This window comes from Oncorhynchus clarkii, chromosome 30, assembly GCF_045791955.1.
Source record: "Oncorhynchus clarkii lewisi isolate Uvic-CL-2024 chromosome 30, UVic_Ocla_1.0, whole genome shotgun sequence".
Taxonomy (NCBI): Eukaryota; Metazoa; Chordata; class Actinopteri; order Salmoniformes; family Salmonidae; genus Oncorhynchus; species Oncorhynchus clarkii.
Genome location: NC_092176.1, coordinates 13,681,162 through 13,790,319, shown reverse-complemented (window position 1 = coordinate 13,790,319; position 109,158 = coordinate 13,681,162). Strand labels below are relative to the sequence as shown.

The following is a 109,158-nucleotide window of genomic DNA, read 5'->3' as shown; positions in this document are numbered from 1 at the left end:
TTTAGGAGAAGGTCCTGGCGCTTGCTGGACTTTCTTGGGCGCCCTGAGGCCTTTTTCACAACAATTGAACCGCTCTCCTTGAAGTTCTTGATGATCCGATAAATGGTTGATTTAGGTGCAATCTTACTGGCAGTAATATCCTTGCCTGTGTGCCTACATGACTGACTGCATTAACTTTACAAAAACCACGTGATTAAAGGTCATGAAGTTTTGACTGCAGTCAACTTCAAAATTATGTAGTTGCTCTTTACCAACTTCTGCCACATTTATGTGCTAGTCAGGAACTAGGAAACTCTGAAATTGGTTGAACACAGCATGTGTATAGAGTACTACAGTAAGTCATAGTACATTGGCTATATTTCTTTTAATTGACAATTCTGTGAACTGTCTTGTGTACATTTTAAACTGACACAATACCTGTTAGCAAAGGTGTCAGCTAGAGATGACGTGCAGGAGCTTGCAGGGACTTGTGGTTTTGCATGATGTCTACTTTTATGCTAATTGTGCGCCACCCTATGACTCCCAATCACATCTGGTTGTCATACAGCGTGTAATCAAACCAGGGTCTGTAGTGACACCTGTGGCACTGAGAAGCAGTGCCTTAGACCACTGCGCCACTCTGGAGCCCAAGTGCTTTGTGCTTGGTTATTAGAGAGAGCCCGGTCATTATTTTAAACCTGATTTGTACAGGAATTTCTTAAAGTAAATATCTTCTCTGATATACACTCTTGCTAGTAGTAATCTGAAATAGTCCAATTAAATTAATATCTGCTAACATTAGTGTATGTGGTCTATAGTGCTTCCACTATCACTCTATAGACAGAGCCGCACTGTTGTTCCCCCATAGAAAAATAATGAAATACATGCCCCAACATTTGGATTTAATTGATTTTAATTGAATGTTTTTCTTAGAGGCCCTGAATGTTGATTTGTAGGGCCTGTGTACCCACCTGGGGAAAAATATGGGAAATAGTGGACGAAAGCAGATCATTCTTGTAGTATGTTCTTGAACAGAATGACAATCAGGGATTTCAGTGCAGCTGTTTCTAAAAAGACACTGATGTAATGCATTACCAATGGATTTGGGGGCCCTCTGCTGACTACAGTTCACCTAAAACAACATAATGTTTATATCGAGAGTAGGCAATATACTGTATCAAAGAGGGAAGTTGTCCATTTTCATTTTTATTGGTTACTCAATTTATGGCTCTTCATATCAATAATGGGAATTTTCAATGTATTTCAGCACTTGGCATGGAATTAGAATTGTGTCAACTGGCTGATGATACCACCATATTTTTGAGAGACAGGAATGAGGTCTCCAAAGCAGTTTCCTGTATTGAACAGTTTTCCTTGGTATCATTTTTGGAAATGAATATAAGTCAGTCTTATTTCCACTCAAGGACTGTGTTTTACAGGAAGAATATGGTATCCCAATTAAAGATAAGGTTACTTATCTTGGTATTGTTATATGCAAGGATGAAAAACAAAGGAGTAATTTGAAGTTTAACCCCATTATTGAGAAAACAAAAAATAAATGTACTAGAATATATTTAATTGTATGGTAGGTCGGTTTATGACTGTCACGCCCTGACCTTAGAGAGACGTTTTATTTCTCTATTTGGTTAGGTCAGGGTGTGATTTGGGGTGGGCATTCTATGTTGTGCATTTCTATGTTGGCCTGATATGGTTCCCAATCAGAGACAGGTGTTTATCGTTGTCTCTGATTGGGGATCATATTTAGGCAGCACCTTTTCCCACTTTCTGGTGTGGGATCTTGTCTATCTATGTATATTTGCCTTAGTGCACATCAGTAGGGTTGGTTGGTTGGTTGGTTGGTTGGTTGGTTGGTTGGTTGGTTGGTTGGTTGGCTGGCTGGCTGGTTGGCTGGCTGGCTGGTTGGTTGGTTGTTGTGTTCAGAGTTTAGATTTATTAAAATTATGTGGAACTCTACTCACGTTGCGCCTTGGTCTCACTCATACGACGAACGTGACAATGACTCATTATCACTTGAATTGCCCCCTACAATTGTGAAGGACTAAGAAGCCTCACTATCTACGGAAAGATCTTCTCAATAATACCCAAGAACAGGGTTTTAGATTTCAATACTCTAAATAAAACTTTTTAAATAAATTGGATTCTGAAGTACAGTGCTTTCGGAAAGTATATAGACCCCTTGACTTTTTCCACATTTTGTTACATTACAGCTTTATTAAAAAATTAATCAAAAACAAAACATCCTCAACAATCTACACACAATGTGCCCTATAATGACAAAGCAAATGTATTAAAAATAAAAAAAACAGATGTAGTATATTTAATTCAACAGCTAATAATAACAAGTAAATGTCAGATCATAAAATGCAAATGGTCTGATTTAAAACCTAACTTTTTTTTACTTTATAAATTAATTTTAACAATATGCAGTGGTGGAAAAAGTACCCAATTGTCATACTGGAGTAAAAGTAAAGATACCTTCATAAAAAATGACTCAAGTAAAATTGAAAGTCACACTCAAACACTCACATATCATTTACAAACCAAGCATTTGTGTTTAGTGAGTCGCCAGATCAGAGGCAGTAGGGATGACCAGGCATGTTCTCTCGATATGTGTGTGAATTTGACCATTTTTCTGTCTTGCTAAGCATTCAAAATGTAACAAGGACTTTTGGGTGTCAGGGAAAATGTAAGGAGTAAAAAGTACATAATTTTATTTAGGTATGTAGAAGTACAAGTTGCCCAAAATATAAATAGTAAACTATAGATACCCCCAAAAACGACTTAAGTAGTACTTTAAAGTGTTTTTACTTAAGTATTTTACACCACTGACAATATGGCACTACTTTATTTTTTAAAAAACTAAAAGGCAATTAAAACCTCTAGTATTATTAATGAACATGATTGGTTTGTTTAGGATTCCTGGCAATGTAAAAGGTTTGTATGTATGCTTTTTTTGTGTGACTATTCCTCTTTTGGTTGTTGATGTTTGTTGTTTTGTTAATAAAAATGCATGTCAAGAGGTGAGTCCTGTGTATCTCAGTTTGTAGATCATGGTGCTTGCAATGTCAGGGTTGTGTGTTCGAGTCCCACGGGATACCAGTATGATGACGTAGAGAAAATGTATGCTCTCATTACTGTGAGTTGCTCTGGTTAAGAGTGTCTAATAAGTCAAATGTAAGTCTAAATTGTGTGAGGTATATTTGACATGGGATATGTACAATTAGGATATAAAAACGATGCCCTTGAATAAGTAGGTCTGACCTACATGAAGGGAACTGATGATACTATGGAAAACCTAACATTTTATGGAGAAGACGATATCCATCATATTAAAATAATGTATTCGAAAATACATTTGTGTGAGCTTTTTGTTGTGCTGATGGGACCAATCGATGACTGCAATCCACTCTAGGGGCGTGGCCATGTCGGAACGTCATTAAATAGGGACAGAAGGAGGGCAGTTTGAAGCAAAAGCGACGGGGTAGTAAACCATGTTCTAATATTCATGCAGTTTGTTACCAAAATAATACTGGCAATATTGCCATATGTGGCAGACTTGAAATAACATTAGGCATCTGGCTACAAAATTGCTCACAAAAATATAAGATAGTTAGCTACTCAAGGAGTTAGATAGCAAGCTAGCGTGTTTAGCTAGCAAGGAATATCAGTTTAGCTAACGTTAGCTAGCTCGGTAATATGGTTTGCGAATTGTTGCATGTTTTTCTTGATTATTTGACTTCACACAAGGCTGTTGAAATGTAGTTTTATACTATTTAGCAAGCTAGCTAGCGAGTTAACTTTCCAATTCAAACAATGGCGAGCGTACATGAAAGTTTGTATTTCAACCCAATGATGACCAATGGGGTGGTCCATGCCAATGTGTTTGGCATCAAAGATTGGGTGACTCCGTATAAAATCTCTGTGCTGGCCTTGCTGTACGAGATGACCACGTCAAAACCAATTGCTCTTCAGGAAAGAAGGCGCTTGAACAAACTCATCCTGCCTCTACAACAGGTTGGAATAGCTATTGATTACCTTACAACTTCTACTTTCCACTGTCAATTGCTTGCTTTTCTTTATCAAAGGTTTGTCTGTCTATCAGGGTCCAGACTTGACTCTTGACCAATTCCTGAAGACTGTGGAAGAATGTTGCCCTCAAACAGCATATGCTGTGAAACTCCGGTATGGATGAGTCCTTGACCCAATTGCTGTGGCCTATGTCTAGTGTAGAAGGTCAGTGATGCATGTTGTCTGCTCTTTCATCACACACATTTTCTCTTAACAGGTTACATGAAATGGCTGATGGAGAGCTGAAGGACATGGAATATTTCTTTGCCACCCTCCCCACTCCTTTCAGCGCTATTGATTCTGAGGCGTATAAGACCAGTGTTGTTGGTGAGTAATAGTAAGCATAATTTGATTTGGAAGTCCAAAGGTTGGATCAATGGAGCATCGTGTTTAGTTAGTGGTGCTATATGAATTTGACAGATTTGAGGTTTTATCATCATGACCTTGACTTTGTTTTCTCAGGCCTGTTCATGAGACACATGCTCCTGGCCTACAACAAGCTGTCCTTCAGCCAGGTGTACAAACTGTACAAAGCCCTGCAGCAGTACTACCACAGTCACTACGCCCAGCCAGGTGATGTCCAGGTGGGGCTGCCTGCCCTGGCTGCAGATGACTCTGACATGGACCTCACCAGCACAGAGGACAACGTAGGGGAGAGGATGGAGAAGGAGGAGCTGGATACTGCACCGCTGCATGAGTCTGAGCTAAGGTTTGTATAATTCACTTGAATAAGTAAAATAAGAGGTGGTAGTAGAGGGAATAGGTTGTAAATATTGGAAGATGGGCAGGGACTCTGCTTTTCTAGCTTCAGGGGGAAGCTGGTTTCACCATTGGGGTTCTAGGAAGAGAAGTGCTTTGATTGGGTTGAGCGGGAGCTGACCCGCATATAGGTGGAACATCCAAGAGACCTGAGGTTGTAGAGTGGAGTACTCGGTTTGGGGTGTAGGGTTTGAGCATAACCTGAAGGTAGGAAGGGGCAGTTCCCCTTGCTGCTCTGTAGGCAAGTACCATGGTCTTGTAGTGGATGCAAGCTTCGACTTGAAGCCAGTGGAGTGTGCAGAGGAGCGGGGTGACATGGGAGACCTTGGGAAGGTTGAACACCAGGCATGACATGTAGTAATCATTCTCATCAGTGTGATGGTCATCAGTTTATCCTTTGCATATTGTTCTTTTTCCTTATTTGCTACTTTTCTTTCTATAGAAATGAGGATGCCCCAAGCAGAGGCCCACTCTCGCAGAAGCAAGCAGAGTACTTTCTTGCTAGACAAGCGTACCTTCTAAAGAATGACGAGAACAAAGCCCTGAAGCCATCTGCCCTGCAGGACGAGCTGAACAACATGCTCAAGTTCAACCCTGACTTTGCTGAGGCGGTGAGGCTCTACTATCAGTTAATATTATGGACTCACTCAAACAAACCTGACAGGAAATTTGTGTGGAGCATAAAGAAAGTGAGCGTTTGAGTGATTTTTGGTCAACCTGATTGTGCTTGAGGCAGCTGTTTTGTGTCTGCAGCATTACCTGAGCTACCTGAACAGCATGCGAGTCCAGGACATCTTCATCTCCACCCACAGTCTGTTACATTACTTTGACCGCCTCATCCTGTCAGGGAGCGAGGGAAAGAGCAACGGGGACGAAGGCTATGGGAGAAGTCTCCGCTACGCTGCCCTCAACCTGGCAGCACTGCATTGTCGCTTTGGACACTAGTGAGTAGTAGTGGGCGTAGATATGGAAAGTCTGTCAATCAGTTGCAGTTTATCTATGCAAGAGGTGATTTTTCATTTGACAAGAATCAATATATCTCTTAAATCAGTCAACAGGCTGACCTGGCTCTACAGGAAGCTATCCGCATCGCCCAGGAGTCCAACGATCACGTGTGCCTGCAGCATTGCCTGGTAGGAGCTTTTACTTTCATGTTCTATGCTCAACATGGAGTATTTACACAATATGGGTAGTCAAGGTTGGTCCGTGTCTATACCTTGTACCACTTTCTCAGCACCAATACTTTATCTGTGAAATCGTCTAATGTATTTGCATCTCTTTCAGAGTTGGCTTTATACCCTTGAACAGATGAAAGGATCTGACAGTTCTGTGCTAACTGAGGACTCAGTGAAAATGGCTGCCCACTTCTGTCTACCGGTAAGAATAGCATGAGCGTGCAGACTGGCGCACTCCAGGTTCTCGTACGGTTTTATGCAATAGATTCAGATAATAGTCCGAATCTACCGCACACCCAAAGCTGATTTGTGAAGGTGCTGGAGGCGAAACAGGAATGTCTATGCACACTTCCAGCCAGAAGCAAATTTATTTAAATTATAGCTGAGCTTTTGGTCAGTCGACCTTCATCCGAGCATATCTCCACAAACAATAGTGGGACAGGTAAGGCCACACAGCGAGCCAGAAGTAATTGCAGACCTGTGGGTACCCACAACACCTAAAGTACCCACAACGGCCACAAGTTGTCATAATATCAGATAGAATTTCAGGATAGAACAAATGTTATAGGTGTATTTCTACTAGAATAAAAACATACACAGGGAATGTGGTGTTAGCATAAGGAACCCATACTCTCAGAGCAATAAAGCTGAGAAATGTCATAAGAAAAGGAAAATGTATACAACACTAAGTACAGTGCATAAGTATACAGACCCCTTGACTTTTTCCACGTTATGTTACAGCCTTATTCTAAAATGGATCAATCAATCTACACACAATACCCCATAATGACAAGGCAAAACATTTTATACGTTTATAATTTATAAAACATTTAATATGGAAATATCACATTTACATAAGTATTCAGACCCTTTATTACTCAGTGCTTTGGCAACGATTACAGCCTCGAGTCTTCTTGGGTATGACACTACAAGCTTGGCACACCTGTATTTGGGAGTTTTTCCCCATTCTTCTCAGCAGATCCTCTCAAGCTCTATCATGATGGATAGTGAGTGTTGCTGTTAAGGGCAGGCTCTGTCTGGGTCACTCAAGGACATTCAGAGACTTGTCCCGAAGCCACTACTGCGTTGTCTTGGCTGTGTGCTTGGGGTCGTTTTCCTGTTGGAAGGTGAACCTTCACCCCAGTCTGACGTCTCGAGCTCTCTGGAGCAGGTTTTCATCAAGGATCTCTCTGTACTTCAAATCAAATTTTATTTGTCACATACACATGGTTAGCAGATGTTAATGCGAGTGTAGCGAAATGCTTGTGCTTCTAGTTCCGACAATGCAGTGATAACAAGTAATCTAACTAACAATTCCAAACTACTGTCTTGTACACAGTGTAAGGGGATAAAGAATATGTACATAAGGATATATGAATGAGTGATGGTACAGAGCAGCATAGGCAAGTTACAGTAGATGGTATCGAGTACAGTATATACATATGAGATGAGTATGTAAACAAAGTGGCATAGTTAAAGTGGCTAGTATACATGTATTACATAAGAATACAGTCGATGATATAGAGTACAGTATATACGTATACATATGAGATGAATAATGTAGGGTAAGTAACATTATATAAGGTAGCATTGTTTAAAGTGGCTAGTGATATATTTACATAATTTCCCATCAATTCCCATTATTAAAGTGGCTGGAGTTGAGTCAGTGTCAGTGTGTTGGCAGCAGCCACTCAATGTTAGTGGTGGCTGTTTAACAGTCTGATGGCCTTGAGATAGAAGCTGTTTTTCAGTCTCTCGGTCCCAGCTTTGATGCACCTGTACTGACCTCGCCTTCTGGATGATAGCGGGGTGAACAGGCAGTGGCTCGGGTGGTTGATGTCCTTGATGATCTTTATGGCCTTCCTGTGACATTGGGTGGTGTAGGTGTCCTGGAGGGCAGGTAGTTTGCCCCCGGTGATGCGTTGTGCAGACCTCACTACCCTCTGGAGAGCCTTACGGTTGAGGGCGGAGCAGTTGCCGTACCAGGCGGTGATACAGCCCGCCAGGATGCTCTCGATTGTGCATCTGTAGAAGTTTGTGAGTGCTTTTGGTGACAAGCCGAATTTCTTCAGCCTCCTGAGGTTGAAGAGGCGCTGCTGCGCCTTCTTCACAATGCCGTCTGTGTGAGTGGACCAATTCAGTTTGTCTGTGATGTGTATGCCGAGGAACTTAAAACTTGCTACCCTCTCCACTACTGTTCCATCGATGTGGATAGGGGGGTGTTCCCTCTGCTGTTTCCTGAAGTCCACAATCATCTCCTTAGTTTTGTTGACGTTGAGTGTGAGGTTATTTTCCTGACACCACACTCCGAGGGCCCTCACCTCCTCCCTGTAGGCCGTCTCGTCGTTGTTGGTAATCAAGCCTACCACTGTTGTGTCGTCCGCAAACTTGATGATTGAGTTGGAGGCGTGCGTGGCCATGCAGTCGTGGGTGAACAGGGAGTACAGGAGAGGGCTCAGAACGCACCCTTGTGGGGCCCCAGTGTTGAGGATCAGCGGGGGGGAGATGTTGTTGCCTACCCTCACCACCTGGGGGCGGCCCGTCAGGAAGTCCAGTACCCAGTTGCACAGGGCGGGGTCGAGACCCAGGGTCTCGAGCTTGATGACGAGCTTGGAGGGTACTATGGTGTTGAATGCCGAGCTGTAGTCGATGAACAGCATTCTCACATAGGTATTCCTCTTGTCCAGATGGGTTAGGGCAGTGTGGTTGAGATTGCATCCTCTGTGGACCTATTTGGGCGGTAAGCAAATTGGAGTGGGTCTAGGGTGTCAGGTAGGGTTCCTCTTTCAATCAGAAAAATATCCCCACAGCATGATACTGCCACCACCATGCTTCACCGTAGGAATGGTGCCAGGATTCCTCCAGACGTGACGCTTGGCATTCAGGCCAAAGAGTTTAATCTTGGTTCTCCTGGTCTGAGAGTCCTTTAGTTGCCTTTTGACAAACTCCAAGCGGGCTGTCATGTGGCTTTTACTGAGTGACTGCTTCTGTCTGGCCACTCTACCATAAAGGCCTGATTGGTGGAGTGCTGCAGAGACTGTTGTCTTTCTGGAAGTTTCTCCCATCCCACAGAGGGACTCTGGAGCTCTGTCAGTGACCATTGAGTTCTTGGTCACCTCCCTGACCAAGGCCCTTCTCCCCCGATTGGTCAGTTTGGCCGGGCGGCCAGCTCTAGGAAGAGTCTTGGTGGTTCCAAACTTCAGTGACCTTCAGTGCTGCATGAATGTTTTTGTACTTTCCTCCAGATCTGTGCCTCTACACAATCCTGTCCTTCAACCTCATGGTTTGTTTTTTGCTCTGACATGCACTAACAACGGTGGGACCTTATATAGACAGGTGTGTGCCTTTCCAAATCGTATCCAAATAAATTTACCACGTGGCATCCAATCAAGTTGTAGAAATCTCAAGGATGATCAATGGAAACAGGAGCTCATAGCAAAGGGTCTGAATATTAATGTAAATAAGGTATTTAAATATAAATATATTTTTATAAATTAGCAAACATTTCTAACCTGTTTTCGCTTTGTCATTGTGGGGTGTTGTGTCGATTTTAATTTAGTACATTTTTGAATCCGGCTGTAACCGCACAAAATGTGGGAAAGGGGAAGGTGTCTGATTACTTTCCGAATGCACTGTACATATGTAGAACCAGAAGAAATCTAGAAAACAAGTAGATAACATTTTAAGGTAACCTGTTGGGTAAGTATCGGGCCACTAGAGCCATCTTGAATACAGGACACCCTCATACCAGTGAAGGGGTTGGGTGTGATGCTAAGATGATGACAAGAATTACAACATGACACTCCTATCAAAATCCTCATTGTGTCATAACGGCGCCTAAAGTATGAATCCAGAGGAGTTCTCTCCAGCAGAGTTAACTGTCATTATCTCCTCCTGGTGACACACCTCTACAATTCCAGGGCATTGAGAAGACGCACTGGATAAAGTGAAAAGCAACGTGGTCATTTTCATCCTTGCGTCTTATAGAATAAGTGAACAAAAAGAGCTCTGTTTCAAGCTTCTGGATGTCTTGCCCATGTACATGTTATCACAAACACAGTGTAGGCTAGAAATCACATATTTTGTATTGCATGTGATAGGCCCTTTAACACTACATATATTTCCAGACCTAGGGTGTCGGAACTCAGTTCTTTTTTTGGTGTTGCACTGAGCACCATAACTACAGGCGTAATTTCCTTCTCTCCGGGGAGTAAGGAGGGTTTGTTTAGAACCCGTGTGTAGAGGCTGGCTTGAACCATTCTACTGCGAAGATCGGGGCCTCGTTTGTAGATGAAAAAGGTGTGGGGGGTTCTTGATCACTGTTTTTAATCATAAAGGCTTTGGGTGGGAATTTACACTGAACAAAAATAAACGCAACTTGTGAAGTGTTGGTCCCATGTTTCATGAGCTGAAATAAAACAGATAGGAAAATGCTGCTCATGCTCCCAGGTAATTTAAAAAACAATTTATAACGTTTAGACCCTTAGGTCTTCATCAGACATTGTTGTCGTTGGACATAAAATCACCTAGGAGCATGAGCAGCAGTGTTTTGCCTTTTTATTTTCCAAGGCTTTGCCTACATCTCCAGCACCTGCAGAATGTACCTGGATGTGTGTATGTTCTTCAGCTTTTGTACTGAAATAGAAAATGCCAGGAATGTTCCATACGCACAAAAAACACATTTCTCCCATTCTGTGCACAAATATGTTTACTTCGCTGTTAGTGAGCATTTCCCCTTAGCCAATATAATTAATCCACCTGACAGGTGTGGCATATCAATAAGCTGATTATACAGCATGGTCATTACACAGGTGCACCTTGTGCTGGGGACAGTGAAGACCACTTTAAAATGTGCTGTTTTGTCACACAACACAATGCCACAGATGTGTCAAGTTTTGCAGTAGCGTGCCATTGGCATGCTGACTGCAGGAATGTCCACCTGAGCTGTTGCCAGATAATTGAATGTTCACTTCTCTACCATAAGCTGCATTCAATGTAGTTTTTGACGAATGTCCAACCGCAGACCACATGTAACCACACCAGCACAGGACCTCCACATCCGGCTTCTTCATATGAGATCATCATGGGGGGGGGATTTCTGTCTCTAATAAAGTCCTTTTGTGGGGAAAAATGTATTCTGATTGGCTGGACTTGGCTCCCCAGTGGATGGGCCTGGCTGCCAAGTGGGTGGGCCTATGCCCTCCATGGACCACTCATGGCTACACCCCTGCCCAGTCATGTGAAATCCATAGATTAGGGCCTAATGAATTTTTTTCAATTGACTGCTATCCTTATATGAACTGTAACTCAGTAAAATCTTTGAAATTGCTGCATTTATATTTTTGTTCAGTATAGTTGCGATTGAAAACTAGAGAAGCTGTTCACAGATTAATTCATTAGGTGGTGACATTGCTCCTTCACGGTCCTGTAATATCCCAGTGCATCTGGGGCTTTTCCATGAGAGATATTTGTGTAGAGCCTCTCTAGATCAAATGCAGCCAATATGATGATGTCAGGGAGATTAGACTGTTCTGATATTTTATTAATTACATCTGTAGAATCTTTGATGTATGCGGGGAGTTTTTCCACAATAGGCTTAATGAAAGAATCAACACATTTGGAGAGTGGCTCTAGAAGAGTCAGTACTGGCAACGATGGGTCTGCCCTTAGGTTTGAAACTGAGAGGTCAGGCTATGGGAGTTCAGTAGAGCCAGGTGTTTACTAAGCCTCAAATTACCTTCACTCTCTCTCTCCTTCTCAGTACCTGGTGTCTCTTGGCATTCAGTCCCTGGTCCAGCAGGGGGCGGTCCAGGGCAAGACAGCCCATGAGCTGATGGACGCTCTGAAGGACACAGACATCCTGCACTGGAAGCACAGCCTGTCAGAGCTCATAGACATCAGCCTGGCTCAGACTACGTCCATATGGAGGATGTATGGCAAGAGGTGGGTCTCCTTCACGCATCCTGATCCTCCCTGACAATCAGAATCCACACTGAACATAAACAATCCCAACCAGTAAGTTTATCTTTCAGTATGAAACCTGTTTTTTACTCGATTGGTAAGAAAAAAAGAGTGAATGTCAATTATTGATATCCAGTCTTGACTAATTTAATTAATCCAACACACATTCACTGACTGCATGTCTCCAACATTCATGTCCTGTTAAACGTATGTGTTCTTCCAGCACCATGGCTCAGCAGCAGGCCCAGCTCCTCCTGAACATGAATAGCCTGGAGCAGGTTAACTTTGGGGTCCAGCAGAACAACACAGAGGCCTTTGCTGTGGCCCTCTGCCACCTGGCTGAGCTTCATGCTGAACAGGTACTGTAGTTGGTACACCTCATCCCACCTCTTTCTCTTTGGCTTCAGTCCCTCTGTCACGTCTCCCTCCGTGCTCATTTAGTCACTCAGGGCCGTTTCCTAACCAATGATGTGATCCAAATTAAGCTCAGGAGATGTGCACTTGTGTAGGCTGTGGGTGAGGCCTGCACCAGTTACATGGCCCTGTCTCCCTCCCTCCAGGGCCTGTATGGGGCTGTGTCTGAGGTCCTGAAGCATCTGAAGGAGCAGTTTCCACCTCACACCCAACATGCCAAGGTGAGCCATTCTGAACTCCTGCTCTTCTCTATCCATCAACTTTAGACTTGGCCTCGATCCCCATGTTTAGCACTTTCCTATTGCTGCGGTACACAGAAACGCCATTGTCTTCTTTTCAAAGGCGATGACACTGACATGGCTGGTATGAGGTGGGCTGTTCACTGTAATGTTTTGTGTTCTGTCACCCAGCTGTGGATGCTCTGTGACCTCAAGATCCAGTTTGACAGAGCTATGAATGATGGGAAATACCACTTGGCAGAGCCCCATGTCACAGCCATTGCTGCCTTGAACAAAACGGAGGGTCTTTATAGGTAAGGAAGGGTCATGACTCAGAACATAGAACACCTTTACACAGTCTTCCAGTGCTGTAGCTATCTGTATGTGGGGCTTTCCACAAATTCAGTGGCTTTTGAGAAGTGTAACTTGGTCCCCAAAAACGTTTTGATTTCACCTAATTTGAACATTGTCATAAAGAGCACATGTTCAACTTGATGAGACACACTTTTTCCCATCTCAAGAGATACAAATAAATAAGACTATACTAAGTGGCAGAAAAAGGAACAGGGTTGACTGTAACAGGGTTGATGATTTCATATTAAATCAGCCACAAATCCTCTTGTGACAGGCACAATGAAAGCTTGTTATGTACCTCAGGGAGGGGCAACTGAATGTAAGCTCCACAAAAAAATGTGACATTGCTAAAACGTTTCAAGCCTGTCTATCTATGGGTAACAGGGTTGACATGTTATTCTCGACACGCTCAGTTTTCCACCACAGAACACCAGAAAATTGCCAAAAAGAGTAGAACCAGATCACCTGCTTTTTTACACTATGATTTAACTATTAATGTTACATTTTTCTTTTGAAACCAAATATTTTAAAATGAAGTAGTTTCACCAGATTCAAATTTGAGTTCAATTAATGTAACAGTGTTGACCTTAAAATGAGTGACAGACGTAAATGAATCACTAATCACATTAAATAATCACCTTCAGAAATGACTTTGTCCAAGTAACAAAATAACCAGGGTTTTACAATGATGAGGAAGCTAGTATACATTTTGGGGGTGTGTGGGTTGAAATCTTCCTAGAAGTGACACGGGTTGACGAAGGAACAGATTTATTGAAGGTGGTCTATATTAAAGGCCACTTCATTTCATAGAACAGGCTTTTAAAATGCAATATTGGTGTACAATTTAAAATATTAAAGGGACGCAAACCGCATTCTTTTCGTGGAACGACCCATGTGTATATCTGTCGTGTTAACAGGAAAGCTCAAGTGCTGAAGGCCTTGAACCGGACTACTGAAGCGTACAGTATCCTGCAGAGGCTGCAGCTGTACTGCGAGAAGACCAAGTACACAGAGATGATCATCAGGTAGGCTCTAAATGAAACAACAGACTCCCTATTTTTGTGGTAAGGGTTGTTTATCAGATATGTGTTTTAGACATATTGGTATGCCTTGTGCAGGGTGATGCTGGTCACAGCTGAGTTGCATTGGGAGTCGTCAGGTTTTGCCACAGCCCTTCCTCTCCTGCTGCAGGCCCTGGCCCTGGCCAGACAGCACCACCTACAGGCCTTGGCCTCCGAGACCATCCTTCACCTGGCTTTCACTCAGGTCAGCACATCAGACGCGCACATGCAATATGTAACCCTGTTATGGCAAACACACCATCGTAAACTCTCTCAAACCCCTACACATACTAACACACACATCTTCAAACCCCTTAACTTAGACAGAACTGCATATTGTATGCAAAGTAAACTCCCACATCTAGGCAAAACAAGGAAATTCAAACTGGGTTATACACTGCTAAAAAAATAAATGGAACACTAAAATAACACATCCTAGATCTGAATGAATGAAATATTCTTATTAAATACTTTTTTTCTTTACATAGTTGAATGTGCTGACAACAAAATCACACAAAAATTATCAATGGCAATCAAATTTATCAACCCATGGAGGTCTGGATTTGGAGTCACACTCAAAATTAAAGTGGAAAACCACACTACAGGCTGATCCATCTTTGATGTAATGTCCTTAAAACAAGTCAAAATGAGGCTCAGTAGTGTGTGTGGCCTCCACGTGCCTGTATGACCTCCCTACAACGCCTGGGCATGCTCCTGATGAGGTGGCGGATGGTCTCCTGAGGGATCTCCTCCCAGACCTGGACTAAAGCATCCGCCAACTCCTGGACAGTCTGTGGTGCAATGTGGCGTTGGTGGATGGAGCGAGACATGATGCCCCAGATGTGCTCAATTGGATTCAGGTCTGGGGAACGGGCGGGCCAGTCCATAGCATCAATGCCTTCCTCTTGCAGGAACTGCTGACACACTCCAGCCACATGAGGTCTAGCATTGTCTTGCATTAGGAGGCACCCAGGGCCAACCGCACCAGCATATGGTCTCACAAGGGGTCTGAGGATCTCATCTCGGTACCTAATGGCAGTCAGGCTACCTCTGGCGAGCACATGGAGGGCTGTGCGGCCCCCCAAAGAAATGCCACCCCACACCATGACTGACCCACCGCCAAACCGGTCATGCTGGAGGATGTTGCAGACAGCAGAACGTTCTCCACTGCGTCTCCAGACTCTGTCACGTCTGTCACATGTGCTCAGTGTGAACCTGCTTTCATCTGTGAAGAGCACAGAGCGCCAGTGGCTAATTTGCCAATCTAGGTGTTCTCTGGCAAATGCCAAACGTCCTGCACGGTGTTGGGCTGTAAGCACAACCCCCACCTGTGAACGTCGGGCCCTCATACCACCCTCATGGAGTCTGTTTCTGACCGTTTGAGCAGACACATGCACATTTGTGGCCTGCTGGAGGTAATTTTGAAGGGCTCTGGCAGTGCTCCTCCTGCTCCTCCTTGCACAAAGGCGGAGGTAGCGGTCCTGCTGCTGGGTTATTGCCCTCCCACGGCCTCCTCCACGTCTCCTGATGTACTGGCCTGTCTCCTGGTAGCGCCTCCATGCTCTGGACACTACGCTGACAGACACAGCAAACCTTCTTGCCACAGCTCGCATTGATGTGCCATCCTGGATGAGCTGCACTACCTGAGCCACTTGTGTGGGTTGTAGACTCCGTCTCATGCTACCACTAGAGTGAAAGCACCGGCAGCATTCAAAAGTGACCAAAACATCAGCCAGGAAGCATAGGAACTGAGAAGTGGTCTGTTGTCACCACCTGCAGAACCACTCCTTTATTGGGGGTGTCTTGCTAATTGCCTATAATTTCCACCTGTTGTCTATTCCATTTGCACAACAGCATGTGGAATTTATTGTCAATCAGTGTTGCTTCCTAAGTGGACAGTTTGATTTCACATAAGTGTGATTGACTTGGAGTTACATTGTGTTGTTTAAGTGTTCCCTTTATTTTTTTGAGCAGTGTATTTAAAAACTCCAAATAGTTTGTGTTCTTCTCCTTCCCCCTGTCCAGTTGATGCTGGGAGTGCCGGAGCAGGCTCTGGGTGTCCTTCATGAGGCGATGGAGCCCATCCTGGCCCACGGAGCGGTCATGGATAAGGGCAGAGCTCTGCTCCTGGCAGCCCGCTGTCAGATGGCAATGGCTGGGACCCGGTCCAATGGCCAGAGGCATGCAGGTAGCACACATCCCCAACACAAACTTAATATCACTCACTACCTCAAATGTACATGTTTGCAGATACAATTACTTTGTCATGCAAGTACATAGACAGGAGTCGTTCAGAGTCTTCCTCCCTGTTGTCTCCCTCCAGCTTTAGGCCTGGCTGTGCAATCGCTGGGAGAGGCTGCAGCCTACTTCTCCATGCTGGACTGTAAGGAGCGTCTCCGTGATGTCCACTACCTGCAGGCCCGGCTGCACCACACCCTTGGACAAACCCCCCAGCGCAACAAATGTGCCATGCTGTTCCGCCTCCTGGACCAGGAGCTGCAGGCGCCGGGGGCAGCTGTCGCCATGCGACTCTGAACAGTCATCACCACCCCGCCTTCTCCGACACAGACCGGAACATATACTGGTGTACTCTGTCATTGTCATGGACTTCGCATTCTATCCTATCTTTTGGTTCAAATTGCAACATTGCTTGTGTGTTAAAGAGTAGAGAAACCACTGGTTTAGGGCACTCCCAATTTACATTGCAAGCTTGTATCGTCTATCTACAATATAAAGATCAGACTTCAAGTCTCTGTAATCTTTTCTCATGTTTGTTGTGCTTTTTTTTGGCAAAATGGAAAACAAGAAAATCACTAATTTGTTCCACATGAAATGTTTGTCTGACTACCACTAGAAAGAGTGCAGCCTGTTTGGGCCTCCCTACAATTTTAATGTTTATTTGCAGTAAAAGCAGTTCCAACAAACGTAGGTGTTTCCCTCAGGACGTGATGGATAACTGTGCAGGATCCAGAGGCCTCGATATGGAAACCTAGATGCCGCCACACCACCTCTTTGAGTAGCACCCACATAGTATTTGAATTTCAGCATACATACCGTTATACAACAGTTTATCCTTTATTCAGGACCAGAGAGATCTGATTCTTTAGAGGTAGTCATAGCCTCTGTTGTAGGATGTCGATAGAATAGATCTGGACTATAGACATAGAGGACTTGTCTTTGCATCTGCAATTATAGCATCTGTGATGGTATGGGCAGCTCTATTGAGGATCTCTTAAGTTATGAATATGACATTTTCTTCACGATAGGCTAATCCCTACTGATGACCCGGTTGGACATGACTCCAACAGGAGGGATCAGCCAATGAATTTGGAAGTCTCACCTAGTTGACACATTAAAATGGTGGCAGTCCTCAATGACACTGTCCATGCTAATTTTGCCCTTTGGCCACTATCATTCTCTATGATATGTACTTGTATTTTGTCATTTATCATCATGTTCTTCAAAGTCCCAGTGGTGGGATCCCATCATAGTTCAAAGATAAATATACAGAGATATCTAGCATAGAGGATCCGCGTTCTCATCTATGCTTAGAGAATGAGGAACGGTTTAATGTATCTCAGCTGTCGGAGTTACCACGATATGATGAGTGAGAGTGATATCAAATCAGAGGCGGACAGAAGATGAGTATGTTTTAGAGAGAGCATTGTGATTGTTCTTCAACTGGAAGCATGCCAATGGAAAAACACTTTTAGCAAAGGAAAAGATTTCCCAGAGATATGTGCACATCAATGTAATAGTCCTGAGATGATTTGAAATGATATCTTTGTGTGTGTGCCATGACATGACAATCTGTGAGAACTAAGCTGACAATGACAATGACACTGCACATTGTTTTTGTTAGCCTGGTGTAGATTTATGCGAACTGTGAGAGTGATAATTTTTTTATTGGGTTAAGTTATTCAGCATCTCAGTCAGTGCTAGTCATGAGCGCCATTATATTGACATTATCTCTTCATAATGGCATTGAGCCAAGATCAGGTATTATGAAATATTAGGATATTTTCAATATCCTGAATTGCCCTTTGGTTTGTATACAGAAGAAGCTTAGCCTAATAGCATTTAAAACATGACCTAACATTGGTATGAAAACACTGAAGTTTTATTACTGAAACAAAGCATTGACACGGTGATATAGCCCTGAGCCTTCAAATGTTACATTCTGGGTCTCTAAGCATTTGAGGTACAAAGCAGAACCAATTAAGTTGAAAGCCTACGTCATATTTAACATTTGAGGGGGCTGGTTTTTGAGAATGTTCTGCATGTCCCTCTTACATGAAAAAAGCATTGTCATCATTACTTGAGCCTTTTTTGGTTGACGTCAACGGCTTACATTAGACAAAAAGAAAGTATGTTCCATTGCCCTATCCGTCTAAACTTTACCATGTAGGTTTGTTCCAGATGTTTATTGGTATGTTTGCACAAGAAGTACTCTAAGACCGTGTGCGGGGTCTGAAACACGCTACATGTCACTTCGCTCTATAAACAAATACAGTAGATAATGGGCCTCCATGGGACAGGAGACGGGACAGAGACTGTCTGTGTAAATACACACAGACTCACACTGCATAGTTCACTCTGCTCTTGTGTGTGTGTGTTGATATATCTAGAGCGAGATGGAGAGGGTGAGCTGCAGCCGTGGGATGTCTTTTCATCAGGCAACACTAGATGGGGCATGTGCCTAGTGATGCTAAATGTCCTCTGAACCAGTGGCCTGCCCTGTATGTGAGCACTGTGCATCAACATTGACACTATACTCTGTTCAGGCCTGTGCTGTCAAGAGTATCACATTAGTCGGGGGATTGGGAAATGTTCTATTAGCACAGTTAGATGAGCTGTGTCAAAGGATTGAAAAACTCTTGCTTTGCTATTTTTGTATGTAACATACATTAGCCATCATTTCCCATCTGCCCACAGGCTAAATTCTGTCTGAATGAATATGGATCTTCTTGCTCTTACAGGGAAGCAGAGAGTAGAGAGTACGCAGATAGTGTCTCAGGCCACATTCAATAGGGCCTAGACGACAGGATACTTGTTGTAGCCTAGACGACAGGATACTACCATAGATGGACTTTAGTTGGCAGTCACATCTCTGTGCACAGTAGAGTTGACTTACTCAGCAGCTGCAGGTAACTGCCAAAATAAAGGAAACATCAACATAAAGTGTCTTAATAAAGGAGAAGAGCAACACTTTGATAGAGAGGAAGAGGAAGAGTCGACTACGTAGCTTCCTATGCATCACTGGTCTATGGAAGAAATAGCTTCAGGGGCGGCAGGGTAGCCTAGTGGTTAGAGCATTGTACTAATAACCGCAAGGTTTCAAGTTCAAACCCCCGAGCTGACAAGGTACAAATCTACCCCTGAACAGGCAGTTAACCCACTGTTCCTAGGCCGTCATTGAAAATAAGAATTAGTTCCTAACTGACTTGCCTGGCTAAATAAAGGTAAAACAAAAAAGTCAAAAATCCATTTGGAGGCTTTTGTAAAAGCCACATCTTGCTAAGATTTGTCAGAAGGAAGCTGCTTTTGTTCTTCGGGCTATTGAAGGAAGTCGAGCCCAATTTTTAGGTTGTAGGTGTAAAATTGTACTTCAGTCAGTTGTTTAGACATCATGTAGCTGTTATTAATCTATTGTGTACATTTTTCATCCGTTCTTTGGTTACAGGTATCGATGCAGAGAAAGATGCCTCTAAAAATATGGGGAACAGGCTGACTAATGTAAAATATATCTTATTTTAAACATTTTAATAACAAGCATGGCATGAGAACAATGCATGTTTAAAAATATAAATCTGCAAATGTAAAATACACTATGCATTCACTGTACTGCTATGGTCTTACTCCATATTAAACATGAACAATGTGTTTTTTTCAACATTCTGCATCACAAAAAATGTAAAAGTACCATTTGAATAGTTAAATGGCAGCCATATTTGAGCCCTTGTTAACAATAGGCCACCATGGGCAACGGTCAGAGTTGAGATGAAATCAGAAAAACAGAAATCACAGTTTTCAGTTAACAGATCAGAATATGCTTCCTCATGAAAGGAAAAATGTAGCTACCTGTGACCAACATCTTCATAAGGCAGGTAGACCTGTAGCCTGGTTGCCAGATATGTTTGTGATTTAGCCAACCCATAAAGCACCAACAGATATAGCAACCTGACCAGTTAAGACCTGAGGTTAAGGCCTGAGGTTAAAACATACAGACCATTTTTCCTTGATGGAGAGATAAAACAGTAATGTCTCTACATTTGATTTGTTCAATGGACAGACAAACTACTTTGACAACCTTCCATATTGGTGTTCATATTCTCCCCTAAAACATTGCTTTCCTTAAATCTCAGATAAATGGCTCTTTTTCTGTCAAACAGAATGACCGCTCATCATCACAGAGTAATTTGACTAATATGTTGGCTAATACTTCCTAGGCAAACTATTTCATAATGTATATCAGAAGATTCATGGCGTCCATAAAGTTCTGGCCCATTGGTATTTACATCCAGCAGGAAACGAAAGTTGCAGTCCAGCTTTCTGCTACCCCACTGCATTGCATTAATAAACTTCCATCTTCAGGATAATTGATAATGATGATCTCTTGATACAGCTAGGATTTAAAAAATGCCACTTTCAGAGTTGCAACCTCACTTCTTTTTCAAAACACAAAAATAAATAATGAGTAATGCTGAAATAAAAGCAGAAATGCCGCCGATTATTTGGTGTGAAGGGAGGAGGTATTGATGTGGAGTAAAGTCATTTTCCACGTCTTGAAATGAATTTCAGCTGAAGAAAGCGAGTGGCTGTGTCACCTTGAGGAGGCATTGTTTTCGTGTCTTTCCAGATACTTAGCTCTATCCCTGCCTTTTTATGGAGGTACACTCCAGGTTTGAGAAGGAAGAGGTGAGGTAAGACTCAGTAGCCCGCTGGATAGCCCCCTTTCCTGGGGTCGGACTCGGCACAGAGCCGCTCCCCTTGTCTCACCACCGCCTGAACCACTGAATCAGGAGTCATCAGCAGCTCTGTCACATGGTTCTTCTTTACCAGGCCATCTAATACACTCTTTTACACAAACACACATGCATAAACACAGAAATAAACACACACACACACACACAGATTAAAGTCCAGAGTTAAGAAACCAATTTTTTAAATTCAACAATATACGATGCAATATTGTTCAGAATTACCCACCTTTTCAAAGCCGTCCTCCACTACAGTCATATTTGGGTTGAGTTGATTGTGAATTCGAGGTAGTGTCACAGCTTTTTTGAGGTCGTAGTCAAAGAACAAGGTATTCAGAATCACCTATGTAAATGAGAAAAGGAAGCTTCTTGTCCTCTGATTCATCACAATATCACTATGTAAGGATAGATGGATATCATGTGTTAGTAAAGGCTATATCTGTTTCAGAGAGTACATTTATGTGCATGGATCAAAACTTACTAGGGCAGTTGCTGTGGTGATCTTTGTTCCACCAGAGGCTCCCACCACCATTTTCACTCTATTGTCTTTGTCAGAGATAATAGTTGGGCACATAGAAGAGAGAGGCCTTTTACCTAAAAATGAAAGGTAGATCAATCTTCAGACCAAAAGGTATTCTCAGAAAACAAACCAGCCAAGGTTCAAACTGGAGCCATGTGTAAATTGAGAACTTTCAGTAGCCTACCAGCAATAAGGATATTGATTTCAGTTCCTATTCTCACCAGGCTGGATGAAGTTGTTAGGAGATGGAGGGATTCCAAAGCCGTTGGTGATATATGGAGAGCTAAAGTCATCCATCTCATCATTGAAAATGATGCCAGTGGATCGGGACATGACTTTTGAGCCAAAGCTGAAGATAGGAATGATAGTTAAGTAGCTAGAGTTAAGTAATTATAGGAGTTAAGTAACCTATACATGTTATTTTTGGGTTAAATGCAAATAGAAGATTCTTAGTAAGACCATCGGCAACAAAGTTTATTTAGAGTGCGCATGTATACTATATTAAGGATCTGTCTCTGGATATCTATAATCTACCCTGTGGCATTATGTATTCATCAGTCCTATTGTCTCAGAGGAGGTCTTGCCTTGTAGGACTCTTACTATAGATTGATTGTGCTGGTGGCAGCCACAGCACTTCCATCCTCAGCTATGACGGACAGGTGTGTTGTCCCATGATTGTCTGGGACAAAATAATCTTGCTCGTAGTAGCTGTCGGGATGAGTGGTGTCATCTGTGATCTTGCTCCTGATTCTGTCAGCAAAGTAGTCTGAGGTCATGTTGTGGATGAGCTGGAGAGAAGATAAAATCATCAAATAGGAATTAAATTAGTTTCTCCTGGCAATGTTGAACAGCAGTCAACAGCATGTGATTATAGAACATGTTCAGTAAACCACTACAAACCATTTTTAAGTCAAATACAGCACATTTGGAAAGTATTCAGACCCCTTCCCCTTTTCCACATTTTGTTACATTACAGCCTTATTAAAAGAGAAACTCCTCATCAATCTACTCACAACACCCCATAATGACAAAGCGAAAGATTTTAAGAAATGTTTACATATGTATAAAAAATGAAATGTACATACAGTAAGTATTCAGAACCATTGCTATGAGACTCAAAGTGGAGCTCAGGTGCATCCTGTTTCCATTGATCATCCTAGAGATGTTTCTACAACTTGATTGGAGTCCACCTGTGGTAAATTCAATTGATTGGACATGATTTGGAAAGGCACACACCTGCCTATATAAGGTCCCAAAGTTGACAGTCACAGGAAAAACCAAGTCATGAGGTCAAAGGAATTGTACGTGGAGTTCCGAGACAGGATTGTGTCAATGCACAGATCTGGGGAAGGGTACCAAAACATTTCTGCAGCATTGAAGGACCCCAAGAACACAGTGCCCTCCATCATTCTTAAATGGAAGAAGTTTGGAACCACCAAGACTCTTCCTAGAGCTGGTCGCCCGGCCAAACTGAATTATCGGCGGAGAAGGCCCTTGATCATAGAAGTGACCAAGGACCCAATGGTCACTCTGATAGAGCTCCAGAGGTCCTCTGTGGAGATGGGAGAACCTTCCAGAAGGACAACCATCTCTGCAGCACTCCACCAATCAGGCCTTTATTGTAGAGTGGCCAGATGGAAGCCACTCCCCAGTAAAAGGCACATGACAGCCCGCTTGGAGTTTCCCAAAAGGCACCTAAAGGACTCTGAGACCATGAGAAACAAGATTCTCTGGTCTGGTGAAACCAAGATTGAACTCTTTGGCCTAAATGTCAAGCGTCACTTCTGGAGAAAACGTGGCACCATCCCTACGTTGAATCATGGTGGTGGCAGCATCATTTTGTGGGGATGTTTTTCAGCGGCAGGGACTGGGAGACTAGTCAGGACTGAGGGAAATATGAATGGAGAAAAGTACAGAGAGATTCTTGATTAAAACCTGCTCCAGAGCACTCAGGACCTCAGACTGGGGTGAAGGTTCACTTTCCAGCAGGACAACGACCCTATGCACACAGCCAAGACAATGCAAGAGTGGCTTCAGGACAAGTTTCTGAATGTCTGAGTAGCTCAGCCAGATATCGGACTTGAACCCAATCAAACATCTCTGGAGAGACCTTAAAATAGCTGTACAGCAACGCTCCCCATCCAACCTGACAGAGCTTGAGAGGATCTCCAGAGAAGAATGTGAGAAACTCCCCAATACAGGTGTGCCAAGCTAGTAGCGTCATACCCAAGAAGACTCAAGGCTGTAATAATTTCCAAAGGTCTGAATACTTATGTAAATGTAATATTCCAGTTTTTTATTTGTAATACATTTACAAAAAAATCTTAAGCTGGGGGGGGGGGGGGGGGGTGACAATTTAATTAATTTTAGAATTAGGCTGTTAGGTAACAAAATGTGGAAAAAGTCAAGACGTCTGAATACTTTCCTGGATGCACTGTGTATATATATGTGTGAGTGAAACTTTCTATTTGAAAGCTGTGTGTCAGGGTTCTCACATCAGTGATATTGAGATAGCGTGGATCCCCTAGTTTGCTCCTCTTGGCATAAGCAAACCGGAAAGCCTCCACGATGCGGTGATACGTCAGAGTCCTTTTCTCGTCCGTTGAAACACTTGTGCCAGTGAAGTTATACCCTGTAGAAAAAGCACACAAAAAATGTTGATCTAATAGACAGGTGATTACACTTTTTGACCCTAAGGATTTCAAAATTCAACGGATGGCCTCACTGATTTTTTGGCAACCAATTTGTTCTTCAAAATGAATTTGTGGTTAGAAAAAGGGGAGTTATTTGAAAATGTATCGATTCATTATCCCCCCCAAAGAGCTTACAAAATCCCTCACGGGCCGGGCCACATTTAATCGATCTAATATGTCAGCCCAAAAAAAGAACTGTGTTCATTTATCAAAGATACAGTTTTAATGTAATTCGATGTTTCCATCACAGGGTCATTTCCATCTGATTCAGTCCTTGTTAGCTAACAGCTATGGTTGATGTCAAGATGTAGAGGACTAGTGCAGTTTAGTTCATTTCCAGTGAGATAATGTCCAGAGAGCTTACAGCAAATCTCTCTTAAGATGAGATGACAAACTGGGAGGCCTGAGCTGTTTGTTTACAGTCACTAGTGGTGGATGATGATGTTCACACTCAGTTATCTAGGCTGCTGCTCACCGTCCACTATGTTGAGTATGAGTGCCAGGACTGGGCCGCTGGAGGGGGCATCTGGGACGTGCATGGTATACTCGCCCACGGTCAGCTTCAGTGGGTTCTCATTCAACACAGGCCTGTAGTCCAACAGGTCCTCCAGGGTGATAATCCCACCTGAGACGTGAAAATAATAACGGCTAAAGAAGCACATCGGCAAACTGCCTATCAGATCTGTCTTGCCTAATCATCATCATAGTGTGTACAGCAAGAATGATGAGCTTTAATAGAATATTATAATGCACAAGAAATAGAGAAAGACCTGCTGCCTGGATGTCATCAACAATTGTTTGTGCCATTGTCCCATTGTAAAAAACATCAGGTCCTTCCTCCGCTATCCTCTTGTAGGTGTCTGCTAGTTTGGGAAATTTAATGATATCATTTTCCTTCAGGATGTTTTTCTGGGAGTCACAGAACACTTCGCTGGAATACAAAAACAGGAGCAGAAAACTTATCAGGAGTTATTCAAGTAAATCTGGAGAGTAAAAGGACCAGCATTCCCATATAATTGTCATCATAGGTTTTACAGCGGCCAATCAAATCATCATTGGTCATAATAAATCACAGAGGAAGCCATGAATTCTGGACATCAATGTAATCACATTTTTTTGGTTGCAATATATCAATGTGTTAAAATCCAACTAATAATTCAATTACAGCACTTTATTGAGCAGGGATGAACTCAGTCGGGGTCTGAACTTAATGTTGAGAGTTAGAATAGTAGATCACACAAGGTGACATTTAGAAATGTTGTTGGACATCAGCTGTTTTTATCTTGTTATGTCAGTCACTCAACTAGCCTATGTCAGCTAAACATTTTTTGATTGGTAAATTAGTCTAGCCAGCTATCTAAATGTGTAGTAATCGTTGTCAAATTACCGACCAGGGGACCCCATTGATTTTGTTATTCACTGTTACTCAGATATCATATTCAAAACTGAAAAAACAATTCTCCACCCTATGGCAAAATTTGTAGAATTTCAAGGAAATTAGCTGTAAAACTGCACATTTTACTCTCAGTCCCATGGCAAAATGAATAGAATTGCATGAAATTAGTTATGCAATTGCTAAATCTTCTCTCCACCCCATGGCAAAATGTGTAGAATTGCAGCAAACTTGCTTTAAAACGGCAGCACCCCCTCCATGCCACATGGCAATATGTGTAGAATTTACTCTAAAACGCTGTCAAGAGGGGGCTGCTAAAATGTTCTGCTCGCAAGGTGGGGGCCATCCAACAAAATGTCACTTAGGGCCAAAAAGGTTAGGGCCGACACTGACTGTATGTGTGGGTATGGATGTTGGTACACAGACCTGCGAGCCACTCATAATGAGTTCAGATTTTTTGTGGCCTCCACCCCCATCAAAGTTGCCCATCCCTGTTATAGAACATTTCATTTACACTGTCATTAAAGGGTAGCTATTATCAACCATCCATATCACTTAAGTCTGTCGTTGTCAATATTATTAGATTTGTAGAAGTGGTTTTAGTAGTAATAGTAGTAATAATAGTGGTAGTAGTAGTAATATAGCAATTACAGATTTTTTTTTCCATATTTGTTTTCTTTGATCTTCTGTCCTATCCTCACCACATATTGGCATCTCCTTGAATAGCGTCCTTGTTGCTGGCGATGGCCTTGGCCAGGGCTTTGCCGATAGGGAAACCTACGCGTGCCAACTTAATGCTTGGCTCAAACAGCTCCTTCCATGGCAGCCTGCCGTGTCTCCTGTGTGCCATCTCGTAACCACGGATCTCCCCTGGAATGGCTATAGACAATCCACCTGTTATGCAAAGAAGTCTTTACCACATTTTGCACAAAGTTGGAACCCTGCCCAGAAAGGATTTAAAATGCATATCAGTCCATTTCCCCATTTTGACAGGTCAAACTGTTGCCCCCTTAGCAATGCATATGTGTTAAAAAGATTTTATGAAGGTTTAAGATAAATGATTAAATAATTCTACACAGAAACTTAGCCATTAGGGATTAGAGGTTATGTAGCATGAACAAGGAGTAATTAAAAATAATAAACACAGCCCCAACTAGGTTGGAGGGGGGAAGAAAGGAATGTATGTGTGTGCCTAACGAAAACAAAGAGGATGCTTAACCTATGTTTGAACCGACCCAGCAATAACTCTGGAGAGATAAAATAGGACAGGGAGAGCCCCTCCAGGTTTCCCGTATCTGTGGGGGACTGGAACTGTCAGCTGAGTGGTAATAAACTCAGGGGAGACTTTAAGAGAAGAAGAGAGAATCCAAATCTTAGTGTGTATGGATGTGTGTAGGTTAGAATGCTATAAAAGGAACGTCTTTGTGAATGCACAGCGGAGCTCTCGCAAATAAACTTGGATCTGATCAATTGTGAGCTGGGAATTCTGTCTGTTTCATTTAAGACCAGAACTTTACAACCTCTGGGTAGCAGACAGATAAAGATAATTTAAATTTATGAACATTGATTACAAAATTACTTAACAATATGATGCAGAAGATTAGAGCTCATTTTCCTTAGAATGATGGAAGATCCGGGAAGAGGCTGCCAGAAGGTTCAAACACAGTGTTAACTTCTCTCTATCCCTACCCCACTGTGATACATGACAGCTACGATATTACTATTCAACTGTTATCTCAGGATGGTTTGAACTACAGAACCTGCCTAGTCTACCCTGAACCTGACATACATTCCAGAACAGTAAAAATGGTACCTTTCCGAGAAAGCTGGGTGTTATTGCCAAACATGTCTTCTGTCGCGTTCATGGGGGCTGTCTCCCTTGCGTCAATGGTTTCTACCTTCCCTGTCGAGCAGTGATACAAAATACAGACAAATGGATGTGTTTGTAAGCCTTTATAATTTGTGGTGTCTTGAGGACTCACTGACTCACCTGTGGAAGCGTTGTAGATGTTGAAGAAGAGACCCCCTCCAATGCCCATGTTGTGAGCGTTCAGGAGGCCAACACACAGCAGGGCGGCGATAGATGCATCCACCGCTGAGCCGTTCCTCTTCAGGATGTCCCTAGGGTACGCACACACACACACTTAAAGCTCCTTGTAGAGCTTAATCGTGTCCTGTCATTTGACTAAGCTTGTACCATGAATCATTGTATCAAAGGGAATTAGTTGGCTCGTGTTACGTTACTTACCTCCCCACCTCAGAGCATATCCCAGCATCTGTAGCCACGGCAGCTTTTGAGTAGAAATGGTCTGAGATGGGGTTCTTGTTTCCCACCCCCATGAACACCCACACGGATACTCCTACTGCAGCCACCAGGAAAACCACCAGGCCAGCCACCCAGTACTTCCAGACCATTTTCCTGCCCAGGGGAACCAACACACCAACACATCTTACAGTTAGACAGGAGCCTTACAGGAGCCTTGCCTGTGTCTTCCTGTTTTAATTGATCATATAGTTAGAAGTAGTAGGCTTTTTTTAGCATGCAGTTAGTCTTAGTGCTGTGTCTGCCTGATGAAACACTGTCAAAGAAACCTGCAAAGCGCCATGGGCATTGTATCTTAATGTCATCACTATCCTCCCAATGCAGAGGTCCCCCATGGAGCATGCTGTGGGTTTTCAATCATATACATGTGACTCAAATCTAAACTGTCAGAGGCTGTCCCTTGAGTTCCCTGCATGTGTCACTTAATGTTTTCTGTGAGTTTCAAAATGGTACAGAGGTGATGGTTTCTATTTGACAAGCTCCATTAAACTTTCAACTCAAGCATAATAAAACCAAAACTACTGGTAGATAATCGTGGTATCCTACTACCTGGGATTGAGGTTGATTGAGCAGGGAGCAAAGAGCTGACCATAAGAGTCTAAAAATGTAAATGTGTGAATTCCTTGTGATTGTACATTTGTCTAATGATGATACACTTTATTTCAAGTGAATATTTACTTTTACCCTTGAAAAATGATAATATTCCTCTCCCCTCAATGTTTTGTGATCCTGGCCTGAATTTACCATGTGTAAATTAGTGGACACACATTTTTATCTTTAAATTACCACACAGCCCTGTGACAAACACTGTGACAACCAACCCCGGTCTCCGTTACATAGGAAGCATAAAATTAAGAGTAAGATACAAGAAATTGGACAAATACCCTGAGTGTACAAACCATTAAGAACACCTTCCTAGTATTGACTTAAACCCCCTCATGCCCCAGACTCAATTCATCAGGGCATGGACTCTACAAGGTTTTGATAGCATTCTACAGGGATGCTGGCCCATGTTGTGTGTGTCCAGTTGCCTGGATGTCCTTTGGGTGGTGGACCGTTCTTGATACACACAGGAAAGTGTTGAGGGTGAAAAACCTAGCAGCGTTGCGGTTCTTGACACAAACTGGTGTGCCCTGCACCTACTACCATACCCCATTCAAAGGCATTTTAATATTTTGTCTTCCCCATTCACCCTCTGAATAGCACACATACACAATCCATGTCTCAATTGTCTCAATTCTGAAAATCCTTCTTTAACTCAACGTATACCAAACAAAATCCATTGATTTCAAAGTTGAACATCTCAAATAACGGTTTCTGCTATTGGTTAAACTTTGAAATATATTTTAAAGTGAAAAATCTGAGTCTCATTGTAATTCCATTTCTGAGGAATTTCCCTTGGGCTACACAGAAAACATGGCAACCACATCAATGTACTCTTCACCATAAAGTACATTGTGTTATAAAATAACAATTTACGATATTAAGAGTTTGTCTTATCAACCATTTGGCAACGCTTACACAATAGATGTAACCCTGATATTTGGCCTACACTTTAGAACTAAGCTGTTCAGAAGAGAACAAAAATACACTGTAATGAGTTACTGAACACTGTAATGAGTTACTCAGTAACATTTAGCCTAGTCCTTTGGTGTCCAGCAGCACTACTGATTTACAGCATAAAAAGCTCCTTACTTTCAGCCTTAACCACATGTTCTGTCTCTGTAATTGACCGGTAATCAACATAGCCTAATCAGCATGTGTAATCATTTTTATAACCACACTAAATTGCCAGAACTAGCTTTGGCACACACAACAGCATGTTGCCTCAATCAAATGACGTGTTCAGTGTTCAGTAATGTTGATTTGGCCAGACATACCATATTTTACCAGACAAACACTGGAGACATATGAAGTAGTTGGATAGGACTTGACGGGAATTGGGGTAGCCATGTCATTCTAGACAGAACAGATGGTTAAAACAAAAATATTTTTCACATTGCATTTTAAAATTGTAAAGTTCCTTGTAATCCTTTATTAGATGTATAATATGCTCTTTGACGGAGTCCAGAAGTGATTATAATTGAATCACACAATAGCCTATTTCACAACAAATTACACAGTATTTTATCCCTGCCAACCATGTCAGAACACTTGACAGAATTCCAATTCCCCCCAAAATTATCTCAATATCAAACAATGATATCCAAATCATTTTGATAGTATAAATCACACAGCTTATAGTTGATGATGAACTTACTTCCATAGATTGCTCAAATGCACAGCATGTGCTCCCTTGTGGATTTAACAGCAGCTCACCCATAGATAGGGTTCCAAATAGTAGGATTCTATTTCTATGCGCTTACCATTGTCTATTATTGCTGCATACTGTTCTGAACCCCTGATGGCCCCTGTGACTAGGGAATCATCAAATCAAATTTATTTATATAGCCCTTCGTACATCAGCTGATATCTCAAAGTGCTGTACAGAAACCCAGCCTAAAACCCCAAACAGCAAGCAATGCAGGTGTAGAAGCTAGGTGGCTAGGAAAAACTCCCTAGAAAGGCCAAAACCTAGGAAGAAACCTAGAGAGGAACCAGGCTATGTGGGGTGGCCAGTCCTCTTCTGCCGGGTGGAGATTATAACAGAACATGGCCAAGATGTTCAAATGTTCATAAATGACCAGCATGGTCCAATAATAATAAGGCAGAACAGTTGAAACTGGAGCAGCAGCACGGCCAGGTGGACTGGGGACAGCAAGGAGTCATCATGTCAGGTAGTCCTGAGGCATGGTCCTAGGGCTCAGGTCCTCCGAGATAGAGAAAGAAAGAGAGAAATAGAGAATTAGAGAGAGCACACTTAAATTCACACAGGACACCGAATAGGACAGGAGAAGACCCTAGCCCCCCGACACATAAACTACTGCAGCATAAATACTGGAGGCTGAGACAGGAGGGGTCAGGAGACACTGTGGCCCCATCCGAGGACACCCCCGGACAGGGCCAAACAGGAAGGATATAACCCCACCCACTTGGCCAAAGCACAGCCCCCACACCACTAGAGGGATATCTTCAACCACCAACTTACCATGAATGTAAGACAATAAAGCACTGTGGCCCCAACCCAAACTGGTCTCACTGATCATTTTTATAACAAACAACCCCCATGCCATCCATATGAATGCTGCAAAAGGTTTAATGCAAATACAGTGCAATGTTACAGCAGCCTAAATAAAGGTGGTAGAGTTGATTCACAACAGGTGTGTCTTAATAAAGGCTGTGCACTCAGTGGCCATACCATGCACCTTCCTAAATTGAATTCGTGAGAAGGGCGTGTCGTAACTTCGAAGAGCGCGCAATGGCAGAAGAAGGCTGTGATTGGTTATGCGCGCCACGATTCTGATGTCTGCCTTGCAACACTGCACAAACCTAAACAACAGCTTAAAGGCACGAGACCTTCAGAGATCATAAAATTAACAGAGCATTCCTCTGTCCTCGTAAATGTGTCACGGGCGCAATAGACAGTCGTTGAATATCCGTTAACAGGCAAATCAGGAATATTGTGCTGTGTTGCTGTCAACAATAGTAGGCTACAAATAACATATGGGCTATTGAACTGGGGTATATTTCTGAGTTTAGACAGGGTAATAATGTATTATGGTTGCATTGCGCAATTGTAAAATACTGTCGATATAAACATTTAAATATGGGTTCTAGATTAAGTAGACAGAGTAGTCTGGACAATGAGAATTTTACGAAAAGGCGTTGCAAGATTCTTAACAGCACAGGAGAAGGCGACAGAGGTAGAATTCAAGGCGGCGACTTTCTGTTTACGATGATGCTGAAATCAGATAAACTGCCGGGGATGCTGAGGCGGTCAAATCATAGTCCCTACGTGAGGCGAGTGGCATGGATTCGAGAGATACAAAAGCTGCTCCGTGATCGCAGGATAGATCAGGCAACCGACGTGCTTAAACTATTGAGGAAGGTAAGGACAAACTATCTACATTGGAATTATTGCGTATGAATTGATCAAAATTGCGCACAGTATGCCTACATCGCGCAAATGTGCATCGATCTGCTTTCATGGCAAATGCCTGTCATCACTGCGCTGCTTGTCACCATGTGTATTGTCTGTCCCATTCCAATAAGTTTGATTATAATTTTTCGAACAGATATATAAACCTTGCATCATATGCAGCATGGGTAATTTAGACTGTCGTGGATAAGTCCCAAAATGTCCGTTTATGCAGGAGCTCCTCAACATTATTGAACCTACATTTGAAGTAGACTACCCACCCATACAGTGGCCACAGGTGCTTCTACTATTGACCTGTTTTTGAAGGAGGTGTTTTTAAACTATTAGGCCCACTACTCTCACTGTCATCCCTGGCATCTGGTCATTTCCATGGCACCACAGGTGCTGCTGCTATTTCAAATAAACCTTGAACAATATCACAATTACTATTCACAATATGATAGACATAACATATTGCACAGATTTGTCTGAGTGCATGCACTTTTCAGAGTTTCTAATAATACCAGAAACAGGATGCTGGACCAGCTTGTGGGATAGAGTGATTCTGCTATTTATTCTCATAAATAGGGAATTCTATGTGCAACAGCAGTGGTGTTAAACATGGGACTACTACTAAGTGTCGTTCTGTAGAATTAAAGCTGATTTCTTTCATTAATAAAGTGTTCCTATTTCATTACATTTTCTTATGCCATTCCACCCATAATGATGTAATGATAATATAATGTGTTTAGTATTGACATTAGTTGGAAAACCTGCATTTGATTTGGTCAATTTAATTGTGACCTATGTCATGTCGACTGTGTTTTGTCCATAAATGGCTTAAAATAAGGTTTATTTGCCACTACAATATCTTGCATTGGGTTGAAACGAAGCACAAATGGCAATTCTCAGTTATTAGTCTAAGTGCAATTTGGATGTCTGCACAGCCCAGATCAATACCCCCACCACAGTCCACCTAACTCACGGTACAGTCTCTTCTACTGACAGGTCACCGGTTGACTACTCTTCTGCTCCTATTGTCTTATGGGACTGTGGGTGTGAGTGCTGCCCCCCTTCCTCCCTGTCATCCCACCCCTTTATCCCCTGGTATGGACAGGGCAGGATCTCACCTCCACTCTCTGCTGTCTAATGCACCCATTAGAGCTACACATTCACCCTCTCTCTTCCCTTAATGTCTTCCTCCCTACTGCCATCCCATTCTCTGTAATGGACCTCGTCTGTTACAGCAGGAGAGTGAGTAGACGGATTCCGGACTGCACTCCGGTCAAAGAGTGATGACAGACACAGAAGCCCAGCCTAGGAGTTTTAATGACGAAACAGGTTATACATTTTTTTCTCTCCTTTATTTAACCAGGTAGGCTAGTTGAGAACAAATTCTCATTTACAACTGCGACCTGACCAAGATAAAGCAAAGCAGTTCGACACATACAACAACGACACATGGAATAAATAAACACACAGTCAACAATACAGTAGGAAAAAAAGTCTATATACAGTGTGTGCAAATGTGGTAAGACAAGGGAGGTAAGGCAATAAATAGGCCATGGTGGCGAAGTAATTACAATATAGCAATTAAACATTGGAATGATAGATGTGCAAATAGAGATAATGTGGTGCAAAGGAGCAAACAAACAAAACAATATGGGGATGCGGTAGTTGGATGGGCTATTTACAAATGGACTACGTACAGGTGCAGTGATCTGTGAGCTGCTCTGACAGCTAGTGCTTAAAGCTAGTGAGGGAGATATGAGTCTCCAGCTTCAGTGATTTTTGCAGTTTGTTCCAGTGATTGGCAGCAGAGAACTGGAAGAAAAGGTGGCCAAAAGAGGAATTTGCTTTGGGGGTGACCAGTGAGATATACCTGCTGGAGCGTGTGCTACTGGTGGGTGCTGCTGTGGTGACCAGTGAGCTGAGATAAGGCGGAGCTTTACCTACCAAAGACTTATAGATGACCTGGAGCCAGTGGGTTTGGCGACAAATATGTAACGAGGGCCAGCCAACGAGAGCATACAGGTCGCAGTGGTGGGTAGTATATGGGGCTTTGGTGACAAAACGGATGTCACTGTGGTAGACTGCATCCAATTTGTTGAGTAGAGTGTTGGAGGCTATTTTGTAAATGACATCGCCAAAGTCGAGGATCGGTAGGATGGTCAGTTTTACGAGGGTATGTTTGGCAGCATGAGTGAAGGATGCTTTGTTGCGGAATAGGAGGCCAATTCTAGATTTAACTTTGGATTGGAGATGTTTGATGTGAATTTGGAAGGAGAGTTTACAGTCTAACCAGACACCTAGGTATTTGTAGTTGTCCACATATTCTAAGTCAGAACCGTCCAGAGTAGTGATGTTGGACGGGCAGGCAGATGCAGGCAGCGATCGGTTGAAGAGGCCACGGAAGGAGAGTTGTATGGCATTGAAGCTCATCTGGAGGGTTGTTAACACAGTGTCCAAAGAAGGGCCAGAAGAATACAGAATGGTGTCGTCTGCGTAGAGGTGGATCAGAGACTCACCAGCAGCAAGAGCGACATCATTGATGTATACAGAGAAGAGAGTCAGCCTGAGAATTGAAGCCTGTGGCACCAGCATAGAGACTGCCAGAGGTCCGGACAACAGGCCCTCCGATTTGACACACTGAACTCTATCGGAGAAGTAGTTGGTGAACCAGGCGATGCAATCATTTGAGAAACCAAGGCTGTTGAGTCTGCCAATAAGAATGTGGTGATTGACAGAGTCGAAAGCCTTGCCCAGATCGATGAATACGGCTGCACAGTAATGTCTCTTATCGATGGCGGTTATGATATCGTTTAGGACCTTGAGCGTGGCTGAGGTGCGCCTATAACCAGCTCTGAAACCAGATTGCATTGAGGAGAAGGTACGGTGGGATTTGAAATGGTCGGTAATCTGTTTGTTAACTTGGCTTTCGAAAAGACCTTAGAAAGGCAGGGTAGGATAGATATAGGTCTGTAGCAGTTTGGGCTTAGAGTGTCTCCCCCTTTGAAGGGGGGGATGACCACGGCAGCTTTCCAATCTTTGGGAATCTCAGACGATACGAAAGAGAGGTTGAACAGGCTAGTAATAGGGGTTGCAACAATTTACGCAGATAATTTTAGAAAGAGAGGGTCCAGATTGTCTATAACAGCTGATTTGTAGGGGTCCAGATTTTGCAGCTTTTTCAGAACATCAGCTATCTGGATTTGGGTGAAGGACAAATGGGGGAGGTTTGGGCGAGTTACTGTGGGGGGGTGCAGGGCTGTTGAACGAGGTAGGGGTAGCCAGGTGGAAAGCATGGCCAGCCGTAGTAAAATGCTTATTGAAATTCTCAATTATAGTGTTTTTATATCGGTGGTGACAGTGTTTCCTGCCTGTGTATATTGGTTCCAAAAGTAATATGTAATATATATTGCAACCAAAAGTTGCATATCAGGGTGGCTATTCGATGCTAATGCAGAACTGCACAGGATGTTTTTGTGCTGGTCAAGGGCAGTCAGGTCTGGAGAGAACAAAGTGCTATATCTGTTCCTGGTTCTACATTTTCTGAAAGGGGCATGCTTATTAAAGATGGTGAGGAAGGCCCATTTAAAGAATAACCAGGCATCCTCTACTGACGGGATCAGGTCAATATCCTTCCAGGATACCCGGGTCAGGTCGATTAGAAAGGCCTGCTCGCTGAAGTGTTTTAGGGAGCTTTTGACAGTGATGAGGGTTGGTAGTTTGACCGCAGACTCATTACGGATGCAGGCAATGAGGCAGTGATCGCTGAGATCTTGGTTGAAAACAGCAGAGGTGTATTTGGAGGGCAAGTTGGTTAGGATGATATCTATGAGGGTGCCTGTGTTTACAGATTTGGGGTTGTACCTGGTGGGTTCATTGATAATTTGTGTGAGTTTGAGGGCATCAAGCTTAAATTGTAGGATGGCCGGGGTGTTAAGCATGTCCCAGTTTAGGTCACCTAGCAGCACGATCTCTGAAGATATATGGGGGGCAATCAATTCACATATGGTGTTTAGGGCACAGCTGGGGGAAGAGGGTGATCTATAGCAATCGGCAACGGTGAGAGACTTGTTTCTGGAAAGGTGGATTTTTAAAAGTAGAAGCTTGAATTGTTTGGGTACAGACCTGGATAGTAAGAAAGAACTCTGCAGGCTCTCTCTGCCGTAGATTGCAACACTGCCCCCTTTGGCAGTTCTATCTTGTCGGGAAATGTTATAGTTAGGGATGGAAATTTCAGGGTGTTCGGTGGTCTTCCTAAGCCAGGATTCAGACACGGTTAGGACATCCGGGTTGGCAGAGTGTGCTAAAGCAGTGAATAAAACAAACTTAGGGAGGAGCCATCTAATGTTAACATGCATGAAACCAAGGCTTTTACGGTTACAGAAGTCAATAAATGAGAGCCCCTGGGGAATAGGAGTGGAGCTAGCCACTGCAGGGCCTGGATTAACCTCTACATCACCAGAGGAACAGAGGAGGAGTAGAATAAGGGTACGGCTAAAGGCTATAAGAACTGTTCGTCTAGTACGTTCGGAACAGACAGTAAAAGGAGCAGGTTTCTGGGCGCGATAGAATAGATTCAAGGCATAATGTACAGACAAAGCTATGGTAGGATGTGAATTCAGTGGAGGTAAACCTAGGCATTGAGTGATGATGAGAGAGATATTGTCTCTAGGAACATCATTTTAACCAGGTGATGGTAAAAGAACTGTTGAATTAAGTTACCCATCCAAATTAAATTGTATTGGTCGCATTCACATATTTAGCTGGTGTAGCGAAATGCTTGTGTTCCTAGCTCCAAAAGTGTGGTAATACCTAACAATACACATAAAAGTAAAAAAAAAAAAAAGTAAAAGTAAAATAATGGAATTAGGAAATATAGAAATATTAAGACGAGCAATGTTGGAGTCCGAGAATATACAGTGCATTCGGAAAGTATTCAGACCCCTTGACTTTTTCCACATTTTGTTACGTTACAGCCGTATTCTAAAATTGATTAAATCGTTTTTTCCCCTCAATCTACAAGGAATACCCTACAATGACAAAGCAAAAACAGGTTCAGACATTTTAGAAAACGTATAAAAAAGAATAAACTGAAATATCACATTTACATAAGTATTCAGACCCTTTACTCAGTACTTTGTTGAAGCACCTTTGGCAGCAATTACAGCCTCGTGTCCTCTTGGGTATAACATTACAAGCTTGGCACACCTGTATTTGGGGAGTTTCTCCCATTATTGGATGGGGAGCGTCGCTACACAGATATTTTCAGTTCTCTCCAGAGATGTTTGATCAGGTTGAAGTCCGGGCTCTGGCTGGGCCACTGAAGGACATTCAGAGACTTGTCCCGAAGCCACTTCTGCGTTGTCTTGGCTGTGTACTTAGGGTCATTGTCCTGTTGGAAGGTGAACCTTCGCCCCAGTCTAAAGTGCTGAGCGCTCTGGAGCAGGACTCTGTACTTTGCTCCGTTCATCTTTCCCTTGATCTTGACTACTCTTCCAGTCCCTGCCGCTGAAAAACATCCCCACAGCATGATGCTGCCACCACCACGCTTCACCATAGGGATGGTGCCAGGTTTCCTACAGATGTGACGCTTGGCATTCAGGCCAAAGAGTTCAATCTTGGTTTCATCAGACCAGAGAATCTTGTTTCTCATGGTCTGAGAGTCTTTATGTGCCTTTTGGCAAACTCCAAGTGGGCTGTCATGTGCTTTTTACTGAGGAGTGGCTTCCGTCTGGCCACTCTACCATAAAGGTATGAGTGGTGGTGTGCTGTAGAGATGGTTGTCCTTCTGTAAGGTTCTCCCATCGGGTTCTTGGTCACCTCCCTTAGCAAGACCCTTCTCCCCCATTGCTCAGTTTGGCCGGGCGGTCAGCTCTAGGAAGAGTCTTGGTGGTTCCAAACTTCTTCCATTTAAGAATGGTGGAGGCTTCTGTGTTCCTGGGGACCTTCAATGCTGCAGAAATGTTTTGGTACCCTTCCCCAGATCTTTGCCTCGACACAATCCTGTCTCGGAGCTCTACGGACAATTCCTTCGACCTCATGGCTTGGTTTTTGTTCTGACATGCACTGTCAACTGTGGGACCTTTGCCTTACAAAATCCTCAGGATATGCGGTTTCCAGCTTGCGCAAGTTCTAGCGGGCAGTAATTCCTTGAGAGCCGCCGTGGTATCGGCTTGAGGTTGAATATGCACGACTGTGACGATGACTGAAGATAACAATGCAGTTGGCGTTTGATTGTGAGGTATTCTAGGTCAGGTGCACAATAGGATTTGAGTTCCTGTATGTTACCACAAACGCACCATGAGTAATTAATCATGAAACATACAGTACACCTCCACCTTTCTTCTCTCTGGAGAGTTCTTTATTCCTATCTGCGCAATGTACTGAGAACCCAGCTGGCTGCATGGATGGGATCAGTATATCTGGAGTGAGCCATGATTCCGTAGAGCAGAGTATGTTACAGTCCCTAATGTCTCTCTGGAATGAGATCCTTGTCCTGAGCTTGTCTGCGTTTTTGTCCAGGGACTGAGCATTAGTGAGTAATATACTCAGAAGCGGTGGATGGTGTGCACGCCTCCTGCATCTGACTAAAAGTCCACTCCGAATACCTCTTCTCCACCGGCAGTGTCTTGAAGCAGCCTCTAGGATAAGTTCAATCGCCTTGAGTGGTACGAACAAAGGATCTAATTCAGGAAAGTCGTATTACTGCCACTCTGATATCCACAAGGTATTTCCGGCTGCATGTAATAACACAATAATATGCTAATAATGTGAGAAATAACACAAAAAATACAAAATACTGCAAAGTTGCTTAGGTACTAGAAACAGAGTGGCCATCTATCGACGCCAGCCTGTTCTCTACATACTAATTACTTGTGTTTACATATAACAATAGCAACAGGAATATTCTAAAAGTGAAATAAATATTTCTTCTGACTTATATTTGGTAGAAAATGCACATATCCCTGCAAAGGAAAAACGGTCTGGTATTCACTAAAACCAACTGAAAGTTCAATAAAATGTCCATGTAGATCTAATTAAATTTAGCGAGATTCTAAATTCAAATCTGACAGGCTTTTATACAACCACCCCAGAATTAGTGTAACTAATTTGAATTTAGTAAAAGCCTCCATCTTCCTTTCTACGAAGGTAGGTCTGCATTGTATAACACAGCAGGAAGCTCCACCAATTAGGGCAACATTGGTTCGTTTCTTGACCTTGACCTCCACAGTCCGGATCCTTTCATCTGCACCTGGGATCGTCTTCACTCTCCGTATGATGGGCAACGAGGCACCACTATCATGGCCACTTGTCCAACCTTCAAGTCTGGTGTGTCCTTCCACCACTTCTGCTTCTGCTGAAGACTTGGGAAATAGTTCCACATGAAGTGGGTCCAAAGTAGTCAGCCAGGACCTTACTATGCTTCCAACGGCATTGTCCAAGAAGGTCTTTGTCTGCATATACAGCATGTGGGAGTGAAGCATCATGTCGCCCCATCAAGAGCAGATAGGGCGTGACTGGATCGGGGTCTGCAACATCTGCTGAAACATAGCCAAGGGGCTTGGAGCCTAGAATTCCTTCCACCTCCGTAAGGATCGTTAGGAGAACATCTTCATGTTAATTTACACAAAGAGCATTCTGCGCCGACCTTATCTCCCTCTCCCATGCGGGGGTTGAACCAAAAATTGATCTTCAAAACAAATCAAATTTTATTGGTCACATACATGTGATTAGCAGATGTTATTGCGGGTGTAGCGAAATGCCCTTGCTTCTAGCTCCGACAGTGCAGTGTGACTGTTTGAGGTTGTGGACAGGTGTCTTTTATACTGATAACAAGTTCAAACAGGTGCCATTAATACAGGTAACGAGTGGAGGACAGAGGAGGCTCTTAAAGAAGAAGTTACAGGTCTGTGAGAGCCAGAAATCTTGCTTGTTTGTAGGTGACCAAATACTTATTTTCCACCATAATTTGCAAATAAATTCATTAAAAATCCTACAATGTGATTTTCTGGATTTTTTTTGTCATTGTCTGTCATGGTTGAAGTGTACCTTTGATGAAAATTACAGGCCTCTCTCATCTTAAGTGGGAGAACTTGCACAATTGGTGGCTGATTATTAAGTGAATGAGATACTGTAGAATAGTATAGAAAAGGTATATACAGTTGAAGTCTGAAGTTTACATACACCTTTAACATTTAAACTCAGTTTTTCACAACTCCTGACATTTAATCCTCATAAAAATTCCGTCTTAGGTCAGTTAGGATCACCTTTTTATTTTAAGAATGTGGAATGTCATAATAATAGTAGAGAGAATGATTTATTTCAGCTTTTATTTAATTCACCCAGTGGGTCAGAAATTTACATACACTCAATTAGTATTTGGTAGCATTGCCTTTAAATTGTTTAACTTGGGTCAAACGTTTCGGGTAGCCTTCCACAAGCTTCCTATAAGTTGGGTGAATTTTGGCCCATTCCTCCTGACAGCTTGTGTAACTGAGTCAGGTTTGTAGGCCTCCTTGCTCGCACACGCTTTTTCAGTTCTGCCCACAAATTTTCCATATGATTGAGGTCAGGGCTTTGTGATGGCCACTCCAATACTTTGACTTTGTTGTCCTGAAGTCGTTTTGCCACAACTTTGGAAGAATGCTTGGGGTCATTGTCCATTTGGAAGACCCATTTGCGACCAAGCTTTAACTTCCTGACTGATGTCTTGATGTTGCTTCAATATATCCACATAATTTTGCTTTCCTCATAATGCCATCTATTTTGTGAAGCGCACCAGTCCCTCCTGCAGCAAAGGACTCCCACAACATGATGCTGCCATCCTTTGCTGTTGTTCTGGGATTGATTTGCACTTTTCACACCAAAGTATGTTCATCTCTAGGAGACAGAACGAGTCTCCTTCCTGAGAGTTTTGACGGCTGCGTGGTCCCATGGTGTATATACTTGCGTACTATTGTTTGTACAGATGAACGTGGTACCTTCAGGCGTTTGGACATTTCTCCCATGGATGAACCAGACTTGTGGAGGTCTACAATTGTTTTTCTGAGGTCTTGGATGATTTCGTTGGATTTTCCCATGATGTCAAGCAAAGAGGCACTGAGTTTGAAGGTAGGCCTTGAAATACATGATGTCAATTAGCCTATCAGAAACTCCTAAAACCATGACATAATTTTCTGGAATTACCAAGCTGTTTAAAGGCACAGTCAACTTAGTGTATGTAAACTTCTAACCCACTGTAATTGTGATACAGTGAATTATAAGTGAAATAATCTGTCTGTAAACAATTGTTGGGAAAATTACTTGTGTAATGCACAAAGTAGATGTCCTAACTGACTTGCCAAAACTATAGTTTGTTAACAAGAAATTTGTGGAGTGGTTGAAAAACGAGTTTTAATGGATCCAACCTACAGTGTATGTGTATGTAAACTTCCGACATCAACTGTAAATGTGGTCTGTGTACAGAGGGAAACAGGATAAAAGCATTGCCCCAGGAAGTAATGGTGCTGAGGGTGCTGCTATTCTGAGGGTGCTATTAGGGTGCTATTATTCTACATTGTAGAATAATAGTGAAGACAAAACTATGAAATAACATATGGAATCATGTAGTAACCAAAAAAGTAAAAATCAAATCAAAAAATATTTTATATTTAAGATTCTTCAAAGTAGCTACCCATTGCCTTGATGACATTTTGGCACACTCTTGGCATTCTCTTAATCAGCTTCCCTAACATGCTTTTCTAACAGTTTTGAAGGAGTTCCCACATATGCTGACCACTTGTTGGCTGCTTTTCCTTCACTCTGCGGTCCAAATCATCCCAAACCATCTAAATTGGGTTGAGGTCAGGTGATTGTGGAGGCCAGGTCATCTGATGCAGCACTCCATCACTCTCCTTCTTGGTCAAATAGCCCTTACACAATCTGGAGGTGAGTTGGCTCATTGTCTAGTTGAAATCAATTTTTCCACTGCGCCTGTTTTGTAAGTGTTGCTTGATAATGGTCCATTCTAAATCAAAACAAATTTCACACATATTATTTAGTATATGTAAAGACAAGATTAAATCAATAATAGTGTGATGGGTTACAGTATTAGCCTATCACTTGTTGATTCTATATTATCACTTGTGAATGATGCCCAGCTTAAGGCAAGAAACACCACATGCAACTTTTTCAAATCAAAGTCGCACAACTCATGTAGCCTAGCCCATAGGTCTATATGTTTTGATTAGGTTTGTATCACAACTAAAGTGGCCAAATAACTTCTTAAAATGAAGCACATTAATCCGCTTTACAACGGGTGTAGAGCCTAACTGGCATAGATATGCAGCGCAGAGTTAAGGGAATTATAATAGGCATGGATTTTTCTAGGTGGCATTAAGGACACACAAAGGGGATGCAGCTGGGAAATTAGAGGCATTATCAAGTGCTTGTCAAACTGAATGAGAGACTGATGAAGTGTGTACAGAAAGCAGAGCTCATGCCTTTCATGCAACTTTTTTCAAATCATCATTAGAGTTGCATTATGCAGCCTTAGAATGTATTAAATATCAAAACATATCACCCAACATTTTTATCACAACTAAATTTACATAAATAACTAAATTAAGCATATAGGAGTACCTGTTACTTTGTTAGCCACTCAACACAGAATAGCATGTGTGCACTTTCTCAAATTGTTTGGAGAAAATATCCTTTTTATTTTATTGAGCTATGTTAAAGTTATTTTTCATACTATAAAATAATATAGAATTCTGTCATGGAGTTCTAAATCAAATCAAATTATTTGTCACATACACATGGTTAGCAGATGTTAATGCGAGTGTAGCGAAATGCTTGTGCTTCTAGTTCCGACAATGCAGTAAAAACCAACAAGTAATCTAGCTAATAATTCCAAAACTACTACCTTATAGACACAAGTGTAAGGGGATAAAGAATATGTACATAAAGATATATGAATGAGTGATGGTACAGAGCGGCATAGGCAAGATACAGTAGATGGTATTGAGTGCAGTATATACATATGAGATGAGTATGTAAACAAAGTGGCATAGTTAAAGTGGCTAGTGATACATGTATTACATAAAGATGCAGTAGATGATAGAGTACAGTATATACGTATACATATGAGATGAATAATGTAAGGTATGTAAACATTATATTAGGTAGCATTGTTTAAAGTGGCTAGTGATATATTTACATAATTTCCCATCAATTCCCATTATTAAAGTGGCTGGAGTTGAGTCAATGTGTTGGCAGCAGCCACTCAATGTTAGTGGTGGCTGTTTAACAGTCTGATGGCCTTGAGATAGAAGCTGTTTTTCAGTCTCTCGGTCCCAGCTTTGATGCACCTGTACTGACCTCGCCTTCTGGATGATAGCGGGGTGAACAGGCAGTGGCTCGGGTGGTTGTTGTCCTTGATGATCTTTATGGCCTTCCTGTGACATCGGGTGGTGTAGGTGTCCTGGAGGGCAGGTAGTTTGCCCCCGGTGATGCGTTGTGCAGACCTCACTACCCTCTGGAGAGCCTTACGGCCAAATTTCTTCAGCCTCCTGAGGTTGAAGAGGCGCTGCTGCGCCTTCTTCACGATGCTGTCTGTGTGGGTGGACCAATTCAGTTTGTCTGTGATGTGTACGCCGAGGAACTTAAAACTTACTACCCTCTCCACTACTGTTCCATCGATGTGGATAGGGGGGTGTTCCCTCTGCTGTTTCCTGAAGTCCACAATAATCTCCTTAGTTTTGTTGACGTTGAGTGTGAGGTTATTTTCCTGACACCACACTCCGAGGGCCCTCACCTCCTCCCTGTAGGCCGTCTCGTCGTTGTTGGTAATCAAGCCTACCACTGTTGTGTCGTCCGCAAACTTGATTATTGAGTTGGAGGCGTGCGTGGCCACGCAGTCGTGGGTGAACAGGGAGTACAGGAGAGGGCTCAGAACGCACCCTTGTGGGGCCCCAGTGTTGAGGATCAGCAGGGTGGAGATGTTGTTGCCTACCCTCACCACCTGGGGGCGGCCCGTCAGGAAGTCCAGTACTAAGTTGCACAGGGCGGGGTCGAGACCCAGGGTCTCGAGCTTGATGACGAGCTTGGAGGGCACTATGGTGTTAAATGCCGAGCTGTAGTCGATGAACAGCATTCTTACATAGGTATTCCTCTTGTCCAGATGGGTTAGGGCAGTGTGCAGTGTGGTTGAGATTGCATCGTCTGTGGACCTATTTGGGCGGTAAGCAAATTGGAGTGGGTCTAGGGTGTCAGGTAGGGTGGAGGTGATATGGTCCTTGACTAGTCTCTCAAAGCACTTCATGATGACGGAAGTGAGTGCTACGGGGCGGTAGTCGTTTAGCTCAGTTACCTTAGCTTTCTTGGGAACAGGAACAATGGTGGCCCTCTTGAAGCATGTGGGAACAACAGACTGGGATAGGGATTGATTGAATATGTCCGTAAACACACCGGCCAGCTGGTCTGCGCATGCTCTGAGGGCACGGCTGGGGATGCCGTCTGGGCCTGCAGCCTTGCGAGGGTTGACACGTTTAAATGTTTTCCTCACGTCGGCTGCAGTGAAGGAGAGTCCGCATGTTTTAGTTGCGGGCCGTGTCAGTGGCACTGTATTGTCCTCAAAGCGGGCAAAAAAGTTATTTAGTCTGCCTGGGAGCAAGACATCCTGGTCCGTGACGGGGCTGGTTTTCTTTTTGTAATCCGTGATATACTGTAGACCCTGCCACATACCTCTTGTGTCTGAGCCGTTGAATTGAGATTCTACTTTGTCTCTATACTGACGCTTAGCTTGTTTGATTGCCTTGCGGAGGGAATAGTTACACTGTTTGTATTCGGTCATGTTTCCGGTCACCTTGCCCTGATTAAAAGCAGTGGTTCGCGCTTTCAGTTTCACGCGAATGCTGCCATCAATCCACGGTTTCTGGTTTGGGAATGTTTTAATCGTTACTATGGTCTGCTAAATGAATTAGTGGCATGGCATATTCAGATCAGGGCCTAACATAAGGACATAACAGAGTAAGCTTTTCTGTTCTTCTGAAATAGACTACATTTTCTTCATGTCATGCTTCTTTAGACCTGTCTAAAATAAATAATTAATTTATTGTGATGGTGTAGGCTATTTTACATGGATTTATTTGACTTTTTAAATGTAGATGTTCCCAAGGTCTGGAAACCAGGAGATGCTAAGTGTGTTTATGTTAATTAATGGTCAATTACCGTGACTAGCGTAGACAGAGATGGCTGCCTCGCTTCGCGTTCTTAGGAAACTATGCAGTATTTTGTTTTTTTTTATGTATTATGTCTTGCACTGTTACCCCAGGAAATCTTAAGTCTTATTACATACAGCTTGGAGGAATATAAAAGCAACTTGGATATAAGAGCAACTTACCAACATAATGACCAGGAATAGGACTTTCCCGAAGCGGATCCTCTGTTTGGTCCACCACCCAGGACAATGGATCGGATCCCAGCAGGCGACCCAAAATAACGGCACCGCAGAAGAGGCGGAGCGGTCTTCTGGTCAGGCGCTTTAGACGGGCACATCGCCCACTGCTCCCGAGTATACTACTAGCCAATGTCCAGTCTCTTGAGGACAAGGTAGACAAAATCTGAGCAAGGGTTGCCTTCCAGAGAGACATCAGAGATTGTAACATTCTCTGTTTCATGGAAACATGGCTCACTCGGGATACGTTATCAGAGTCGGTACAACCACCTGGTTTCTTTACGCATCGCGCCGACAGAAACAATCATCTCTCTGGTAAGAAGAAGGGCGGGAGTGTATGCCTTATGATTAAAGAGTCGTGGTGTGATCATAACAACATACAGGAACTCAAGTCCTTTTGTTCACCTGACCTAGAAGTCCTTACAATCAAATGCCGACCGCATTATCTACCAAGAGAATTATCTTTGATTATAATCACAGTCGTGTACATCCCCCCCAAGCAGACACCTCGACGGCCCTGAAAGAACTTCATTGGACTCTGAACTGGAAACCACATATACTGAGGCTGCATTTATTGTAGCTGGGGATTTTAACAAGGATAATCTGAAAACAAGGCTCCCTAAATTTTATCAGCATATCGAATGCGTGACCCGGGCTGGAAAAATGCTGGATCATTGTTACTCTAACTTCCGCGACGCATACAAAGCCCTCCCTCTGGCAAATCTGACCATGACTCCATTTTGTTGCTCCCAGTCGCACTATAGGCCTGGGCGAGTGCGAGGAGCAGGAACAGGGAGTACTGGACCCTGAAGGCGCACTGGTGGCCTGGTGCATGATGCCGGCACTGGTGGTACTGGGCCGAGGATACGCACCTCAGGGCGAGTGCTGGGAGGAGGAACAGGGCGTACAGGGCTCTGGAGACGCACAGGAAGCCTGGTGCGTGGTGTTGGCACTGGTGGTACTGGGCTGGGGACACATACCTCAAGGCGAGTGCGGGGTGCTGGAACTGGAGGCTTGGTTCGTGGCACCGGCACTGGAGGACTGGTGCGTGGGGCTGCCACAGGAGAGCTGGTGCGTGGGGCTGCCACAGGAGGTGCAGGACTAGGGAGGCGCACAGGAGGCCTGGTGCGTGGAACTGGCACTGTCATTACCAGACGGTTAGCACGCACCTCAGGACGAGTATAGAGAGCTGACTCAGGTAACATCAAATCCCGGACACGCTCCGTCTGGCGGATGTCGTGCCTTATGCACCAACACAGCAAATCCCTAATTTCACTCTCCTCCAATTTCCCCATTAATTCCTTCACAGTCTCTGCTTCACTCCCCTTGCTCACCTCCAATTCCACCCCGACTGGCTTCAGTTCCATCTTCGGTTCCTCATGGTAAGCACGGAGAGCTGGCTCAAGTCTCCTACTTGACCCAGCTACACTACCTGTGTGCCCCCCTCCAATAAATTATTGGGGCTGTCTCTGGCTTCTAGCCGCTCTGCCATGCTAGCTCCATTCGCCGGTATCCCTACTCACACTGCTCCAGAGAATCCCAGGCGGGCTCCGGCACTCTCCCTGGGTCGACTGACCACCTGTCTATCTCCTCCCAAGATGTAACAATGTCCAGATCTCACTCCCATGTCCAGGAGTCCTGTGATCGCTGCTCCTCCTGCTGCTGCCTGTTACCGCACCACTTGGTCCTTGGTTGGCGGGTGATTCTGTAACGACCGTCTTCGGTTGAAAGAGAGGAGGACCAAGATGCAGCGTGAACATAATCCATATTTAATGGGAAATACACCAAACAAAACAACAAACCGACACAAAAGGAACGACGCCGATACAGTCCCGTACCGTAAACACTGGCACACTGGAACAGGAACAATCACCCACAAAGTACCCACAGAATATGGCTACCTAAATATGGCTCCCAATCAGAGACAACGATAGACAGCTGCCCCTAATTGAGAACCAATCCAGGCAACCATAGACTTACAAAAACACCTAGATAGGAAAAACACCCCCATAAACATACAAAACCCCTAGACAGTGAAACACCCTAGATGAGACAAAACCACACATATCACCCATGTCACACCCTGACCTAACCAAAATAATAAAGAAAACAAAGAATACTAAGGTCAGGGCGTGACAATGGCTCACATCAATACCATTATCCCAGAAACCCTAGACCCACTCCAATTTGCATACCGCCCAAACAGATCCACAGATGATGCAATCTCTATTGCACTCCACACTGCCCTTTCCCACCTGGACAAAAGGAACACTTATATGAGAATGCTATTAATTGACTACAGCTCAGTGTTCAACACCATAGTACCCTCAAAGCTCATCACTAAGCTAAAGACCATGGGACTAAACACCTCCCTCTGCAACTGGATCCTGGATTTCCTGATGGGCCGCCCCCAGGTGGTGAGGGCAGGTAGCAACCCATCTTCCACTCTGATCCTCAACATTGGAGCCCCCCAGTGGTTGTGTGCTCAGTCCCCTCCTGTACTCCCTGTTAACCCACGACTGAATGGTCAGGTGCATGGACAGGCACGGCTCCAACACCATCATTAAGTTTGCAGACGACACAACAGTGGTAGGCCTGATCACCGACAACGACGAGACAGCCTATAGGGAGGAGGTCAGAGCACGCCCCCATTCTCATCGACGGGGCTGTAGTGGAGCAGGTCGAGAGCTTCAACTTCCTTGGTGTCCACATCAACAACAAACTAGAATGGTCCAAACACACCAAGACAGTCGTGAAGAGGGCACGACAAAGCCTATTCCCCATCAGGAAACTAAAAAGATTTGGCAATGGTCCTGAGATCCTCAAAAGGTTCTAAAGCTGGAACATTCAGAGCATCTTGACTGGTTGCATCACTGCCTGGTACGGCAATTGCTCTGCCTCTGACCGCGAGGCACTACAGAGGGTAGTGCGTACGGCCCAGTACATCAATGAGGCTAAGCTGCCTGCCATCCAGGACCTCTACACCAAGCGGTGTCAGAGGAAGGCCCAAAAAACTGTCAAAGACCCCAGCCACCCCAGTCATAGACTGTTCTCTCTACTACCGCAAGGCTTCTTAACAGTTTTTACCACCAAGCCATAAGAGTCCTGAACAGGTAATCAAATGGCTACCCAGACTATTTGCATTGTGTGCCTCCCCCCGAACACCTATGTTTACGCTGCTGCAACTCTCTGTTTATCATATATGCATAGTCACTTTAACTATACATTCATGTATATACTACCTCAATTGGGTAGTGTCTGTATGTAGCCTCGCTACTGTATATAGCCTGTCTTTTTACTGTTGTTTTATTTCTTTACTTACCTATTGTTCACCTAATACCTTTTTGCACTAATGGTTAGAGCCTGTAAGTAAGCATTTCACTGTAAAGTCTACACCTGTTGTTTTCGGCGCACGTGACAAATAAACTTTTGATTTGATTTGAAGTTAGTTCCAGTACCACCAAGCTGCTGCAAAATGTAGTTAAATTACTAGTTGAACTACAAGTAGTTCACTGATTGCTACACTTCATGCTTAGTCATGGTTAGTATCACGCTAAGACACAGGAATGCAAGATGTCTTAAAAATTCCCAAGCATCATCCATTCTGTCAAGTTTGGATTTGGCTCTATGTATTCACTATCTATGCATCATGTTTCTAGGGACGGATCAGGATTTCAAAGCATGTTATCAGCTGAAAAATGAGTCATTTCTATAAGAATACTGTCAGTATGATAACATGACTATTAATGCGCTATAACAGTACATCTGATAGTCCTGTTTGTTAGCTCAATCGTAAGCTCCTCTCTCTTTCAGAGGTTGTCCAATCTGTAGTTAATTACGCTGAAGACTTGACAGAGGAGATTGTAGAATCTCTTTAATCAAGGCAAGGAGATAACCCAGAGTGCCAAAGCTGCATGACAGCCACATCACAGGGGACCCTCTTTTAAATTAGCTCTGTTTTAATTGAATACGACTCACGTTATCAGCATTCAGGCTATTGCAAATCGGCACGTGCCTCAATTATATTTTGGTTTGCAACTCAATTAAAAGAGGTGATCCGTCATCCACTGTATAGTTAGTAGACATGCTATGGTTAGGTTAGAGTTACTGTAACAACTGAAGAATGAAAATGTACCTGTATAGTCAACTGAGTTCGTAATGTTGCTTCTGCAGTAAGGTAGCAAAGTCTATTCTTCACAATATCTCATTAAAAAGGACTCCTCGTTGCTTCAGGTGTGGTGCGGTTACATCCGTATTGATCCTGTTTCAATGCCTGCCTCTGAGATGATCAGATGTGGGCCACAAACAAAGGAAAGAAAGGAAGTATTTTTAGACCTTCGCTCTTGAAAAAAAGAGAAGGAACTTCCCACCCATGTGTTGTCTTGTTTGTGTTAACTGGTGCCCTTGTTAAAAGGGAAGTCAGTAAGTGGTGGCTGGTAGCCTCCCACGCAAACTGTCCATTGCAATCAATACTTTTTGTTGTGTGTGTGTGTGTTCCCATCCTCCATGTCTTTCATTTCTCAGCTCTCTCTATGTGCGCGTCCAATCTCTACCCCTCACACACAGCCTAATTAGGCCTTTGTAGAGGACTCAGGAACAGCTATTCTATGCAGCTGTCACGTTCTGACCATCGTTCGTGTGTGTTTTCCTTGTTTTAGTGTTGGTCAGGACGTGAGCTGGGTGGCATTCTATGTTGTGTGTCTGGTTTGTCTATTTCTATGTTTGGCCTGATATGGTTCTCAATCAGAGGCAGGAGTTAGTCATTGTCTCTGATTGGGAACCATATTTAGGTAGCCTGTTTGGTGTTGGGTTTTGTGGGTGATTGTTCCTGTCTCTGTGTTTGCACCAGATAGGACAGTTTTAAGTTTTCTTGTTTTGTAGTTTATTTCACGTATAGTGTCTTTATTAATTAAAGAACATGAATAACCACCGCGCTGCATTTTGGTCCGACTCTACTTCACCCAAAGAAAGCCATTACAGCAGCCTGTGAAAATCTTTAATTTTCAGTTCCCCATCTACTCTCCTTACCTACTTCTTCATTTGCGGCTTAAAAGGTGTATGCAAATAATTTATTTCAGTTGGCTCTGATCTGTAGTTTGTTACAGACATCATTCTCACCTTAAAAACATTATCTCAACCCGTCATGTACTGTAGCAACTCTTTTGTGTCTGTCTGCCCTAACAAATGTGTCTGTGCCATTCATAGATTAGTTGTTTTTAGTCTGTTTAGAATGTATTGCGCAATGGCAGACCTAAACAAAATGCTGCATTAAACATCAAAAGAGGAACCAAATGCTCATCCATCATATTATGTTTATTGAACTGTCATATACTGCAGGATTCATCAGAAAGACACCATAGTACTAAAGTTAGAGATGCAGACTGTGCAATGCTGTGGCATGCTAAAGCTCTCTGAAACTTTAAATCACAGGTGTAGGTGAATATCCTAAAGTAATGCTTCTGCCTGGTGCAAGGCACATTACAGTATTCAGGAATAGCTCTTTTCAGATGAAAGCCTTCACCCCTTAAATTAAGAGATTTTTTTTAAATACAGTTCTCTCTCATATCTACAGTAGCATTACATTATTATTGCTGGAACTTCTCAACATCCTCTTTATACCGTATATATCCAGCTAGTCCTGCACTTCAAACAGATGTCGATTTCATCATCATTTCATAATATCATCAGTCAGATGTGTCTGTGATAATGCTGCTCTTGTTACACAATTCGTTGTTTTCATAAAATACGAAGAGTGAGAAATGTGGCCTTAAGGCACTTTGAGTAATACGGTCTCTTGTCTGATTTGGCAGGATCTGGGCTTGGAAGGAACATCCCTAAATGACATCTTATATAAGAACGCTGCTTTTCTCAACCTGGTGGATCTCATCTCCCATGAGCTGCTGCTAAGCCTGGCTCGTGAGATGCAGTGTCCCAAGAAGGTAAGATCTCCAAAACCCTTACCCCAAGGTGTATTGTCTGCTTAGCTTGGAATCAAACTTCCAGAAATCAAGATGTCGACAGAATAAGTATCATCATGAATAGAATGATATGCTGTTCCAATACAATCACTAATGAGGAAAGACTTCCACATTTGCCATTTAAGTGTCAGGATCCGGTTACGAACCCGGGTCTCCGGTGTGAGAAACAGTCACTTAGCAAACTGAGCCACTAATAGTCGGCAGAACCCAGAAGATGAGGCAGACACAGCAGTACTTGGCACTAATAGTCGGCAGAACCCAGAAGATGAGGCAGACACAGCAGTACTTGAGACAGTGTTTTAATAAAGTAAAAGGAAAGTTATTCAGGCAAAAATATAAATCCACAACGTCAAAAGTAATTCCAAGAGAACAAAGGTAATCCTCCAAGTCAAAAGGTAAATCCACAAGGTGGTAGGTACAGCAGAAAAAAGCCTCAAAAGATAATCAAAAAATAAATGAACAAAAACAGAGTACCACAAGAGAGTCCAACTGGCGCAACAAATGTTCACAGCATCACTGGAAACGAGGCACAGGTGCAAATAATAACTGGGAACAAGGGAAAACAAAAGGGTCAAAAAGCACAATGGGGGCATCTAGTGACCAAAACCGGAACAACCCTGGCCAAATCCTGACACAAATGATTTGGCTTTATAATGATTGGTGCTATATAGGGTTGCAAAGCTACCGGTAATTTACCAAAATTACCGGAATCTTCTGTAATTTTGGTAATTGCCATATATTTTCTGTTAATCTATGGAAACTTTTGTAATTTATCCTTGGATAACTCATATATACAGTGCCTTGCGAAAGTATTCGGCCCCCTTGAACTTTGCGACCTTTTGCCAGATTTCAGGCTTCAAACATAAAGATATAAAACTGTATTTTTTTGTGAAGAATCAACAACAAGTGGGACACAATCATGAAGTGGAACGACATTTATTGGATATTTCAAACTTTTTTAACAAATCAAAAACTGAAAAATTGGGCGTGCAAAATGATTCAGCCCCCTTAAGTTAATACTTTGTAGCGCCACCTTTTGCTGCGATTACAGCTGTAAGTCGCTTGGGGTATGTCTCTATCAGTTTTGCACATTGAGAGACTGAAATTTTTCCCATTCCTCCTTGCAAAACAGCTCGAGCTCAGTGAGGTTGGATGGAGAGCATTTGTGAACAGCAGTTTTCAGTTCTTTCCACAGATTCTCGATTGGATTCAGGTCTGGACTTTGACTTGGCCATTCTAACACCTGGATATGTTTATTTTTGAACCATTCCATTGTAGTTTTTGCTTTATGTTTTGGATCATTGTCTTGTTGGAAGACAAATCTCCGTCCCAGTCTCAGGTCTTTTGCAGACTCCATCAGGTTCTCTTCCAGAATGGTCCTGTATTTGGCTCCATCCATCTTCCCATCAATTTTAACCATCTTCCCTGTCCCTGCTGAAGAAAAGCAGGCCCAAACCATGATGCTGCCACCACCATGTTTGACAGTGGGGATGGTGTGTTCAGGGTGATGAGCTGTGTTGCTTTTACGCCAAACATAACGTTTTGCATTGTTGCCAAAAAGTTCAATTTTGGTTTCATCTGACCAGAGCACCTTCTTCCACATGTTTGGTGTGTCTCCCAGGTGGCTTGTGGCAAACTTTAAACAACACTTTTTATGGATATCTTTAAGAAATGGCTTTCTTCTTGCCACTCTTCCATAAAGGCCAGATTTGTGCAATATACGACTGATTGTTGTCCTATGGACAGAGTCTCCCACCTCAGCTGTAGATCTCTGCAGTTCATCCAGAGTGATCATGGGCCTCTTGGCTGCATCTCTGATCAGTCTTCTCCTTGTATTAGCTGAACGTTTAGAGGGACGGCCAGGTCTTGGTAGATTTGCAGTGGTCTGATACTCCTTCCATTTCAATATTATCGCTTGCACAGTGCTCCTTGGGATGTTTAAAGCTTGGGAAATCTTTTTGTATCCAAATCCGGCTTTAAACTTCTTCACAACAGTATCTCGGACCTGCCTGGTGTGTTCCTTGTTCTTCATGATGCTCTCTGCGCTTTTAACGGACCTCTGGGACTATCACAGTGCAGGTGCATTTATACGGAGACTTGATTACACACAGGTGGATTGTATTTATCATCATTAGTCATTTAGGTCAACATTGGATCATTCAGAGATCCTCACTGAACTTCTGGAGAGAGTTGGCTCCACTGAAAGTAAAGGGGCTGAATCATTTTGCACACCCAATTTTTCAGTTTTTGATTTGTTAAAAAAGTTTGAAATATCCAATAAATTTCGTTCCACTTCATGATTGTGTCCCACTTGTTGTTGATTCTTCACAAAAAAATACAGTTTTATATCTTTATGTTTGAAGCCTGAAATGTGGCAAAAGGTCGCAAAGTTCAAGGGGGCCGAATACTTTCGCAAGGCACTGTATATGTATTCATTTTTATATCTGTGTCCATATAATCAACAATGGCATAATGTTTTGTTGACTTTTTCAGAACTGCCACCAGTTTGATGTCAAAACATTGATAACAAATACATATTGACATTGCAAAATAAAAGTGTGGAGAAAAAATCAATTGGTAAGAAAAAAAGAGTGACTGTCAATTATTGATATCCAGTCTTGACTAATTGAATTAATCCAACACACATTCACTGACTGCATGTCTCCAACATTCATGTCCTGTTAAACGTATGTGTTCTTCCAGCACCATGGCTCAGCAGCAGGCCCAGCTCCTCCTGAACATGAATAGCCTGGAGCAGGTTAACTTTGGGGTCCAGCAGAACAACACAGAGGCCTTTGCTGTGGCCCTCTGCCACCTGGCTGAGCTTCATGCTGAACAGGTACTGTAGTTGGTACACCTCATCCCACCTCTTTCTCTTTGGCTTCAGTCCCTCTGTCACGTCTCCCTCCGTGCTCATTTAGTCACTCAGGGCCGTTTCCTAACCATTGATGTGATCCAGATTAAAGCTCAGCAGATGTGCATTTGTGTAGGCTGTGGGTGAGGCCTGCACCAGTTACATGTTCCTGTCTCCCTCCCTCCAGGGACTGTATGGGGCTGTGTCTGAGGTCCTGAAGCATCTGAAGGAGCAGTTTTTCCACCTCACACCCAACATGCCAAGGTGAGCCATTCTGAACTCCTGCTCTTCTCTATCCATCAACTTTAGACTTGGCCTCAATCCCCATGTTTAGCACTTTCCTATTGCTGCGGTACACAGAAACGCCATTGTCTTCTTTTCAAAGGCGATGACACTGACATGGCTGGTATGAGGTGGGCTGTTCACTCTAATGTTTTGTGTTCTGTCACCCAGCTGTGGATGCTCTGTGACCTCAAGATCCAGTTTGACAGAGCTATGAATGATGGGAAATACCACTTGGCAGAGCCCCATGTCACAGCCATTGCTGCCTTGAACAAAACTGAGGGTCTTTATAGGTAAGGAAGGGTCATGACTCAGAACATAGAACACCTTTACACTGTCTTCCAGTGCTGTAGCTATCTGTATGTGGGGCTTTCCACGAATTCAGTGGCTTTTGAGAAGTGTAACTTGGTCCCCAAAAACGTTTTGATTTCACCTAATTTGAACATTGTCATAAAGAGCACATGTTCAACTTGATGAGACACACTTTTTCCCATCTCAAGAGATACAAATAAATAAGACTATACTAAGTGGCAGAAAAAGGAACAGGGTTGACTGTAACAGGGTTGATGATTTCATATTAAATCAGCCACAAATCCTCTTGTGACAGGCACAATGAAAGCTTGTTATGTACCTCAGGGAGGGGCAACTGAATGTAAGCTCCACAAAAAAATTTGACATTGCTAAAACGTTTCAAGCCTGTCTATCTATGGGTAACAGGGTTGACATGTTATTCTCGACACGCTCAGTTTTCCACCACAGAACACCAGAAAATTGCCAAAAAGAGTAGAACCAGATCACCTGCTTTTTTTACAGTATGATTTAACTATTAATGTTACATTTTTCTTTTGAAACCAAATCTTTTAAAATTAAGTAGTTTCACCAGATTCAAATTTGAGTTCAATTAATTTTAACAGTGTTGACCTTAAAATGAGTGACAGACGTAAATGAATCACTAATCACATTAAATAATCACCTTCAGAAATGACTTTGTCCAAGTAACAAAATAACCAGGGTTTTACAATGATGAGGAAGCTAGTATACATTTTGGGGGTGTGTGGGTTGAAATCTTCCTAGAAGTGACACGGGTTGACGAAGGAACAGATTTATTGAAGGTGGTCTATATTAAAGGCCACTTCATTTCATAGAACAGGCTTTTAAAATGCAATATTGGTGTACAATTTAAAATATTAAAGGGACGCAAACCGCATTCTTTTCGTGGAACGACTCATGTCGTGTTAACAGGAAAGCTCAAGTGCTGAAGGCCTTGAACCGGACTACTGAAGCATACAGTATCCTGCAGAGGCTGCAGCTGTACTGCGAGAAGACCAAGTACACAGAGATGATCATCAGGTAGGCTCTAAATGAAACAACAGACTCCCTATTTTTGTGGTAAGGGTTGTTTATCAGATATGTGTTTTAGACATATTGGTATGCCTTGTGCAGGGTGATGCTGGTCACAGCTGAGTTGCATTGGGAGTCGTCAGGTTTTGCCACAGCCCTTCCTCTCCTGCTGCAGGCCCTGGCCCTGGCCAGACAGCACCACCTACAGGCCTTGGCCTCCGAGACCATCTTTCACCTGGCTTTCACTCAGGTCAGCACATCAGACGCGCACATGCAATATGTAACCCTATTATGGCAAACACACCATCGTAAACTCTCTCAAACCCCTACACATACTAACACACACATCTTCAAACCCCTTAACTTAGACAGAACTGCATATTGTATGCAAAGTAAACTCCCACATCTAGGCAAAACAAGGAAATTCAAACTGGGTTATACACTGCTAAAAAAATAAATGGAACACTAAAATAACACATCCTAGATCTGAATGAATGAAATATTCTTATTAAATACTTTTTTCTTTACATAGTTGAATGTGCTGACAACAAAATCACACAAAAATTATCAATGGCAATCAAATTTATCAACCCATGGAGGTCTGGATTTGGAGTCGCACTCAAATTTAAAGTGGAAAACCACACTACAGGCTGATCCATCTTTGATGTAATGTCCTTAAAACAAGTCAAAATGAGGCTCAGTAGTGTGTGTGGCCTCCACGTGCCTGTATGACCTCCCTACAACGCCTGGGCATGCTCCTGATGAGGTGGCGGATGGTCTCCTGAGGGATCTCCTCCCAGACCTGGACTAAAGCATCCGCCAACTCCTGGACAGTCTGTGGTGCAATGTGGCGTTGGTGGATGGAGCGAGACATGATGTCCCAGATGTGCTCAATTGGATTCAGGTCTGGGGAACGGGCGGGCCAGTCCATAGCATCAATGCCTTCCTCTTGCAGGAACTGCTGACACACTCCAGCCACATGAGGTCTAGCATTGTCTTGCATTAGGAGGCACCCAGGGCCAACCGCACCAGCATATGGTCTCACAAGGGGTCTGAGGATCTCATCTCGGTACCTAATGGCAGTCAGGCTACCTCTGGCGAGCACATGGAGGGCTGTGCGGCCCCCCAAAGAAATGCCACCCCACACCATGACTGACCCACCGCCAAACCGGTCATGCTGGAGGATGTTGCAGGCAGCAGAACGTTCTCCACTGCGTCTCCAGACTCTGTCACGTCTGTCACATGTGCTCAGTGTGAACCTGCTTTCATCTGTGAAGAGCACAGAGCGCCAGTGGCTAATTTGCCAATCTAGGTGTTCTCTGGCAAATGCCAAACGTCCTGCACGGTGTTGGGCTGTAAGCACAACCCCCACCTGTGAACGTCGGGCCCTCATACCACCCTCATGGAGTCTGTTTCTGACCGTTTGAGCAGACACATGCACATTTGTGGCCTGCTGGAGGTAATTTTGAAGGGCTCTGGCAGTGCTCCTCCTGCTCCTCCTTGCACAAAGGCGGAGGTAGCGGTCCTGCTGCTGGGTTATTGCCCTTCTACGGCCTCCTCCACGTCTCCTGATGTACTGGCCTGTCTCCTGGTAGCGCCTCCATGCTCTGGACACTACGCTGACAGACACAGCAAACCTTCTTGCCACAGCTCGCAGTGATGTGCCATCCTGGATGAGCTGCACTACCTGAGCCACTTGTGTGGGTTGTAGACTCCGTCTCATGCTACCACTAGAGTGAAAGCACCGGCAGCATTCAAAAGTGACCAAAACATCAGCCAGGAAGCATAGGAACTGAGAAGTGGTCCGTGTCACCACCTGCAGAACCACTCCTTTATTGGGGGTGTCTTGCTAATTGCCTATAATTTCCACCTGTTGTCCATTCCATTTGCACAACAGCATGTGGAATTTATTGTCAATCAGTGTTGCTTCCTAAGTGGACAGTTTGATTTCACATAAGTGTGATTGACTTGGAGTTACATTGTGTTGTTTAAGTGTTCCCTTTATTTTTTTGAGCAGTGTATTTAAAAACTCCCAATAGTTTGTTCTTCTCCTTCCCCCTGTCCAGTTGATGCTGGGAGTGCCGGAGCAGGCTCTGGGTGTCCTTCATGAGGCGATGGAGCCCATCCTGGCCCACAGAGCGGTCATGGATAAGGGCAGAGCTCTGCTCCTGGCAGCCCGCTGTCAGATGGCAATGGCTGGGACCCGGTCCAATGGCCAGAGGCATGCAGGTAGCACACATCCCCAACACAAACTTAATATCACTCACTACCTCAAATGTACATGTTTGCAGATACAATTACTTTGTCATGCAAGTACATAGACAGGAGTCGTTCAGAGTCTTCCTCCCTGTTGTCTCCCTCCAGCTTTAGGCCTGGCTGTGCAATCGCTGGGAGAGGCTGCAGCCTACTTCTCCATGCTGGACTGTAAGGAGCGTCTCCGTGATGTCCACTACCTGCAGGCCCGGCTGCACCACACCCTTGGACAAACCCCCCAGCGCAACAAATGTGCCATGCTGTTCCGCCTCCTGGACCAGGAGCTGCAGGCGCCGGGGGCAGCTGTCGCCATGCGACTCTGAACAGTCATCACCACCCCGCCTTCTCCGACACAGACCGGAACATATACTGGTGTACTCTGTCATTGTCATGGACTTCGCATTCTATCCTATCTTTTGGTTCAAATTGCAACATTGCTTGTGTGTTAAAGAGTAGAGAAACCACTGGTTTAGGGCACTCCCAATTTACATTGCAAGCTTGTATCGTCTATCTACAATATAAAGATCAGACTTCAAGTCTCTGTAATCTTTTCTCATGTTTGTTGTGCTTTTTTTTGGCAAAATGAAAAACAAGAAAATCACTAATTTGTTCCACCTGAAATGTTTGTCTGACTACCACTAGAAAGAGTGCAGCCTGTTTGGGCCTCCCTACAATTTTAATGTTTATTTGCAGTAAAAGCAGTTCCAACAAACGTAGGTGTTTCCCTCAGGACGTGATGGATAACTGTGCAGGATCCAGAGGCCTCGATATGGAAACCTAGATGCCGCCACACCACCTCTTTGAGTAGCACCCACATAGTATTTGAATTTCAGCATACATACCGTTATACAACAGTTTATCCTTTATTCAGGACCAGAGAGATCTGATTCTTTAGAGGTAGTCATAGTCTCTGTTGTAGGATGTCGATAGAATAGATCTGGACTATAGACATAGAGGACTTGTCTTTGCATCTGCAATTATAGCATCTGTGATGGTATGGGCAGCTCCATTGAGGATCTCTTAAGTTATGAATATTACATTTTCTTCACGATAGGCTAATCCCTACTGATGACCCGGTTGGACATGACTCCAACAGGAGGGATCAGCCAATGAATTTGGAAGTCTCACCCAGTTGACACATTAAAATGGTGGGAGTCCTCAATGACACTGTCCATGCTAATTTTGCCCTTTGGCCACTATCATTCTCTATGATATGTACTTGTATTTTGTCATTTATCATCATGTTCTTCAAAGTCCCGGTGGTGGGATCCCATCATAGCTCAAAGATAAATATACAGAGATATCTAGCATAGAGGATCCGCGTTCTCATCTATGCTTAGAGAATGAGGAACGGTTTAATGTATCTCAGCTGTCGGAGTTACCACGATATGATGAGTGAGAGTGATATCAAATCAGAGGCGGACAGAAGATGAGTATGTTTTAGAGAGAGCATTGTGATTGTTCTTCAACTGGAAGCATGCCAATGGAAAAACACTTTTAGCAAAGGAAAAGATTTCCCAGAGATATGCGCACATCAATGTAATAGTCCTGAGATGATTTGAAATGATATATTTGTGTGTGTGCCATAACATGACAATCTGTGAGAACTAAGCTGACAATGACACTGCACATTGTTTTTGTTAGCCTGGTGTAGATTTATGCGAACTGTGAGAGTGATAATTTTTTTATTGGGTTAAGTTATTCAGCATCTCAGTCAGTGCTAGTCATGAGTGCCATTATATTGACATTATCTCTTCATAATGGCATTGATCCAAGATCAGGTATTATGAAATATTAGGATATTTTCAATATCCTGAATTGCCCTTTGGTTTGTATACAGAAGAAGCTTAGCCTAATAGCATTTAAAACATGACCTAACATTGGTATGAAAACACTGAAGTTTTATTACTGAAACAAAGCATTGACACGGTGATATAGCCCTGAGCCTTCAAATGTTACATTCTGGGTCTCTAAGCATTTGAGGTACAAAGCAGAACCAATTAAGTTGAAAGCCTATGTCATATTTAACATTTGAGTGGGCTGGTTTTTGAGAATGTTCTGCATGTCCCTCTTACATGAAAAAAGCATTGTCATCATTACTTGAGCCTTTTTTGGTTGACGTCAACGGCTTACATTAGACAAAAAGAAAGTATGTTCCATTGCCCTATCCGTCTAAACTTTCCCATGTAGGTTTGTTCCAGATGTTTATTGGTATGTTTGCACAAGAAGTACTCTAAGACCGTGTGCGGGGTCTGAAACACGCTACATGTCACTTCGCTCTATAAACAAATACAGTAGATAATGGGCCTCCATGGGACAGGAGACGGGACAGAGACTGTCTGTGTAAATATACACAGACTCACACTACATAGTTCACTCTGCTCTTGTGTGTGTGTGTTGATATATCTAGAGCGAGATGGAGAGGGTGAGCTGCAGCCGTGGGATGTCTTTTCATCAGGCAACACTAGATGGGGCATGTGCCTAGTGATGCTAAATGTCCTCTGAACCAGTGGCCTGCCCTGTATGTGAGCACTGTGCATCAACATTGACACTATACTCTGTTCAGGCCTGTTCTGTCAAGAGTATCACATTAGTCGGGGGATTGGGAAATGTTCCATTAGCACAGTTAGATGAGCTGTGTCAAAGGATTGAAAAACTCTTGCTTTGCTATTTTTGTATGTAACATACATTTGCCATCATTTCCCATCTGCCCACAGGCTAAATTCTGTCTGAATGAATATGGGTCTTCTTGCTCTTACAGGGAAGCAGAGAGTAGAGAGTACGCAGATAGTGTCTCAGGCCACATTCAATAGGGCCTAGACGACAGGATACTTGTTGTAGCCTAGACGACAGGATACTACCATAGATGGACTTTAGTTGGCAGTCACATCTCTGTGCACAGTAGAGTTGACTTACTCAGCAGCTGCAGGTAACTGCCAAAATAAAGGAAACATCAACATAAAGTGTCTTAATAAAGGAGAAGAGCAACACTTTGATAGAGAGGAAGAGGAAGAGTCGACTACGTAGCTTCCTATGCATCACTGGTCTATGGAAGAAATTGCTTCAGGGGCGGCAGGGTAGCCTAGTGGTTAGAGCATTGTACTAATAACCGCAAGGTTGCAAGTTCAAACCTCCGAGCTGACAAGGTACAAATCTACCCCTGAACAGGCAGTTCAGACTGTTCCTAGGCCGTCATTGAAAATAAGAATTTGTTCTTAACTGACTTGCCTGGCTAAATAAAGGTAAAACAAAAAAGTCAAAAATCCATTTGGAGGCTTTTGTAAAAGCCACATCTTGCTAAGATTTGTCAGAAGGAAGCTGCTTTTGTTCTTCGGGCTATTGAAGGAAGTCGAGCCCAATTTTTAGGTTGTAGGTGTAAAATTGTACTTCAGTCAGTTGTTTAGACATCATGTAGCTGTTATTAATCTATTGTGTACATTTTTCATCCGTTCTTTGGTTACAGGTATCGATGCAGAGAAAGATGCCTCTAAAAATATGGGGAACAGGCTGACTAATGTAAAATATATCTTATTTTAAACATTTTAATAACAAGCATGGCATGAGAACAATGCATGTTTAAAAATATAAATCTGCAAATGTAAAATACACTATACATTCACTGTACTGCTATGGTCTTACTCCATATTAAACATGAACAATGTGTTTTTTTCAACATTCTGCATCACAAAAAATGTAAAAGTACCATTTGAATAGTTAAATGGCAGCCATATTTGAGCCCTTGTTAACAATAGGCCCCCATGGGCAACGGTCAGAGTTGAGATGAAATCAGAAAAACAGAAATCACAGTTTTCAGTTAACAGATCAGAATATGCTTCCTCATGAAAGGAAAAATGTAGCTACCTGTGACCAACATCTTCATAAGGCAGGTAGACCTGTAGCCTGGTTGCCAGATATGTTTGTGATTTAGCCAACCCATAAAGCACCAACAGATATAGCAACCTGACCAGTTAAGACCTGAGGTTAAGGCCTGAGGTTAAAACATACAGACCATTTTTCCTTGATGGAGAGATAAAACAGTCATGTCTCTACATTTGATTTGTTCAATGGACAGACAAACTACTTTGACAACCTTCCATATTGGTGTTCATATTCTCCCCTAAAACATTGCTTTCCTTAAATCTCAGATAAATGGCTTTTTTTCTGTCAAACAGAATGATCGCTCATCATCACAGAGTAATTTGACTAATATGTTGGCTAATACTTCCTAGGCAAACTATTTCATAATGTATATCAGAAGATTCATGGCGTCCATAAAGTTCTGGCCCATTGGTATTTACATCCAGCAGGAAACGAAAGTTGCAGTCCAGCTTTCTGCTACCCCACTGCATTGCATTAATAAACTTCCATCTTCAGGATAATTGATAATGATGATCTCTTGATACAGCTAGGATTTAAAAAATGCCACTTTCAGAGTTGCAACCTCACTTCTTTTTCAAAACACAAAAATAAATAATGAGTAATGCTGAAATAAAAGCAGAAATGCCGCCGATTATTTGGTGTGAAGGGAGGAGGTATTGATGTGGAGTAAAGTCATTTTCCACGTCTTGAAATGAATTTCAGCTGAAGAAAGCGAGTGGCTGTGTCACCTTGAGGAGGCATTGTTTTCGTGTCTTTCCAGATACTTAGCTCTATCCCTGCCTTTTTATGGAGGTACACTCCAGGTTTGAGAAGGAAGAGGTGAGGTAAGACTCAGTAGCCCGCTGGATAGCCCCCTTTCCTGGGGTCGGACTCGGCACAGAGCCGCTCCCCTTGTCTCACCACCGCCTGAACCACTGAATCAGGAGTCATCAGCAGCTCTGTCACATGGTTCTTCTTTACCAGGCCATCTAATACACTCTTTTACACAAACACACACATGCATAAACACAGAAATAAACACACACACACACACACACAGATTAAAGTCCAGAGTTAAGAAACCAATTTTTTTAATTCAACAATATACGATGCAATATTGTTCAGAATTACCCACCTTTTCAAAGCCGTCCTCCACTACAGTCATATTTGGGTTGAGTTGATTGTGAATTCGAGGTAGTGTCACAGCTTTTTTGAGGTCGTAGTCAAAGAACAAGGTATTCAGAATCACCTATGTAAATGACAAAAGGAAGCTTCTTGTCCTCTGATTCATCACAATATCACTATGTAAGGATAGATGGATATCATGTGTTAGTAAAGGCTATATCTGTTTCAGAGAGTACATTGATGTGCATGTATCAAAACTTACTAGGGCAGTTGCTGTGGTGATCTTTGTTCCACCAGAGGCTCCCACCACCATTTTCACTCTATTGTCTTTGTCAGAGATAATAGTTGGGCACATAGAAGAGAGAGGCCTTTTACCTAAAAATGAAAGGTAGATCAATCTTCAGACCAAAAGGTATTCTCAGAAAACAAACCAGCCAAGGTTCAAACTGGAGCCATGTGTAAATTGAGAACTTTCAGTAGCCTACCAGCAATAAGGATATTGATTTCAGTTCCTATTCTCACCAGGCTGGATGAAGTTGTTAGGAGATGGAGGGATTCCAAAGCCGTTGGTGATGTATGGAGAGCTAAAGTCATCCATCTCATCATTGAAAATGATGCCAGTGGATCGGGACATGACTTTTGAGCCAAAACTGAAGATAGGAATGATAGTTAAGTAGCTAGAGTTAAGTAATTATAGGAGTTAAGTAACCTATACATGTTATTTTTGGGTTAAATGCAAATAGAAGATTCTTAGTAAGACCATCGGCAACAAAGTTTATTTAGAGTGCGCATGTATACTATATTAAGGATCTGTCTCTGGATATCTATAATCTACCCTGTAGCATTATGTATTCATCAGTCCTATTGTCTCAGAGGAGGTCTTGCCTTGTAGGACTCTTACTATAGATTGATTGTGCTGGTGGCAGCCACAGCACTTCCATCCTCAGCTATGACGGACAGGTGTGCTGTCCCATGATTGTCTGGGACAAAATAATCTTGCTCGTAGTAGCTGTCGGGATGAGTGGTGTCATCTGTGATCTTGCTCCTGATCCCGTCAGCAAAGTAGTCTGAGGTCATGTTGTGGATGAGCTGGAGAGAAGATAAAATCATCAAATAGGAATTCAATCAATTTCTTCTGACAATGTTGAACAGCAGTCAACAGCATGTGATTATAGAGCATGTTCAGTAAACCACTACAAACCATTTTTATTTTAAAGTCAAATACAGCACATTCGGAAAGTATTCAGACCCCTTCCCTTTTTCCACATTTTGTTACATTACAGCCTTATTAAAAAATAAACTCCTCATCAATCTACCCACAACACCCCATAATGACAAAGCGATAACAGATTTTAAGAAATGTTTACAAATGTATAAAAAATGAAATTTACATACATTAAGTATAAAGACCCTTTGCTATGCGACTCGAAATTGAGCTCAGGTGCATCCTGTTTCCATTGATCATCCTAGAGATGTTTCTACAACTTGATTGGAGTCCACCTGTGGTAAATTCAATTGATTGGACATGATTTGGAAAGGCACACACCTGTCTATATAAGGTCCCACAGTTGACAGTCACAGCAAAAACCAAGCCATGAGGTCTAAGGAATTGTACGTGGAGTTCCGAGACAGGATTGTGTCAAGGCACAGATCTGGGGAAGGGTACCAAAACATTTCTGCAGCATTGAAGGACCCCAAGAACACAGTGCCCTCCATCATTCTTAAATAGAAGAAGTTTGGAACCATCAAGACTCTTCCTAGAGCTGGTCGCCCGGCCAAACTCACCAATCGGCAGGGAAGGCCCTTGATTTATAGAAGTGACCAAGAACCCGATGGTAGAGTTCCAAAGTTCCTCTGTGGAGATGGGAGAACCTTCCAGGAGGACAACCAACTCTGCAGCACTCCACCAATCAGGCCTCTATTGTAGAGTGAGCCCGCTTGGAGTTTGCCAAAAGGCACCTAAAGGACTCTGAGACCATGAGAAACAAGATTCTCTGGTCTAGTGAAACCAAGATTGAACTCTTTGGCCTAAATGCCAAGCGTCACATCTGGTGAAAACGTGGCACCATCCCTACGTTGAATCATGGTGGTGGCAGCATCATGCTGTGGGCATGTTTTTCAGCTGCAGGGACTGGGAGACTAGTCAGGACTGAGGGAAAGATGAATGGAGAAAGTACAGAGAGATCCTTAATAAAAACCTGCTCCAGAGCACTCAGGACCTCAGACTGGGGTGAAGGTTCACCTTCCAGCAGGACAACGACCCTATGCACACAGCCCAGACAATGCAAGAGTGGCTTCAGGACAAGTTTCTGAATGTCCTTGAGTGGCTCAGCCAGAGATCAGACTTGAACCCAATCAAACATCTCTGGAGAGACCTGAAAATAGCTGTACAGCAACGCTCCCCATCCAACCTGACAGAGCTTGAGAGGATCTCCAGAGAAGAATGTGAGAAACTCCCCAATACAGGTGTGTCAAGCTTGTCACGTCATATCCAAGAAGACTCAAGGCTGTAATCATTTCCAAAGGTGCTTCAACAAAGTACTGTGTTAAGTGTCTGAATACTTATGTAAATGTGATATTCTAGGTTTTTATTTGTAATACATTTAATTTTTAATACAATTGCAAAAAATTCTAAAAACCAGTTTTTGCTTTGTCATTATGGGGTAATGTGTGTAGATTGAGGGGGGGGGGGGGCAATTGAATAAATTTTAGAAATAGGCTGTTAGGTAACAAAATGTGGAAAAAGTCAAGAGGTCTGAATACTTTCCTGAATGCACTGTGTATATATATGTGTGAGTGAAACTTTCTATTTGAAAGCTGTGTGTCAGGGTTCTCACATCAGTGATATTGAGATAGCGTGGATCCCCTAGTTTGCTCCTCTTGGCATAAGCAAACCGGAAAGCTTCCACGATGCGGTGATATGTCAGAGTCTTTTTCTCGACCGTTGAAACACTTGTGCCAGTGAAGTTATACCCTGTAGAAAAAGCACACAAAACATGTTGATCTAATACACGGGTGATTACACTTTTTGACTCTAAGGCCACATCGCGGATTTCAAAATTCAAAGGATGGCCACACTGATTTTTTTGGCAACGGATTTGTTCGTCAAAATGAATTTGTGGGCAGGAAAAGGGGAGTTATTTGAAAATGTATCGATTCATTATCCCCCCAAAAAGCTTAAAAATCCCTCACGGGCCACATTTAATCGATCTAATATGTCAGCCCAAAAAAAGAACTGTGTTCGTTTATCAAAGATACAGTTTTAATGTAATTCGATGTTTCCATCACAGGGTCATTTCCATCTGATTCCGTCCTTGTTAGCTAACAGCTATGGTTGATGTCAAGATGTAGAGGACTAGTGCAGTTTAGTTCATTTCCAGTGAGATAATGTCCAGACTGCTTACAGCAAATCTCTCTTAAGATGAGATGACAAACTGGGAGGCCTGAGCTGTTTGTTTACAGTCACTAGTGGTGGATGATGATGTTCACACTCAGAGTTATCTAGGCTGCTGCTCACCGTCCACTATGTTGAGTATGAGTGCCAGGACTGGGCCGCTGGAGGGTGCGTCTGGGACGTGCATGGTGTACTCGCCCACGGTCAGCTTCAGTGGGTTCTCATTCAACACAGGCCAGTAGTCCAACAGGTCCTCCAGGGTGATAATCCCACCTGAGACGTGAAAATAATAACTGCTGAAGAAGCACATCGGCAAACTGCCTATCAGATCTGTCTTGCCTAATCATCATCATAGTGTGTACAGCAAGAATGATGAGCTTTAATAGAATATTATAATGTACAAGAAATAGAAAAAGACCTGCTGCCTGGATGTCATCAACAATTGTCTGTGCCATTGTCCCATTGTAAAAAACACCAGGTCCTTCCTCCGCTATCCTCTTGTAGGTGTCTGCTAGTTTGGGAAATTTAATGATATCATTTTCCTTCAGGATGTTTTTCTGGGAGTCACAGAACACTTCGCTGGAATACAAAAACAGGAGCAGAAAACTTATCAGGAGTTATTCAAACAAATCTGTAGAGTATGTCATGACGTTGGCCTGGGGGATAGGTTTATGACAGTCATAAATACCTCTTCCCCCCTTTTCCCTTCTCTAACCTACTGAGGTTACATTTAAAAAACCCTTGGTTAACATAGAGATTCTGGGAACATCAGTAGGTGGGGGGAAATGAACTATATTCTGGTAATCCGAACAATTGAACATATGCAGTGGTACTTAATGAATATGATGTCAGTTCGATTGTCATCTGAGACATTCTCATCAATGATAAGATGACATAAACTCTACAGTGGAAAGTCTACACATCAGAGTTATCAGATTCACATGGAATTGTTGTTCAATTTAAATGTTTGAATATGAAATTATTTGTGATGGGATGAAATGTGATTTTATCTTCTAAAATATGAGATGTGGGTTTTCATAAGATAGGGTTGCTCAATCAGTGGCCCTCCCTTGTGAAGGGACAAGGGCTATAAAACTTTTCACACACACCCCTCTTCTCCCTTCCTATATAAAGCCTTGACGACAACATAACTTTCTGTTCCGAGGATATGAGGATGACGATCCTATGTCAGAATGGTTCAGATAAAACTACAGAATGAAGCCAACATCAGCATGAGCTTTGGTTGCGAATGGTATGAACTTTGAACTCTTATTCACGACAGAAGTGATACCTCCTAGCCGTTGAGTTAGCGACCGCAGCTACAAACGCAGGTTAGGAAGGAACAGACAGAGTATCCCATCTACCACACAACGACGTTACTACAACTTATCCAAGTGACCGCCAGAGACATTCTTCAAAGGACAGAGGACTCGGTTTGGCAACACGGTCTTCCATCTACCACCAACCTACTGAAGCGCAGCTCAGAGTAAATATTTATTGCATTTTCCTTTTCCAAATGGGCGGTAATTTAGAATGCATAGGATACTGTATTTACGATAGCACAGCTTCGCCTTGGTTCCTGTCTTCCCGCTCTTTCACTCAACCCAGCCCCTTTTCCTTTGTGTAACAAGCTGTCATATCTTTTCCGCCCGCAAGGGACGTTTTTCTATGACGTAAAGAATTATCCATGTATAATTCATTCTTTGTGTATGTGAATTCTGTGTGATTAGTTAGGTATTCAAATTGTTAGCCAGGGTTCTTGCAGGTAAATAAATAATTAAACCCAATTTTGTATTGCTGATTCAAATTGTTAGCCAGGGTTCTTGCAGATGACCAAGAATTTACAACTTTCAGATGAGACTGAAGTAAGATGAAGATTAATGTTGACTGCTATGGATGTCAAATATTACTAGTTCTTTAAGAGTTTATTCGGAAGTTTCACACTCTGACCATGATTTGCTTTGTTTGTTTCTATGTTTTGTTTGGTCAGGGTGTGATATGAGTGGGCATTCTATGTTGTATGTCTAGTTTGTCTATTTCTATGTGTTTTGGCCTGATATGGTTCTCAATCAGTGGCAAGTGTTTGTCGTTGTCTCTGATTGGGAACCATATTTAGGTAGCCTGTTTTGTATTGTGGTTCGTGGGTTATTGTCTATGTCATGTTGCATGTTAGCACTCAGTTTCTATAGCGGTCACGTTCGTCTTGTTAGTTTGTTTTAGTGTACCTCGTGGTTTTTTCGTCAATCATTAAATCATGCATTCACACCACGCTGCGCTTTGGTCGCCTCAATACAACGATCGTGACAGGAAGATAACAGCTCTATAAATATTATTCCGTGGTGCCCAACTCTCTAGTTAATTACATTTACATGATTAGCTCAATCAGGTGATATTAATTACGGAGAAATGATTTTATAGAATGGCTTGTCTTATCAATTAATCCGGCATAGCCAAAGACACGACAAGTAAAAGGACCAGCTTTCCCATGGCATTGTCATCATAGGTTTTACAGCGGCCAATCAAATCATCAACGGTCATAATAAATCACAGAGGAAGCCATGAATGTTGGACATCAATGTAATCACATTTTTTTGGTTGCAATATATCAATGTGATAAAATCCAAATAATAATCCAATTACAGCACTTTATTGAGCAGGGATGGACTCAGTCGGGGTCTGAACTTAATGTTGAGAGTTAGAATAGTAGATCACACAAGGTGACATTTAGAAATGTTGTTGGACATCAGCTGTTTGTATCTTGTTATGTCAGTCACTCAACTAGCCTATGTCAGCTAAACATTTTTTGATTGGTAAATTAGTCTAGCCAGCTATCTAAATGTGTAGTGATCATGGTCAAATTACCGACCAGGGGACCCCATTGATTTTGTTATTCACTGTTACTCAGATATCATATTCAAAACTGAAAAACAATTCTCCACCCTATGGCAAAATTTGTAGAATTTCAGGTAATGAGCTGTAAAACTGCACATTTTTCTCTCAGTCCCATGGCAAAATGAATAGAATTGCATGAAATTAGTTATGCAATTGCTAAATCTTCTCTCCGCCCCCCAACAAAATGTCACTTAGGGCCAGAAAGGTTAGGGCCGACACTGACTGTATGTGTGGGTATGAATGTTGGTACACAGACCTGCGAGCCACTGCGACCCCTCATAATGAGTTCAGATTTTTTGTGGCCTCCACCCCCATCAAAGTTGCCCATCCCTGTTATAGAACATTTAATTTACACTGTCATTAAAGGGTAGCTATTATCAACCATCCATATCACTTAAGTCTGTCGTTGTCAATATTATTAGATTTGTAGAAGTGGTTTTAGTAGTAATAGTAGTAGTAATAATAGTGGTAATAGTGGTAGTAATAGTAATATAACAATTACAGAATTTGTCCCCCCATATTTGTTTTATTTGATCTCCTGTCCTATCCTCACCACATATTGGCATCTCCTTGAATAGCGTCCTTGTTGCTGGCGATGGCCTTGGCCAGGGCTTTGCCGATAGGGAAACCTACGCGTGCCAACTTAATGCTTGGCTCAAACAGCTCCTTCCATGGCAGCCTGCCGTGTCTCCTGTGTGCCATCTCGTAACCACGGATCTCCCCTGGAATGGCTATAGACAATCCACCTGTTATGCAAAGAAGTCTTTACCACATTTTGCACAAAGTTGGAACCCTGCCCAGAAAGGATTTAAAATGCATATCAGTCCATTTCCCCATTTTGACAGGTCAAACTGTTGCCCCCTTAGCAATGCATATGTGTTAAAATATTTTATTAAGGTTTAAGATAAATTGTTAAATAATTCTACACAGAAACTTAACCATTAGGGATTAGAGGTTATGTAGCATGAACAAGGAGTAATTAAAAATAATAAACACAGCCCCAACTAGGTTGGAGGGGGGAAAAAGGAATGTATGTGTGTGCCTAACGAAAACAAAGAGGATGCTTAACCTATGTTTGAACCGACCCAGCAATAACTCTGGAGAGATAAAATAGGACAGGGAGAGCCCCTCCAGGTTTCCCGTATCTGTGGGGGACTGGAACTGTCAGCTGAGTGGTAATAAACTTCAGGAGAAGAAGAGAGAATCCAAATCTTAGTGTGTATGTATGTGCGTAGGTTAGAATGCTATAAAAGGAACGTCTTTGTGAATGTACAGGGGAGCTCTCGCAAATAAACTTGGATCTGATCAATTGTGAGCTGGGAATTCTGTCTGTTTCATTTAAGACCAGAACTTTACAACCTCTGGGTAGCAGACAGATAAAGTCTACCCTGAACCTGACATACATTCCAGAACAGTAAAAATGGTACCTTTCCGAGAAAGCTGGGTGTTATTGCCAAACATGTCTTCTGTCGCGTTCATGGGGGCTGTCTCCCTCGCGTCAATGGTTTCTACCTTCCCTGTCGAGCAGTGATACAAAATACAGACAAATGGATGTGTTTGTTAGCCTTTCTAGGGAGTTTTTCCTAGCCACCGTGCTTCTACACCTGCATTGCTTATTGTTTGGGGTTTTAGGCTGAGTTTCTGTACAGCAATTTGAGATATCAGCTGATGTAAGAAGGGCTATATAAATACATTTGATTTGATTTTTAATTTGTGGTGTCTTGAGGACTCACTGACTCACCTGTGGAAGCGTTGTAGATGTTGAAGAAGAGACCCCCTCCAATGCCCATGCTGTGAGCGTTCAGGAGGCCAACACACAGCAGGGCAGCGATAGATGCATCCACCGCTGAGCCGTTCCTCTTCAGGATGTCCCTAGGTACACACACACACACACACACACACACACACACACACACACACACACACACACACACACACACACACACACACACACACACACACACACACTCTTAATGCTCCTTGTAGAACTTAATCGTGTCCTGTCATTTGACTAAGCTTGTACCATGAATCATTGTATCAAAGGGAATTAGTTGGCTCGTGTTACGTTACTTACCTCCCCACCTCAGAGCATATCCCAGCATCTGTAGCCACGGCAGCTTTTGAGTAGAAATGGTCTGAGGGTGAGATGGGGTTCTTGTTTCCCACCCCCATGAACACCCCCACGAACACTCCTACTGCAGCCACCAGCAAAACCACCAGGCCAGCCACCAGGGACTTCCTGACCATTTTCCTGCCCAGGGGAACCAACACACCAACACATCTTACAGTTAGACAGGAGCCTTACAGATACTGTATCTTCCTGTTTTAAATGATTATATAATTAGAAGTAGTAGGCTTTTGTAGCATGCAGTTAGTCTTAGTGCTGTGTCTGCCTGATGAAACACTGTCAAAGGAACCTGCGAAGAGCCATGGGCATTGTATCTTAATGTCATCACTATCCTCCCAATGCAGAGGTCCCCCATGGAGCATGCTGTGGGTTTTCAATCGTATACATGTGACTCAAATCTAAACAGTCAGAGGCTGTCCTTTGAGTTCCCTGCATGTGTCACTTAATGTTTTCTGTGAGTTGCAAAATGGTACGGAGGTGATGGTTTCTATTTGACAAGCTCCATTAAACTTTCAACTCAAGCATAATAAAAGAAAAATTACTGGTAGATAATCGTGGTATCCTACTACCTGGGATTGAGGTTGATTGAGCAGGGAGCAAAGAGCTGACCATAAGAGTCTAAAAATGTAAATGTGTGAATTCCTTGTGATTGTACATTTGTCTAATGATGATACACTTTATTTCAAGTGAATATTTACTTTCACCCTTGAAAAATGATAATATTCCTCTCCCCTCAATGTTTTGTGATCCTGGCCTGAATTTACCATGTGCATGACCTCTCCTATAGAGGACACACATGTTTATCTTGAAATGATCTCACAGCCCTGTGACAAACACTGTGACAACCAACCCCAGTCTCCCTTACATAGGAAGCATAAAATTAAGAGTAAGATACAAGAAATTGAACAAATACCCTGAGTGTACAAACCATTAAGAACACCTTCCTAGTATTGAGTTAAACCCCCTCATGCCCCAGACTCAATTCATCAGGGCATGGATTCTACAAGGTTTTGAAAGCATTCTACAGGGATGCTGGCCCATGTTGTGTCAAGTTGCCTGGATGTCCTTTGGGTGGTGAACCGTTCTTGATACTCACAGGAAACTGTTGAGTGTGAAAAACCTAGCAGCGTTGCAATTCTTGACACAAACCGGTGTGCCCTGCACCTACTACCATACCCCATTCAAAGGCATTTTAATATGTTGTCTTCCCCATTCACCCTCAGAATAGCACACATACACAATCCATGTCTCAATTGTCTCAATTCTGAAAATCCTTCTTTAACCTGTCTCCTCCCCTTCATCTACACTTATTGATGTGGATTTAACAAGTGACATCAATAAGGGATCATAGATTTCACCTGGATTCACCTGGTCAGTCTATGTCATGGTATGTAAACTCAACGTATACCAAACAAAATCCATTGATTTCAAAGTTGAACATCTCAAATGACGGTTTCTGCTATTGGTTAAACTTTGAAATATATTTTAAAGTGAAATATCGGAGTCTCATTGTAATTCCATTTCTGAGGAATTGCCTTTGGGCTACACAGAAAACATGGCAACCACATCAATGTACTCTTCACCATAAAGTACATTGTGTTATAGAATAACAATTTACGATATTAACAAACATTTGGCAACACTTACATAATAGATGTAACCCTGATATCTGATATTTGGCCTACACTTTAGAACTAAGCTGTTCAGAAGAGAACAAAAATACACTGTAATGAGTTACTGAACACTGTAATGAGTTACTCAGTAACATTTAGCCTAGTCCTTTGGTGTCCAGCAGCACTACTGATTTACAGCATAAAAAGCTCCTTACTTTCAGCCTTAACCACATGTTCTGTCTCTGTAATTGACCGGTAATCAACATAGCCTAATCAGCATGTGTAATCATTTTTATAACCACACTAAATTGCCAGAACTAGCTTTGGCACACACAACAGCATGTTGCCTCAATCAAATGACGTGTTCAGTGTTCAGTAATGTTGATTTGGCCAGACATACCATATTTTACCAGACAAACACTGGAGACATATGAAGTAGTTGGATAGGACTTGACGGGAATTGGGGTAGCCATGTCATTCTAGACAGAACAGATGGTTAAAACCCCCGTACCGAGTTAACAAGCAGTTAACAAATAGTGAACAACCAACGTTTTTGAGACAAAAATATTTTTCACATTGCATTTTAAAATTGTAAAGTTCCTTGTAATCCTTTATTAGATGCATAATATGATCTTTGACGGAGTCCAGAAGTGATTATAATTGAATCACACAACAGCCTATTTCACAACGAATTACAGTGTTTCATCCTTGCCAACCATGTCAGAACACTTGACATAATTCCAATTCCCCCCCAAAAAGTGATCTCAATATCAAACAATGATATCCTAATCATTTTGGTAGTATAAATCACACAGCTTATAGTTGATGATGAACTTACTTCCATAGATTGCTCAAATGCACAGCATGTGCTCCCTTGTGGATTTAACAGCAGCTCACCCATAGATAGGGTTCCAAATAGTAGGATTCTATTTCTATGTGCTTACCATTGTCTATTATTGCTGCATACTGTTCTGAACCCCGATGGCCCCTGTGACTAGGGAATGAATGTAAGACAATAAAGCACTGTGGCCCCAACCCAAACTGGTCTCACTGATCATTTTTATAACAAACAACCCCCATGCCACCCATATGAATGCTGCAAAAGGTTTAATGCAAGTACAGTGCAATGTCACAGTAGCCTAAATAAAGGTGGTAGAGTTTATTCACAACTGGTGTGCACTCAGTGGCCATACCATGCACCTTCCTAAATTGAAGTCGTGAGAAGGGCGTGTCGTAACTTCGTAGGGCGCGCAATGGCACACGAAGGCTGTGATTGGTTATGCGCGCCACGAGCCTGGTGTCTGCCGTGCAACACTGCACAAACCTAAACAACAGCGTAAAGGCACGAGCATCCACCGAGCATACTGGCACACGTAGACCCTGAGATATCATCAAATTAACAGAGCATTCGTCTGTCCTCGTAAATGTGTCACGGGCGCAATAGACAGTCGTTGAATATCCGGTAACAGGTACATCAGGAATATTGTGCTGTGTTGCTGTCAGTATTGAATGTTGTCTTCTGACAACAATAATAGGCAATAGGCTACAGATAACATATGGGCTATTGAACTGGGGTATATTTCTGAGTTTAGACAGTATTGTGGTTGCATTGTGGAATTGTAAAATACTGTCGATATAAACACTTAAATATGGGTTCTAGATTAAGTAGACAGAGTAGTCTGGACAATGAGAATTTTACGAAAAGGCGTTGCAAGCCTCTTAACAGCACAGGAGAAGGCGACAGAGGTAGAATTCAAGGCGGCGACTTTCTGTTTACGATGATGCTGAAATCAGATAAACTGCCGGGGATGCTGAGGCGGTCAAATCATAGTCCCTACGTGAGGCGAGTGGCATGGATCCGAGAGATACAAAAGCTGCTCCGTGATCGCAGGATAGATCAGGCAACCGACGTGCTTAAACTATTGAGGAAGGTAAGGACAAACTATCTACATTGGAATTATTGCGTATGAATCGATCAAAATTGCGCACAGTAGGCCTACATCGCGCAAATGTGCATCGATCTGCTTTTATGGCAAATGCCTGTCATCACTGCGCTGCTTGTCGCCATGTGTATTGTCTGTCCCACTCCAACAATTTTGATTAGAATTTTTCGAACAGATATATGAACCTTGCATCATATGCAGCATGGGTAATTTAGACTGTCGTGGATAAGTCCCAAAATGTCCGTTTATGCAGGAGCTCCTCAACATTATTGAACCTACATTTGAAGTAGACTACCCACCCATACAGTGGCCACAGGTGCTTCTACTATTGACCTGTTTTTGAAGGAGGTGTTTTTAAACTATTAGGCCCACTACTCTCACTGTCATCCCTGGCATCTGGTCATTTCCATGTGCTGCTGCTATTTCAAATAAATCTTGAACAACATCACAATTACTATTCACAATATGATAGACATAACATATTGCACAGATTTGTCTGAGTGCATGCACTTTTCAGAGTTTCTAATAATACCAGAAACAGGATGCTGGACCAGCTTGTGGGATAGAGTGATTCTGCTATTTATTCTCATAAATAGGGAATTATATGTGCAACAGCAGTGGTGTTAAACATGGGACTACTACTAAGTGTCGTTCTGTAGAATTAAAGCTGATTTCTTTCATTAATAAAGTGTTCCTATTTCATTACATTATCTTATGCCATTCCACCCATAATGATGTAATGATAATATAATGTGTTTAGTATTGACATTTGTTGGAAAACCTGCATTTGATTTGGTCAATTTAATTGTGACCTATGTCATGTCGACTGTGTTTTGTCCATAAATGGTTTAAAATAAGGTTCATTTGCCACTACAATTTCTTGCGTTGGGTTGAAACGAAGCACAAATGGCAATTCGGGAGAGACGAAGGTTGAAAGTCATGCGTCCTCCGATACACAACCAACCAAGCCGCTGCTTCTTTAACACAGCGCACATCCAACCCGGAAGCCAGCCGCACCAATGCGCCGGAGGAAACACCGTGCACCTGGCCACCTTGGCTAGCGTACACTGCGCCCAGCCCACCACAGGAGTCGCTGGTGCGCGATGAGACAAGGACACCCCTACCGACCAAGCCCTCCCTAACCCGGGCGACGCTAGGCCAATTGTGCGTCGCCCCACGGACCTCCCGGTCGCGGCCGGTTACGACAGAGCCTGGGCGCGAACCCAGGACTCTGATGGCACAGCTGGCGCTGCAGTACAGCGCCCTTAACCACTGCGCCACCCGGGAGGCCGGAGTCTGGTACTTTCTAACGTGTGGATAGGCCACTCGGAGTTGACAGATTCCCGACTGCACTCTGGTCGAGTGACGACAGACACAGAAGCCCAGTCTAGGAGTTTTAATGACGAAACAGGTTATACATGAAAGAGAAAATTACTACAATGTAAATCCAATAAACAACATGACAGTAATATCAGCTATCCCTATACACAATTTACAATAAGAGAAAAATAACCCAATAATTCCTCTCAGGAGAATTAACATTACAGTTACAACAACTGGTAGGGTAATCACATAATTGTACAAAATGGTAAAAGAACTGGTGAAGAAAGTTACCCATCCAAATCAAATCAAATTATATTGGTCGCATTCACATATTTAGCAGGTGTAGCGAAATGCTTGTGTTCCTAGCTCCAAAAGTGTGGTAATATCTAACAATACACAACAATACACACAAATCTAAAAGTAAAATAATGGAATTAAGAAATATAGAAATATTAAGACGAGCAATGTCGGAGTCCGAGAATATACAGTGCATTCGGAAAGTATTCAGACCACTTGATTTTTTCCACATTTTGTTACGTTACAGCCTTATTCTAAAATATATTAAATATTTTTTTTCCCCTCATCAATCTACAAGAAATACTCCCTAATGACAAAAAACAGATTTTTAGACATTTTAGAAAATTTATAAAAAATAATAAACTGAAATATCACAGTTACATAAGTATTCAGACCCTTTACTCAGTACTTTGTTGATGCACCTTTGGCAGTGATTACAGCCTCGAGTCCTCTTGGGTATAACGTTACAAGCTGGCACACCTGTATTTGGGGAGTTTCTCCCATTATTTTCTGCAGATCTTCTCAAGCTCTGTCAGGTTGGATGAGGAGCGTCGCTGCACAGTTATTTTCAGTTCTCTCCAGAGATGTTTGATCAGGTTGAAGTCCTGGCTCTGGCTGGGCCACTGAAGGACATTCAGAGACTTGTCCCGAAGAACATTCTGCGTTGTCTCGGCTGTGTGCTTAGGGTCATTGTCCTGTTGGAAGGTGAACCTTCACCCCAGTCTAAAGTGCTGAGCGCTCTGGAGCAGGACTCTGTACTTTGCTCCGTTCATCTTTCCCTTGATCTTGACTACTCTTCCAGTCCCTGCCGCTGAAAAACATCCCCACAGCATGATGCTGCCACCACCACGCTTCACCATAGGGATGGTGCCAGGTTTCCTACAGATGTGACGCTTGGCATTCAGGCCAAAGAGTTCAATCTTGGTTTTATCAGACCAGATAATCTTGTTTCTCATGGTCTGAGAGTCTTTATGTGCCTTTTGGCAAACTCCAAGTGGGATGTCATGTGCCTTTTGCTGAGGAGTGGCTTCCGTCTGGCCACTCTACCATAAAGGTCTGAGTAGTGGCGTGCTGCAGAGATGGTTGTCCTTCTGGAAGGTTCTCCCATCTCCACAGAGGAACTCTGGAGCTCTGCCAGAGTGACCATCGGGTTCTTGGTCACCTCCCTGACCAAGACCCTTCTCCCCCAATTGCTCAGTTTGGCCGGGCGGCCAGCTCTAGGAAGAGCCTTGGTGGTTCCAAACTTCTTCCATTTAAGAATGGTGGAGGCTTCTGTGTTCCTGGGGACCTTCAATGCTGCAGAAATGTTTTGGTACCCTTCCCCAGATCTTTGCCTCGACACAATCCTGTCTCGGAACTCTACGGACAATTTCTTTGACCTTATGGTTTGGTTTTTGCTCAGACATGCACTGTCAACTGTGGGACCATATATAGACGGGTGTGTGTGTCTTTCCAAATCCTCAGGATATGCGGTTTCCAGTTTGCACAAGGTCTCGTGCACAGTAATTCCTTGAGAGCCGTCGTGGTATTGGCTTGAGGTGGAATATGCACGACTGTGACGATGACTGAAGATAATAATGCAGTTGGCATTTGATTGTGAGGTATTCTAGGTCAGGTGCACAATAGGATTTGAGTTCCTGTATGTTACCACAATAGCATCATGAGTAATTAATCATGAAACATACAGTACACCTCCACCTTTCTTCTTTCTGGAGAGTTCTTTATTCCTATCTGCGCAATGTACTGAGAACCCAGCTGGCTGTATGGACGGGGACAATATATCTGGAGAGAGCCATGATTCCGTGGAGCAGAGTATGTTACAGTCCCTGATGTCTCTCTGGAACGAGATCCCCGCCCTGAGCTTGTCTGCGTTTTTGTCCAGGGACTGAGCATTAGTGAGTAATATACTCAGAAGCGGTGGATGGTGTGCACGCCTCCTGAGTCTGACTAAAAGTCCACTCCGAATACCTCTTCTCCACCTGCAGTGTCTTGAAGCAGCCTCTAGGAGCCTCAATCGCCTTGAGTGGTACGAACAAAGGATCTAATTCAGGAAAGTCGTATTACTGCCACTCTGATATCCACAAGGTATTTCCGTCTGTATGTAATAACACAATAATATGCTAATAATGTGAGAAATAACACAAAAAAATACAAAATACTGCAAAGTTGCTTAGGTACTAGAAACAGAGTGGCCATCTATCGACGCCAGCCTGTTCTCTACATACTAATTACTTGTATTTACATATAACAATAGCGAAAGGAATATTCTAAAAGTGAAATAAATATTTGTTCTGACTTACATTTGGTAGAAAATGCACAAATATCCCTGCAAAGGAAAAACAGTCTGGTATTCACTAAAACCAACTGAAAGTTCAATAAAATGTCCATGTAGATCTAATTAAATTTAGCGAGATTCTAAATTCAAATCTAACAGGCTTTTATACAACCACCCCAGAATTAGTGTAACTAATTTGAATTGAGTAAAAGCCTCCATCTTCCTTTCTACAAAGGTAGGTCTGCATTGTCTAACACGGCAGGAAGCTCCACCAATCGGGCAACAGGACGCAGGTAGGTTCGTTACTTGACCTTGACCTCCACAGTCCGGATCCTTCCATCTGCACCTGGAATCGTCTTCACTCTCCGTATGATGGGCAACGAGGCATCACTATCATGGCCACTTGTCCAACCTTCAAGTCTGGTGTGTCCTTCCACCACTTCTGCTTCTGCTGAAGACTTGGGAAATAGTTCCACATGAAGTGGGTCCAAAGTAGTCAGCCAGGACCTTACTATGCTTCCAACGGCGTTGTCCAAGAAGGTCTTTGTCTGCATATACAGCATGTGGGAGTGAAGCATCATGTCGCCCCATCAAGAGCAGATAGGGCGTGACTGGATCGGGGTCTGCAACATCTGCTGAAACATAGCCAAGGGGCTTGGAGCCTAGAATGCCTTCCACCTCCGTAAGGATCGTTAGGAGGACCTCTTCATGTTTAATTACACAAAGAGCATTCTGCGCCGACCTTATCTCCCTCTCCCATGCGGGGGTTGAACCAAAAACTGATCATCAAATCAGATTTTATTGGTCACATACACGTGATTAGCAGATGTTATTGCGGGTGTAGCGAAATGCTTGTGCTTCTAGCTCCGACAGTGCAGTAATATCTAACAAATTACACAACATATTCCCAATACACACAAATCTAAGTAGGAATGAATTAAGACTATATACATATGGTTGATCGATGTCAGAGCGGAACAGACTAAGATACAGTAGAATAGTATAGGAAACAGTATATACATATGAGACGAGTAATGAGGCACTGAGGTTGAAGGTAGGCCTTGAAATACATCCACAGGTACACCTCCAATTGACTCAAATGATGTCAATTAAACTATCAGAAGCTTCTAAAGCCATGACATATTTTACTGGAATTACCAAGCTGTTTAAAGGCACAGTCAACTTAGTTTATGTAAACTTCTAACCCACTGTAATTGTGATTCAGTGAATTTCAGCTAAATAATCTGTCTGTAAACAATTGTTGGAAAAATTACTTGTGTAATGCACAAAGTCGATGTCCTAACCGACTTGCCAAAACTATAGTTTGTTAACAAGAAATTTGTGGAGTGGTTGAGAAAACAATTTTAATGGATCCAACCTAAGTGTATGTAAACTTCCGACTTCAACTGTACATGTGGTCTGTGTACAGAGGAAAACAGGATAAAAGCTTTGCAGCGGGAAGTAAAGGTGCTGAGGGTGCTGTACCACCCCCTGAAAAATTTTAATTAAACAAAAATTTAAATTAAAAAATATTCAGTACCAGTCAAAAGTTTGGACACACCTACTCATTCAAGGGTTTTTCTTTATTTTTACTATTTTTTACATTGTAGAATAATAGTGAAGACATCAAAACTATGAATAACACATATGGAATCATGTAGTAACCAAAAAAGTATTAATCAAATCAAACTATATTTTATATTTAAGATTCTTCAAACCAATAATCTCAAATTTGGACTCATCAGACCAAAGGAGAGATTTCCACTGGTGTAATGTCCATTGCTCTTGTTTCTTGGCCCAAGCAAGTCTCTTCTTATTATTGTTGTCCTTTAGTAGTGGTTTCTTTGCAGCATTTCAACCATGAAGGCCTGATTCGCACAGTCACCTCTGAACAATTGATGTTGAGATGTGACTGTTACTTGAACCCTGTGAAGCATTTATTTGGGCTGCAATTTCTGAGGCTGGTGAACTTATCTTCTGCAGCAGAGGTACAGTAACTCTGGGTCTTTCTTTCCTGTGGCGGTCCTCATGAGAGCCACTTTCATCATAGCGCTTGATGGTTTTGTGACTGCACTTGAAGAAACGTTCAACGTTTTTTAAATGTTCCTCATTGACCTTCTTTCTTGTCTTAAAGTAATGATGGACTGTAGTTTCTCTTTGCTTATTTGAGATGTTCTTGCCCCAATATGGTCTTGGTCTTTGAAAGATAGGGCTATGTTCTGTATACCCCCCTACCTTGTCACAACACAACTCAACTGCATTAAGAAGGAAAGAAATTCCACAAATGAACTTTTAAGAAGGCACACCGTTTAATTGAAATGCATTCCAGGTGACTACCTCATGAATCTGGTTGAGATAATGACAAGAGTGTGCAGAGCTGTCATAAAGGGTGGCAACTTTGAAGAATCTCAGAAGCACTGGGGCTTTACTCGTCCTGTATTAGCGGATCGATTTATCCTACTGAATTTACTGTTAGTTCTATTTTTATACACAAATAACAGTCCCACAAATAACAGTATTACTGCAAAAAAAGGCAAATAAATGAACTTTTTGTCTTGAATACAAAGTGTTGTGTGGGGCAAATCCAATACAACACATTACTGAGTACCACTCTCCATATTTTCAAGCATAGTGGTGGATGCATCATGTTATGGGTATTCTTATCATCGGTAAGGACTAGCAAGTGTTTTAGGATACAAAGAAACGGAGTAAAGCTATAAGCACAGGAAAAATCCTAGAGAAAAACCTGGTTCAGTCTGCTTTCCACCAGACACTGGGAGATGAATTCTCCTTTCAGCAGGATAATAACCTAAAACACAAGGCCAATTAGAACGGCCAGGTGCATGGTGTTTCCTCTGCCACATTGGTGTGGCTGGCTTCTGGGTTGGATGCGTGCTGTGTTAAGAAGCTGTGCGGCTTGGTTGGGTTGTGTGACTTTTGACCTTCGTCTCTCCCGAGCCCGTACGGGAGTTGTAGCGATGAGACAAGATAGTAACGAATAATTGGATACTATGAAAAGGGGGGTGAAATTTTAAATAAAAAAAAACATTAAGCACATTAATCCACTTTACAATGGATGTAGAGCCTAACTGGCAGCGCAGAGTTTCAAGTTTGGGGAAGTTCATTTTCACCATAAAAAAATGCACCTTTATAATAAAAGCATTACATGTGTAATCGCATTTGTGGTCACTTTTGTTAATGGTGTTTTCCTGCTAATGGAACATATGCGCTGCCGTGTTTTAAAGTGAAGAAATAGCCTAATAGTTTAGCAACATTTTAAGCTAAACGTTCTCATCTGTTGGGTCAGGCTCATTGCTTAAAACTGTTTTCTTTTCATGCTAGTGGTTGTATTAATTTGTGATCTATCGCATCCCTCAATTATCCAAGAATATGTTTGGAATATTTATTTCTTGCACCGAATGTAATAGGTCAACTTTTGTACTATGGAGGTTAGTAGATTGATATAGGCTAGTGCATTTGCTGTTGCCTACTCATCTTGTTGGCTGACGAAATGTAAATGTTGACAGTATCTTCAATATGCGCCTCGGAATTGGATAAGGACGCGCACAATTGCGTCCCAGATATGTCTTTCTTCACTTGTAGCCTGTGAGAAATACCCGATCACATGACAGAGAGACATGTGAGTGAGAGTTGCTTCAGAACTGAGCCGGGAAAAGGGAATTATAATTATTACATTCAGCCCAAAGGCACAATGGCCACTGGCTGCAAAAGGCACACAAAGGGGATGCAGCCGGGAAATTAGAGGCATTACCAAGTGCTTGTCAAACTGTGAATGAGAGACTGATGAAGTGTGTACGGCCTATGCAAAAAACAAAGCAGAGCTCATGTCTTTACTGCAACTTTTTTCAAATCATCATTAGAGTTGCATTATGTAGCCTTAGAATGTATTAAATATCAAAACATAACGCCCAACATTTTTATCACAACTAAAGTTACATAAATAACTAAATTAAGCATACGTACCTGTTACTTTGTTAACCGCTCAACACAGAATAGCATGTGTGCACTCTCTCAAATTGTGAAAAGAGAAAATATCATTTTTTATTTTATTGAGCTATGTTCAATTGTATTCTTCATACTATAAAATAATATAGAATACTGTCATGTAGTTTTAAGCAAATCTTGTCTGCTAAATGAACTAGTGTAGCACACAGCCATATGGCATAGGCAGATCAGGGCCTAACATAAGGACAAAACAACTAAGCTTTTCTGTTCTTCTAAAATAGACTACATTTTCTTCATGTCATGCTTCTTTAGACCTGTCTAAAATAAATAATTAATTTATTGTGATGGTGTAGGCTATATTACATGGATTTATTAGACTTTTTAAATGTGGATGTTCCAAAGGTCTGGAAACCAGGAGATGCTAAATGTGTTTATGTTAATTAATGGTCAATTACCGTGACTGGCGCAGACAGAGATGGCCGCCTCGCTTCGTGTTCTTAGGACGACAGAAACAAGCATCTCTCTGGTAAGAAGAAGGGCGGGGGTGTATGCCTTATGATTAACGAGTCGTGGTGGGATCGTAACAACGTACAGGAACTCAAGTCCTTTTGTTTACCTGACCTAGAATTCCTTACAATCAATCTACCAAGAGAATTCTCTTCGATTATAATCACAGTCGTGTACAACCCCCAAGCAGACACCTCGATGGCCCTGAAAGAACTTCATTGGACTCTTTTTAAACTGGAAACCACATATCCTGAGGCTGCATTTATTGTAGCTGGGATTTTAACCAGGCTAATCAGAAAACAAGGCTCCCTAAATTTTATCAGCATATCGAATGCGCGACACGGGCTGGAAAAATTCTGGATCATTGTTACTCTAACTTCCGCGACGCATACAAAGCCCTCCCTCGCCCTCCTTTTGGCAAATCTGACCATGACTCCATTTTGTTGCTCCCAGCCTATAAACAGAAACTAAAACAGGAAATGCCCGTGCTCAGGTCTGTTCAACGCTGGTCCAACCAATCTGATCCCACGCTTCAAGATTGCTTCGATCACGTGGACTGGGATATGTTCCGGAAAGCATCGAACAACAACATTGATGTATACGCTGATTCGGTGAGCGAGTTTATTAGCAAGTGCATCGGTGATGTTGTACCCATGGTGACAATTAAAACCTTCCCCAACCAGAAACCCTGGATTGATGGCAGCATTCGCGCAAAACTGAAACCGCAAACCACTTTTAATCAGGGCAAGGCGACCGGAACATGACTGAATACAGTCAGTGTAGCTATTCCCTCCGCAAGGCAATCAAACAAGCTAAGCGTCAGTATAGAGACAAAGTAGAGTCGCAATTCAACGGCTCAGACACGAGAGGTATGTGGCAGGGTCTACAGTCAATCACAAACTACAAAAAGAAAACCAGCACCGTCGCGGACCCGGATGTCTGGCTCCCGGACAAACTAAACCACTTCTTTGCTCACTTTGAGGACAATACAGTGCCACTGACACGGCCCGCTACCAAAACCTGAGGGATCTCCTTCACCGCAGCCAACGTGAGTAAAACATTTAAACGTGTTAACCCTCGCAGGGCTGTGCCGGCCCAGGTGGCATCCCTAGCCGCGTCCTCAGAGCATGCTCAGACCAGCTTGTCTGGTGTGTTTACGGACATATTCAATCAATCCCTATCCCAGTCTGCTGTTCCCACATGCTTCAAGATGGCCACCATTGTTCCTGTTCCCAAGAAAGCTAAAGTAACTGAGCTAAATGACTATCGCCCCATAGCACTCACTTCCGTCATCATGAAATGCTTTGAGAGACTAGTCAAGGATCAAATCACCTCCACCCTGCCTGACACCCTAGACCCACTCCAATTTGCTTATCGCCCCAATAGGTCCACAAACAACGCACTCGTAATCACACTGCACACTGCCCTAACCCATTTGGACAAGAGGAATACCTATGTAAGAATGCTGTTCATCGACTACAGCTCAGCATTTAACACCATAATACCCTCCAAACTTGTCATCAAGCTCGAGAACCTGGGTCTCGACCCCGCCCTGTGCAACTGGGTCCTGGACTTTCTGACGGGTGGTGAGGGTTGGAAACAACATCTCCACCCCGCTGATCCTCAACACTGGGGCCCCACAAGCGTGCATTCTCAGCCCTCTCCTGTACTCCCTGTTCACCCATGACTGCGTGGCCATGCATGCCCCCAACTCAATCATCAAGTTTGCAGATGACACTACAGTAGTAGGCTTGATTACCAACAACGACGAGACGGCCTTCACGGAGGAGGTGAGAGCCCTTGGAGTGTGGTCTCAGGAAAATAACCTCACACTCATCGTCCACAAAACAAAGGAGATGATCGTGGACTTCAGGAAACAGCAGAGGGAGCACCCCCCTATCCACATCGACGGGACAGTAGTGGAGAAGGTGGAAAGTTTTAAGTTCATTGGCGTACACATCAAGGACAAACTGAAATGGTCCACCCACACAGACATCGTGGTGAAGAAGGCGCAACTCTTCAACCTCAGGAGGCTGATGAAATGTGGCTTGTCACCAAAAACACTCACAAACTTTTACAGGTGCACAATCATCCTGTCGGGCTGTATCACCGCCAGGGCAACTGCTCCACCCACAACCGTAAGGCTCTCCAGAGGGAAGTGAGGTCTGCACAACGCATCACCGGGGGCAAACTACCTGCCCTCCAGGACACCTACACCACCCGATGTCACAGGAAGGCCAAAAAGATCATCAAGGACAACAACCACCCAAGCCACTGGCTGTTCTCCCCGCTATCATCCAAGAAGGCGATGTCAGTACAGGTGCATCACAGCTGGGACCAAGAGACTGAAAAACAGCTTCTATCTCAAGGCCATTAGACTGTTAAACAGCCATCACAAACATTGAGTGGCTGCTGCCAACATACTGACTCAAATCTCTAGCCACTTTAATAATTAAAAATTATATGTAATAAATGAATCACCAGTCACTTTAAACAATGCCACTTTATATAATGTTTACGTACCCTACATTACTCATCTCATATGTATATATTGTGCTCTATACCATCTACTGCATCTTGCCTATGCTGTTCGGCCATTGCTCATATATATATTTGTATGTACATATTCTTATTCATTCCTTTACACTTGTGTGTAAAAGGTAGTTTTTGTAAAATTGTTAGATTACTTGTTAGATATTACTGCATGGTCGGAACTAGAAGCACAAGCATTTCGCTACACTCGCATTAACATCATCTGCATGTGTATGTGACCAATAAAATTGTATTTGAATTTTATTTGCTTGACAATCTCAGGCTGAAATATTTCATGAGCGCCACAGTCCTAGGTGTGCGAATACTTGTAAGTGTAAATTAAATATTTCTGTATTTCAGTTTCAATCAATGTGCAAAAATGTCAATACTGAACAAAAATATAAACAAAACATGTAAAGTGTTTCCCCATGTTTCATGAGCTGAAAAAAAAGATAAATATTCCACATGCACAGAAAGTTATTTTCTCAAAAATTTGGGGCTTAAATTGGTTTACATCCCTGTTAGTGAGCATTTCTCAATTGCCGAAATAATCCATCCACCGGTGTGGCATATCAAGAAGCTAACTACATTATTTACCACCACAGTCAGATGCTGGCGCTAAGACCACACTCAGTCATCTGTATTAGGAAATAAGCAAACAGGAAACCACTTACCCAGAGGCGGCGCTCCTAGTGTCCAGAGACTTTAATGCAGGGAAACTTAAATCAGTTCTACCAAATTACTATCAACATGTTAAATGTGCAACCAGAGGGCAAAAAAATCTAGATCACCTGTACTCCACACACAGAGACGTGTACAAAGCTCTCCCTCGCCCTCCATTTGGTAAATCCGACCACAACTCTATCCTCTTGATTCCTGTTTACAAGCTAAAATTAAAGCAGGAAGCACCAGTGACTATCACAGACTGGAACATGTTCCGGGATTCTTCCGATGGCATTGAGGAGTACACCCCATCACTCACTGGCATTATCAATAAGTGCATTGAGGACGTCGTCCCAACCGTGACTGTACGTACATACCCCAACCAGAAGCCATGGATTACAGGCAACAATCTCACTGAGCTAAAGGGTAGAGATGTGGTGCAGGACTCTAACCCGGAAGCTTACAAGAAATCCTGCTATGCCCTGCGACGAACCATCAAACAGGCAAAGCGTCAATACAGGGCTAAGATTGAATCATACTACACCGTCTCCGACGCTCATCTTATGTGGCAGGGCTTGCAAGCTATTACAGACTACAAAGGGAAGCACAGCCGTGAGTTGCCCAGTGACACAAGCCTACCAGACGAGCTAAATCACTTCTATGCTTGCTTCGAGGCAAGTAACACTGAGGCATGCATGAGAGCATCAGCTGTTCCGGATGACTGTGTGATCACGCTCTCCGTAGCCGACGTGAGTAAGACCTTTGAACAGGTTAACATACACAAGGCTGCAAGGCCAGACGGATTACCAAGACTTGTGCTCCGGGCATGTGCTGACCAACTGGCAGGTGTATTCACTGACATTTTCAACATGTCCCTAATTGAGTCTGTAATACCAACATGTTTCAAGCATACCACCATAGTCCCTTTGCAAAAGAACACAAAGGGGTGCGTGCTCAGGGGTGCGTGCTCAGTCCCCTCCTGTACTCCCTGTTCACCCACGACTGCATGGCCAGGCACGACTCCAACACCATCATTAAGTTTGCAGACGACACAACAGTGTAGGCCTGATCAACGACAAAGATGAGACAGCCTATAGGGAGGAGGTCAGAGACCTGGCCGGGTGGTGCCAGAATAACAACCTATTCCTCAACGTGACTAAGGAGATGATTGTGAACTATAAGAAAAGGAGTACCAAGCACACCCCCATTCACATCGACGGGGCTCTAGTGGAGCAGGTCGAGAGCTTCAAATTCCTTGGTGTCCACATCAACAACCAACTAGAATGGTCCAAACACAATGGCTACCTGGACTATTTGCATTGTGTGCCCCCTCCAACCCCTCTTTATACGCTACTAATGCACTCTAATTATCATATATGCATAGTCACTTTAACTATACATTCATGTACATACTACATCAACTGGGCCAACCAACCAGTGCTCCCGCACATTGGCTAACCGGGCTATCTACATTGTGTCCCCACCCACCACCTGCCAACCTCTCTTTTATGCTACTGCTACTCTCTTTTCATCATGTATGCATAGTCACTTTAACCATATTTACATGTACATACTACCTCAATCAGCCTGACTAACCGGTGTCTGTATGTAGCCTCGCTACTTTTATAGCCTCGCTACTGTATATAGCCTCTTTTTACTGTTGTTTTATTTCTTTACTTACCTATTGTTCACCTAATACCTTTTTTTGCACTAATGGTTAGAGCCTGTAAGTAAGCATTTCACTGTAAAGTCTACACCTGTTGTATTCGGCGCACGTGACAAATAAACTTTGATTTGATTTAAAGTTAGTTCCAGTACCACCAAGCTGCTGCAAAATGTAGTTAAATTACTAGTTGAACTACAAGTAGTTCACTGATTGATACACATCATGCTTAGTCATGGTTAGTATCACGCTAAGACACAGGAATGCAAGATGTCTTGAAAATTCCCAAGTATCATCCATTCTGTCAAGTTTGGATTTGGCTCTATGTATTCACTATCTATGCATCATGTTTCTAGGGACGGATCAGATTTCAAAGCATGTTATCAGCTGAAAAATGAGTCATTTCTATAAGAATACCAGCAGTATGATAACATGACTATTAATGCGCTATAACAGTACATCTGATAGTCCTGTTTGTTAGCTCAATCGTAAGCTCCTCTCTCTTTCAGAGGTTGTCCAATCTGTAGTTAATTACGCTGAAGACTTGACAGAGGAGATTGTAGAATCTCTTTAATCAAGGCAAGGAGATAACCCAGAGTGCCAAAGCTGCATGACAGCCACATCACAGGGGACCCTCTTTTAAATTAGCTCTGTTTTAATTGAATAAGACTCACGTTATCAGCATTCAGGCTATTGCAAATCGGCACGTGCCTCAATTATATTTTGGTTTGCAACTCAATTAAAAGAGGTGATCCGTCACCCACTGTATAGTTAGTAGACATGCTATGGTTAGGTTAGAGTTACTGTAACAACTGAAGAATGAAAATGTACCTGTATAGGCAACTGAGTTCATAATGTTGCGTCTGCAATAAGGTAGCAAAGTCTATTCTTCACAATATCTCATTAAAAAGGACTCCTCGTTGCTTCAGGTGTGGTGCGGTTACATCCGTATTGATCCTGTTTCAATGCCTGCCTCTGAGATGATCAGATGTGGGCCACAAACAAAGGAAAGAAAGGAAGTATTTTTAGACCTTCGCTCTTGAAAAAAAGAGAAGGAACTTCCCACCCATGTGTTGTCTTGTTTGTGTTAACTGGTGCCCTTGTTAAAAGGGAAATCAGTAATGGGTGGCTGCTAGCCTCCCACCCAAACTGTCCATTGCAATCAATACTTTTTGTTGTGTGTCTCTCTGTGTGTGTGTGTGTGTGTGTGTGTGTGTGTTCCCATCCTCCATGTCTTTCATTTCTCAGCTCTCTCTATGTGCGCATCCAATCTCTACCCCTCACATACACAGCCTAATTAGGCCTTTGTAGAGGACTCAGGAACAGCTATTCTATGCAGCCTGTGAAAATCTTTCATTTTCAGTTCCCTATTTTCTCTTCTTACCTACTTCTTCATTTGCGGCTTAAAAGGTGTACGCAAATAATTTATTTCAGTTGGCTCTGATCTGTAGTTTGTTACAGACATCATTCTCACCTTAAAAACATTCTCTCAACCCGTCATGTACTGTAGCAACTCTTTTGTGTCTGTCTGCCCTCACAAATGTGTCTGCGCCATTCATAGATTAGTTGTTTTTAGTCTAATGTTTAGAACATATTGTGCAATGGCAGACCTAAACAAAATGCTGCATTAAACATCAAAAGAGGAACCAAATGCTCATCCATCATATCATGTTTATTGAACTCTCATATCCTGCAGGATTCATCAGAAGGACACCATAGTACTAAAGTTAAGAGATGCAGACTGTGCAATGCTGTGGCATGCTAAAGCTCTCTGAAACTTTAAATCACAGAGGTGTAGGTGAATATCCTAAAAGTAATGCTTCTGCCTGGTGCAAGGCACATTAAGCACATTACAGTATTCAGGAATAGCTCTTTTCAGATGAAAGCCTTCACCCCTTAAATTAATAGAGATTTTTTTTAAATACAGTTTTCTGTCTGTGTCTCATCTACAGTAGCATTACATTATTATTGCTGGAACTTCTCAACATCCTCTTTATACCGTATATATCCAGCTAGTCCTGCACTTCAAACAGATTTGTCGATTTCATCATCATTTCATAATATATCATCAGTCAGATGTGTCTGTGATAATGCTGCTCTTTGTACACAATTCATTGTTTTCATAAAATACAAAGAGTAAAAAATGTGGCCTTAATGGCACTTTGAGTAATACTGCCTCTTCTTGTCTGATTTGGCAGGATCTGGGCTTGGAAGGAACATCCCTAAATGACATCTTATATAAGAACGCTGCTTTTCTCAACCTGGTGGATCCCATCTCCCATGAGCTGCTGCTAAGCCTGGCTCGCGAGATGCAGTGTCCCAAGAAGGTAAGATCTCCAAAACCCTTATCTCAAGGTGTATGTCTGCTTAGCTTGGAATCAAACTTCCAGAAATCAAGATGTCGACAGAACAAGTATCATCATGAATAGAATGATATGCTGTTCCAATACAATCACTAATGAGGAAAGACTTCCACATTTGCCATGCAAATGGTTTGGCTTTATAATGATTGGTGCTATATAGGGTTGCAAAGCTGCCGGTAATTTACCAAATTTAACTAATTACCAGAAAATATATGGCAATCTATGGAAACTTGTAATTTATCCTTGGATAACTCATATATAGTATTCATTTTTATATCTGCCTCCATATTGTCCATGAGTTTCTAGTAGATAGACCATATGGTTCAAGAGAAAATATATTATAATAATATATGCCATTTAGCAGACGCTTTTATCCAAAAGCGACTTACACTCATGCGTTTATACAAAAATAGTAAATTAGTGACAAAAGCATCTAATCAACAATGGCATAATGTTTTGTTGTTGACTTTTTCAAAACTGCCACCAGTTTGATGCCAAATCATTGATAAACAAGTACATATTGACATTGCAAAATAAAAGTGTGGAGAAAAAATATATGAAGGATTCATGCTGAAACCCTCATATTAAACACCAATGGTATTCACTAAGTTGGTGGTTTATATTTAGGATAATGTTTTAGAGCTTTGTCATTATATAATTGTTTTATTTAAATAATTGTATTTGTGATAAGACCACATAGAGGGTTCAGAGATAATTACAGACACCTGTGATAATCTGAAGTACCCACTAATGTAATTTTATAAAATTCCAAATAAATTTTGAAAGTTACCGAAATTCTGGTAGTTTACTGGTATACTTTGGAAGTTTCCAGTAATATACCCTCCCTTTGCAACCCTAATGCTATAATAATGTCAGTGTATTATTTCCAGGAAAGAAGACGAATAGGCGGCCAGTACATTGCAATAAACTTTAGTGAACTATTAACAATTCCTATATGTATTCTTTTGTAAATATTTTCTGTTAATAGTTCACAAAAGTTTATTACAACGTACTGGCCGCCTACTCATCTTCTTTTTTGGAGTATCTGCCATTTAGAGGCCTGCCTTCCCACTGCCTTCTTCTCACCAGTGTCACGCCCTGACCTTAGTTATCTCTGTTTTCGCTATTATTTTGGTTAGGTCGGGGTGTGACGAGGGTGGGTATGCTTGTTTTGTCTTGTCTAGGGTGTTTGTATATCTAGGGGTTTTGTAAGTCTAGGTAATTGTATGTCTATGGTGGCCTGAATTGGTTCCCATTCAGAGGCAGCTGTTTATCGTTGTCTCTGATTGGGGATCCTATTTAGGTTGCCATTTTCCCTTTTGGTTTTGTGGGTTCTTGTCTATGTGTAGTTGCCTGTCAGCACTCGTTTATATAGTGGCACTTTTGTTTAGTGTTCTTTCTTTAATAAAAGAAGTATGTACACTTACCACGCTGCGCCTTGGTCTCCTCCATACAACGAACGTGACAACCAGTGTATTATTACCATACTATCACGTTTAGGTAAGACCCAGATGCAGACGTAACAAGAGTTTATTACAACCACAGGGGCAGGCAAACGACAGGTCAAGACAGGCAGGGGTCAATAATCCAGAAAGGGTGTAAAGGGTCCAGAACAGCATGCAGTCTCAGGGTCAGGGCAGGCAGAACAGTCAAAACCGGGAAGGACTAGAAAACAGGAGCAATAAACAGGCAAGAGCATGGAAACAAACGCTGGAAGGTTTTACGAACAAAACGAACTGGCAACAGACAAACAGAGAAAACAGGTATAAATACACAGGGGATAATGGGGAAGATGGGCAATACCTGGAGGGGGGTAGATACAAAAACAAGTGAAACCGATCAGGGTGTGACACATACAGAGGAGCTGGATGTTGTTTGCATAGAAAGATTGATAAAACAATTACATGATCATTTTTCAATTTTGCGACAGTTACACATTGAGTTGAAATGGGATGTGGATGCCAAAAGTTACAGACTTTACATAAAGTTGATTAATGTGTCTGTAAAAAAAAAAAAACTCAATAAACAGACAACTAATAGAAATAACAAGAAAAAGTGTTCACTAGATTTTGTATTTTATCTGGCCTCTTTATTTCCTCACCATGACTCCTGTTTTCCACACTGTTGCACACCAGCTCTGATTAAATTGACAATGTACCTCAAAAGTTGAGCTGTTATATAATGTGCTGTATTTTTCTTATACGTGGTCTCAAAAAGTAACAACCATATTTAGAACTAAGCAAAAAAGAGGGCATCTGGTATTATTTTGTTGTTACACTTCACTTTTTATCTTTGAGCTTTTCTTCCCCCAGAAAGATGCTGACACCATCAAGTCATCAGATAAGATCTGCAGACAGCTGATCTATCACCTGACACCTCATTCTAAGTGGCTCAGACAGAGCATGTCCAGGCGGAAGTCCCAGGCCTGGTAAGCTCCTCCATCTAGCCATCAGTCTTTCACACATAAAACTCTCTAAACTGCCCAAATGCTAACACCGCCATCTAAAATGGTGCCAATGCCACAGCCAGACTTATGACAAGCACACTAAGTGGGTTTTGAGTGGGTTTGTCTGACATTCAATAGGGCTGGGACACAGCAGCCTCTGGGCTGGCCAGGCAGGTCAGGACCACAGAGGCAACCAGAAGTGTCAATCATTCCTCTGTGTGGTGCTGCTGTCACCACAGCAATGGTTTGTGCAATGGCATCAGTCCTCTTTGACTCAGAACAGGCCACTCTCCATACAGACAGTAGCCTGCCTACAAATGTGGCCAGTTTGGTTGGGATGAAATAGAGGGGTTGTATAGAAATAAGATACATTGGCTCCTTAGATGAAAACACATTATTTGTACCAGCCAGTTTTGTAATCATTGATGTGCAAATCATGAAAATGGAAATCGCTTGCAAATGAATTGACAGGTTATTCTGTTTCTGAGTCTTTAGTAATTATGTTAATGAAAAATAAGCAGGATATGATTATGCATGTTCCCATATTGAACTTGTAGATGAAGTGGTTATCTGACACAGTCTGAGGCAGGCAGCAGGACAAGCATTAGTCATCACCTCCCATCGCTTTTAGGTTCAGCTCTAAGGAAACTACACTCATTCGTATTCAACACTTAATGGCACTTTGTAAAGGGTTCCTGTATTCAGAGTTAATTGAGTTGGAGCAAAACATAAAATAAAGGATTTCTGGTTCTGGGCAAATATTCTTGAACTCAGATATTATCAGTGGAGCTCATTTAACCGTCACAAATCTAATGCTATGCAATGCGCACGATTATACCACACTGCTAAACTAATGCATAATAACCACAGACTATGCAGTTTCACTACAATACATTTGCTGCTATAGATATTTCATGGCATATTCTATTTTTTATTTATTTATTCTCACCCGGCTAATTTGCAAATTCCTCTTCATAGGTTTAGACATACTCTTTATTTGTATACTACTGTATATGAGATTAATGAGAATACAGTATCTCAGGACCATCATCATTTGTATTTTCTTATTGAACCTTTATTTAACTAGGCAAGTCAGTTAAGAACAAATTCTTATTTACAATGACGGCCTACCCCGGCCAAACTCGGACGACACTGGGCCAATTGTGCACCGCCCTATGGGACTCCAAATCACGCCCGGTTGTGATACAGCCTGGAATCGAACCAGGGTGTCAGTAGTGACACCTCTAGCACTGAGATGCAGTGCCTTAGACTGCTGCGCCGCTCGGCAGCTCAATCCACAGGGAACCTGTACACACAGGAGTCAGCTAAGGATGATGACAGTTGGTAACCTGGCATGGCCACTTCCTCTCTGTCTGTCTGTCACAAGTTGAAATGTCACACCTGCAGCCAGCCAGCAGGAGTGCAGCAGACACCTGGGGTGAGGAGGGGGAAATAAGGGGCGGTAACCTGGCTATTCAGTCTGACTCGACTTGACATTCTGCTCCTGTCCCTCTGCTCTGGGATTTACTGTGGTTGTGAAGGGAAAGATGAATGACGTTTATTGTTTAAAGAGCAATGCTTTAAGCATGAAGGACTTTGCAAAAACAAAATGATATGCGCTGTGCAGTAGCTCAGGGGATATATGGGGAGAAAATGGACTCCTTGAAGAAATGATTCTCAACTATAGTGCTTAGCAGTATTACTTTTTCATGGCCATCTGCCTCTGTAGGGGCTCTTCATTTTGACAGTCAATATATTTAGCAGTTTACCCTGCCTAGGTAATTAAAAACAATATTTTTGTGTTCATTCTGCATAATTTATGACTGAATCTTGGTATCCACTTATATTTGTTCCAATTACATTTATAAACGCTCAAGTAGCCTAGTTTCAATGATTTCAGATTCCTGGAAATGTCAGACCCAGATTGGGACACAATGAGCCTTCTAATTTACAGTGACCCTCAGACCCTTGTAAGAAATTCCTCTGGATTTAATGACCACAACATAAATTCCTCTGGATTTAATGACCACAATATAAATTCATTGAAAGGGCCGTAAAGGAGTGCAGGGCTCAATTAAGATCCTGTTTCTACACTCTTAGAAAAAAAGGTGCTCTCTAGAACCTAAAAGCGTTCTTCGGCTTCCCCATAGGAGAACCCTTTGAAGAACCCTTTTTGGTTCCAGTTAGAACCCTACCTGGAACTAAAAAGGGTTCTTCTTTTTTCTAAGAGTGTCGAGAGAGAGGGTGACATTGAGAGAGCAAGAGAGAGAGAGTAGACACAACCAAATCATGAGAAAACAAAAATATAATTACTTGACACATTGGAAAGAATTAACAAAAAAACAGCGCAAACTAGAAGGCTATTTGGCCCTAAACAGAGAGTAGACAGTGGCAGAACACCTGACCCCTGTGACTGACCCAAACTTAAGGAAGGTTTTGACTATGTACAGACTCAGTGAGCATAGCCTTACTATTGAGAGAGGTCGCCATAGGCAGACCTGGCTTTCAGGAGAAGACAGGCTATGTGCTCACTGCCCAACAAAATGAGATGGAAACGGAGCTGCACTTCCTAACCTCCGGCCCAATATATGACCATATTAGAGACACATATTTCCCTCAGGGTACACAGACCCACAGAATTAAAAAACAAAACCAGTTTTGATAAAGTCCCATATCTGTTGGGTGAAATACCCCAGTGTGCCATCACAGCAACAAGATTTGTGACCTGTTGCCACAAGAAAAGGGCAACCAGTGAAAAACAAACACCATTGTAAATACAACCCAAATGTATGTTTATTTATTTTCCCTTTTGTATTTGAACTATTTGCAGATCGTTACAACACTGCATATAGACATACGACATTTGAAATGTCTTTATTATTTTGGAACTTTTGTGAGTGTAATGTTTACTGTTCATGCTTAAAAAAGAGAGAGAGAGATATATATAGGCTCTTTATTCAGGGAGCTGAGATGTTTCTTTCCTTGCTTCCAGAGCACAGTAATTATGTGTCTGAGGAGCAGGGAATGGGCAGGCATAACCCCATTCACACATTCAGCCATTCTACTTTTTTATGTGCTCCTGAGAAGATGAGATTTTGGCCAAATTAAAAGCAGTGAGAGGATTAATATACAGATCTAGGATCTTAATTTGAGCCAATAATCCTGCAGCAACAGCAAATGTGAATTATTATGTGGATTATAATTAATGGACATTTTTTGTAGGGGCTAATGTCAAGTCTGACATTTTAAAGTGGAAATTACTAACTTTAGAAGCCTTTTTAAACCTTGAATACACTACAAGTTTGCATTTCCTGCCGTGCAGGAAAATTCTCAGCAACAAAAGAGTGATCAAATTAAGATCCTACATCTGTAAAGGGAACAAAATGAATGAGGGGTGGAGGGGAGGGGGAGAGCAGGCTCCAGAGACAGGACTTATTAAACTCACATTAGAGAGTCATATTTTCACCATTGTGTCACAGCACTGCTGTAACACTTACATGTGAGGTGAGCCTTTGGAAATGACATTTCTACGGCTGATTTCTATTCCTGTCAGGTCCAGAAGCATTACTCAGAGGACAGAAAGGATGAATGTCTGGGGGACGCTGTAATTCAAATCCATACTACATCAGAGACTCAGGGCTCTTCTGTCAGCTCTAGTGGAACATATTATTACCAAACAGGCTGGAGAATGGGGATTGGTTAAGCACTGAAGTCCTCAAACAGTATGGCATATTTGCCATGTGGAAAAGTTGTTATAGGGTGGTATGCAGATGATATACAAATGTAATGTGTATTTATGAAGCAGAACAGTGCAGTTGATCAGTGGTTGTTGCCCTTGTCTCACTTTGTCATTGCTCAGAATGAGTCACTGATATGATATGCCAACTCCTGGAAGTCAGCGTTAAAGCAACATCAAAGTGCAATACCTTTAATATAAATCCAGCCATGGACTCCAACATCACACAAATGTCATCTTTCAAAAGGCAGGAGGATTTGCCTCTGATACTCTCATGCTGTGAGGCTATACACTGAGACAGATATCCAGCCATGATAATACATTTTGTCAAAGCCTCATATCAAATGGAACCCACAACTGCCATTTACAGAAAAGTAGTTAAATCCACTGAAGCAACACAACTTATGCAATCAAATACATTTTCTATGCCAGCAACTTTAGTTGATTCAAATGTATGCCATTTTTGTCTGTCTAGACATGTTTTGTTTCATCTCGTTTCAATCATTGAAACAGGATTGCAATTTCATGGTTTGACTTTTGAACTAAGCCAATAAATTTTTTTATTTAACCTTTATTTTGAGTCATGTTGAGGCCAAGTTCTCTTTTATAAATGAGCTCTGTAATGTTTTGAGTCATATAATCAGATGATAAATGTTTTTGGCTATTGGTAATAAGGAACGCAATGCTTTTCACTCTCTGAATGAGGAAGTTGGGTGTTTCGTATGTTTTGGCCCTTCACAGTGTACACTGCTAAATCCTCATGCTGGAGACTCTATATCAGCCTTCCACTCCAAGCGTGCCCAACCCCCTTCCTTTATACAACACAGGAAACACAATATGGCACGAAGGCCATGTTCCCAGGTCACACATATAGATGATACAATTGAGACCAACATTTCCGCACTCAGCCCCTCTATATCCCTCATTCCTGTTCCTTAAGTTCTGAGATATCTTAACTGAGCTAGTGTACTTTCATATCCAAGAATGTCTCAACATGTTTTCAATATATTGTTGTTATCCCTTTACAGTCTCAAGACAACCCTGCAGAGAAAGGTATCTACTGACAGAGTCGACTTGTCTGGTATCCCTCTCTCCAGTCGAGACGTACGCCACGTGGCCTTCTACCTCCAGAACAGTGGGGATGCAGTGGTGGCTGTAGACATCAGTTTCACAGAGCTCCTGGACGAGAACCTCCGTATCCTGCTACCCCACCTGGGGTCTCTGCCCAAACTCAACACCCTGGCCCTCAATGGCAACCGGCTGACCCTGGCCATAGTCAAAGACCTGACTGAGATCCTAAAGGACCCCAAGAAGTTCTCCAGCTTGGTTTGGATCGACTTGAGCAACAACTTGGACATTTTCACCATGCCCCAGCCTCTGTTAGTGGCCCTACGACGCCGCTGCAGCCTGAAGAGCAGCCTGCCCACCATCTACGAGTACACAGAGGGTCAGCCCTACTGCTACCACATGGAAACCTCCATCGAGGAGCCCAGCCACTACGAGGAGGAGGCAGAGGAAGAAGAGGAAGATGAAGATGAGCTGGAGCCTTGGGGTATTGGGGGTGGAAAGGTTTCGAAGGACTTCACCCTACACTACTGTGAGAGGTGATGCGGTGACCTCCCCCTGGCTCGGCCCTGCTGTATTTGAAAGGCCTTCCCACAGCTCCCAGTTCCTACCTTTCCCCTGTTGCCCCTCACACCATGAGCCCAGTCACCCATTGTGGCACGAGGGATGTTCAGCGCCACACATTCAGAGACCCTTGTCCCAACACAGCCACCAAATAATCTCTCACCATCTATGAGTTAACCCACACAAGACCACCGCAGTAACTGACGATTATGTTAGTGACTTACTGTGTTGGCGGATGGTGCTCCTGGGAACGAGGTGTGGTTTCATTGGAGGGGGGCTGAACGAATTTAGGAAAAGGTGCTCTCTCTCTCGCTCTCTTAAAGTTGCAGCTGTTGAGCAAATCCCAAGGACTTCAGATCAGACGGCTTGACGGAGGAGCGGCATAACGCTGGTGGTCTAATGAGCTGCTGTTGGTTTGGAAGCAGCAGGTCCCAACCGGGTTCTCTACCAGGACTGTCACCGAGACTATCCCTGGCAGGCAGGGCCTAGCTCCACATTGTGTGTTCTCTGTTAATCTCTCAACAAAGGCTGTGAAACAAGTTCAACAGACTATACAGCCGACGACCAGTCACGTGACGCCAGCAAAACTGCTAAGTCAAGACTTTTTGCTTTTTCCCCCCCTTTCGAAATGTCCACTTGTGAATACCTACGTAGATGTAAATGATGACACAAAACATGTCTCTGTTCTATTTCCACAGGCTATTTTAGTGCACCGCAGATGAACAAAGGCATCTTATAAGACAACAGGTAGGACACAACGATAGACAGATGTTTTTCACTGATTGTTTGCAGTGTCCAAAACCCCGATATTCACGGCTCCATTTAGCAATTTCATTACCATAGCCACTACATTTCAGGATACATGTGGGATCAATGACAGTACAGCCAACCCCCAAGAGTGAACCCATTCATCTCTTTGTAGTAAGGGTACCCAACATGTAAACACATACTGACCACCCTTTATACCAATATGTCATTATTAACATTTATATGTGCTTGTTTGTTTGTTTTAAGGGAGGAACATGACTGTTACATTTCCATTGTAGGCTATATTGCCAGGGCTGATAATCAGCATGGTGGGTATGGTGTAGTGCTGAATAGAGGTGGTCTTTAAAATAACACATGCTAGTCAAGTTGGGTTTACCAACTGCAGCTGCGCTCTGTGCTGCATTGCACTTAAAGAATTGTAAGAAATGTATTGACTTCAGGTCCATTTCAAACTCATTGATGCGTTAAACTGTTTATTCCAAGTCATCTAATCATTTCTCGCAATAATATTTGAGAAGCTTAACCACACTGAAACCATAGTATACATAAGGGTCATTCAGCAAACTGATATTAAGGAAGTCAATGTATTGAATAACAATAATTGAATAACAAAGTAATATAGTTGTATCATCTGTGAGGGTGTTTAATGTGTGTTTGCTGTTGTGTATTGTCTGATTACTGTCGTAACGGTTTGTATTATTGCTTTGATGTTGTGTCCTTTGTCGAACCATGCAATTACTGTAATTATTCTAATTGTGAAAAGGAGCACACTAACCTACTCTGCTGGAACAATTAGAGGACCCACAAGATGAAGGTATTAATAAAGTAATGACTTACCAGTACTGTCATGTTCACTGAAATGTAGCACAGGAAAGTGCTTTGTGTGTAAGGTATGTATGTGTGTGTTTAAAAAAATACAAGATCAAAGGTGTTGTCCTGGGAGAGAACTATGACAGGAAAATATTTTTCTCACGTGGTATATATGTTAGCGTTGTGTGTCATTGTTATACTATTTGTCAACTGGGTCGTTGTATGTATATCTCCTGCCATATCTTGAATGAAATTTCACTGCCAATAAAAACGGTGAATCTAAGCTGTTTGAAGGATGAAGTTTACCAGAAAGGATCAGCATCGGGGTCACAAGAGCCTTAATCATTTCTATGTTCAAGTTATTATTGAGTGTGGGAGCGGGTATAAGCAAGAGAGGATGTGAGAATTCATTTATTACCTATGAGGAGCTAATTGTTTGTCTCTATGGGTTGTTTTGACCTGCTCGTTTCAAGTTACAATTTGTATTTTTCTCCTCAATTTCGATCTTGTCTCATCGCTGCAACGGGCTCGGGAGGGGAAGGTCAAGTCATGCGTCCTCCGAAAAATGACCGCCCAAACCGCACTTTTCAACAAAAATGTGTCGGAGTAAACACTGTTCAACTGAGGGTCAGCCTGCAGGCCCCCGGCCCACCACAAGAACACGATGAGCCAAGTAAAGCTCCCCCTGGCCAAACCCTCCCCTAACCCGGAAGACACTGGGCCAATTGTGCGCCGCCCTATGGGACTCCCGATCATGGCCAGTTGTGATACAGCCTGGAATCGAACCAGGATCTGTATTGACACCTCTAGAACTGAGATGCAGTATCTTAGACCACTGAGCCACTCGGGAGGCCTCAAGTTTAAAGTTTTATTAGTTGTATGTGTCGTCCGTCCAACGAAAGGCTTACTTGCAGGTTCCTTCTCGACAATGCAACAGCTATAAGAAATAAGGAAAGATAAGAATACCAACATAAAGTAAATGGTTCAGTAGAATATATTAAATATTTGAGCATAAATATAATACAGGAAGGCACAATTTATAGTCCAGTATTTACATGTTTATTCAGGGAAGGGGGATTGAGGGGCAAGTGTTTAAATTGTGCAGTATTCATTATAAAGGTCTTGTAGCAGCAGCAGTTGTGTTGTTTGTGTAGTGTGTGTGTGTGTGTGTGTGTGCACGCGTGCGTGCATGCGTGTTTGTTAAGGTGCAGAGAATCAGAGCAGGTGGTCAGTCCAGTTTAACTGTTCAGCAGTCTGATGGCTTGTAGATAGAAACTGCTTCTGAGCCTTTTGGTATCAGACCTCATGCTCTGATACCATCTGCCCGATGGTAAGCGAGTGCACAGCTCATGGCTGGGTGTGTGGGGTCCTTGATGATTCTGCGGGCCTTACTCAGGCTCCATTTCGAATACATGTCCTGGATGGGTGGGAGCACGGCCTCAGTGATGTGCTGGGCCATCTTCACCACCTTCACCACGTGAATGGAGCAATTCCCGTACCAGGCCGTGATGCAACCAGTCAGGACGCTCTCGATGGTGCAACAATATTATTTGGAGTGGACCCGGGGTGGCATGACGAATTTCTTCAGCCGCCTTAGGAAGTAGAGACGTTGTTGCCTCCTCTTGACAAGAGTGGTGGTGTTGTTGGTCCACGTTAAGTCCTCTGTGATATGAACTCAGAGGAACTTCAAACTGTTTGCTCTCTACTGCAGTCCTGTTGATGTGGATCGGGCCATGTTCCCTCTTCTGCTTCCTGAGGTCAACAATTAACTTCTTAGTTTTGCTGACGTGGGAGAGGCTGTTGACCTGGCACCACAATGCCAGATCACTTACCTTCTCCCTATAGGCTGACTCGTTGTTGTTATAAGGCCTAGAACCGTGGTGTCGTCAGCAAACTTGATAATGGACTTGGAGTTGTGCAAAGCCATGCGTCGTGGGTGAACAGGGAGTACAGCAGAGGGCTGAGGACACACCCTTGGGGGGCCCCTGTGTTAAGAGTCATTGTAGAGGAGGTGTTGTTACCAGTCCTCACAGCCTGTGGTATGCCCGTCAGGATGTCCAGGATCCATTTGCAGAGGGTGGTGTCCAGACTCAGGACTCTGAGCTTGGTGTCGAGCTTGATGGGAACAATAGTTGAATGCTGAATTGTTAATAGCATTCTCACATAGGTGTTCCTCTTGTCCAGATGTGTTGCGGCCGTGTGAATAGCAATGGAAATGGTATCTTCCGTGGATCTGATCTCATTGGCACAAATAGGAGGATGTATAGAAGAGTCGATAAACAACAGAGCAACTCTATAAGCTTCAGAGGTGATGGATGTGAATGGCTAGGCTAGAGTTTTTGGAGTTGGGGGTTACTGTGTGGCTGTGTGCAAGGGCACGGGGTCATCTGCGTTGTTGCATTCCGCTAGTAAAAACCCGAAGCTCCCATCATGCACAAGCGCGAGGCAGGGGCAGGGAGTCAGTCACGAGGTTAGGGTTAACCCTGTCCCTCATCCTCTCCTCCCAGTCCTTTTGTTCCTGCTGCCACAGATGGTCACGGCCCCGTGTGACTGTCACATCCGCAGGTCGCAAATACCATGGTCTAGGTCAGACATACACACTGTAACAGTCCTCAGGAAAGCCACTCTGTAACTTCATCACATCTTGTAGATTTTGTCTTACTTACATAGCATATGTAAGTTAAGCATCATGCATGTAGAAGTCTTAGTTTGCATGTTATTGATATTTAAGACAAGCAGATTTGCTGTATCTCATATGTTCACACAGCTCATGACTAGAGGCTTCCTGGTTATTATTTGAAGAGAGAATCACAAAATGTATCTGAAGGTCATAAAATACAGTGTGTTGTGGTATTCATTCAGATAGAGCCTCATCCTTTCTGAATCCTCTTCCTTTGTCCAGTGAATAGTTGAACTGATCTGAAATTCTGAGAATGTAGTTACCCATCCTTCTTGTCTGATAGAGCAATACTGTTTGCATAATGGGTTAGGCGGAAGCACACTTGAATAGATTATAGAATCAAGCCTGCTTCTGCTAAAACAAGGGGGAAACTATTTGGTTTGATTCTTTCTTTTCTGTATAGTGTAGCTACAGTCCCTTCAGAAAGTATTCATACCCCTTGACTTGTTCCACATTGTGTTGTGTTACAGTCTGAATTCAAAATGGATTAAAAAATAAATACCTCTCAACCATTTACACACAATTCCCCATAATGAGAAAGTGAAAACATGTTTTTAGAAATGTTTTCAAATGTATTGAAAATTAAATATGGAAATATCTCATTTACATACGTATTTACACCCCAGAGTCAAAACTTTGTGGAATCAACTTTGGCAGTGATTATAGCTGTGAGTCTTTCGGGGTAAGTCTCTAAGGGCCTGATTCTGACCCGTAAATGGAACCTAATTCCCTTTTTTTGCACTTATTTCTCTATGCGTATTCTGACGATTAACTTAAGCATGAGAATACCGTGCTATTCACCTGCTATTCATTTTGTGTGGAGATTGAATAAATGAAGCTGTGGCGGAGGTGTATTCACAGATACGCTGTATTCTGACCTTGACTTGATTCCCTAATAATTCCACCACCTGTACATGTGAGGAAACCATAAATAAGGTCTAGCGAACCTACCGCTTCCAAGTGGAAACAGCATCTACTTTATTTTTTCAGACAGAAAAAACACCATTCTCCATAAACGGGTTGGTTGTTTAAATCAAATCCAATTTTATTTGTCACATGTGCCGAATATAACAACCTTACCGTGAAATGCTTACTTACAAGCCATTAACCAACAATGCAGTTTTAAGAAAGTAGAGTTAAGAAAATATTTACTAAATAAAAGAAAAAGAAAGTAACACAATAAAAAAGCGAGGCCATATACAGGGGGTACCGGTACCGAGTCAATGTGCAGGGGTAGTCGAGGTCATTTGTACATGTAGGTAGGGGTAAAGTGACTATGCATAGATAATAAACAACGAGTAGCATCAGTGTAAATACAAAAGGGGGGGGGGGGGTCTATGCAAATAGTTTGGGTGGCCATTTTATTAATTGTTCAACAGTCTTATGGATTGGGGGTAGACTTGGCTTTGGACCTAGACTTAACACTCCCTGGTACCGCTTGCCGTATGATAGCAGAGAGAACAGTCTATGACTTGGGTGACTGGAGCCTTTGAAATTGTTTTGGGCCTTCTGCTGACACCGCCTAGTACAGGGGTGGGCAACTCCAGTCCTCGGGAGCCTGATTGGTGTGTCACTTTTTCTCCATCCCTCGCAAACACAGCTGATTAATCAAATTGCATTCTAAACTGAAGATAATGATTAGGTGATTATTGGAGTCAGGTGTGTTAGCTGGGGCTGGGGCAAAACTGTGACACCAATCAGGCCCTCGAGGACTGAAATTTCCCACCCCTGGCTTAGTATATAGGTCCTGGATGGCAGGAAGCTTGGCTCTACTGGGCTGTACGCACTACTCTTTGTAGCCTCTTAAGGTCGGATGCCGAGCAGTTGCCAACGCGAAGGAAATTTTACAGTCTTGAAAATTTTAATCTTGTCTTTGGTGTCATAAACAATCCTTGGTTCCTGCCTGTGCCTGGTAAAAATATGTGGGGGGGGGGGGGGGGCGCATCATGACCTCCTCCTTAGGACCATCTGGCAGAACGCTGTTATTTAGGTTACGAAAGGAGATGTGCCAGACACATGCCGGAACCAACCCTATGAACTATGCCTAATGCGAACGTGTCTGTAACCAGTATATAAGGGAACCGGTTGAGCTCCTGATCGACATGTGTACTTGTTGCATTGAGTTGTTTGAAACCTCTCCAGCTCGCTGAAAATAAACAATGTGTTGAGGATCAGCGTAGCAGATGTGTTGTTGCCTACCCTTACCACCTGGGGGCGGCCCTTCAGGAAGTCAATGATCCAGTTGCAGAGGGAGGTGTTTAGTCCCAGGGTCCTTAGCTTAGTGATGAGCTTTGTAGTCAAATAACAGCATTCTCACATATGTGTTCCTTTTGTCCAGGTGGGAAAGGACAGTGTGGAGTACAATTGAGATTGCTTCATCTGTGGATCTGTTAGGGCAGTATGCAAATTGGAGGGGGTCTAGGGTTTCCGGGATGATGGTGTTGACGTGAGTGCTACTGGGCAGTAGTCATTTTTTCATTTTATTTATTTCACCTTTATTTAACCAGGTAGGCTAGTTGAGAACAAGTTCTTATTTGCAACTGCGACCTGGCCAAGATAAAGCGTAGCAATTCGACACATGCAACAACACAGAGTAGTTGTAGGCAGATTACCTTCGCTTTAGGCAGGTTACCTTCGCTTTCTTGGCCACAGGGATTATGGTGGTCTGCTTGAAACATGTAGGTATTACAGACTTGGTCAGGGAGAGGTTGAAAATGGCAGTGAAGAAACTTGCTAGTTGCTGTGAGTAAACGTGCTGGTAAACGCATGCTGTGAGTAAACGTGCTGGTAATCCGTCTGGCCCCGCGGCCTTGTGAATGTTGAACTGTTTAAAGGTCTTGTTCACATCGGCTAAGGAGAGCGCGATCACGCAGTCGTCCAGAACAGCTGGTGCTCTCATGCATGCTTCCGTGTTGCTTGCCTCAAAGCGAGCGTAAAAGGCATTTAGCCCGTCTGGTAGGCGCATGTCACTGGGCAGCTCGCAGCTGGGTTTCTGTAATAGTTTGCAAGCCCTGCAACATCCAACGAGCGTCAGAGTTTAGCTACAAAACCGATGCGTGCACAATCATGGGGAAAAACAGACGGGGTTGGTGTAGATTGTAAACTATATTTAGTCTCCAATGTTTATTGATATCATAAATACATTTGCACAATGAGCACTTGTTGTCTCTTAATTAAATGGTTAAAGTTATTGGTTAGCTAGCTAGCAAATGTTTGCCATATTAACATTGACATGGCTCCCGAGTGGCACAGTGGTCTAAGGCACTGCATCTCAGTGCAGTGCCTTAGACCACTGCCTTAGAGGTGACACTACAGACCCTGGTTCGATTCCAGGTTGTATCATAACCCGCTGCGATTGGGAGTCCCATAGGGCGGCGCACAATTGGCCCAGCATCGTTAGGGTTTTGCCGTCACTGTAAATTTGTTCTTTGCTGTCTATCAACTTTCCCACAGTAAAGTTTATGAAATGCTGTGCCATGATGCGGAATTTGAATTGTACGACCTTTTAACTTGCAGGGATGGGCACTCTCGAATGTCTTAATTACAGGCTACCCCGACTTTCTCTGTTTCCTATTTCTATTATGTTAAATATTATCCACTATCAGTATCGACCGTCAAACTCCACAAGAAAATCAGTTGGCCAGCAAGTGGGAGGGTTTTCAGCAGTTGAATGACATTTATTCAGCACGTGCCAGGGAACCACGCCTGCAAAGCCAGTGACGCACCTTCATAAGGTAAGTCTGAATACCAATTACTGAGAAGTGCATAGGAAAGGCGTTGGAATCGGGTTGGAATCGGGCCCTAAGAGCTTTCCAAACCTAGATTGTGCAACACTTGCGCATTATTCTTTTTTAATTTCTTCAAGCTCTGTCAAATTGGTTGCTGATCATTGCTAGACAACCATTTTCAGGTCTTGCCATAGATTGTCAAGTAGATTTAACACAAAAATGTAACTCGGCCACTCAGGAACATTCACTGTCTTCTTGGTAAGCAACTCCAGTGTATATTTGGCCTTGTGTTTTAAGTTATTGTCCTACTGAATGGTGAATTCATTTCCCAGGGTCTGGTAGAAAGCAGACTGAACCAGATTTTCCTCTGGGATTTTGCCTGCGCTTCGCTCCATTCCGTTTCTTTTTATCCTGAAAACTCCTCAGTCCTTAACGATTACAAGCACACCCATAACATTATGCAGCCACCTCTATGCATGAAAATATGGAGAGTGGTACTCAGTAATGTGTTTTATTGGATTTGCCCCGAACATTACATTTTGTATTCAGAACAAAAAGTTAAATTGCTTTGCCACATTTTTTGCAGTATTACTTTAGTGCCTTGTTTCAAACAGGATGCATGTTTTGTAATATTTGTATTCTGTACAGACGTTCTTCTTTTCATTCTGTCAATTAGGTTAGTATTGTGGAGTAACTGCAATGTTGTTGATCCATCCTTAGTTTTCTCCTATCCAAGTTTTCTCCTACACCTAACGGCAACTGAGTTAGGAAGGGCACCTTTATCTTTGTAGTGACTGGATGTATTGATACACCATCCAAAGTGTAATTAATAATTTCACCATGCTCAAAGGGATATTTAATGTCTGTAAACAATTTTTTACACATTTACCACTAGGTGCATAGACTCTTTTTTGCGAGGCATTGGAAAACCTTCCTGGTCTTTGTGGTTTGAATTTAATTGCTCGACTGAGGGACCTTACAGATAATTGTAGAGATGAGGTAGTCATTCAAAAATTATGTTAACCACTATTATTGCACACAGAGTCCATGCAACTTATTATGTGACTTTACTCCTGAACTTATTTAGGCTTGCCATAACATAGAGGTTGAATACTTACTGACTCCAGACATTTCAGCTTTTCCTTTCTTTTTTGTTGTCAACAAATCGAAAAACATAATACCACTTTGGCATTCTGGGGTATTGTGTGTAAGCCAGTGACACAAAGTATCAATTTAACCCATCTTAAATTCAGGCTGCAACACAACGTGGAACAAGTCAAGGGGTGTGAATGATTTCTGAAGGCACAATGAAGGTTTCTACCATTGACATAGAAGTCCCTTCAAATCTTCCGGCGATGCAATCAATATGTTTACTACGCTAACAATTTCTGGACTGGCAATGATAATCATACCAACAGATCAGATTACATTTACAGTATTGAAGTAAAAATATTATATATGAAGAGCACTTGCTATAATCAGACAATCAAAAGAGCATGGAAACAAAAGAGCAGTTTAATCCCTCAGAAACTTTGATCCAGGAAAGAGCTTTGTATCTGCAATTAATAATTTACTGATTTGATTATCTTGCTCCAGCACACTGTAAAAAAAAGGGAAACCCCAAGAGGTCAAGCAGACAGCTCCTAATACAATCTGGTAGAGAGCAACAGAATTATCCAGCAGACTATAGGGATGAGCTCTGCTTCTGAAACATCACTCATTCCCCAAGGGGGAATAATTTTTTATGGCCTCATAGCAACACAACAGCTCTCAGTTTCTCACATTTGGAGCAAACAAGCTCTTCCCTCTGCACCTCCTGATAGACAGAAGACCAAATTGATGATATGAGTAACTGTTCTGTTAGGAGTGTCAACAGTAGGATGCTCTCATTATCTGTGACGCCTGATATTAACTTTCAGTATTACCTCATCATTTTTCTATCACCAACCTGATAGACCACAGCTAATATAACACCACTCCCATGACAAATCAGATATTACATATGCCTATCCAACAGTGATATGTATTTATGAGTCAGTGAATGTTTTCATAAGGTGTCACGCAGCATATGAATAAATTATAAAGGCCATGTGGCTGTAGGCCTGTTAATTCGCTTGTAGCCGCCAAATATGAAACTTTCATTAACTCAGAGAACATATATGTAAAATAAACAGAGCTATGTTATACAGGTATTAAAATAACAACTATACTATTAAAATGAAGAAATTATCAATGGAAATCATTTCAGCATCAATTTTAGAAATGATGATAACATTAATGCTGTTATGTACTAAAATAGGATAGAAATATATATATTGCTTAGACATATTGTATAGATACATATTAACAGATTAAAAGGCTCCTTCCATATACAGTACCAGTCAAAAGTTTGGACACTCTGTAATGGTTGTCGTCTGGAAATAGAGAGGAGGACCAAGGTGCAGCGTGGTAAGTGTCCATATTTTAAATAATTTAATGAACACTGAAAACAAAACAATAAACAACCAACGAACAGTCCTGTAAGGTGCAACACAACACTAAACAGAAAATAACCACCCACAAAACACAATGGAAAACAGGCTACCTAAATATGGTTCTCAATCAGGGACAATGATTGACAGCTGCAGAACACAGAAATAGAAAATCATAGGCAAACTAACATAGACAACCCACCCAACTCACGCCCTGACCATACTAAAACAAAAGACAAAACAAAGGAACTAAGGTCAC

The 109,158-nt window shown here is 42.6% G+C and overlaps 4 protein-coding genes and 1 pseudogene across 4 annotated transcripts; 3 read left to right on the top strand and 2 right to left on the bottom strand.

Annotated features, from left to right (window-relative positions):
• Positions 1-3,438: 3,438 nt before the first annotated feature.
• Positions 3,439-16,773, top strand: LOC139389384 (anaphase promoting complex subunit 5). The gene is made up of 16 exons (XM_071136105.1): positions 3,439-4,014; positions 4,103-4,182; positions 4,286-4,395; positions 4,531-4,777; positions 5,270-5,438; positions 5,581-5,771; positions 5,879-5,960; positions 6,112-6,204; positions 11,764-11,945; positions 12,187-12,322; positions 12,524-12,598; positions 12,788-12,909; positions 13,867-13,974; positions 14,068-14,215; positions 16,036-16,198; positions 16,334-16,773. Exons 1-16 carry the CDS (start codon positions 3,814-3,816, stop codon positions 16,543-16,545), a joined length of 2,319 nt encoding a protein of 772 aa, XP_070992206.1. The 5' UTR covers positions 3,439-3,813; the 3' UTR covers positions 16,546-16,773.
• A 2,988-nt stretch (positions 16,774-19,761) lies between these two features.
• LOC139389350 (glutathione hydrolase 1 proenzyme-like) lies at positions 19,762-49,771 on the bottom strand. The gene is made up of 13 exons (XM_071136030.1): positions 49,517-49,771; positions 27,845-28,015; positions 27,587-27,717; positions 27,410-27,499; positions 26,298-26,490; positions 24,974-25,134; positions 24,679-24,828; positions 24,006-24,142; positions 22,111-22,298; positions 21,732-21,859; positions 21,472-21,584; positions 21,220-21,333; positions 19,762-21,087 (listed from the first exon to the last, which is right to left on the bottom strand). The coding sequence occupies exons 2-13, from the start codon at positions 28,009-28,011 to the stop codon at positions 20,941-20,943; spliced, it is 1,719 nt and encodes a 572-aa protein (XP_070992131.1). The 5' UTR covers positions 28,012-28,015; positions 49,517-49,771; the 3' UTR covers positions 19,762-20,940.
• Positions 49,772-54,066: 4,295 nt separating this feature from the next.
• Positions 54,067-58,640, top strand: LOC139390057 (anaphase-promoting complex subunit 5-like; annotated as a pseudogene).
• Positions 58,641-61,620: 2,980 nt separating this feature from the next.
• LOC139389417 (glutathione hydrolase 1 proenzyme-like) lies at positions 61,621-71,605 on the bottom strand. Its single transcript, XM_071136160.1, has 12 exons — positions 71,433-71,605; positions 71,100-71,230; positions 70,786-70,875; positions 69,912-70,104; positions 66,885-67,045; positions 66,590-66,739; positions 65,910-66,046; positions 63,974-64,161; positions 63,595-63,722; positions 63,335-63,447; positions 63,083-63,196; positions 61,621-62,946 (listed from the first exon to the last, which is right to left on the bottom strand). Exons 1-12 carry the CDS (start codon positions 71,603-71,605, stop codon positions 62,800-62,802), a joined length of 1,725 nt encoding a protein of 574 aa, XP_070992261.1. The 3' UTR covers positions 61,621-62,799.
• Positions 71,606-74,434: 2,829 nt separating this feature from the next.
• LOC139389418 (leucine-rich repeat-containing protein 75B-like) lies at positions 74,435-100,304 on the top strand. The gene is made up of 4 exons (XM_071136162.1): positions 74,435-75,030; positions 90,467-90,595; positions 92,944-93,059; positions 97,842-100,304. Exons 1-4 carry the CDS (start codon positions 74,749-74,751, stop codon positions 98,419-98,421), a joined length of 1,107 nt encoding a protein of 368 aa, XP_070992263.1. The 5' UTR covers positions 74,435-74,748; the 3' UTR covers positions 98,422-100,304.
• Positions 100,305-109,158: the final 8,854 nt, after the last annotated feature.

Bases quoted from the DNA above. Each gene is read 5' to 3' on its own strand.
- LOC139389384 (XM_071136105.1), top strand. From the start codon at position 3,814: ATGGCGAGCGTACATGAAAGTTTGTATTTCAACCCAATGATGACCAAT. The intron at 5,961-6,111 runs GTAGGAGCTTTT...CATCTCTTTCAG, and splicing joins TGTGCCTGCAGCATTGCCTG to AGTTGGCTTTATACCCTTGA. The intron at 16,199-16,333 runs GTAGCACACATC...GTCTCCCTCCAG, and splicing joins CAATGGCCAGAGGCATGCAG to CTTTAGGCCTGGCTGTGCAA.
- LOC139389350 (XM_071136030.1), bottom strand. From the start codon at position 28,011: ATGGTCTGGAAGTACTGGGTGGCTGGCCTGGTGGTTTTCCTGGTGGCT. The intron at 27,500-27,586 runs GTGAGTCAGTGA...ACTGCTCGACAG, and splicing joins CATCTACAACGCTTCCACAG to GGAAGGTAGAAACCATTGAC. The intron at 21,585-21,731 runs GTGAGAATAGGA...TTTCATTTTTAG, and splicing joins TAACAACTTCATCCAGCCTG to GTAAAAGGCCTCTCTCTTCT.
- LOC139389417 (XM_071136160.1), bottom strand. From the start codon at position 71,605: ATGGTCAGGAAGTCCCTGGTGGCTGGCCTGGTGGTTTTGCTGGTGGCT. The intron at 71,231-71,432 runs GTAAGTAACGTA...GTGTGTACCTAG, and splicing joins ATATGCTCTGAGGTGGGGAG to GGACATCCTGAAGAGGAACG. The intron at 70,105-70,785 runs GTACCATTTTTA...TTTGCATAACAG, and splicing joins CACCCAGCTTTCTCGGAAAG to GTGGATTGTCTATAGCCATT.
- LOC139389418 (XM_071136162.1), top strand. From the start codon at position 74,749: ATGGGTTCTAGATTAAGTAGACAGAGTAGTCTGGACAATGAGAATTTT. The intron at 90,596-92,943 runs GTAAGATCTCCA...TTCTTCCCCCAG, and splicing joins AGATGCAGTGTCCCAAGAAG to AAAGATGCTGACACCATCAA. The intron at 93,060-97,841 runs GTAAGCTCCTCC...ATCCCTTTACAG, and splicing joins AGGCGGAAGTCCCAGGCCTG to TCTCAAGACAACCCTGCAGA.